The 144,179-nt window shown below is 36.4% G+C and overlaps 1 protein-coding gene across 1 annotated transcript; it reads left to right on the forward strand.

The window, feature by feature from the left end:
- Positions 1 to 4,528: 4,528 nt before the first annotated feature.
- On the forward strand, positions 4,529 to 114,805 carry WDR72 (WD repeat domain 72). The gene is made up of 20 exons (XM_005145899.3): positions 4,529 to 4,591; positions 13,145 to 13,306; positions 14,350 to 14,456; positions 17,519 to 17,597; positions 20,531 to 20,705; positions 21,213 to 21,289; positions 22,622 to 22,741; positions 24,564 to 24,709; positions 25,064 to 25,160; positions 26,426 to 26,567; positions 27,026 to 27,268; positions 27,817 to 28,037; positions 29,375 to 29,570; positions 46,232 to 46,437; positions 63,032 to 63,846; positions 66,565 to 66,653; positions 68,577 to 68,659; positions 73,835 to 73,946; positions 108,467 to 108,565; positions 114,522 to 114,805. The coding sequence occupies exons 2-20, from the start codon at positions 13,154 to 13,156 to the stop codon at positions 114,575 to 114,577; spliced, it is 3,216 nt and encodes a 1,071-aa protein (XP_005145956.1). The 5' UTR covers positions 4,529 to 4,591; positions 13,145 to 13,153; the 3' UTR covers positions 114,578 to 114,805.
- The last annotated feature ends 29,374 nt before the right edge of the window (positions 114,806 to 144,179 follow it).

The following is a 144,179-nucleotide window of genomic DNA, read 5'->3' on the forward strand; positions in this document are numbered from 1 at the left end:
AGAAACAAATACAGCTTCCATAATTGCCTAGATTATATGGTCTTACAGCACGAAGAACAGTCTTAAAGGTGTGGTCATGATACTCATTATAAGGAATCTTTTAAATTGGGACAAATTATTATCAGAAGTTCCCTTTAGTAAATTCATAATTTAGTGTTCCACACTTTTCCTCAGAAAAGAGCCCACAAATACCAAAAACTAAATTTGTTTTATACAGATAAATTTACAAGGCGAAAATATGAAGTGAGTAACTAAAGCAACAAAAAAACATTTAAAAACATTCATGAGGACAAACCCAGGAGGTTACTGCTACAAGCTTAAAAGAAGTTAAACTGAAATTCAACAATAACAAATCACATTTCCATATTTTGAGCAAAATTAAGCTGTCAATCAGATTTACCTTTCTTCTCTACTTCCGTTTTGTCCCCTCTAGGACCTGAAAGAGTATATTCATAGAATCATAGAATAGTTAGGATTGGAAAGAACCTCAAGATCATCTAGTTCCAACCCCCATGCCATGGGCAGGGACACCTCACACTAAACCATGTCACCCAGGGCTCTGTCCAACCTGGTCTTGAACACCACCACAGATGGAGCATTCACTACCTCCCTGGGCAACCCATTCCGGTGCCTCATCACCCTAACAGTAAAGAATTTCTTCCTTATATCCAGTCTAAACCTCTGCTGTTTAAGTTTCAACCCATTACCCCTTGTCCTGTCACTACAGTCCCGAATGAATAGTCCCTCCCCAGCATCCCTGTAGGCCCCCTTCAGATACTGGAAGGCTGCTATGAGGTCTCCATGCAGCCTTCTCTTCTCCAGGCTGAACAGCCCCAACTTTCTCAGCCTGTCTTCATATGAAAGGTGCTCCAGTCCCCTGATCATCCTCGTGGCCCTCCTCTGGACTTGTTCCAACAGTTCCATGTCCTTTTTATGTTGAGGACACCAGAACTGCACACAATACTCCAAGTGAGGTCTCATGACAACCAATGAAGTACAGTTTGTAAATCCAGTAAAACAGACATTAAGAGATTGAATCCTATATTAACATTGCTCTGCTTTAATTCCAGCATGTAACAAGTACAGACTTATCTCACACTTTTATCTGATAGCAATTTTTAAAATTGCATTTGTTCTCAGAAAAGCCCTAATTTAATCAACAGCATTCTTAAGTCTCCAAAGTACATCCAATGGTGAACATACCCTTTGCTTATCTTTGCAAAACAAAAGCACTGTTGACATGAAGTGTGACATTTTTTCATCAATATTTCATCACATTATATGTAAAATAATACAATAAATTCTCAGTACTTGACAACTGTCCCCTAATGCAATCTAAGCTAATGCTGTTTCATATTTCAGTACGTGACATCTGTCAACAATGTTGTTAACCACTAATTGCTCTTACTCTTCTCAAAAACATGCCTTGACTGCTGAGGCCAGATAAATATTTTAGTTTATTGAAGTTACTTTGTTGCCCATTCAGATAAAAGAGGATAAAGCTTAAAAGAAGATGAAGAAAGACTGAGAAAGTAATTACTAGATGACAATAATTACAACCAAGACTGAAATTATTACATGATCTATGATTAATAAATCAGTGAGCAGATATTTTTAGTGAGAAATAGGAATTTCTCACTAGAAATGAGAAAGTACCTACTTTCTCACCAAGTACCTACACAACCCAAGGTCATAAGAAATCAGCATAAATTTCTCCAATTATAAAAGTTCTTTCAAAAAACATACTTGAAGTGCTTTTCATTAATAGATTCCAAGGCTTTTCATAATGGAAGTAAATATCATTTTTATTACCTTACAGATGTGGAAAATGAAAGACTGACACACTGTCTCCCAGGAGACCAGTGCCCAAGTCTTCAACCCAACATGGCATGTCTGAATCTAGCACTAAGTCACCAACCCAAAATAAATCCTCCTCAACAAAAGAATCTGAGAAATACTTCATAAAAGCTCATTTTAGCCCTTTTGTTACAAACAAGTATGTCTGGGTAAAATGAGGTGAAGTGGTCTGCATGTCAGAACAAAAATTAGGTGAAGAACTAGAATTAGAATGCAAACCTTCTGTAACAGGATGTGAAGGTAATACCCCAAGAATACAACTGGCAACTGACAACTGAAGGTTTGCTACAGAAAGTTTACTTTTGAAAAGACATATTATTTCCTTCAGAAGATATTTTTTTCCTTGCCTAAATCATGGAAGGATTTTTTTTGTGTACATATGTTATTTGTGAACTGCCCTTGCCTCCCTTTCTCAACAAAAAAAGTGGTCTCTGCTGAGCTCAAGAGCATGGGCAGTTTTAATTAACTTTGTTCTCCCTTTCCTTACCAGTTGTCAGGCATGATATTTCAACTTGTGATACATTTAACTTGGGCTATGATCCATTACGGATTTCGACTCAAGAACAGTCCAAACATCATAACTTATTAATGCAAACTATTTCAAGCCAGGGTAATCTTTGTAATTTGCTTCTATATGCAAACCCACCTGATACCATGGCAGGTAGATTGGTAAGTATGTGTTTGTTCTGTTTTTCCCATAATGAAGGCGCTGTAGCAGTTCAATCACTCTTTCCAACATGAATTATTAAAATGAAAACTTTACACGAATATTATACTAAGTACGTGAGGTTTTATGTTTAGGTAGAACCATTTAAAACAAAACAAAACAAAGCTAACATATAGCTTGGGATGCTACCACATCCACCTTACATTAAAAACTTTATCATTTATAACACTTGAAAAACTGTATATCTTTAAACACAATGCTTCATATTTTAAAGATTGAGAATGAAATAAAATGTGATTTTGGGAGATAGCTCTTAATATCTGGAAATATAATTAGTATATATGGTACATACAGCTTTCATAACCACTATTTCTGTTGCGCGTCTGCAAATACATTAAATAATATTAATATGTGCACTGCTTTTACGGAATAATTTATTTTACCAAGATAAAAAAAATAGTGTTGGAAGGCAAAGTAGAAATCAGTTTCATGACCCTCTCTGAACATAAGATGTAATTAAGGTCTTTGCAGTAGCCTCCCTTTGTGTTAAATCATGCTAAAGCGTATGCAACTGGAAACCTTCATATATTGACAACTAAGGAGAAGCTGTTGAAATAACTTATTTAGGTTTACAGGCAGAATCCACAATTCATATCATGTGGCATAAAGCACAACCAATATCCAGTTTGTCCATTAGGTTACCTCTTCTCATACAATTATTTCACTTTCTTGATAAGCATTTTTAACTACAAAATCTTTAACTGAAATTCCAATTACCACTATTGATTTTCAAGTGCCAGTACCCATCTTCCCTGAGGAAAATAATATTATGGCTTTTAAACTATGTTGTGTCATCTCATTTTGTCTTCAACTAAAATATTACTAAAATGCCCAGAAGCCTAGGGGAAAGCTACATCTAAATTTTCATATAAAATAGTATATTCCAGGGCTTTTCACTTAGCCTAATACTATCTTACTAAACACCACCATCTCCATTAAGGTTCTGTTTCCAGGGTTTATAAAATTTCATTAAATCATTCATTAGGTGAAGCAGCTTAAGTAGTCTCATGTTTATTGCGAGTAATGACCTGCTGAACCAAATAAAAACCAGAACCTGGTGAGAAACATTTCAAAACATTACTAACTTTACAATTCTTTTTTATTACATACACTTACCTCTAAAATGCAGTCCATAGATGCAAACTATAATTACTTCAACACAATTTCATTAAGATGAGCCCACAGGCACAGAACTGCTCAACTTGGCTCCTCATAATGGTCTCTTTCCACAGACCATAGCTTCTCTGAAATTGACCTTTTAAGAAAAAAGAAACACACCAACAACAACTAAACATCGCATTTCTCCTCCTCACTACATTAACTCACTGGAACTTAGCATTTATGAAAAGAAACACCTGAAGCTGAAACCCTCACACCATGAAGCACGCAGCTCACCTTTTATTGTCCTCAAACCTGGAGCTGCTGAGAAACAGAGCACCTGACCGGAGACGTGCAGAACCGACACCACCTGCAGCTGCTCCTACGGCCGACAGAAATGCTCTTTTCTCTGCATCTAAAGGAGGGCGGACACCTAAGAAGTTTCTTGCACCTCATAACGGAGCAAGGAGTACTTTCTAACGAACAGGCCGGCCCACACACGGGTCTGCTGAGCCGCAAGGGACCGCGGACGAGCCGGTGGGTAAGGCGGCAGCAGCCCAGGCACCACCTCACAGGTTATTACTTTAGTCTTTCTTTCCTCTCGCTTTCCGCTCTGAGCCGCCGAAGCAGAAAGCGAGCCCCGGAGCGGCTGCTCTCGGCGGGCGCTGACGGGACTGTGGGCAGCACATGCTGTCCTTACTCCTCTCGCCGCGCAGAGACCGAGGCTCGACAGGCGCCTCGCGGCCGGGGCGGGAGCAGGGCAGGGCAGGGCTGGGCTGGGCTGGGCTGGGTGTAGCCGCTCCCGAGCGGGATAAAACCTGTCCCGCTGCAGTCCTCTTCCTCTGTTCTCAGCGCTCTCGCTGCTGCCGACCGGTCCGTTCCCACTGGCAGTGCCTGCAGCCGCTGCAGGTAAGGGGTTGTGCCGCGGCCTTGTTGCTCAGCACGGTTTCTGTCAGCTGTCTCCCCCGCCGGTCCTTCTCCCCGCCCGGTGTTGGTCTCCCCGGCCCGCCGGCAGCGGGGTTGAGCCTCAGTGCGGAGCCTCGGACCGCTTTTTGGGACTGCGCGTCCGGGCAGGGGTCTGTGGGCGCGAGTCTCCACTACCTCGACTGCCTTAGGAAAGTAACTGAGGGATGTGCTTGGGTTTTCTTGGTCGAGAGCAGCGGTAGCATCGGGTACTGCAGAGCTCCTCCGCTGGGGTGAAAGCCTTTTTGTGTGGTGCGGAGTTTGTTCTCTTTACTCGGGCCCACGGCAGCCAAGTTTCTGGGAGTTCTGTTTCGTCCCCTGTACGTTTAGTATCAGCTGTATAGTTTCATTATGTTTCAGGTTTGACATATGATGTTGGATGTCTGAACTTAGCTTTCTGACATCATCTAGTGATATATATGTATCACTATACAAATATTATACATATACATATGTTCTGACAGTTGTCTTGGAGTATACTTGTTCAATGGACTTCTTCGAGAAAGTAATATGAGGACATAGCAGAGCTCAAAATACTAGCTCACTGAAAGGGGAAAATGCTTCTGTGTTATTTTAGTGATGCCTTTTGAGGAGGTGCAAAGCCTTGAAGTAGAAATAAATTTATGTTTATTCCATAGCAGTTCTGTTTTCTCTTAAAAAGAGTTCAGTTAGAAATTTCTTTTGAGACTTGCTCAATGGAATTACCCAGCACTCACTTGGAGCCCTGTGGTGGTTCTGTCACAATCACTTCCCTAGTTACTGCTAGGAGCAGTCGCAGTATTTTCTTAAAGTATCATGAGATTTTAGGGTATCAGAAATGCCACTGGTACAGAACTGTGATGTTTTGGGAACGCATTGCAGAAATGACTTTGTGGTTAGCCAGTTCTGCTCAAAAGGTTTGTGTCAGGTGGTAGGATTGGTTACACAAGAGCAGGTTTTTCTCATTAAATTTGTTTCAGTGTTAAAATTAGAATTTTATTGTAGTTACAACTCCAATCCATGCATTGCAATACGTTGAATCAGGTATGGACTTTGATTCTGCTTCATAATAGACAGTGTCTCTTAAACAGATCTGTTTGTGTACATATAATAAATCTTTCAAAGTTGTTTACACTAAACAGGTGCATGCCCCATAGTGAAGAACTCTGTGGAGAGGCCTGTTCCGTAATCAGGAGTGTTCAAAGTACAAAGTGGAAAAATAAGGAGTTCTTGTCAGAGTTTGGAAATCCTCATTATGATGCAATTAACTACTCCAGTGGTTAGTGAATGTTACATCACTGTCCAATACCCAAAGGCTGAGGAAATGTTTCAGTTGTTTTATTTCCAGCATCTGGTTCCAATTTATTTGTTATTTAAACATTCCTGAGTACAGTGCAGCTGAACCAAAAACATCACCTCTCTGATCAGTGGGGTTTTTTATCTTAAATGAGTTCAAGGTCACCTAAGGAAGACAAAATGAGTGACTTTGAGCTTTGATGCATATTCACTGTCTCTTAGTTTGACATTTTCGTAAGTTGGGTTTTTTTTTTTAAATTTCATATGTCTTGACTTTACCAGGTTTTATATCTTCTGTTGCAGTAGTGTAAATACAAATGAATTCTATAGAATTAATTATGGCTAATTCATTACAGATTCTGTGATGTTTAGTAAAAATGAAACTTCATCAAAGTTCCTGTGGATTACATTAATGACTTTTACTCACATTTGTGGGAAGTCTTGACACAGGCTTAAAGTTTATTACTCTCTAGACTTGCCAAGTTATGTGAGCCATAAACTTGAAGTTGGCACCCCCTTAGTACCCCCTCTTAATATACCCTTTGATTCATGCGGGATGATTTTACGATCATTGAATCTTTTAAAGGGCATGATATGTGTCTGCTCAGAAGACAATTTATAATTAAGAAAAAGTAAGGAGCTGTCTCGTCACAGGCATAAGGAAGCAGCACTTTCTCAAATAGAAAAACTTACTCTCAATAAAGTTTGGTAACTTAATATATGTAAGGTGAAAACCTGTCTTTAAATCAGTAAGATTCAGTTTTGTTGAAATCAAAACTTGCTTTCTGCAGAAACTGATGGCCCTTTTCTGTCATCTGTACTTTCCTTTAAGAACTGATGGGTGAATTTCCTAAGACCTGATTAAAGCTCTGCTTCAGTAAAACATTTCATAATTTGCATATCAGTCCACTGAAGATGACTTAAGTGATGTTGTTTTGTATGCTTAAGGATTTGGAAGTGGCAAATAATTCACATATATATAGTTCTGTGTAGTGCTTAAGCAGCATCTTGTTCCTGTAGATAACTATGTTTGTACTTCATAAAACATTCAGACATAAAATTTCAGATAGTAAAAACAAGTGTGTTTTCTTTTTCTTTAATGTGTTTGTTCTTTCTTTAAAGACGTCTTTTATGGCTGCAAGCACTTGGAAGACTTTTTCCACATGAACTTTGAATATATGCAGTATCCTTGATATATGTGATCTAAAACCAAGTTAGCTAGCTCACATGTATCAATTTTTAACATGTTTAAACAGCTATTCTATCATGGTTGTTGCAGAAGCCTTTAATAACAGTGGAAAAAAAGGAGGAATTTCTAGTTTTACACACATCTTCATTTTTTTTTTCTACTTAGCAAATGAGCATCCTATTACACTTTTCTAGCTTAAAATAATGACCAGTTAATGGGGTAAAATGATAACTTCAAGGAGGTGAAAATTTTTTCTATTGTACCTTAGGACTGTCCTATGCCCAAGTATGCTGAGTTTTCACTGCTCCATTTTCCAGCTTAGGTGTAACATAAACTATTTTAATTAATATTGTGTCACCAAAAGGTTTTGAGATGGTCAATTGAATTCTGCCAAGATAGAGTCTTTTGATGAAAACATATCTTTATTGATTGTAGAAGAAGAAAATCATTCTTAAAATGAAATCCAGAGAAAAATCATATCCCTCAGAGAAAATTTCTGAGTGGCAGGCTGAGATTAACATCATAAAATTGAATTTGTGCTGCAAACCTTTGATGTAATCAGCAGCTGGGAGATGGTGTTGCCCTTACTGTGCTCTTTCTGATTGTGGTGAATTATTGTGTGGAATGAAATAAGTGTTTCTTGTGTCACTCGTTCAAGAAATACAAACAAGGTATTACTAGGTGGTTCTTGCTAGTTAAAATGGGTTGTATTGATTCCTGGTCCCAGCCTCTTGCTCCCTTGGACTGCAGTACATTTGCACCCCGAGAGGTATCTGGATGTCACTCAGCAGTGAGACCTTGGGCAGGTTATGCTGTAACCCTGACAGTCTCCAGGGATGTTCCATTAACTTAAACAGGTACCACAGTGGTAGGCAGGCAGGGAGTGTCTCAGGGTAGAGCTGTAAAAAAGAAAATAGAATGGAAAAAGGTGTGGAGTTCTGAGTGTTCTGGTAGGATGTATTAAAACACAAGGAAGTAAGCCATAGGATAAAAGTGTTGTTTGGAGTATTTTACTTCTTGCCTGCTATCTGGTTAGGTATGTTAGCAAAAAAATTTGAACTACAGAAATATTTTTGCTGCTGTACCTAGAGAGCAGACTCTGTGTCTTAAAGGAGGCAATTATTAGTTCCCTTATGTGATGTGCTAAATGCAAACTAGCATTTAATTACCTTTTAAAGATATCTTAATTATCTTTCTAGGTTTTACTTTTTCCCATTAATTATTTCAAATGTCCTTTACCGTTGTCTTGTCTTGCTGTCTTCAATACCGTTTCTTTGGTTGTCATTCTCTCTTCACTTACCTAGCCTCATATACCTTTTACCTTTTCCTGCATTGCACATCCTGCCATCTGCCCTGTAGCCCTGTATCTCCATTCTATTTCAGTTTCTCTTTGAAGAATCTTTCTCAGCATTTATCTTTTCTAATTTATTCCACTGCAGGTGTGCACCTACCTTGCTGCTTCACAAATTGCAAAGTACTGTTGACCTGTATTTTCAGATTCATGGATGCAATGGATTTCTGAATAGTAACTTATATAGACAGTAGGTCTGTGACCTGCGTCAGGACCATGGATGTGGTACATCTGCAGGCTTACAAAGACAGCACTTTGTCATCTCTCTGTCTTCAGATTTTGTACTTTAGATACTTTTACCAAGTATTTTGTTAATGCAATATATGATTTATGCCTCTTAGATGGATTTGCTATATATTGTGAACAATGGGTGAATAATTTTAGTTAGGGAAAGATCTCTCTGATAATCAGGAAAAATATTGTATATTTAAAGAGAGTGCAACATCTACATCATAAAGTAAATTGAGAAAGTTATGAAAGCAGTAAACATTAGTAGACTGCAAGTCAAAGCTATTTTAGGCAACTAATTAGCTTTTTATTAACAGTACAAAAATAGCGATAAAACCTGTATTTTCTTATATAGTTGGTAAGAGCAAGTATGTCAGATAAAGCCAAACAATAGACAGGAATAGGAGAATGAAATTGGTTACAAACAAATGAACCTTTTGAATTTGTCATGAATACCTACTAGGCTCTGCCTAAAATTTAGTTTGTAAACACTTTACTACAATGATGAATCTAAAAGAGATGTGAATGGAGGAAATTTCTGATTTTACATGGCCATCAAGAACATTGAAGCCTGGACCAATACAATTTTGCTAGACTAAGAAGACACATACTGTTCTCCTAAAACTGTCAATAATTGTTTTAATCACTTTGGCCCATCTGTCTTTTTATTGGCGTGTTTTTAATTATTTGTACTTTTAACCCAATACAAACAGTTAAATGCTGCTAATCTCTTAATATTTTTGGGACTGTAAACCAATTTCTGCACCTTTTTTTGTGCCTGCACTGATTGCCACACATTGACCTGGACAAACTGATTTTGAGAAAACTTATATTGTATTGAAGCATGAAATAAGTATGAATATAAACATAGAAAAGTTTATTGGCAGATTGACTGTTGCCTGTAGAGTGACTTTTTGTTTTATGAAGTCTCTTCTACTGTAAATGAACTATAAATTCCAATTTGGTAGCTTCTGTTATGGGCTGTAGCTTAGAGGAGGAGGTTTTTGTCACAGCCACTGCTTTATGATGTGAACTGTTTGAGATGAAGCTTCTGGGAAGTTCAGTTCCTAGTTTTAAGAACCTTTATCTATGTGAGAACTGGTGTATTCTTAATTCATTTTTAAAAATCAGGGTATTTTCTCTGTCAATAAATGTGACCAGTCCCACTGAAAACAGTTGAATGATGAGGAAAACCGCTTGCATTACTTATGTGCTTAGAAGGGCATTCAAGGTCAGACCTCCTGTGCTCTGGCCCCTTCAAAATACCTCACAGCCTCTGTAGAATAAAAGGTGGTATACTCAGCCTTCTGAATGAAAATTTAACACTGGACAAATGGTCCAGAGTTGCTGAAGTAGTACAGACAAAGTCCATGAAGCTGTGCAAACTGGAATAATTTTCCAAATTAAGGCATTTTGTGGTGTGATTTTAGAGTGAAAGGTGCTTGTAGAAGTAGAGACAGGATGGCACAAGTTAGTGGTGGGATGAATTGGCATGATTTTAACTCGGAACAGGGGTTTTGTTTTTAGTCAAGAGTTTTTAGCAGTGTGGTCGTAAGGGCAGGTCAAAAAGAAGTTTGTTAGGTTCTAAGCAGAGAGAAATGGGGAGCAGGACTGAGAAACTGGATTTGAAGTTGAATGAGGGGTTAATACTGCTAATCAGACATGCTTGAGTGTGCAGAGCTGGAAGAATTTGTGCTGATAAGCAACATGCAGCTCAGATATGCCTTGGGCAATGTTTGACTTTGTGGAAGCAATATTTTTTCTTAAAGGAACAGTGTGATAAATATCTGTTGATTTTATTTAAAAAAGTTTGCTCTAGGTTCCATCAGTATTACTAAATAGCTTTGATAAAGGTAAGTATCATCAGACAGAATGTGGATATCTGCATGTGAGTGTGTGGTGTTTCTAGGAAAGTCAGAGTGTTCTTAAAATCAAAACGTTAATGCAAAGTACTTGTGCATCAAAATACCTTAATCCAAAAGAGAAGTTAACAAGGGAGCAAGAGGAAAGAAGTTGGCTGTTATATTAACACGGAAGTTCACATACCTTCTGTTTTCTATTTGTCTTAAAAGAGAATTAGACTGAAATGTATAACCAATATTTTAGTAGCTGTTTTTTAATATGACACTCATGGATATCTAAAATGTGTGCAAATAGATCATCTATACATTAGTGAATTCTACCAATTTTAGTTTTTAACTTCTCTTGGTTGTCTGAGTTCTATTACTCATCACTTTCTCAGCGGTAGGCCTTCTGCTAAGAATATTGATCTTGAATCTATGCTGCTTTTACGAGAAAATGTAATTTATGAGTTTATATTCAGTTTAGTACAAATTTGAATTCTGCTGTTTTACAGTGTTTTACACTAATTGAACACTTCCATGGCACAAGTATAAATTACTACATGATATGCAAGGAAACGCATTTGAAAGACTCGGGATTTAGCCCATCAAACTGTTAACTGGGCAACCACCATTTTGTAAGATATTTTGTAAGAAATTGAGTTTTCTTTGCTTAGCTGATACTTGAAAGCATATCACTAGAGTTTAGCTAGAACCACTTCAATTTCAGGACATAAACTGGAAAAGGATGTCAGTGTTCACCAGTAAGCATAATACTTCATGTGACGAGAGATTTAAAAAATAACTTCTGTAATAAGTCAGATTTCAAAGCTGAGATCAATAACATGTCAGGATTTTGTGTGATACCCACAAAGACCCTTAAAATGAAACTAAATGTGATTTAGCCTAATAAACTGCTGATTTCAATTAATTTTCTCTTAGACCCTTCTTTCTCTGCCTTCGATGTTCTGGCTGAGGTTGTATGACAGGACCTTGATGGCCTGCCATACCAGTCTTCTCAGCCCTTTTTCTCAGGAGCTGAGCCCTTTGTCTTGTGTACTTGTCAGAAAGCAAGACCATTCCTCCAGTTCTGTGTTATTTAAGTCTTTTATTAGGAATAACAGATATACTTCTTGTCTGTGTTTCTGCTTTTAGCTGCTACCATACTAGATTTAGTAATGGTTTGTATTACAGTTGGGGTTTTTTTGTTGTTGGTTTTTGTGTTGTTTTTTTTTTAAAAAAAAAAAAACAAACAACAAAGCTTAAAAGCTGCTTCTGTGCTTTGTTTCTATCCTGTGGTCTTTTCTGAATTATCACAGGAACTGCTTTTCATGGCACTAGATTACTTCCTTTGGCTGGCTGTTACCTGCTGCCATGCATTTCCTGCCTCCTCTCCTAAGATTTCAGCTTTACTGTCATGTCTCTTGTCTGATGGTTCCCAGCTGCACTGTTCTGGCACCTGTTTTGTTTTAAATATATTTTTGCTAAGGATGTGCTAAGGACTCCCTTGTGCCCCCTTTCTTCAGGATAAATAGGAGCACACCTTCTCTGAAAGGTGTATTTTAGTTAGTGGGGGTTCTGAGGTATCTCTTAAATAGTATTATGCTGTTTGGATAACAAGTAGCTGACATATATACAATATTTTGAGAAGAGTAACAAGTATTTAAGTGACCCTAGGCAATGGTGCATCTGAAGGGTTTAACATTTGTTTCTTGTTAGCTCATGCTTGGGAATAACTGAGTTACACATGATTGGTAACTAATGATTGGTAGTCATTTTGGACAATTCTATTAAATCAAATTTTTGCCATAATGGCTGAAATCTATTACATGGTGTTTGGTTTTTCTTTTTGTTTGTTTGGTGGTTGGTTTGTTTGTTTGTTTTCCTCACAAGACTCATGAGTTGAGCAGCAGAAAGAGTCTGTTCTCCCTATTCCTCAGCTTGCAGCTCTGCCTCCACCTTTCTTCTGTGGCTTTTCTCTAGGAGATTCTATTGAATGATGAGGAAATAGTGCTTTGCTGCCCTGGGCCTCACTTTTTTTCTCTTAGTCCCTGACCCACCACCTGCTCCTCCATGCCTATTACCTCTTTCTTTTCCCTTATCCTTATAGAAACTGCAGACTCTTTATTGACATCCTCTTCCTGTGCCATCTGCATGCTTTGGTAATTTGTTGCTGAGAAGGAGCGGCACTGCTGGTTGCGGGGAATAGGGAAGGCATGGTACGTGTTCCACCAACCAAAATTAAGATGACTGTGACATGGGCCCATCAGAGCTAAGCCAGGTTGTGTGGGGTAGCACATGATTTCTGTTGCTGATATTTCAGTATTGTGAAAGTACTAGTTCCTGGTGTCTCTGGTCTTATTTAGTAATGCCTCAGTTTAAAATAGTGGTATGTAGCTACTTTGCATATGTAAGTTATTAGCACATAGCTGTGTTAAAGTGTTTGTGTGATGCTGGCAGCAGGTAGAAAATGCTTCAATACCTCATTAACTCTTTTGCAGCAATAAGTATTTTGTAGCTCTCCTTTTTTGGATGTTGATTTACTTGCATTAAGTTTTATTTTTTTTCCTTGATTTTCATGTTTCTTAATCATTGTGACTTGTTTTTGTTTTCAGGTGCTGACTATGAAGGTATCAGTACAGGCTGTGGCAGTGTGGGGGAAAGTAGCTCCCTCTCATAGTATCACTGCTATTATGATTACAGATGACCAGCAGACTATAATTACAGGAAGTCAAGAAGGGCAAATATGTTTCTGGGATCTTTCATCAGAATTAAAGGTTTGTGTCTCCTTTGCTACAGTCTGTCAAATGGACACAGTGGAGTTTATCTTTTATTAAGAATGGGATTATCCAGACTTGCACTTAGATTAAGTTTTAAAGATAATGTGATATCTGTTATAGGTAGTTCATGAAGCAAAAACTGTTGAAATGCCTAAATAAGCAATCAGTTATTTGCAGACTTTGGAAAAAATTTCATGTCTTATTGTGACCTGTGGATTATAATTTGAAATGGCGTATGATAAAAAGTGAGTGATGGCAACAAGTAAACATATATGAATGTCACCATTCCTATCTTTTAAACCTTTTTTTAATCAGGTGCAGAGCATGGCTTGTCATTTAAGAAAAAAAAATCTATTTATAAAACCAGAGCTTTCTGCCAGGTTTAGCACTGGAAAAAAATTGTAGAAAGATGGAACAAGATGAAATATGTATTTGCAGTGTAATTAAGATGCAAAGCCCCTAGCATATCATTGGTATTGCTTTGCTTATTTTATATTTATTTTCCTGAGGATGTAACAAAGTCAAAGCAAATCCATTTTTTTATTCTGTGTTCCTAGGACTATGGTTCTATTCTTTTTGCATTTGGCTGTCCTGTTTGTGCTCCCAAATATCCTGAAACTTTAGTTTGCACTTTTATGGGGCTACCCTTTTTTATTAAGATCTTTGCATGCAGTGAAGCTAATCAAAAGGATTACTAAACATGTTGTATGAAACCCATTCTTAAGAGCTTTGCTGTATCGGTTGTCTCCTTCACTCTGACAATTTTGCTGTGTGTTGTAGGGTGAAGGGCAGAGATATTCTGCCTATCGTTTGTTTTACAATATGTGATACTCTGAATTTTTCAGGAAGTGAAGAACTTCACACAAACTGCATAATCCATTTGTATCTTTGTGTATTCCAGAAATATGATTGAAAACCACAACAAAGCAGATTGAGAATTACTCATGAATAATGGCATCTCCAAGTAGTATTCTCTTGCGTTTATATCTTCTTTGATTAAATTGAAAGTATTCTGTTAAACCATTGTATTATTCTCCTAGATTTCATCTAAAGAAATTCTCTTCGGCCATACTGCTTCTGTAACTTGTTTGGCAAAAGCAAGAGAGTTTGAGAAACAACCATATGTAGTAAGTGCTACTGAAAATGGGTAGGTAACTAAGTCTTCAATTATTCATTTCTTAAATGATGAAATGCATGGCAGATGCTGCATTTGGCAGAAGGTTTTTAATCCACTTCTGTGATATGGAAAGGATATCAGCTACTTAGGATAATGATTGTGTTGCCTATATACAATGGTCTAAGTAAGAGCTCATCTCTTGGATGACAAAAAGGTTTGGCAGATTCAGGTATCCAGTTAGTAGTCGGGAAAATGAATTGTTCAGAGAGTTAGCTAGGCCCCATTCAAATGGAGAATAATGGGCTATTGGAGGGAAGCAGCAGATTCAGAAGCTTTTTAATACTATGGTGCTTCTTTCTGTTCCTTCCCAAGTTCACTCTTAAGAACTGAATAAGTAAAAGAGGTTAATGTACTCTGATACAGGTTGTGCTTGCTCATTGAGTACATATAGAAGCATGTAAACAACTGCCCTTGAATAAAAGGCATATATATATTGCTTGCCTTTGTTTCAATCTGACTTGCTGTTTTGGAGTATATCCTTTTATAAGGCTGATCTTGCAGCTTTTCTCCTGTGTTTGTTGTGATTGGCTCATCACGTCACTCAAAAAAATTTATGCAGTTCTGCTAAGTTAGCATGCAAGACTTTTTTTCCCTCTCTGAATATTTGGTAATCTTTTCAGCTGGGTTCTGTAACCCATCTGCTCAGGATTACAGCTGTGGAAAGTAGTTAGAGCTAGCTTCTTATTTCCTTAAAGGCTTTCCTCAAAAAAATCTATCTGCTGCTTAATGATGTTCTCTCATTTTGGGTCCCTCTTTTCCAATTAACAGCTCTGTTAAAACCTTTTCAGATGAAGAGCTCCTGTCAATTGCCCTTCTTCAAGCTACACCTTCTAGCATTTTAAGGCTACTGCTTTCTCACTGAGGGGTTTATACTTTCCAGCTGCTAAGTTCTTGGCCTGATACTCTCAATCATAAGTATACAAGAAAGGGATAATTTAAGCAGACTGGTTCAGGCTTCTTAATCTCCAAAGGTTAGACTGCCCCACTGGGCAGATAGCGGTAAACAATTCTGGTTGTGATGTGCAGAATGGAGGGTGAGAAGTCTACAAAACTGGTTTTGTACTGGCCTACTTCAACTCTACTCAAGGGCTCAGAGGCAAAACTATTTTTCATCTTAATTGTAAAGTTCTGTTACTGTAGTACTGTTTCCAGGTCATACTGTGAGAAAAGATACTGTATTTCCAAAAAGCTCTGGTGAAAAGTGTGAAGAAAAAAATGATATTTTTTTCTATAGATATACAGCACAGATGTTCACTTCCAAAAGGTTCTGCCTCTGAAGGGATCATCAGATTTGCTTATAATGTGTGCATGTGGGACTGAACAGTCTTCTGGCCCCTTTAAATGTTCACTTTTACCAAATAACTGCTGACTTTTCAGCTGTATTACAGAAGGGCAAATCATCCATCACTAATCCCTGGAAGGATGTGATGTGAAGTTGAGATAATTACAAATAGGGAGCCTTGTCTTCAGGAAAGAGCATTTTCTGGCTTGTGAATCATAGAATAGTTAGGGTTGGAAAGGACCTTAAGATCATCTAGTTCCTACCCGCCTTCCATGGGCAAGGACACCTCACACTAAACCAGGTCACCAAGGCTCTGTCCAAGCTGGCCTTGAGTCATTTACGCCTGCCATTTTTAACCTTGTGTTGAGGGTGGAAAAAACTGTATAGGAGATGATGCTCTCCTGCCATCCCACTTCAGAATCTCAAGTGTTCGTATAACTGTCTTGTCCCAGAAGGATGAGTACTGAACAGTATTTCTGTAGTTTTTGTATGGAGATCTATAAATCAATTCATTGTGATTCAGAAGGTCTCACTTTGCATTTAGGTCTCACTATGCATTTGGCATATGCTGTAGGACAGGTTTATCAACATATGGTATCACTCATTCCTTATAGTACAAAATGCAAAATTGATATTTGGGTCTCATTTGTGTATGTTTGCATGTATATATCACAGTAATATAGCTAAAGCAATAAATTTTATTGTTCTGATGAAAAATTCACTGCCTTAATCTTTAACAAAGAGCATAAGCATTCTGTTTAAATGATGAATTTTGTTCTACTGAAGCTGATGTTGCACTAAGAATTATGGTGATGCTTTGTAGATTTTTACTGCTTTTGCTCAGTTGAAAACTGGAAGTTAATGTTTTTAGATCATAAAATGTGAAAGTGTGTGGATTAAAATGTAAAACACTAAGTAGAATTTCTAATATAATAAAGTCTTTTCCCTGATGTTCTTTAGGTACTCATGCATAGGATATAATTTCAGAAATCGTAAAATTATTTTCAACTGTAGAAATAATGCTTGCTGTCCAAATAAAATCTAAAAGCATTGAAGTTTAACATTGCTGAACTATGACAACATACCTCATATAACCTTATTTGCAAAATTTAATTTCACTGTTTCTGTTGTACTGTAGTCTCACAGCATATTGAATAACGTCTAGATGAGGAAGCCTGGCTGATTTGTCTTTTTCAAACATTAATGTAACAGTATAGCTAGAATGTTGCACATGCATTTAGGTTGTCAAGACGCAAGTGCTGTTGTACCGCTAACACATTCCAGGAATAGCCTCATGATGGCACTGTTTCTTTTTAACAGAAGTTGCGGTTCCTCTCAGGAGCTGAAGTCTAATGCTGCAGAAGATGCATTATGTCTTTCAAGAAGTGTGGTTTAAGTCCAGTGAAATGAATCATTTTCAGGAGGATATAGTTCCAGCGACAGATAGTTACAGTGACATGTTGACGATCCGTAATGGCAGTATACCTACAATTTGTTGTAGACTAGAGTTGGCCTTAAAGTCAGGTTTGTTGCAAGGCAGCAGGATGTAATTACCAAAACAAAAAGACAGATACTGTATGTCACCTCCTACTAATGACTACATTTTCTTACCCACTAATCTGTAACAAAAAGCCACATAAAGGACCATACTGCACTTAAGTACAGCACAAAAGAACAACTTGGTGGCACAGAATTATTCCAGCCAATTGAGTAAAAATGGCAGAGAATAATATGAAGTTATCTTTGGCAGGGAGATGTGTGTTTGGAATGTCACTAGTGGACAGTGCATTGAGAACGCAAAGCTTCCTTATAGGCATACAGCAATCCATGTAAGTACAGCAACTTTTCATGGGCTTTCTCTGTTCAAGAGCAATTTTGCTTAATAAATGTGATATTTTTTCAGAAACATACAATTTTATAGGTATAGCTCATAATATATTTAATAGGAGGAAATTTTCTCTATGTAAGTAGGTTTGATCTGTTACATTTCCTTTTTTGACTTCCTCCTAAGTAAAGAGCTCAGACTTTTATGTTTCTCTGAACTCCTTAAATCAAACTGATTCTTTTTAAGCTTCAAATGTTTGGAATGCAGTATCAATTAACTTTGTGCAAAGTTTGGGCATTGGGTAGCAAAGTGAAACTGTCTTAATCTTTACTCTTGTCCTCTGTTTAAATTGCATTGAAACTTCAAATGTTATATTAGATTTTGATGGCATATTTTAGAAGTACAAGCAATTTAGCCAAACATTGTGAGACAGTATGTTGGAGATCTTTTTCTTAAATGTTTGAAGGGTTTTGATGGCTGACTTGCTACCTCCAAAAGACTGTGCTTCCCTACTTCCAAAAATATGCTTTCATTCATTGTACAGCTTGAGACAGAACCTTTAGTTTCAGAGCTCAAATTACTTTCAATGTTACTTCATGTAATTTCAAGTCCGTGCTTTGAACTGTATCTAGATGTTGGACTGTTGAGGCTGTGTTTGAAATACGCATGTATATGGTTAAGGAGTGCAGAATGTATGTGTTTGATTTGGAGAGGGGGCTTATTTCTGGATTTATTAGTAGAAGAGCAGCTCAGGACTTCTGGGTTACTTAAAATGCTTGTCTGTCTTCAGTGGGGAAATCTAGGGTAGAACTAAGCCTCCAAATGGTGGAAATCTGAGAACTTAAGAGATGTAGACTATGGCCAAATTCATAACTGAAATTTTTTAAAGTTTCAAGAAGAAACATTGTTTTTCATGACACTCTTTTGGTTGACATGATGAATTTGAGCATAGTTGTTAGCAATGAAGGGAAGAGAAAAAGCTTGGGTAAATTACCAAATAAAAGTTATAGAAAATAATTTATTAATGTATTTTCACATATAGATGTGTGTATAAACATAAAAATTAAGATAATTTATTCTTCAATAATTTTTGTGTATAAGCTTATATAATCTTTTTACATGTATGTATACACACACATAAAATATGTCAATCATAATAGAGGTGTAGTATGATCTGCTTTGTGGTATTGCTTAATTATATTTCAATAGTTAAAGTTATGGCAGAGTTCTGCTTCGAACTAGACAGACCTGGCCTGGGTGATTATCTGACAATCTGCATTTTTGTGGAGATTAGAGGCAGAATCTTTGTTCTTACCCTTCAAGTAGGAGTAGCAAATACTTTTAGAAAACTGTTACTTCTCTATTAGTTGTGAGCTAAACTTAATTTTGGCTAGATAAAGATCTTAGTTCTATAACTTGGGAAAGATGGCTAAAGGAAAATAGGAACACCTAACAGGAAAACTTCTTTAAGAAAAGGAATAGATGTTTCTAGGAGGAGAAACTATTTTTAAAATGCGAAGTTCAGACATTTATAATGGATTTTGGAGTTTCTTTTGGTGGGGGTGTGTTTTTTTTCTTGTGGGTTGTTTTTCTAGGTTTCTTTTTTTTCCTGCTATTCCATGGGAAATTGTTGCTTGTGGCGCAATAGTAGCTGAAAGAGTACAATTTCCTACATAATGTTGTTGTCTGGGAGGCTTAGTGCACACAGATTTTGATAGTATCACTGTTTCAAATTGTTGCTTTATTTTTTGTTGGTGTTTTAGTAGGTTTTAATTAAATGAGCCTGTCTGGTTTAGTAGGTTACTTTTGTTTGGTGTAGATGATTCAGCTATAAATGGCAGATGTCAAGCAGTGCAAACTGAATATTTGCTGTTTGAAATGAAGTTTAACACCAGGGTCAACTCTTAACCGTTTTGGGTCTTAATCAGTGTGGGATTTTCTCAGAGGACTAACTGACAATACAGATATTCCAGTACAAGCCTAATTTAAGAGGAACAGTAATTACAAGTTGTTCCTACTGCTAAGCACCTCTGCCTCTGATCATTCATAATATCTGTTGTAGTACTTATCCTATTCCCAGTTATTCATGCTGCTTTTGTTTTCAGACTTCAATTACTTAACTGATAAACCAAGAATTATTTTTAAAGCAGAACATGAATGTACAGAGAACTTGAATGTACAGTGTTGTGAGTCTGTCTGATGTTTTCCTCTGATTACATAGTTGTTCCCTTTAAGGATAGTATTGACTTGTAAATTCCATTTGAGGTGGCTGCTTAGGCATTCATAGCAATTATGAGAAGAAATATGGATGGATATTACATAAAATGCAAACATACAAAGCACCGAGCAGAAAAGGAGTCTTCATAGTTGGTCTGCACTGCTGTCATCTCTGTTCCTTGGTACTTTGTTATGTGTCTCTTCCTTTTCTTTGTGGTTGTTGAGAAGGATTGAATCTTAACACTAAGGCATTTAATGTCAAGATGAATAATATCTTGTGGAATAGAAATTCTTCCTAAGAAAATAATCGAAAATTCATTATGACAAAAATAATTATGCATCTTCTGCATTTTCACTTGACTTTTTTCATCTTTGTATTTAACTAGATTTTTATCAAATATTTGCCCAGAAACAAGTCCCAAAGTATTTAGCAGTATATAATGTAAAGTAGCAGCTTGATTGCTTAAAAAAATCCTAATATTTAAGATCTGCTTTCAGTCCAAAACACCTCTTACATTATAATGATTTAGTGTAGGCATACAGCTGAATATGTGAAATGCTTGTGTTGCTAGGAAGATTTTATATAGTCTCACATATGCAGTAGACTCTTAGTAAATGCTACGAGTGTTGATTATAATTTAAAGTATGACATGCTTAACTGGAAAAATATGTGCACATTTCTAGTTCTGTATGCTGATTCTCTTCTTTCCACTTGTACAGTATTACCATTGCTCATTCCGAATGACAGGTGAAGGCTGGCTTCTTTGTTGTGGAGAATATCAAGATGTTCTTATTATTGATGCTAAGAGTTTGGATGTTCTTCACACTTTGTCATCATCTCAGTCTTCTGATTGGGTAAATTGTATGTGTATTGTACACTCTGCAAGAATTCAAGGTATGTGTTCTAGATCTATTTGTGATAAAATATATAGATAGCACAGTCCTACCTGATTTAATATCCAATCATGTTTTACAAAGCCATTATTTCATTGACAGCACCTGAGAAGGTATTTTTAATACTCCTAATATTGGTTATATTTTATTTAAATGCTTCTCAAAGAGAAAAATGAGCAGCCTCTACACTGATTATAAGCAACTCATTTATTGGTTTTATATACAAATGTGTAATATCAGGAAAATAAAGGACACAAACCCACTATTCTTTGCCTTCTATTAAAATATATCTGATTGGACAAAATTAATATTCACTGTTTGCTTGCATGTTCTGTATTTTTATCTACTATTAGTTATTTTTGTGGAAATACTTAATCTGAAGTGTCCTGCAGAATCCATGTTTTAGAGCAGTATGAAATGTCAGTGTCTGTGCCAAGGTTTTGTTTTAGTATTAGACACTGCTTGAACTTGATTCCAAGTTGACTATCTCACTGTTACTTCTTCACAGAAGACTCATTGGTTGCAGTGTCTGTAACTGGAACTCTTAAAGTCTGGGACCTATCTTCATCTTTACATAGCATACAGGTCAGTTTGTATGAGGTGTGAAACAGCAATCTGAAAACATAAATATGTTAGTAATCTGAAGTTAAGAATGTCTTGGAGCAGAAGATAAATCAGAATTTTCTGGATATGTATTAAACAGAATTAGATGATTTTTATAACAAAATTCTGAAAACACACCCTTGCATTTTTAAAATTATTTGGGCTGTTGGACAGCATTTGCCTTGACAACTGCAGTCTTTTGCCTAAGCTTCTTGTCTTTCCATATTCCACAATGCTGAAGTTGTAATACTTCCCTGCTGTCTTGATGTCACTTCTTTTTCTGAACTGCTTCACTCCTTTAAATTCAAAGCTCTTCAAAATTGGCCCTAGTACTCCCTTTTCACCCTCCTTGCTTTTTTCAAAATGGTCTTTTAGACTTTGTTTTCCTCTGTCTGCATTTGACAATGCTGTCTTCACTTGGAAAAGACTTGCTGTGTCAAGTGTCCTATTTCTCCATCTTCAAACTCGCTTATTCTTTTCTGTGTTAATATTCTCAGCAGCTGTCACTTGACATGCACAAATGTTAGAATTGGAATACAATGTTTTGTGTTTGAATTAGACCCAGAGCTATATTCACAAGGGGACTTCAGTATTACAGTGAGGCACTATGAATCATCAACAGAAATGGTGAAATGTCAACAGTCTTCTCTGAGCATCCATAATAAATTACTGCCTTACTTGACAAACTGAAGAGCATACCATAGCGCTACTTGTTAATGGGTAGAATCAAGCTTCTCAGACTGTCAAGTTTGATACCATACTAGTGCTTTTGTGATGCATTTTTTGTTTATCTGCAAAGTTTTGGGAGGGGCCTTTGAAACATTATTAGGGTAAAAAATACTGTCACACTGTAGAAATTGAGGACCTTAACAACAGGTTACATACACACCAGAGATGCATATATGGTATGGTGTCATCCCTTTACTGCCTGGGGCCTTCTTTTGTGGAGGGAGGGGTGCAGAGTTAGTAACAATCCAGCTACTTTATATTTTAAAGTGCTGTATTTGAGTAAGTATTGCTGTATTTACTTGGAGCTGTAAGGGGTAATAAGAATAGTTTGCAGCTTGATAGCCATAATTCCATGACTAGCATACCTCTTTTTGAGAGATTTAAATACTGTTGATATCTTTCAAGGCAGAAAACTTTAATTTTCAGTGATTTCATCTATAATTAATAAAAATAATTCAAATATAATAATTTTGAGCACCATGGTCTTGATAATAAAGTTATTTTAAATGGCTTGTTTCTATTTTAAAAATAAAAGATCAAAAACCTAGAATAAATCTTATGGCTTTCTTCCTCTGTGCTGTAAAGGAGAGACAAAGTGTGTGTGAGAAGGAATCAAAATCTCTGGACTGTATAAATTGTCAAGCAGTACGGTTTTGTACATACACAGAAAGGCTTCTTCTTCTTGTGTCCTCCACATGCTGGCAGGTACATTATTGAGCATTATACTTGCTTTTAAATTTTACTAATAACTTTGAAAAGCTAATGTAATTTCTATATGCAGATACTTGTTTTTCTCAGCTTAAATTGTTCACTAATTATCATCCATTCTCTGCTATCCTAACTGCCTGACAGAGATAGTTTATTGTTTTATATATGTATGTCTGTTTTTGAAGCTCAACATTGGGTAGAAAGGGGATTATGTTATTAGTCAATTTTAGAGCACTGGGTGTTACAGTCCTGTTCGCAGTGCGTTTAAAAAGGAGACAAAGGTGCACAAAAACTGTTGTAAGTTTGACAGAAGTAATCACGGTCTGTGAGTTCTCAGTGACCAGGGGCCTTTGTTCCACCAGGACCAATAGCCTGGATTCCACTAACATATTCCAGCAAAACTAAGTGCCCCAGAATGTATCTTTTTCTTATAGCTGTAAGAAAATAAATGCATTATGTAGTTGCTGAAACTTTTACTGATTTACTTAAAATTTTAGTGAAACTGAAATTTATTTTAAAATTACTGTTTCTTTTTCCAAGATTTAAAAATAATCCTGAGCTATTAGTGTAACATCTGGCTGATCCAACCACTCCTGTTGGGGGGTGGTGGAAATTCCACATACACCTGCCTCAACTTTGAATAATACATTTGTAGGGCATCCTTGGGACTCGGGATATTTAACAAGTCTGTACAGAAGCATTTATAAAGAAATTCCATGTATACAGTGGATAGGGGTTTCATGGAAAAATCTGTGTAACATGCATTGATTTCTATTAATTTCTATAATGCTTTTTCCACAAGGGGTACATGTTTCTTGTGCTATTTCCACTACACATTTTAAGCTTAAGGTAATGTTACAGGTACATAAGTAATGCTGGATTTTCAACTTATACATTTCAATGCATTTACAGCTTTAAAAGATTAAGATGATCTTACTCTTTAATTAGAAAGGTATGTAAGCATAGGAGACATTAATATGTGTTTAGAGTGGTTCCTTAACCCACTTCTATAGTAATGAAAATATAAAGCAAATTAACTAGGAATTACATAAAGACTAGAACTAAGCTATGAATAATTTATAGGAGTCCTAGTTCCTCTCACTGCTGGAATAAATTAATGAAATATGTCTGTGACTACTTTCTCTATGAGGCCACTAGGAATGTGAACAAGCAGACAATATCTTGGATTGCCCTAGTCATTTCCTGTTTCATCTTAAAATGGGAAGGTCAGAGGAAGTAGACAAGTTGTAACATTTTACCAGCTCTAGAAATGGAAGAATTCATGTAAGCAAAGGGGATTATGTTCTTTGCTTTCAATTAATTTGTGAAAAAGAAAAATCTCTGTTGCTCCCAAAGAAGAAAAGAATCTCTTTAAGATATGTGCTGTGGTTATGCCAGCAGTTCCTCTTTTCAAGAACATAGAAGCATTTATAGCTTCTATTAGTCTTGAATGTCATGTTTGTGCTAAATTCATTACCTACTTCTCTCTAAGAAATTAATAGTCCAGTAAATATTAATAAATTCAAGGCAAAGAAGTAAACCCCATCCAAAAATCTCCTACTATAACAGAAGGCTTTAATGATGGTTTTTTGGGTTTTTTTTCTTTTTTTCTGATGTCATTTTATTTCAGAAGTGTAAGGCTTGATTCTGATTTTGCAGCAGTTTCAAGTATGAAAACTGCTTTGGTTTTGAAAAAGTCAGACTACAAAGAGTCAAGTTTAACTTCTTACCCATTGCGTCAAACCAGGTTGAATTTAAATGAATGTCTAATGTTTATTTGTTTGTTTGTTTGGTTGGTTTATTTCTTTTCTGAGCTTAGGTGTATGATTACTGTGATTTCTCCTTGCTTTGTACTGAGTTCTGTAGAAGTGGTCAGTGCTTTGCTGGTGGAGAAGTACTAGCAGCTTACAGACTTATCATCTGGACAGAAGATGGTCACAGTTACATCTACCAGCTGCTGAACAGGTGGGCTCAGATGGGAAATTCACACAAAAAGTTCAGGTACAAGATGAACTTTGGGAGGTTTATTATGGAAAATCTCTGCATGCTGCAAATGATCAAAAACCAGAACAAAACCACTTTGGCACTCAAAGATTTACCCTGAGTTTGACAGCCCTCATTCTTTGTTTGACACAGCAGGGGACATAGGAATAAGATTAGCCATGTAGAACTTGGACAGCTGGTGCTGTGATTTCAAAAAGTCGCTTGTAATTACTTATTCGGTAACTTTTAATTGAACTTGTGAATCTTGGATGTTGCTGTTCTGCTTTCTAAAATATATTACTTTCTTTTCTTTTTTTTTTTCCTCGAATAATGAAGTGGGCTTTCTAAAAGCATATATCCTGCTGATGGGAAGGTGCTGAAAGAAACTGTTTATCCTCATTTACTCTGCTTTACTGATGTGAACGAAAAAAAGGTAAATTGACAAATGTTTAGAGTAAGCTTCAAAAGTTCAGTCATTATTTGTTTGCAGTTACCTGAGTGGTCCCTAAAAAATGAGTTCATTGACAGATTTTATTGTTTTATTCAGTGTCTTCATAGGACTTATTCCTTTTTTTATCTTTTCACTTACAAACTAATAGCATTTTTTTCTTAATTCTTGGCAATGTGTGCTTTTTCCAGGGAGGAAAAAAAATCCTGCCTTTTCAGCTATAGAAAGGCTGATTGAAGTAATTTTTAGTTGTATTGCTAGTAGTGTTTAAGAAATAATAATTGTTGGAAGATGTGGCTTTAATTCCTGCTTGTAGTTGTATTAGCTTGTGTATTTACATGAGATCTCAAGCATGTCTTTAAACAGTTTCTCAAGGTATGCAAGGGTACCTGACTAGAAACACTGTCAAATACATACTTATGTGAGGTTTTCTAGCATTCTTTGTTTCTGTTGACAAATACCGGCTCTTAGAAAGCATTTTTGTTTCATACTCTTGCAAAGCCCGACAGATTTAATTTTCAGTTGAAGGACAATAGCACAGACCATTCAGCTTTTTCCCCAAATGCTGTGATCTAAAATCAGATAGGATAACTGCTGAAGGATTCCAAAAGGTCAGATATTGTGAGGGAAAAGAAATAGCCACAACACATGGTTTAGCAAATAATAGGGTTAGGGTGCTGTTAGGAAGCTCATACATGCTTCCCCCAAAGCATATGCATTTTTAAAATAATCTCACCTGCCCTTCTCTGATATTTCTGCTTTTATATTTACCTATCTGAATAATTTTTATAGCAGATTTGAGACAACAAAACTGCCTGTCATGATCAGTTTTGATCTTCATTAAGTTATAAACCTAACCACATTACAGTAGAATTGCTTAGTGTATAATTTACACACAAATTTCAATGGTGTAAGATATATCCATCATATGGGGATGTTGATAAACTTCCTTGGAGCAGAGTTATGCTGTGTCTACATGAAGGAAATGTGATGTGTGGAACAAAATAGTTTGTACTGATGACCTTTCATCTACATCATTTACCATAAAAGATCTGCTTTTTTTTTTTTTCTGTGGAGTCTCTGTCCTCCTGCGCACGTCTCCCAGTTTACTTTAGTGCAAAAAGGACCCTGATTTGGTGTTCCATGACAGCTCCACAACACAAAGCTAAGCATTCGCATCCAATGTACATGCCTGGTATCCACATTTTTTCCTTTGTATCAGTGTATTGATTTACTGTTTCTTTTGGCAGAGTTTTTCTTTTGTTATGGGCTTCATGAATGAAAGAAAGGAGCCTTTCTATAAGGTTCTTTTTTCTGGTGAAGCTTCAGGAAGGATCACTTTGTGGCATGTTCCTGATGTCCCCATGTCAACATCTGATGGTTCTCCAAAAGGTTTGACAATTCTTTGCCCTTCATACCCTATTTTAACTGTGTCTTTAAATCAGTTTTCATTAAAACTTAAATTTTCATGAAAATACTTCCACACTGAGAAGTGAGACACATTTATTCATTGCCTGGAGTTAGAAGCAGCAAAACACTAACAAAGATGGGCATCTAAGAATTCTTCACAGAACAGAAAAAGTCAGACCATAAATGATTCTGTATCAAGTGTCATGAAAATATACGTAGTTGCTCTTTCTTACTGTTCTTCATAGGGAGGTATAAAAGGAAGGGGCTTTGTGAGGTGTAATCTGGTGTTGGAATAGCACCTACTGACTTTCTATCCCTAGGCTGCAGGAAGGATAAGTTGAGGGAAGTGATAGACAAAAAAAATATTTTGCTTTGGTTGGATTTTTATTTTGGTTTGAATAAAAAAAATAAATCCCTGACTTACTTCCCACACCCTCTAGAGATCCCAATTACAGCAACATGGAGTCTTCAGGATAATTTTGGTAAACAGCATTCAAAGTCAGAGGGCATTATTGATCATCTTTGTGCATCTAAAGATGGAATCGAAAGTGCAGTTGTCAGTTCCTCTGTATACATACCCAGTCTCGATAAGCTTGTGTGTGGATGTGAAAATGGGAAAATTTTTGTAACTCTGGGTTTAAACACTGCAAGAGCAAGACTTTTAGAGAACACATCTTTGAAAGGTAAGTTTTAAGAATTTTGTTTGAATTAATCTTAATCAAGCACAGGTGACTGCCTAATTCTGACATCCCCTCCAGTGAACCCTGTAAAAATCCTCTGAAAAATAGGGGTGATGGTCAGGGGTTGAATGAGAAAAATGAAAGATGAAAATGTTCCTTTCCCCTTTAACTGATCTATTAGATCACAGCTTAGTAGTACTAAGGTGCTTTGCTCTGTTAGGAGTCCTAGAATGGCTCTAGAGATTGAGTGGGGGTGGAGTCACCTGGAAGTGAGATATGGAGCAACTACTGCCTATATCATGATATCTTTGTCCTTTACCCCTCTAAAAGATCCTTCTACTGAAGGAATAAAAAGGGTACAACTGAGTAATAAAGCTCCAAGTGCAGGCTGTTTTCCTTATTTTAAGAACATGTTTGAAATTCTTTGATCCCATGTAAAGAATTGTTGTATTTAGTCTTTTGAGTCTCCTGACGTTTTATGAAATGTACTATAAAATATAGAACTCCTATTCTTAAAGAGCAGAAATAATTTATGTACCACCTTGTTTCAGATAATGTACCTTACAAGGTTCTGAATGGTCACAGTAGCAGAGTCACTTGTTTACTTTATCCATATGATAAATCAGTAAGATTTGATCCAAGCTGGCTGTTATCAGGGGGCCAGGATTCTGTTGTGATCTGCTGGGATATATTTACTGGAGGCATCTTACACCAATTTAGTCTGCAAGCTGGTCCAGTGACAGAGCTTTTGCGATCTCCAGAAAACTATAAAGTAAGTAAAAGCATAATAAATTATGTCTAAAAAAATCAAACAAAAAAAAGTATCTCTAGATATGTGTGTGTATGTAAGGTTAAAAACCATCTGGCAATACTTTTATCCTTGGGCAGTCTATCCCTAATTTATATTTCATTAATTATCTTGTTTGAAAGTTGCTTTTAATTTCAGGGGGTTGATTTCTTATGAGTTTAACTTCAGTGATTAAGAAAAATGATCCCAAATGTGTGACATGTTAAATTGAGGCTCTTTACATTCTAGTCGCTGTTCTTAATATCATGATTATCAGTCTACATGTTAATCTGATTATGTCCTAACTTCTGAAGTTTAAAAGTGTAATCAGTAAGGCTAGGGGTTAGAACATAATAAGGAAAGATTTGGACCAATAGTATTTTAATCTAAATGTGTATGGTTAATTTTGGTTCTGGACACATCCTTGTGGTCCTTTGCATATATATTGTTTGTGGTTTATGAGATTCAGAATAATCTTTTATATTTTAAGTGAAATTTGTAATAAAATGTTAGATTTATTGTAGTGAATGTAGTATGAAAATTTGCGGAACAAATCCTGTCCCTGTTGTATTCCATGGGATAGAGATTTCATCTTTTTCCTCTTGGAGAGCCTGTGAAATCATATTTGATACTTAAGGTTGACTCAGAGTTCACTTACATGACAATATTAAATAGTGTATGAGATGTTTTGCAATGATGTAATTTCTTAATATTTGTAAGGCTTTTTTTAACCTTTTTTTTTTCTTTTTTTTTCCCGAAATCTAAGTAGGATTTAATGCCTGCTTGGGTGGTGTTTCAATTTACCCTACAGAAAGATTCATCCCCATAAAGAAAATTCCTTTGCATGTCACCAAAAATTACACATATGGAAAGGAAGGCTTTGCAGAATCAGATCCATGTGGTGTGACATACCCAATTTTTCATTAGAAATACATTATTCTTGGCTTTTGTGTGAAAAGACATGACATAGTTTTGTTACATGAACAGTAGCTTGGTTAAAGGTCACTTTTTAATACCTTTTCTTCTAGAACTGCTACTGTACATTTGGTTATATACTCGCTGCTTTGATAGGCAAAGTATTATGAATCAAGTGTTTCAGTTCTTTTTAATTGAAAAAAGGGGAGATTGTATGTTTTCCTGTCAGGAGATCAGTTGTACATTTAGCCTGTTAAAAACAAGTTAGAGATACTCATTTTAGAATATGTTTTATTTCAGCCTGTATGTTCTGGGAAGCAAATCACTGGGTGACTTGCATGAAGCTTGTTAAAATGATGTGGTTGTGACTGATTAGTGTTGAAACTGAAGCTCTTTCTATTTTGCAGTTAAAAGATCATGGTATAGTGTGTTGTGTGTGCAGTGATCACTCTGTGGCAATTCTACACCTTCAGAAGAGAGTATGTCTCTTACATGCCAGAAAGCATCAGTTTCCTGTGAAGAAGATAAAATTTGACCCTGTTGAAAATCTTCTAATTGTTGGATGTGAGGACGATTCGGTTTATATTTGGGAAATTGAAACAGGTAAAACCATGGATTTTTTTGTTTACTTTCCTGAAGTTTTGTTTGTCATGTGGTGTTATACAAACCTAATTTATGAAAGTCCAAAGCAGAAATCCACCCCATTGAATATATTAGTTTATTTATATAAACAAGCAAAAAATAAAATCCTTGTATGGTTTGAGATATGTCATTAATAAAATGCAATACAAGCTAAAGTCAGATCCTGACAATCAGGTGATTAACTGCCATAACAATGAATTGAGAAGATTTCTAACAGCTGTAAATGAAATGTTGCATTCTTTAGTTATTAGAATTTAAGTTTTAGTCCTAACAATCCCAAGTGAGAAGGCAAAGTTCTGCTTTCGTTTGCAAAATCATAATCTGAGAAACCTTGGAAGTTAGTTGATAATCAGTTAATCGGGGAAGATAATTGCAAAGCTCACAACTATGTAGTCAGGAAAACTAAAGCTGTGTGTTGCAGGTTAAACTGTAGATTCCCAGGTGATTTGAGAGTGTAATGCTGATTCATATGGGTAATAAATGTAGTTAAACTTTGACAGATAGAATTGCTAGGAGCTGTGAAGGTACTAGACATTACAATGCAGTGTCTCCATGTGATTCAGCTGTGTCCTGGGAGGGAGGAGAGTATAGAACTGCTGAAATGTGCACCATATTAATACTGTATGAAGACACAGTTTAACTAATGAGATCACAATTTACTTTGCAGGTTATTATAATGCACTGCCTACGCTATATGCTTGGGATGAAAATGTCCCTTGGCTTAAAGTACAATAGATCTACATTTAACAAAGGACTTTGCAAAATGAGTTCAACATAAATTACAAGCCTATTGTGTTAGTAAGCTATTTAATATTGTAAACTGGCATAAGAAATGCCTTCTGGTGATCATTTTTTCCTCAGATGTACTGAATTGCTGCTTTAAATAAAAAGAGGTAGAATAAAATAAAATTGAACAATTATAGTCAGTTTAAAAAAAGTAGATTTACACTGTATGATATTTTTAGAGCTAGTAAAAAATATGTAGTTCTCATTTTTGCATTGCATTTTGAGATTTAAAAGTTGTTTCTCTCTCTGAAAAGCACACAGAAGGAAAGGTGAAACTGTTGTAAGCAGTGTTGCACTTATTTTTCTTCTGTGTCTTACTGTTGCTGAGTGACTATATGATGGCTTTGCTTAGAATTTTAGCTTAAGTTGCAGTGCTGGGAAAAACAATACAAGGTAAAATTTTCAAAAGTAAATATTAGACTTTGAGTTAGGTACACTAAACTTATCTTGCCTTTTACTTGTTGTTGCTTTCTGCATAACTTTGAATTCTGTTTTCCAATAAGTATTTATCATCCTTATGTGTGTTCTAGTATTTGTCTAGGTGCATGATGTTTTCAGTGCATTCTCTCCTGTCAGGAAGGGGCAATGGGTTCTACCCTTCTGCTCAATCCTCTTTTTGGAGGGTTTGTAGAACAATATTGTCTTGGGATCTTTCTCCCTGTCCTGTTGTTCCTTTAATCCCTCCATTTTGCTAGTCTCCATGAGCACATCTGCAACATTGCAGACTGCTACTTTCCTCTTTTCTCGTCCCTTCAAAGGAAGAATGCTTCCTCTCCAATGTGTTCTTTTCCATACCTGAAGATATTATGATATCCGTGATTATTTACCCCTCTGTAACAGCAGCACACACTTTTTTATGCAAATAATATTTCAGTTAACAGTATAAGCTGTTATACCATTATGTCTGCCCCTATATATACTATATATTATCTCCCCTGTGTATACTATTTATCTGCTCATTTACCAAAAAGCAAAAACGTGAAATTAATTTGATTGCCTGCCTGCTTTTTCTGTAGCAATTGCCAGAAAGTCACCTTTGCTAGTGGTAAATTATTTAAGGTAGAATGGAAAAAATATTATACTAGATTCCTGTTGTAACCAAGGGAAACAAGAGCAGGCATCTGAGTGTTCAGCAATCATTAACAAATACACACATTTTTATGGAGAAGCTTGTAAAGATGCCACCAGTTTTCTGCTGTTCAGTCTGCATCTTCATTGCTCTATTAAAACTGATGTTGAAAACAGTTGAGAAATTTAGTTGTGGGAAACCTTAATATCAGATGATTTCTTTTATTTCACAGCTAAAAGGGATACTTCTCAAAAACTTGTAACTGTAGGTAGGCTGTTTCCTAAGTATAGACCAATTTGAGAGTGAGGCAGCCTTAAACTTACACGTTAGTTAGCATTTCTAGTGGAGTAATTTTTGACCAAAGGATTAGCATGCATTTGAAACTCTGCAATAATATTGAGTACTGAATTGTAGTAAGGAACAAACAGATTTTTTTGTTTCCTTATAAATCTGTTGTCATAGCTGTAATTTGAAACTGATTTTCATCTGATCATTTTCAATTGATTTACTTTCTATCAGAACTTAATCACTTTCTTTAAGAAAGGAAATACATGTGATACTAAAGCTTTAAAACAGACTTGAGCATGTAATGATAATTTTTCATGCATACTTTTACAATATATTTGTCATGGATTCCTCATAGTCTGTGTTGTTGTTATATTTGTAGGGTACAGTGCAACAGCTCCTCGGGTGCTCCTGCTCAATTAAGGTTAAAGTTCACAAGGTGGCAAATCTTCATGTGCCTTTTGAAAAGGGGACTCAGACCATATAAAATGTCAATGCAACACTTCATATCCTTAAAAAAAAACAACCAAAACAAAACAAAAACAAACTGAAAACCCCCACTCAACCTTCCAGCCAGAAGACCTATGCTAATGATATGAGAGAGTATAATTTAATTCATCACACCACAAAAGAAATAATTTAAACATTGAATTAGTAACAAAGCTTATTTCTAGAGCTGTAGGGGCAGCATGAAGAAACACTACTTCATATCAAGGCATACCTTTAGTAAGACTTGTGCATAGTGTTTGCAGGAGGATGCACAACAGGATTGTACTTATATTGTGCACAAAGGGGGCTTGTGTCTTGTACTTCCACGCTTTTAAGATGAACATAATGTCTTTGTTTTCTTTGGTCTAGATATTTTGTGTAAAGTGTGTATTTTGATAAAAATTTTGAAGGTTAACATATATCCCACATCTAAAAAAAGACCAATTGTGCAAGTTCTCAGCTTTTTACTTGTTCAGGTTTTTATTATTACTTCAGGAATGTGTAATATTAATTAGAAATGGTGCTGACATGTTACAAGTATTCCAGACTTCTGGAGCTAAGTAAATAATTGCTGAATAATTTACTCTGTCATCTTCAAACTACTTTTGGTTGTTGATATAAAGAACTATCTGTGTAGAAAAGGCAGTTCTCTATGTGGTGGCTTTGAATTAACTCCTGACAATGGGGATACATTGCACAGTATGGTGCAGTGGGGTTCTTTAGTTAAATAAACAATTTCTTTCCTAGATTTCCAGACAGTAAGTACTGTGGAGTAGATTCAGCGCTGCTGCATGTGCTTAACAATATTGAACATGATTTTGACTCATTAATTCTATAGAGATGCAAATTCTTGCACTCAACAGCATAAGAACTAATAGATTCTATCACCATACAATGCCCAAGGCAGCCCAAAGAAGAGCTTGGAGCAGAATTACATCTTTAATGCAATTTTATTTAGTATAGCTGGATAACTTTGTGCTAAAGTATAGTGAATTCTTTATACATCAATGAAATTTAATAGTGTAGGATTGCAATGGTACCACAGAGACAAAAATTAGGGTATATTGTAACTGTCAGATGTAAAAATGCTGTCTACTTCAAAGTTAGAGGAATTAAAATTGATGCTACTGTTCATATCTGTTGCATTCTCAGAAAGGATGCAGATAGTCAAGAGTGGGTTGTAGTTGCTGTTCATATGTCTTTTACTGGTATCAAGCAGGAATAAGAGTTACAATCACCACCTCTGGAGGAAAACAGCTGTAACACAAGAGAGGATGCAGTTATTTGCTACATTAGCAATTAACAGATTTTTATTTTTCATTCCAGTCAGGTATTGCTGACTTAAAAGATGCCATCTAGGGTGAATACCTGGGAAAGCCTACTAGGATGTAGTGTAGTTGGTTTAATGTTGAATTATATCTGTATTGCAGGAGAACACAGGAGGTCATGGCGTTGATCCTTGAAATTGGCCTGACCCAGATCAAGAGCTATGTAGATACTTTATCTGCCCAAATGGCACTGAAGTATTGCTCAGATATATGGGAAAGCTGTACACAGCATTGCAGAAAAACCTCTCCAGAAACAAGGCAGCATTTCATTATGATTTTCATCTGTTGGCAAGTGAACAGGCAGCTGTGCATAGTACCACTTGCTTATACTTGCAAGCGTATTCCCTAACCATTAACTAGGATGAAGAGCAGTGGTAGCCTTGTGCTTGGCTTCCATTATGGAAATGGGCATAATATAAACTTTTGTCGTTTCTGTAGTCAAAAAGTGTTTGTTTTTCTTCTGGCTATGCAGTTACCTTCATGACTGAAGCTTTGCCTCTTTAAGTGAAAGGGGAGGACCTGATTTTGTCAGACTTATATCACTGTTTGCAGTTAAAAAAAAAATCTGAACGGTTACTGTACTGGAGTTAATGGATAACTGGGAGAAGAGCCAGTCTGTGTGTAACGTCATGCTGTGAGTTCAAGAATTGCCATGAATATTTCAATATTTCCACTGGTGTAGAGTCAGCAATGATTCTGTTGAATTTGACAGATGACTTGAGAAAAGTTTAGGGGCATCTAGTACCTATGACTGACTCTGTTATACCAGTTCAGCTTCAAAACTGTTCTTCCATCATGTAATTAAGAGGCAGGCCCCTTAAGTGGATGAAAGACTCCATTATACAGAACAGTTCATGGTCCAGTTTCCTGTGACAGAGGCTGGTGTACTTTTTCAGAAAACATTCTGATGCTTTATCTTTTAGAAGGATTTCATAATAACTTTGTTGTGGGAGGAATGTTGTCACACAGATTAAAATCCAAACTAGTACTACTTCATGTAGAATTTGTTGTACCCCTTATTCATGAGATGGCCAAAGATACCTTATTTTATGTAGTGAATGGGAGGTTACCAGAGATTTATGGGCTGCCTTTAGTCCAAATAAATGGGCATTTCAGCATAGTTTATGTTGAAATGTTTTGAATACTATGAGTGTAGTTGACTTCAAGTGAAATTTACCTTACCTAACTTGAGACTTCTGTCTATGCTTAAGAACTCTAAGTTCTCTATCTATTAGCTAGTTGTTCATGTTGGTTTTATGATGAGCAGAAGGAAGTAGGAATAGGTAAAAGTCTTTTTCCCCACAAACTACGAGGGGTGTCTAAAGGAGGAAGAGGGAGGGGGGCGTGACTTGCTCCCTGCTGCTATTATAGGTCTAGAAGAAGATAAATTCAGTTTCAACCTTTTAGTTCTTTGGAACAAAGAAAATATTCTAAGTTTAAATGTCATTATTACACATGCATGGGAGGTAGTGCTGTAAAAAAAAACCAAACAAAAAACAAAAACCGAAAAAAGCAACAACCAACCAAACAAAAAAAAAAAACAAACGGAAGCCATGAACTAATTGTGTAGTTTAGTGTATTTACCTAAATTTTAATATGCAGATAGGGCAACTTTCCATTATAGTAGAATATCTTTCCATGACAAATATTTATCTAATAATACATTTGGAATACTAACATAGCATGTGTACAGGATATGCTCCAAACTTATGTGTGCTAGAAGACAAATATGAAAATCAATAACAAATTTTATTCTAATTAAAGTGCAAAATATTTTTTCTGATAGCCACCACTTGAAATCCACTTCAATAAGGAAATTAACTGTTAACTGTATTGCTTTTACATTTTCCTAAGCAGCTGGTCTCTTTGCTTCTTTGTAAAAAGGTAAATATCAGTATGATAATATGTTGTAATAAAAGGGTCAGTGCGATTTTACTTGCTGTATACAGCATGTGGTAGCATGGCTACAGAGCCACGTTGTTAATATGTATTCAGAGCAAGGAAAGAATGGGTAGAATTTAAAGAGCAATCTTCCTCACTCAGAGATAGCAATCTCCATTTATCAGAGGTAGACTTAGTCTTTCAATTAGTACTAGCTTAATATGACTTTATTCTGTGAAGTTCATCTTGCAGAATGAATTGTCTACTAATTTCCTGTTGTTTCTATTGCCTTGCAAGTCTCATTCTGTTTTACTGTTTTACAACATGCTTAGTGTGAGTTTAAAAATATAATAGCATCATTTAATAAAATTTCCCATTATCATAAGAAATGTTTAACTTTACATTGGCTATGTTATATTTTTTTGTACTCGATGAGGGAGTGCAAATTTGATAACTTGCTTGCATGATGCTAGCTGCAACACTAAAACCCCCTTGAAACATATGCCTGAAGAGTATTTCTGCTGAGGTCAGATCTCCTGTATAGTCAAAAATAAGTGTAAGCTTACAGTCCTTTTGAGAAGATGTGGTGGCTTAATCATTTTACAGGCTGTTTATCTGAATACACTGGGGATAGTCTTACTGCATTGTTGTCTATGATGCTGTCACTACTGTTATTGTTAATATGCTATATTGGAATAAAGTCAAGTGCAGATACCACTCACTTGCATTCATAGTGTCAGCCTAAACAGTACCCTGTGTTACAAAGGACCAGTGTCCAAAATGCAGGAAACTTCTTCTGATCCTTTTAAGCAGACCAGAAAAGGCACTTTCACATGTTATCGTACTAGTGCCATTATAATTTTTCAATAACTGTGTAGAAGCTTTTTTTAAAAAAATGGTCTGTGAGCTCTAAAACCGAAGTTCAAAAAAACTGTGCCATATATGAAGCCCCAAGCCTGGGGTGGGGGGTCTTGCTTTTCACATACAAAGGGGCAATTTTTATTTTAAATACACAAAACCTGATTTATTAATTTTGCAAATTACTGAATACTCTTGAAGGCTCCAGTCCTCCAGAAATGAGGAACTCCATTAATTTTTCTGATTGAAAATATCTAACAGATTTTTACAAGATGCTTAAGTTTTTTATATGTAATTTTCAAATTCAGTACTGGTTTTTCCACATTGTGCTTCCTACCTATTCAAGAGCTGTGGTGATCATAGTGATTTTTAACACTTAATCCGTATTTCAGTTAATGGTGTGGTGATTTTACTGTACCTGCTTGAAATGTGCAGTGGTGGGGAATAAAATTCATAAGATATTTGATTATAAAGCTTAAGTATAGTACCTGCTTGTCTGCTCTTTTATTCAATGACTGTCCTCACCTCCAAATTGTTTATGGATCCGCAGTTACTTGGTAATATTCTATACCAATTAGTTACATACAGGCCACTGAATAAAAATTAAAGGACAACTAAAATATTCTACATAAAATTGAATTGCTGTAGATGACAGATTAAAACTAATTGTCAAATGAAAGTGTGTAACTCTACATGTAGGAAATGTGTTTGAAGGAAAAGAAGTTTAACCTTTAAATAGCTCAAGAAACATAAAGATCATTTGTGCAAATCTAATTGTACAAAATAAATTTGTGTATGTCTGCATTTAGTTTTCTTCCCATGTACCTCTGAACTCCTGAGGACAATTACTAAAGAAATACTTGTAATATTGCTTTATCCTTACTGTTTAATGTGTTTTGCTTCTCTATTTCTGCCCTAATTGTATCCTTTTCTGAATACATTTTTTTCTTGTATTTTATCATGTTGAATATCGCATTATCCGGGTGCATAGTAACAATATTTCTGCCATTTTCCTTCTAAGTGCTGAAGCATCACAGTTGTCTTGGTTTCTGACTTCTGTATCCAGACAAAGCAGGAATTCTACAAATGGCAGTGCTTTCTATAGAATAATTCTTAGAATGCTCTAGGTGTTACATAATATTAAAAACTGTTTTAATGTATACAGTGTACCAGACACATGCATAGAAGTGCCTGCTACCTCAGTTCAAAGTTTTTCTTTGCTATTACTACCTGTCTTTACAAACCTAACATGATGTTGGTTCTTATACATAATTTTCTACATGTTTTAAACATGTATTAAGAAAAAAACTTGTTTTTTTAATAGAGGTAAATGAAAGACTGTCACTTCCATTGACTGAAATAAGGTTGATTCTGTGTATGTCAGCATATGGGGATGTATTCTGTATAGGTTTTGTTTGAACAAACAAAAGTAATGGTGCTTCAATTAAAATTGTCACTATAGTAAAAACTAGGCATCAGCATTGATAGTGTGTTTCACAGAAGTGTGATGTTCAGCTTTGATTCCATACTTCAAGGTATGAAGATTTTATGAAACACCTGTGTGCTTTTCATGACTTAAACATGAATGATAAATGATTTGAAACACTTGCTGAGAAAAAATCCCACCACCTTAAGGTAGAAGTCAAGCATAGAGAACTTTAGCTCAAGCAATTAAAAACTACACAGGTATCAGTAAATTTGAGCAGGCTTTTAATAAGATTGGCACCCCTTATGAAATATGCAGTGCCTAGCACTAGTCAAACTAATCTGTATGATCACTTCTACTACAAAAAAAACTATATGAAAAAAATAAGTTCAGAAATACAGTGAAAATATTTCTCATGGTGTAAATGCCACCTTGAATACTTTGACCTGTTATGTTAAAAGCTCTTCTATTTTCAGAATCATTCTTGCTGTGGAGAAAATGAAATGATTGATTGTAATGTAATAGATCAAACCTTTGATCATTTTGATGCTGGAACACTTTTGGACACTGTTTAAAGATAATTTCTATGTAGTTATGTATGCTCTAATATTTTTATAATTGATGCCAACAATAGTAAATCTTCTAAATATCTGGTAAAATCTATGCAAGTATCCCGCAAGGTTTGGGGCTGTGTGTGGCTGGGGTTTTGTTTGCTTTTCCAAGTAGACCCTCATTCAGTCTAAACTTGGGTTTTGTTTTTGTTTTTTTTTGTTTTTTTTTTTTTTTTAAATCTCAAAGAAATTAGTGATTGAATTATGTAAATAACTAAGGCTTAGGTTTCATCAGGTGGCTGTGAGGAAATAAATTGTACAGTCTAAATGTAACTCTTAGAACTTGATTCTATTAGTTTCAGAGTATCAATTTCAGAATTTGAGTATCAGCTCTCTAAAAACTGAGAACTTGTAAACCTGGGCATTATTTTGCTGTGGACTTCTGCCTAGATTATTGTAAAAGTAGCAATAATTGCACTCTAATGAAAGTTTTGCCCTTGCAAAATTTGGTCATTTACAGTCTCTTTTGATATCTTCCCTCATTTTCCCTCTCCCTCTCCGCCTCCCTCTCCGCCTCCCTCTCCGCCTCCCTCTCCGCCTCCCTCTCCGCCTCCCTCTCCGCCTCCCTCTCCGCCTCCCTCTCCGCCTCCCTCTCCGCCTCCCTCTCCGCCTCCCTCTCCGCCTCCCTCTCCGCCTCCCTCTCCGCCTCCCTCTCCGCCTCCCTCTCCGCCTCCCTCTCCGCCTCCCTCTCCGCCTCCCTCTCCGCCTCCCTCTCCGCCTCCCTCTCCGCCTCCCTCTCCGCCTCCCTCTCCGCCTCCCTCTCCGCCTCCCTCTCCGCCTCCCTCTCCGCCTCCCTCTCCGCCTCCCTCTCCGCCTCCCTCTCCGCCTCCCTCTCCGCCTCCCTCTCCCTCTCCCTCTCCCTCTCCCTCTCCCTCTCCCTCTCCCTCTCCCTCTCCCTCTCCCTCTCCCTCTCCCTCTCCCTCTCCCTCTCCCTCTCCCTCTCCCTCTCCCTCTCCCTCTCCCTCTCCCTCTCCCTCTCCCTCTCCCTCTCCCTCTCCCTCTCCCTCTCCCTCTCCCGGTCATTGGTCAGAATTAGACTTCAGTGTGGCCTAGTTGATGAATTCTGTGGTTGCAGTTCATATGCTGAAGGCTGTGGTGTAGCTAGGGTCAAAGTCATAGAAGTCACTTCCTTTCTGGTTTTGATGAATTCTGTGTAGCCTAAAGATCTGAACTGATCTATAACTCTGTTTTAAGGTCTTTGGGAGCTACATCTGGGAAGTCTTCTGTGAAACTCACTACTTGCCTTTTTTTTGTTTGTTTGTTTTTATGTTTTTTTTTGTTTTGTGGAGTTTTTGTTTGTTTGGTTTGGGTTTTTTTTTTTTTTTTTTTTTTTTTTTTTTTTCTCATCTTGTTTATTCACAGGCTCTTTGTTCACTTTCTCTTAACTAATGAAGTTTGACTTTAGGGTCTGATGCCTTGCTCCACAAATTGTCACAAGTTCTACACATACTTGGTTCACACCCTCATGATAACTGTCCTTCATTTTAGAATCTATAAAATATAGTATTGGAAAGCAAGGCTTTTGTGCCTATTTCTGTCTCACATTAGGACAAACAGGTCTTGTTTGATATTCCTAATAATAACCTCTTAAACATTTACATTGCAGCTGATTTCATCATCCCATGTGAAACTATGAAGAATAGCCCTTTACAAAACCATGGCTCAAATACTGAGTACCTTATTGCATTACTAGGAGGAGTTAATTGAAGACTATGAAAGGCTTGTAACTCCCCTGAAGGGAGCTTTTTGTATTTGGAAAAAGGCTCTAGTGATTTAGCTCTTCTGTTCTTAGGTCATGGTCTGACTGTCACCATTAATAGTCAGGGCAGACACCACATGGGTTAAGATCTTGATTTCTCTTCTTCTCTCCACCTTCATTCTTAAGAAGTATCCTTAGAAAAAGGGAAAACCTGCAGGGAGTGAGTTAAGCCAACTGTGCAGTATTGAACTGAGACAAGATAACTTCCTGGACCAAGAGTAACTGTAACTTTAAACAGTGAATACAATGCAACATTAAACTGTTTCTGGTTTAGATGACCTTTCTCTAAGAAAGCAGCTCTGTAAAGAAATTCAAGGTATGTTGAAAGTAACATATGAAATGATAACCTGATAGATGGGAAGTTACCAATTTACTGTAGTTTCTCTGTGCATCTTCTGCTGTCTCCTAAATCACTTTCTAAAAGATGTAAAAGATGAAGAAACATTGTTTAGCATATTTTGAGAATGTGAATGAGAAGTTGCAAGCATGAATATATACTCTTTAGAAGCTGTTTGAGCTTTTTGTTTTAACTAGTTAAGTTTTACCTGAAGGCTGACAAATGTTTTGCCTTTTTTATAGCATCTTATATTTTATATATGTAAACCTCATGTCAGTCTGTAGCTCGCACTTGAATATTTTATAGTTCTCTAAATTTGAGTCATTGTTCAGTAACTACTTATTGATGTAGAATAATAAAGGGTAGTGGAGCTTGGAAAAGTCTGTCTCAGAAAGAAAAAGCGATGTCATCTCTTGCCTAGTCTGTAGAAGCTAAGGACATACCCTTATACTGAGAGTAGTCAGGTATCTTTCGATTCATATACGCACACATACTTTTATGTACTTTATACTAGCTGCAACATGTATGGAATGTAGCTGTATATCTGTTAGAAAGGATGTCTCTTACATCTGATAGTTGATCTCCATTATTTTGTTATTAATAATGAAGATTATATATATTTAATACAACAACAAAACAACAACAAAACAAAAAATAAAAATGAAAAAAAAACAACACCCCCCCAAATAAATCAAAACAAAAAAGTGGAAATGGGGAAGACTGGCATGGTAAGAAGAGCTGGTATGAGGAAGGGTTTTCATTCCATACATTAAGGGCAAGATTCTCATCCTCAGTACATGCTTTAGGTGATAATAAAGAAATAGGCAGAAACTGCTCACATCTCTTCTAAGCTCTTCCATTCAGCCCAGTTTAGCAGATTTAATGTATTTCAACAATTCCTATTACAGGAGTATTGTCCTTTGCTGTTTAGAGTAGCTTAAATGGAGTCAGGGAGACAACAGGGGAGTTCTAATGTAATTTTTCCTGGCATGTTGTGTCTGCAGCAGAAATACGGAGATGAGGACTTTGCTGCATTGGAGAACTGCTCTTTTTACCTGCATATGTAAGACTGCATTATATGTAAGATCCTGGTAGTTTGTGGTGCTCTTCACAGCTATCTTTAGCTAAAGGATATCTTGGCAATAGTTATTTTGAAAATGTATATTCTGAAGAATGTCTGTAATCCACAGCAATTGGACCACAAGACTGAAATCTTCCAAATGCAAAAAAACATGAAGGATGGTCTGCCAAGACATTCTCTATGCCCCTCTATACAGTGCTATAGTCGCAGGGCATCTCCTTTGTTAATCTAGTCCTGTATGTGAAATATTACTTTAAAGATTATTAGATTTTAATAGTCTGGTGTTTGATCCCTCCTATTTCTGTTTGATAGAATGTAATTATTTTTGTCTGGATATTGGAAATATATATGCTTACTTAATGCAATGTTTGTTCCACTTGCTGTGGGCCCTTTGATACTAGAGTGGTAGGTGCTAGCAGTTTGGAGAACACTTTCAAGTGGAATGCTTGACAGCTGTCTTGGAGCAAGATGGTAGACTTGGAAATTCAAGTATCTTCCAGTAAGGAACGTAAACTCAGTTTGCCTGATTACAGCAGCAGAGAAGAAAGTGGGTGAGAATTTCTTTTCAGATGAAATGTGTATTTATGAAAAGGGAGATCTTGACACAAAATAAAAAAAATATTGCAGAAGATACTTGTTCTAAAAGGTGATTATTTTTTTCTCTTTTGCCAATATCAAACAAAAGGATTTGTTCTTGACCACATACTCTTTTCAAATAAAATCAATTCTGAAACCATTTTTCATTCACAGATCACCGTTACACTGTAAGATTCAGCTGAGTTACTAGGTCACAACAGTACTGCAATATTGAGGATTTTCAATACAGCAAACAGAAAGCACTGGAGCCTGATGATATGACAGGTCATGTGATACCAGTGAATACCTCGTCTTGAGGCAGGATAATATGTGTGACCTCCTCAGTAAAAATGCATCATTCAGTAAGAGCAGAACCCAGAGAACTGTGATAACACCAAGAGACACAATTTGTAGTATTTGGTCTAGAAGAAGAATAAGATGTTTTAACAGTCTCTAGCCAGTCACATCTGGTGGTCCAAAGCTGCCCAGGAGAGTAAAATACTCTGGTCTTGTCTGTTCCTGAGACTTGGTTGCCATGGTCACAGCTTTAGAGAGATAAAGACTTTCTTTTCCTGTATTTTGTATGTATAGTAGGGGGTCATAGCAGTGGTGTTGCTGCTATGTAGAAAACCCTATATTTTCCCTTTCATTCATTGTTACATATGCTCTCCAATCAAAAGCTTTTGGGTGCATTTGTGTTTAAAATACTTCAGGTTTCTGAGTTGTCTTTATTTCTGTCCTCTGTCCTGTATCCCCATGTACAGGCTTTGCCTTTTCTTACTCTTTTATTTTTGTTTCCTTTGAAATCACATACAATGTTCCTGACAGATAACTTCCTGGAACAATAACTGCTCTACTCCAGTATTGCTTTAACTGTGAAGTGATCAGAATGTTACTGTCACATATACATGTTTCCCTCTCCCTCCCTGTTTGTTTCTTTCAAATATGTATTTAGCAATCACAGAATACAGATATCTATTTTTGTCTCTGCCATCTACTCACTTTGCGAATGAGTATTTTGGGCTCTTCAGAAGTGCAAAGTACATTGGATAACAAATACTTTGTAATATCCGCCCCTTTCCATCGCACCTATTTCCTTATGCCCTTTGTGCCCTTTTATTGGAGCTCTGTGTACACAGAAATCTGTACACATGTCTACATGCATATACAGAGTTCCACGATTATGATGTATATGCAAGCAACCATGCTTCATAAAGGAACCATTTTTCTAGAAGGTTCTACTTGTGAGAGAGTTTAGATAGCTGTTGTGGGTGATGTATAAATAAGATGGAACTCATAAGTTTCTGAAATTGATTTTAGGATATCACAGACTTCTGTTAGTAAGAAACTAAGCTGGGTGTCCAGGGCATTGTTTTCTGCCTACAAATGTACTTAAAAATGTAAAAAACAGAAATTGTAAATATTGTGACTCCATGTGAGAGGCTGAGTCCCATCTCTTGCCCAGTGTGAATGCAGAAGGGATTTTTTTTTTGTATTATTAAGTCGTTAATTTTCTCTTCTCCAAAATACACATGAAAAATGTTACACTTGCAACAATCATGATTCCAATGCTGACACTTTCAAAAGAGTTCAGTAGGTAGCAGAAATGTTTAGTAACACAGGTACAGTTGTTTCTGTTTGCATTCATAAGACTACAATATGTAGAAGCACATCTATCAGCATTTTGAAATGATACATGTGTGCGTGTGTAAAGTATGAAATATCAGTTTGCTTCCACATACATCAAGACTGCCTCTTTATGTCATTCAGGCTGTTGTCATCAAAGGTGAAATGTCTGTCCTTCTTTTCTGTGATTTTTACCACTTCTTCTTGTTTATTTTTTTTTCCTTTAGACTAGAAATCTTTTGTTCAACCAGAAGCTGTAAACTTGGCTCTGAAGATATTTCCAAGGAATAAGCTCTGTTATATAGAAAATAATGCAAGCCTTAAATGTATATATATTATTTTATTTTTTTTTTTCTCCTGGGTATATATTCATTTATAGGAGGATGAGAAGTCAGGCAACTCATATCTTGATTTGTGGCAGAAACATCATTTTATCCTCTTTTGCTACTGTAGTATGATAGCCTTAATTATTGTATTCTATTCTGTATATACAAGAATATTTCACATAATCTTCCACATAACAGTCTGGCTCTAAGGGTATGACTGGTGGTGTGCACATATAGACATGTCTAAAGCTAGCAAAATCTGTTTTGAAGTTCTGTCTAATGCTAAAAAGTATGTAATCAGCTCTTTGGAATTTAATACCATGCCTTTGAAATTCTTGGATTGATTAAAATTTTAGTATGATATTTGCCTTTAATACTTGTCCATAAAAATGGTACATAGTAATTTCACAAGTGTATTATGATAATAGTCTTTCTGAAGCACTCTGGTATTCCTGGTAGTGAGTTACACAGACCAAGTGATACAGAAAACACAAGGATGGATATGTATGTGTATATACATATACAAAGAACACTTATATGTGTATATATATAATGGAATTACTGCAGAAGATAGTAGGGAAAGCTTAGTCCTTCACACTTAATAAGGGAGAACAGCTACTTTTTTTAGTGATTTTTGTTCATCTTTTGCTCTGTATGATGGAGAGCGCTCTGTGATGAAACAGGATATACTTACAGCTTGAAAGACTACATTGCATATGTAAAGATGCCAAAGTAATATTAGCTGAGTGACTGTTATTTCTAAGTGTAATGCTGCAAACACTTTTCATTCTTTTGACAGTTGGAATACCTACAAATACTTCAAAACAAGGCTTGTTTTGAAGTATTTGTAGGTATTCCAACTGTCAAAATCTTTGGACAGCTAGCTTTCCTTGCAGTAAATATTCAGTTCTGTAATGATCCCTGACAGTAGCTCCAAATCCTGGGGAAGGATGAAGAAAGTTACATATTAAGACCAACTGATCCTTAATTTTTCAGTGCAATATTATAGTAATGTATGGTATCCAATTGATATTATAGGGGACAAAGGATCAGTTGCATTGCTTTGAATTCAAGGACTTTTTGGCCCTGTAAATAACAGAGGTGATACTGCAGTGAACAGAAATGGATGAGTTTCAAAGAAATAATTTCAGATGAAGCGTTTTTATACACATATACACACAAACGCTTACCGTATGAGATCCCTCAATCCCAGTCCAATATTTTTAGCAGGTGTTACTGATAGAACTTCAATGTTACACATTTTTTTCTGGTAGCAGTGAAAGGGAAAATTCATGTTGTGTTACTTAAGGCTACAAAGAATTCAAACTTAAGGGAAAAAACATTTCACGTTACAGCAGATATTTAATACTTTAAAAATCCTTCGCATGTCTTTTATCTCTGATATTTATAGGAAACATGCTGTTTCAGCAGTTTCTTATGAGTTTAATTCCTATAGGAAATGTGTAGTGTATAGTAGGAGCTCATTTCAAATACATTTAAGCTCAGTTTACATATCTTTAATGTCAGTTATAAAGTGCTGTTACTAAAATTATTTCTAAATAAAATTATAACTAAACTGTGTAATAGTTAAAAGAACCAGATTGCCTGGAGTTAAAGGAACCAGACTGCCAAGATACTTGTGCTATATTCAGGTGTTTAAAAGGTGTGAGAGATAATGTTTTTAGGAATGGAAGGAAAAAACTTAGCTTTCCCTTGCTATTTGTAACCCAGAACACTAGAGGACAGCACTAAAATATTACATAAGTGTGTTATTGTTTACACTGTTAATGATACAGATGCTCTGTGAGGGCTTTGTGGAAACAAAACAAATGGTTCTTGAACAGAGTTAGGGCAAGTGGTAGTCTTGAATTTCTTTTTCTCCTTTTGAAAATTGCATCTGACTTGACATACTATACACAATGCCTGTTTGTTGTTGGTATTTGCTATAGTGAGTTCTGTAGAAATTAGGTTTTGGTTTTTAATGTAATAGTGCTGTAGAATAGACCCTTGTGTAAAATTATTTTCTTAAGGTCCATAAAATGAAGAATTAGTTGCCTCATCTGTAAATTCTTCATGATTTATCTGCTCCCATGAAATGCACTGAGTTAATATTGTGACACGCTGAAATTTGAATTTGTATAGTTTCTTAGAAAAAAAATGCATTTTCTATTTTTGTTTCTCTAGGCACACTGGAAAGACATGAAACAGGCGAAACAGCAAAAGCAATTCTTAGTGCCATTGAAGATTCGGAATACCTGGTGGCAGATGCTCTGCTTCCTCTATCTCAGGAGTCAAAAAGAAATAAAAACACTGGATACAAACATTCTAGCTTTTATAAATATGGCATGGTCTCTTATGATCTCACTCACACAGAAAAATCTTCAGATAAGGTAAGAAGGAAAAGTAAAGCATTTCTCCAGAGCAATCTGAGTTGTGATTCAAATTCTTTACTTTTTCACCTTCACTGAAAGTAGTCCTGTATAGGTGGTATGGGGGCTTGCTTTAAAGTTTGTAAATGCTTGTTCTGAGTGGCTCAGTTTTACATCTTCAACCCTATTTCATACAACAGATGAGCAAGAATAGGGGAGTGCCTTATGCAAGGTCACCAGTAGATTGTCTCAGAATTATTTTCTCAGAGACTTTGCACCCATAGTTAGACCCTATTTCCTCATGCCTCTGTCTTATGACTGCGCCTATTAGCAGTAACCTCGGAACCTCCTGGTAAAAGTCCTTAAACCAAATAATTGTGAGTGATGGGGAAGTTGTGCTCTTTCTCCTTGCTTTGAAAAAGAACAGAAGGAAATACGATGCTGAAACAAGTGTTAATTTGCTGCTAAAGCTGAGAAAACAAGTACAGAGGCACCTTATGAGCAGGTTGAAAATGCAATAGTAATTCCATTTGTAGCCTAGATACACCTATATTTTTCCAGTTATGTGTAGATATTTAAAAGCCTGTATTTGCTAAATTCAAACTAAGTATTAAAACTGTATTAAATGTAATATAATTTTCAATTTAGTTAGGTGGATATTACTTTATTCAGGTTGGAAGATAATGGTACATACTTTTACAAAACCCTGTTTGTGCCTTGGGAATAGATAAATTCAGTGAGCTCTTGTTACAAGTGCATTTTGAAGAATAGAGCCTCAGTCTTGTTTGTTCGTGTTTGTTACCTTTTAATTAATGGGTTCTGGGATTTCTGTTCTCTGCAATAAAAAGTTATGTTTGCTGTTCCTCAGTCCCGAATTTATATTAAAAACATCTTTCCAGAAGTATGGGAATGTCACCGAAGCCTGAAAAATAAGTTGAAAGATGAAAAAAAGATGAAAAAATGCTTTCCCTCAGCTTATGTGATGGAAACAGCCTCCAGAATGGTCTCAGGCCTTTTTCTGGCTTTATTAATTATGGTCAATTAAATACTGGCTATTCCAAAATTCTGTCTCTTAAAGTATAGTTTAATCCAAGTCCTCATTCTTCAGTTTTCTAGTCTTCTTATTGTTATCTACAAATTTACATGTAACTTCGAATTTATAATAATTTTTGTTCAACCCTTAATATTTAACTTTGACCTTTTAGTAACCTTAGTCTGATTTCTAAAGTTCTGTTTGATCCCATTTTCTGAAAAGTCTTATTAGAGTGTAATCCTGCTGAGCATGTTGTGGGGCAGATGGTGCACTAGTTGGCCATTGACACAGAATCTGATCTCACTGTTCATTAAAAAGAATAGTTTCTTCTTGCCTTTTTAAAGAGGAACAACGGAAAAAGTTATAATTGTGATTGGAGTGTAGTTTTGGTCATACTTGTTAAATTAAAAATTGCTTTGCTTTTACAAAGTGGCTGGGAAGAAAATGTACTGCTACATATGGAAATGGGTTTTGGTAAATTTTGAAGTATGAAGTTTCACATGCTTCTGGATTTATATCACAATAGGCAACAGTGGAGTTGTAATAATATTTTATAGCACTTCATCAGACAAACATCTTGGCTGCTCTGATTTCACAATAAAATATTCCATTTTCTTGTTTAAAATTTCATATTTGGGACTTGATTAAAAAGTCATCAGATGAAAACGTCTTATTGAGAGAATATTATTGATGTCTCTTAGACTTCCCTATGTCTGTCAAAATATCTTTTATTTCATTTTTTGTCATTATAGTCCTGTTATTTTAGTCTAATTTCCTGAGAAATGAAGTTCTATTCTTAGGAAACCACTTTGCATTCATCAAAAATCTGTCATCCGTTACATCTAGCTTTTCTTCCCAACTCCATCCCTATTACAGCAGGTTCTGTAGATTAGTGTGGGAGATGCTGGAGGCTAAATGTATAGGGTGTAGCTAAATCTGAGAAGACAATAACAATGGATGTCCCTTTAATGCTATTCCAGAAGTCCAAATGCAGGCTACACAAAAGGAGCATGGAGCTCTGACACTTCCTTTAACACTGTTTTGTTATTGCTGAAATGAAGGCTGGTTATGAAATCTGCTGGGTTTCTTAGTTCCTGTTCAGGAAAGTTTTTTTCATAAAGTGCTATATTGACTCTTCTGGGTCGTTGTATTTTACCGTTTTGAAATCTAGTCTCATGAAATTAGTGAAAGTTCTGTGCATATCAGAGTTCAACATCCCATACCATATCAAAAAGCATATAATGATCACACAGGTGAAACTATCATAAAATTTTCAGATTCCCAAAAGGCTTTAGTATGAATGTATACAATGAGTATTTTATTCTCATTTTGCTGCTTTTGCAAATTGCGTATTAGAAATCTAAAATAATACTAAATTGTTAATTATTAAGCTGTCAATTTTAGTCTCTTTTTAAAGAATTCAATTTTACAAGATTTGTCACAATAAAAATAAGGGGTAGCTGTTCTCTCCTGTTGGTATTATGTTTTTGAGTGATCCTTATTTTGTACAGTGGGATGACCCACATGAAGATAGCAAGTAAGATTCAGCGTTTTTTTCTTAATGTTTAATATTACATGGTTTTATCGTTAATATAATATTAAAGGCAAAATAACATTTATAAAGTAGCAGTCTCTTTCCTTCATCCTAAGAAGAAAGCAGAAAAATATCCTTGCATAGCAGTCCAGCTTCAAAGGCTTTCTTTCAAAACGTTTGTCATCATGTAAATCACAGATACAAAAGCCGAATGCTTTGATTTCATGGTGTTTTGACCATTTTAATTCTTTTATTGTACTGCACGTGCCAGTGGGAGTACCAATAACAGATGAGTGTGACAAATGCAGTTAACACAAGATCCATATTAATGTTGTCAAATCCTCTTGATATATTTAAACAGATTTTAATTATTTTCAATGTCAAAAGACCAAAAATATATAGCTTAATAGTTTTTCAAGGAAGCTTTACATAATATGTGAATGTAAAACCTCTCATAAAAATGAAACTTTTATATAGGCCTTAGTCATTGACATAGGGTATTCATCAAGTCAGCAATTTGTGTGGCAAAGTGCCATTTGAATAGTGTATTGTTAGAATACTTATGGTCCACTTGACAAGGGCTCTTGCTGTAAATAGTGCAATTTGACTCCAGCTGTTAAAGAGTGGCTTTGACAGCAGCCAAATAGAATGGAGATGCTTTACTGCACCGCAGAAAAATCAATATTGGGTTCTTGTTCATAGTAACCTGTTTTTTCTTTTTTTGCAGATTTATACAAGACTATCTAGAGTTCGTTTGTGGAAGTTTAAATATTATTTTAAAAGTGGATTTGTTTTATTTTCAGATTAATGTTTGTGATGAATGATGTTTGTGTTCAGTAAGAAAGAAAATGACTGCTTTGTGGAAATACATACACAGTGTGGTAATGCAGCATTATTTCAACTCAGCTTATATGGATGGACATTAGGATGTGGGTGCATAAGTTATGTAATGAATGACAAAAAATGGTCTTTCCTTCCTCTTTATTTTTTTCTTTTTCCTAGTGCTACTGTAGTATCCCTGTCAATTTTCGAAGCATAGGGGTTTTTAAAGCGGATTCCTTTGTTGTTCTCCCTGTAACAGCCCCCACAGATGTTGACAGTCTGTAGTGCCATTGTAGATTTTCCTGAAGCATAGTCTTGCTGGTGCTAAACAGTTTTACAGCAATAGTCAGTGACACAAGGTTGCTATGATACCTGGCCAGTAGCAATAGGTATTGAATCACTGGTCTTAATTACAATAGACTACGCACTAGATTGTGTGCTCATGGTGTTGATATGGAACTGGCTCCCATTATACCTTTAAGTCATAGTTATATTTGAAAATTGGAGCTGTGTGAAAAACTTGTTTAAAAAAGATTGAAATGCTTCAGTACATCATATGAAGATTTCATTGATGCACATAAAAAGCTGCATATGTCTGGGAATTGTTTTCCTGATGTTCCAGAAACCTTTCATGTTACAGAGTTTCCTAGCTTTTCAGATAAATAAATCTGTATTTATCATGCACTGATATTTCCAATTATTTCAGTAATGTAATTACAGCTTGTTCTGGGTAAAAATCTTGGAGGAGGAACAGATTCTAAAATCTATGTAAACCTTGGACTGCTGAATTGTACTACTGAAGAGCTAGACCAGAAAAGGGAATTTTTTACTCTGTTTCAGAGACAAGCAAGTCAAAGATGAGGTGGGGGGAAGTATTTATTTATATAAGAAGTTTTATAGGAATGATAGGTATATTTATTCTTTCTTATATCCACTCAACTATTTATTGAAATACTGTTATTTCAGTATTAATGGACGACATGCAGAAAATAGAGTCAAAATATCTAATTAAGGGTTTATACAGTACCTGTAAAAGTTCATTTTGATTTACAAGTAGTTCATGATTTCACAATTAAATATTTTATTAAGGGATCAAGTTAGCAACAAAACTACAGTGAAGTAATAACTACAGTTATGAGGTTAAAATGGTACCAGTTAAAAGGCTTCATGATCCTGAGAGATACTAAGTGACTGGACCACTGGTCAGATTTGTTGGAAGCTACTGTAGGTTTTTTTAATTGGTCCAGAAAGTCAAGAGTTTGTTGATTTCAGTGTTTTCTCCACTGCTTCAAAGCAAAATGAAAGCAAAAATCATTGTGATAGTAGAGCACTCTTGCAGATTATTTTACTCTTGCAGATGTGGATAAAAAGTAACAGAGTCTAAAAGAAATCTAATAAACCTTAACTCTGTGTTTTAGTGCTCCATACAGGTTCTGTGTAAACTTTGTTATACAGAAGGTGACTGACATAAAATTTTTGTTTTCCCTGCCTCGACAACTAATTGGACCCTGTGCTAAAGCTAAAAAAAGTGCTGCAGTGTCCTACTTATATAATTCTAAGGTCAATATCAATAGTCCTTGTGAAGTATTTCACATTGGAGAACCATTTATTGAAGCTAACCTAGCATTTGCTCTTTGTCTTCTCCTACATGTCAACTGTCATGCTGTAGTACCCTTCTTTGTCCCTTGGAAACTGTAGCAAAGTTTGTATTTAGTTCTTAGGGACATATCTTTATAGATAGGAACATAGGGATTTTTCTCTTGCTGAAGTGCTGTTTGTGTTACCTTAGTTTTCACTTCTTATTGTTTCTTTTAGTTCTGGGTGTGGAGTCATATACAGTTTAAATTTTCCTGTCTTACATTTTACCTTTACTACTTCCTAGTTTCTAAGATGTGATTTCTTCTTCAGAGATCAGCCAAATTGATTTTCTTTGGAAGTGCTCTACCTAATGATAATAATTCTAAAATAAATTACATCACCTTTGTTACAACCTTTATATTTGCAAGTTGTTCAGTGATGTTCTTGAGAATTCCCCACCGTTTGTGATTGGAGGGTGGTGGAATCTTTACACTTATGATAAAATTTTCTATTCTAAATACTAAGTTCCTGGCTTCCCATAGTTCAATTAGTATTATTTTAGTGAAGAAAACTATTAACAGGAGCTCAGATGTTTGAGACTTTTGTTGATTTCTGCCTCACACACCTATTAAAAAACCAAAAATGAGCAGTGATTTTTTTCAGAAATACATAGGCACTTTGAATGCAATTATAGAACTAGGATTTACAACACCAAACCATACTCTGCAACAGACTTGCTATCTGCTACCTTCCTGAAGATAACTAATTGACTCTCTTATCTCAGTTTAATACCAGAAATAAAACATTAAGCTAAACTATGGTTCAATTAAGAACAAAGCAACACCAGTGCTTACATTTCTGTTCTCTTGATATACTTTTCTACATATTAATACTAAAATCTTAATTTATTCTGGTGGTCAAAATTGGTTTGTGCAGCACTTATGGGAAAGGATGACTCAGCCAACTGGATGGCTGAGAATATTTGTTTGCAAATTTTGTCCTCTTGGAAGCCTATGCAGGTCTAGTGCCTTCAGTAAGGTTGAACAACTGTTAAGGAAGGAACAGTTTGAAATATGAGTATGAGGACTCAGCAGCTGTCCTGATACATCTTAGTATGATACAAGATCTGAGTGAAGTCCAGCTTGCCTATACTTGTGTTTTCAAGAATGGCATTTTCTAGGATAGACAGGGTTTTAATTAATGTTTAGGAATTTAATCCCATGTTTTGTGGTGTGGTGTTTCTGTTGGTTTTTTGTTTTGTTTTGTTTTGTTTTTTCTCTAGTATTTTTCCTTTGTTTTTTTTTTTCCTAGTACTTATGCAGATAAATTTATGGGTGGGATTCTTATAATCCAATATGGAAAATGCACTATCAGAGCAGCCCAGGGCAAATATGTTATTTCAGTTGGAGTCAGCAGCCAGCCATGGATTGGTAACTTAATTTTTATATACATCAATCCTTCTTTGGACCAAGCAGTAATCTCATGCTTTTACCCTCCTTCGAAGGTCGTGTTAGCAGTATCTCTGTGTTCAGCATTATTCTCAGATATTTGGATGTTCATTCATCCAGTAAATTGCTCAGTATAATAATTCCTAGATCTATGAGTCAGTAGTTTGTGTTTTCTGGAGTACCGTAGCACTGTTTGTCTGGTTGAGGATCTAGGAAACATGGGAGAAATGTTCCATCTTACAGGTTTTCTGAAGTGCTGAGTAAAGCTGAAAATGTCTTGGCTACCACTGATTGCTGAGCCCTATATATTTCTAAAGACATGCTTAGGTAATTTACTTCTACATTCAATATATGTTAATATGTTAAGATATAACTGGAGTATTTGGATATTGAGTATATAAATTAATGAGACGTAATTTAAAAATGCCTTATTCTTTCACCTAGACTTTTCATGGTGCAGAGACTGTCCATGTCAAAGACTTATTTTGAGAGCAGCGGATCTCCAGTTTGGTTTTATATTGTTTCTATATTCATAATATTAGAGACATTGTCAAAGGTATTTGTCTCCAAAATCACTTTCATACATTTACTTGAATTAAACCCAATGAAAAAATTAAGTTCAGTATTTGTGATGGAGGGACAGTGTGGACATGAAAACAAAATGTGAGAAAAATTCAATTTTCATTCCAGTTCTCTACATGGAGTGATAGATGTGTTAGCAATTCTCCCATAATGACTTAAAATTTGTTGTGCCTAGTATATCCATCTGCCCAACAATCTGCCTGACAGTGGCCCTCCATCTATGATAAAAAGGGGTATTTATGCAGTGGTTTACTCTGTTCATCACACATTATGCCACAGACTCACCGGGAGTGATGACACAATTACTGGTCAAAGTGCTGCAAAAATGGTAACATTTGACACTGGGATTAAATAAAAAAGGGATGAAAGACTGTAGTATTGAAAGACAGAGCTTGATTCTGCTCATGTTGCAGTTAAATGGATAAGCACTGGTGATGTAAAAGTATTATAGCCTTTTTTGTGTGAGAGCTGGATTTTTGGGAGGATCTGGGCATCCTCAGTAATATGGTCAAAGTTGTTATAGTGAATAATATAATGACGTAATGTAAGACAAGTTCTAAGGGGTTTCTTTAAACTAGTTCATATGGTAAAATTCATCATGAATTGGCATGTTTATTTGGGATTGCATTGTCCAAATGATGAAGCCTCAGGTCAAGCACAAATTGCACGTGAAAGCGAAATATTGCACCACTGTTGACTTCAGGCTTTTATGCTTAGTTCTTTATGTGTGAGTACTGAGATTTAAAAAGGGTAAATGAACAAAAAAAGTTCTGAATGACCTCCTCAAGAGTATCCTCTGTCCTATAACTAAGTTAAGTGTCTGAAGGTAAAAAACATGACCTTGGTGTAGTAGTAATACCTTTACTCTGCGTGATCCTCACCCTATGTATAAGTCCAGCATTGCTGTGGAGGGGGTAGGCCTGTCTTTTCTGCTCACTTTCAGAGGCTATGGATACTTTTGGTGGCAAAAACTGTTCATGTGCTCCCTCAATCTGAACCTCCAGGAGGCAGGCAAGGTGAGACATGGGAATATGTACATGTGGATTGTTGATGAGAGCTATATTGGATTAGAAGGTGCATATGGTTTTTACATGGAGATAAAAGTATAGCTGGTAATCTGCATCCCTTCTTTCTCTACGGGTTCTTTTAGAGATGGTGTATGGAATATGTTTAGGAGCTATTTCAATTAAATACCTGCTGTGTAACTATTTTTAACCAACTGCATCTTTGCACATGTCCTTCGTTGTTCATCCTTTCAGCTGAGCAACTAAACAGCTGTGTATATGCAAAAAGGTTGTGAATTTAAGGCAAGTTTGCCAATGTGATTTAGCTCAAACAAAAGGCCATTCAGTGTTATTGTTGAACAGTAGATTATTTTTTAGTTACAAATAAATGTTATTGAAAGACTATATTTTTATCTAATTATTACTAGTTCTTCAGGCATCACCTAGGGAATTTGAAGCTTTCTCTAATGTTGTATAACTAAAATTTTGGTGCAGCAATTTTGAGTAAGGGCTCTTACACTTAAGGTAGGGAAATTTGAAATGGAGGTCCTGGCTTTCTCTGAATGCCCTGTAGTATCCAACTGTTTTAGTAATCATCCACTGAATGATCTTTTTGATCATATGCTGTGTGCTGCTCTAACTCACTCCTGTGGTAAAAGGCTATATTAAATTTTCTTCTTGCTTTTAATGATTAAAGTAATTAAATTAGACTTTCTAAATAAAGAAGTGACTTTGTACTAACTAAATATGTAAGTCATATCAAATTTTAGTAGTTTTTAGAAGCTACTACAAAAAAATGCAGTTTCCTGGTAGATAGAGGTGTTGTGTTCATGGTGTAGGTTTAAGACATGCTATTTCAAATCTGAGATTTTTGTGGAACTTGCTAACAATATTTTATGCTCATAAGCCAGTTTGAAGCCACAAACACAATTTCATTTATCTTTATATTCTAAGCTTAACAGAGTCTGCAAAAGTGTCCATCTGTCCGGCTGAGTTTGCTTCAAATAGTGAGTGGTCAGAGAGACTTAGCTGGTAAAGGTCAAAGGAGCCTCTTGACCCTGTGATACTTGCCAAAGCAATTGGAGCATAGGGACTGATATACAGTTAGATATAGCTTGCTAACGCGATCTCCCCTTTAATTGGTAATGATAGCAGGAATACACAGTAAAGTCATTGCTGAAAGAAAACAAAAAGTATCCAATATAGTAATTTATTACCAGTCAGTGGGTTTCACGCACTAGGTTGTTTTACCCCTGCAGTGGTCAGAGAAAGCAAAAAGGTACTCTAACACTTAACTGAAAATGGATGCCCTGCTGCTATCAGAGATGCATGGTGGTCAAATGATTGCCTGTGCCATTAGCTTGGTAATGTTTTCTCTATTGTAAACTCAGCTCCCCATGTTCTTCCTGTGCATCAGCTGCAGATTGAAGGCTTTCTCGTTTGTCTTCTATTTGTGCTGCCAATCATCAAGCTGCTGTCCACCAAGCACATTTGAAGGAGGCAATTTTTTTCACTACTATCAACTACCATCTCTAGCAGCTGAGGGCTCAGAGGATTTAGAAACGAATTTAATGCTTTAATTTACACTGTGCCAGCCATTTTGTGCATTGTTTATGTATTTCTTTTCTGAGAGAGTTCGACGAGACAATTACAGGTTTCCCATTTTGCAAAACTGTGAGATAGCACCTGCAAACATGTCCCCAAAACATAATTCTTTCTTATGTTATAGATAATGCTATCATTTTCTTTGGAAAGCTTAAAACGGAAAAAATGCCTCTGCATAGGCAGACATTTGCTAAACTATTCCAGATTAAAAAAAATATAAATAAGTGCAAACCCAAACATGGTTATTGCTTCCTGCCATCAAGGATAAAGCATCATGGAGAATAAAATAGAGCTGTCATTGGCAATATAAGTTACTGTTTGACCCCTAGGTTTGGTAGCCATGCTTCAGTTAAAACAGTTCTTCCAGATCCATGAAGTACAGCTGTTAGAGGGTAGGAGTAGGTAAATGACTTTTACAAGCAGCTGTGTGACATGCTCAGTTTTTGTGAGCCTAGAGCCAAACATGGTTCTGAGAAAAGTTATGAGCAATGAACTTTGTTGACATCCCAGTAACTGGCATGATCCAGACACAGATGTAGCCCTCAATGTATTTTGATTTTTACTGCCCCTCCCTTCTTTTTAGTTTCTGTAACTGAGGTTCTTCACATCTTAGTTTTTAAGCACAAATAATCCTATTTATTGTCAATGTTATTGCCTCAGAGGTAATGAGCAGTGACTCAAATGTGTAGATGCTCTTTACAGTTTCTATTGTCTTTGTAGTGTATTTAAAGGTCAGACAGGAGAGATATGAGAAAAGTGTTAAATTCACTGAAATAAGCATATTGATATTCTCAAATTTCATTTTGATAGTTCAGAAACTATCATCATATCAAAAGTTCTTAAAAGACTATAAGATGCAGTGGTTTTAATGATTCCATATTGGGTTTTGCTTAAAAATTCTTGTTTGGAAGGCTGATGTACATGTGCCTTGTTCATAGGATGTCTTCATTGAATACACATGAGCAGACAGTAAGATGGTATTTTACTGATTAAATTGGCAGATTTCTTCCTAGTAAGTATGTTTAATAATAAACTAATTAGTCTTTAAAAGGGGCAGTCTTGCTTATCTTACTTTTATCATGTGCTTAAGTGTAATGTTCTATTGGGCCTGTATTAAGAGCCAATAGTCTAATGACTGTCAAAATAGGAAAGTGTAGATCTGCTAAAGAAACTCCTACAAATAAAAGGTAGAAAATCCTCTATCCCAAATAAAACAGAAGCAGTGCAGCTTCTGTTAATAAAAGAATTTTCCACTCTCCTTTGACAATATTTCTGTTACACTCACTCCTGCCCCACCTCGATCTATCTAAAATTTCACCTAAAAATAAGTTGTTCATTTTCTATGTTACATTTTCTTAAGCTTTTGTGGGTGGATAAAGGAGAGGACTGATCTTTGACTTGTTTAATGTTAATGGTTAAAAATATACCCTCTCACAAGAGAAAACTCAAAGGAACATAATTAAACCTCTTGAATATTGCTTAGTTTAAAAACCAATTAGAATGAGCAGGATAGCTCACATTTATGCTTTCTACTGTAAGATTTATTCTGCAGGCACTGGGAACTTTGAGACTGATTTTATGTCACTTTTATCCTGTTATGTTTGGGATAAAGTGAAAGCACAATGGATAAAAGAGGCCAAAAGTCTGTTGAACAGTCAAATTTAATACTTAAGGACTTGTTTTACCTAGAAGTTGATTCTACCTATCCTGTGAGAACTGAGCAATTTCTTTTCAGTGGTATCAAAGTGACCTTTAAGTATATTTTTGAGTCCAGTTTCTCTAAAAATCTACCATGTGATTTTGCCACTTTATTTCCTTTATGTAAAATGAATGTCAAAATAATTCTTGTCAAATCTGTTTTTATCACAAAACCCACAATAGAATGTATCTAGTAAAGAAAGCTTGTGTGTGGAGAAAGTACATATATATTAGGAGCTGAAACAGTATGGGAATCTCTGCTAGCTAATGGAAGTGTGTATTTTAAGTGGAATGGCATTCCTAAAACAGCTTGGATCCCAGTGGAAATAGGTCTTCAGAGATGAGAAGGCAGCTAGGTAAAACAACATTGAATTGTACTTCCCATGAAATTTTTATGTGCTATGTCTGTCTTAAACCGTTAAAGATAATGGCATGGCTTGATGTATTTGGGGGCCACAGTAAGGATAGGCCCCTGCCTCCCTCCTCCCATAAACATGGGAAAATTTTTCCTCAGGTGCTAAGGTGGTTTGGTAAATATGTATGAAGTGAGAAGAGTTAGAAGAACAGGCTTGTAGGTTGTGGAGCAGAGTTCTTCCATGCCAGAATAAATCAATTCAAGGGAGTCTTCAGTGTTTGTTGCACTAGCTTTAAGTTTGTTGCCCCATCCTTTAAGAAGGATGTGAAGGTCCTTGTATGTGTCAAGAGGAGGGCAGCAAACTGGTGAAAGAGCTGGAAGGAATGTCCTGAGGGGAGCTGCTGAGGACTTCAGGCTTGTCAGTTTGGGGGCTGAGGGGCAACCTCATTGCTCTTTACAACTTTCTGAGGTGGCAAAGTGGAGGTGCTGAGCTCTTCTCCCTGGTATCCAGTGACAGAACACATGGGAAGGGTTCAAAGCTGCACTGGGCAGGGGTTAGACTGGACATTAGGAAGCATTTGTAGACTGAGAGTGTGACCAAACATTGAAACAGACTTCCTAGAGAGGTGATTGATGCCCCAGGTCTGTTATTGAGGCAGTTGGACAACATGCATTAGCTTTTGTTCAACTAGATGATCACTGTAGGTGCCTTCAGACTGAAATAACCTGTTGTATCTCTTGTACTGAGTCAGACATCTTCAGTGGCAAAATAGGGAGCTATTACATAGGTGATAATTTCCACGTATGGAAATACAGCTTGCTATTTCTAAGCTGCCCTAAATCCTGCTCTTTCCTCCATATAGAAAGCTTGTTCTGCTATGAGTCAGCCAGAGATGATGCAAAAGAGGTTCATGAATTCCAAGATGTAATTTGAATTCGTAATCAGACTTTTTGCTGCTTTAAAGCTTATAGGCCAAGGCCTCATAGGGAGCCTTATCAAGTGATTAAGATCTCTCCAAGCAGTAAAAATGTTCCAAGTTCCAGTTGTTAATCAGGAATGTTACTGGCACACAAATGGCTTTATTTTGAGCAAAGCCTCATTACTGAAGTATTCAGCTTCAAACAGCAAGTAGTTAATTCTAAACAAAATAATTTTTTTTAAAAATAGGTTATTTTAGTCTGGGATTTAGAAATGTTTATATTAAGATCTAATAGTTAATTATAGAAGCTTCATGAGATATTTATCAATTCTTGTTGGGGACTAGCCAATATATTAACTGAAATGGCTGATGGCTCTGTTAGATTAATTTTGAGATAATGCATGCTTACACAAAAAATTTAAAAAGTGCTTCTTGTTCTTCAGTTTCCAACAAAAATAAGTGGTAACCTGTACCTTCACAGTAGATACCTGGTTTTATCCCTAAAAATTGTCATGTAAAAATGGCAATTTTTACACTTTATGGAAACATGACTTATTACCAGTTACTAGTCTTGAGTAACATACACACCTCCTTTGGGGTAATTCTGTGTTAGACTTACTGCTACTGATACACAAAGAAGAGGTAGCACATTCTGCTTTTTCAGAACTGAGATACAGTGGAGGGAACCTTAACATTTATATTTATTTTAGATTCATACACTTAGACAACAGCAAAGAATACAAAGATCAGCTTTCAAAATCTGGACAAAACTACTGAAGCTGTGGGAAGACGTACAGTTTACATTCTCTGTAGTAGCTTTCTGAAGATTATGTTTAAATAAATAAATTAAAATCTTCCCAATTTTTCAGGTAAACAATAAAAGTAGATGGAATGTTGGTAGTCAGGGGAGACTTGTAAATAGTAAATCAGAGAGTTGGCTATGTAAGAAATAAAAGTTAAAACTAGCAATGATAAATTGTGATGTTAAATTATCAATGGTAATTACTAATGTTAATTAGCAAGGATAAATAGCAATGATAGTAGATGCCTCTACTGTTTTTTTCTTAATGATTATAAAAATCTGTAGGTTGTGTTCAGTATATCTTAGCCTAGCGGTCATTTAATTTGTAGAATTAAAGGAATACTAAATTAATTCTTTTTTTGATATGGTTATTTGAAATTCACTGGGCGAACAGTAAGGCTTGAATGGATTTATACTTGGGCATACCCACTGGAGCAGTTTGAGTTTGAAAGACAATCCTGTGGTAACTTGGTCTGAGCTGAGCAAAAATTGTTTTAAAAGAAGGAAATAGGATCTTTCCATTACTGAATCTTGTGTGCTGGTAACAGGGTGGCTTCTAAATTGGACTGTGTGGTTCAATGGCAAGTCATGCTTTTTTACTGCTATTAACCTTTTTTTTTTTTTTTTTTACACAGTTATTAAATTCTTAATGTGTACATATGAAAAAGCAAAGGGCAATATTTATCTGAATATAGTAATATTTATTTTTGTGAAATACTTCCAAATCTTTAGGAAAGGCACATTACCAAATGTAAATATCTAAATCTGCTTTTTAATACCTGTCATCCAATGTTATTCCCAGCTCTGTAGTTCATAGTTGGTTTTACGGGTTTCCTTCCATTTTCTGCCACCTTATGTTACAGGCAATTGCTTGTCCATATTTCCTAGTATTTAGCGTCTGAAGCTTTAGATCTTCACCTTCTTTCAATGCAGTGAAATGTCTATGGCAGAGAGCTAAGATAACTTGGTAGATGCCTTTAGGATCAATGTCAATAAGCTTTCACATTGCCAATAAACATTTATTGTGACTTCGTACACAGTAGCATCACCAGATGTCTCAACAGATAGACATTGTCACAGTATATTCTTTTTAGATGGTGATTTTCTTAAAGGTTTCTAAATGTTAATCAACCAAATATAAATGTTTACCACAGAGAAAATTAAAATGATAGGCTAAATAGTAATAGCTTCTATTAATGTCAAAGCTAGCTTGTGAATTCCAGTGTTTGCATTCCATGGGGATCTCCCTATGTATTGGGAAATAGCATCATTAAAGATTAAAATAATCTTTGTGCATTGTTACCTGTGATGTATTTTTTTTGGAAGAGGCATAAAAAGAAAACCTGAACAAGCAGTTATAATCTCTTACTTATGACTCCCTATGGAGACCTTCAAATAAGATTATGTATTTAGTGTGCATCCTCATCTGGTGGGAGCATCATTCTCAAAGTATCATAAAGCCAAATTATTTTTATACCAAAAACTAAATAGTGAAATAACTTACAGGCTATAGGATTATTTTTTCCTTGTGTTATTTATAACTGCAGTATTAACAGTTAAAAAATAGCTAATCCTATAAAATTGTAATATAAAAGGAGATAGGTAAAGAGTGGTCTTGAGAAAGATGAGTTATTCAACACTGTAATCAAGATAAAGTCAGCTGTTGCCTGTTTCCGAACACTTGTTTCTTTTAAGATTGAGCTATTTTCAACACAGAACAGTTCTTTGCATTAGTGAAATATTTCTAATTATCACAGGAAAATTAAAACTAATATGGTGGTCTAGAAGAGTCTCTCATTTGTTATGGAAGCTGGCATGATGGTTTGCGAAAGTATCGCTGGGCTGAAAAGTTGCTTCTTGGTGATATCTTTCCTGTCACACATGTGTGCTTTTAAAGGTGCAGTAGCTAGATTGAGCACAATGCTGAGAGCATAGGCTTGAGCAGGACAATAAAAACATGCAAGTCATGAGCATTTACAGAAAAGGGCGAAAGCATCGACAAGGAATTTATACTCCCTCTCATCTGCTGTTCCCCTGGAGGTGAAAGATACCTCTTTAATAGATACAGCAGGATTCTAATATAAGATGTTGTCACAGTCTCATAACTTTACCATTGGAAGATCCTCCCAGTACCTTCATGGAATGCTGCTTCACAGTGCAACACAATGATTCCTGTGAAAGAAAGTATTCTTCTACAAACTCATCTGGAGTCTTTCTCAGAGAAGTTAGAAATTTGTCTTTGTGACAGGTGGCATGTAGATTCAGTCCTTTTTTAGAAAAAAGGAGTAAGTAAGCAGACAAAGAGGCTAATATTCTACTGTGCCCTCACTAATAATTTTTTTCTGCTTTCTGAAACCTGTGGAAGCTCTCATGAAAAGCATGTCATGCTGAGAATATACAGCCACCTAATGTTGTATGGGGGAAAGGGCAGAAAGAATTTGAAATGCTTTACTGCCAAATTTTAGGAGGATTCAAAAACTATTTTATTTGGGTATTTACTAACAGTAATAATCAGTCATATGTATTGATACCAGCACAATTAGTGAAGAAGTATGGGTAATTTCAGAAAGATCCAGATTGGAAATAGGGTGGCACAAGGTGAAGTCAGATGTTCACAAACACTCTAGTACCTCTATAGCCTTTTTCTCTGTTATTTTTATCTAATTGCATAACTTTTAACTAGATATCTAATTACCTATGTTTTCTATTGCTGGTGAAGTATTTGTGGCTTAACTCAGAATTAAGTAAGTTTAAGGTAATTTTGCATGTTTTGAGATGGCAAAAGGCATAGTCTTTCTCAGACATATTTCAAGTTGGTACAAAATATGCAGATTCCCAAGATTTGCAAGAATTCTGTAACACTGTAGGATTTGTTTCCCTAGCTTTATTTCTTAAAAACGGATAAATAAATGTGTATTCTTCAAAATTTTCCTAAAAGTCTTTTAGCTTGAAGTAAGACTTATCAGAAGAAATATCAGCCCTAGAATGTGGCTGTGTAATTGTATAATTGAAGATGCTAGGGATCCTGTATTGTAGTATTTCCACGCATATGTCTTTGTGTATCTTAAGCTCTTTAGCAGAAAATCCTTCTTAGTAAGAAGTAAATAAATGTAATTAAGTTGAACTTAATGAAGTTAATAGATTTGGTCTATTCCCTATGCTGGTATCTTGAAAATTACAAAGTACTATGGATTTGTGTTTGGACACTTAGTTTTTTGTTTTGTTTTTTTTCAGTTAACTGATACCAGCTGCACCCAACAGCCCTTTACTATTTTACCAGTTACAACAAAATGGAACAGTGCAAACTTCCATGTTTTTTTATTTGATCTGGAAAGACTCAAGGAACTTCTGCTGTCATCTCAACTCAATGGATTAAAGTCATCAAATTCATTCCACAATTATGACACTCTAGAAAGAGCCAAAAGTGCTACTGAGAAAAGGGCACTGACATTAAAAAGAAATAAAACTGCTGGCTCCATATGTCCAGTGGATGGTCAAGTAGATCCTGCTTGTTCAGTCCAGGTCTGTAGGGACAGCAATACAGCTAGGCCTTTGGAAGAAAGTGGCATGAAAAGACAGAAGAAAATGAAGAGTTCAAGAAAAATCAGAACGCAGTCATCAGGTGACATTGATGTGAACATTGTTACTGATACAGCTAAACTGCTTTTGTCGTGCCTTTTACCATGGGGTGTAGATAGAGAAATAGACAATCTTTGTGTTAGACATTTAGATGTCTTGAGGCTTCAGCATCCTGTTTCTTTTGGACTTGTGTCAAATGGAAACCACCTATCACTAATGTTACCAGGATGGAAACATACTGATGGTGGCATGCTAGAACATGCAATGATCAACTTGTTTTCAAAAAGAGTGCTTGATTTATCAAACAAGTACCTTGCTGCAACTGAAGGACAAACTGGAAAGAAGGATGGACCTGAGAATAATGTTTATGGAACAAAGGGATTGGAAACAGTATTTTTCTTATTTAGCAGAATAGCTTTGATCAACAGAATTATTAACATACCTTCAACAGTTACAGATGACACTGAAAGGTAAGAGCCTTTTCATTGCGAGTCTTTTCTTTTATATAGTGGTTAAAAATTGAAAAATATGAAACAAACTTTTCTTAAATACAGACTTTTGCAATGGAGTTTTCAGTCTTTCTCTAGAGTTTTTTAATATGATGTTCTTTGAGCAAAAGCAGATAGGGATAAACTTAATTATTTTTCGACTTAGAAGGTGAGAACTGATGCTAGATTTTTTTCAAGAGAACAAGAATTTGAATTAATCACACCCTCTTTTTCCTGAGATCACTCTTTTCCTCACAGTTTAAACTGAATAGAATACTGAGGTGTGTTCAGGCTTATTGAGATGTGTGTTTAAGTACCTTTGCTGTTTTAACTTCAATTCTCTGTAAGCAGTATAATTCCTTTACTATGAAACCCTTGGCTTCACAGATAAATAAAACATGAGACACAAGAACAGTCTGTCCTAGTTAAACAGTGTAAAGTCCAATGCCCCCAGTAATAATGGCAGCTACTGAGAATGAGTGTCTCATCAGCCCTTATGTTCTGACAACCATCCCAAATAACAGTTGTGTTACTCAAAACAAATTTATTGCCTAAATGATTTTTCAGCATTGAAGGAAAAATAGCATGCTCAACATGATTTCAGCAAGCCAAATAGAGCATACTAAATCAGGCAATGGATATGTCCACAGGCTTTTGTTGTTCTGCAGACCTGGGTTGGTCTGTATTTAGCATTTTAGGGACAATTAACTTCAATGTTGGTGAAGCAATGTCCCTGAGGCAAGAAGGGGGACAAAAAATATTGATCCTGATGCTGTAGATATCTGTGCATCTTCCACAAAGGTCTAGGCATTCAGCATATCTCAAGATACGCACCATACCGCAAGATAAATGCATAATTCTAAGTTGCATTTATTGCTAATTACATTGCCTACTGATCCATATTCAACATAAGCTCTTATATGGAAAGTTATTGTAGTATTCTAGCTTGAACATGCATTCCTTTCCATCCAAGAAAGGACTTTATGCTTGCTTTGTGTCTTACAGTACTCTGTTGGAAAGACATGGTGCAATTGACGTTAGTAATCATACCAGAATCAAATATTTTTCCCAGGCTTAAATATCCTGGATTTGGAACATATCACACATAAAATTATAACTATTGACATTGTTACAAGAATAAATGTCTTTTTTTTTTTCTTCTGTGAAATTTATACAATGTAATTTCAAGTTTTATCCAGGAAACGTAAAGCCATAAAAGCTTTAGCATCTCTTGTAGAAAACGGTGAATGCTTTTACAAATTAGAGGAAAAGAATTTGCTATAAATTTGGTTTGAAAAACAAAAGGTTATTAATTTTATTCAAAGGCTCTGGAGTGCTTTATTTAAGATTTTGACATGGTTTGGTTCCGGTGAAGTCCCCTTTCCCTCTTCCCTCCCCAGTCATAAGAATAGCATGAGTAGGACTTGGGCTATTTGCCAAGATCTTAGGATTCAGCCTTCATTTGACCTCTTCCTCTTGCAAATAATTGGGGTCTGAATGAACTATGGTAATCTGTGTTTGTTCATTCATTAAATATTTTTATCTGATTTATCCTTATTCGTAATTTATTGAGGGTTGGAATGAGTTTTCTTTGTGAGAAAGAGCTGTTAACATAATGCACTTGTGCCAAATTAAAAGCTTGAAAGAAACCAAGGAAATGCTATTTTCTCCCGTTTGCCTTCTAAAAGTACGGTGTGTAGCCAAACCTCTTTGTGCAGCTGGTTTAGCTACAGCATACTCAAGGAGACAACTAAGTATTGAATTCTAATTCACCACAGCATTTGCAGAAAGAATTAGGAAAACTTTAACAGCTTGTGTTCTGATGTTTCTATATGTTTTCTTGCATCTTGACTCAGCATGTGACAATAAAGGAACCTGCAGTAAAATATGTCAGGTTATAAAAGTGGGGCAGAGACAAGAAGCTAGTAAGAAAAGATCTTTCTCCTGCCTTTTGAGATTTGTATCTGTAACTTAAAGCTCTCAAGCTGAAAGCTTTCAGAGTTGTTTTGTATTGCAAGGCTTTAGAAATATTATGACTTGCTGTTGACTCTAGTGAAGTGGAAAGGTGAAATATTATTTTTAAATGACACCTAAATATAGTTTGTGCAGGGTCACTATAGCAATATATTTAAAAGAAATAGTTTAAAATAGGGCAGGGGTTTGGACAGGCTTTTCTGTTCCTTTCCCCTCCATTTATATCCTTTGTCTTCAAGGGCTGGGTTGCTGAATTAGTGATGAAGTCCTGAAGAACAGTAGATATACGAACTAGTCTCCTAAATGGTAGCCATCTGTTGAAATCCCAAACATTGCAATAATATTCTAAATTACTTAATACTGTGAAAAAATGGAAACCTATAAAGCTGCTAGTTTTCCTTTAACTTTTTTCCTTATGTAATAGAAAAAAAAACCACAAGTCTTTTGCAAATATGACATTATTTCTTTAATACAACAAAATTTAAATATAATAACTTTTAAGCTGAATGAAAAGTCCCTTGATATGGATGGTGTTTTTCAGTAGTTGTGTCTATGTGAATGCTTCAGTAGCAAGTTGTGGGTGAAATAATGCAAGTGACTTTTAAGGAGAAACTGAATTGTGATTGTTAATATCAGAGTACCTACCTTAAAAAAATACCCTACCTTAGGACATAAGATTTCTGTAAGTATGTTCAGGTTTCATTTAATACTTTCATATTCTTTTAGTTCACAGAAATCAGAATCTATATATGACAAATGGCGAACTGTGGAAGCAATAACACCTTCATTCCCCAGTTTTTACGGAGAGTTAACAAGTAAGTATATAGAGGAGTGACAATACTAGTTTTTAAATATTAATATTTTACATGCTTTTTATTGCTAAAATACATCATTCTTCTTCAGTAACAAAAAAGAAAAATATTAAATTCCTTTGCTTTGAGCAGGTCCAGTTTGCAAATATAGAAACTGAATTATCCAGTTCTGTGAATACCACAATAGCATGTAAAAAAAGTTGACTGTTAAGTAATGAGGAATCAAGGATATTTTTTCTGTGATGGCAAAACATTCAGCTGAGTTTCTAAAGATATTTTCTAGCAATCTGAAAAGCAGAAATGCAATAAGACAAACACTGTTTACTTCCCCTTCCCCCATCTCCCTCATCACCATTATGTGCCTGCCCAGTAATATATACAGCCCTTCAAGCAAACTGTTGCCTTAGTAATACAAGAGCTATCTTGACTGTTCAATAATGCCCTTAGACTTTTGGTTTAGGGCAGAATAAAGTAATCTCTTAGCGTTAATATCCCACAGGCAATTGTTCATCAATCTTGGCTTTGAAAGCAAGTAGAAATTTGTTTACAATATGCAACTAGGCAAGAAATGTTGAAATAAAAACCCAAATAGAATGTGGGTATTTGTCAGTGCATATTACCTAATAATCAGTGTTCCTGTTATAGACTAAGTACTGCCTATAGACTGATAACACAAATTATTTGAAGTCAAATCTTGACCCTCTCCTATGTAAATAAACCTTAATATTCTTCTCTAAAGTCGGGTTTTAGTGTACCTTTCCTTCTCTAACTCTTCTATGCACCATAACTGTAGAACTTGTTATGACAGCAGAAGTGCCTGTTGGAAGAAAGAGATGGAACATTAAATCTTGTGACAATAGAAAATAAGTAGATGGAAGGCATGAAAATGGTGTAGAGATGACTAAAATGTTTGCAGACATAAAACCACTTTTACTTAGTGACCTAAAACTTGTGAAGTAATCTAACTCATGCCATATCTCCTAGTTCACACAGTTGCTTGGATTTGCAAATTAAAGTCTTACCTAAGACTTGCAGATCTCTCAGACATTTTAGGAATGACCCATTCTTTCACATTAGGACACACTGGACAGCAGAATGGGCAATCTCAATTCTGCTGATGTTTCTGGACTTTCTGTATCTATTTACATGTGTGCAGTGATGGGAACAAAACAAAATAAAAATAGGAGCGAGCCTAATGCTTTTGGGCATACATGGATGTGAAACTGAAGTACTATAGCAGAGGACAAAACTGTCATTTAGTTGATAGTTTTGTCGTCTGCTATAGTACTTCAGTTTCACGTGCCTGTTTTTATGTATAAAAATAGGAGCCTAATGCTTTTGGGCATACATAGACTGTTTTATTGAGACATATAGACCACACACTAGTATTGGTGCCCACTAGCAGGAAAGAAAACCTGAATCTGTAACTAAACAAAATGTTATTTAATGTATTTTTGCATGGCTGTATTACTGGTTTAAAGGTAAAGAAATGTATTCAAGTAGTTTTAGAATTTACATGGTAAAATCTATAGTTAAGAAGTTCAAATCTGAAAGCATTCTCTGTATCTTAAAAAAAAAATATATATAAAAACACTCTGTGAGATACCAGACCTCTGTTACGGGGGGGGGGGGAAAAACCAAACCAAAACCCCAAATCAGCAACAAAAAAACCAACCCAAACAAAATAAATAAATAAATAAATAACCCACCAACAAAATCCAACCTAATCTGATTTAGGATAGGAAATGTTTAAACACTGTGTTATCTGGAAACTTAGTGCTTATTGCATCCAATGAAAGCATATTCTAAGAAATGATGCTTTTTCAGATCTTTTCAGGTATGTTGCTGAGGTGAGAAAATTCAAATGTGAAATATCTATTTGTGTACTTCTCTGTGTATTGTCAGCTCACAAATTCTATGTTTCAGGTAAAAGTAGATATCATTCCCCAGACTTTGGGAGTGTGTCGTTGCTGAAACTCGTTGGTTGTTGGAGTGACCAATCTGTAAAGGTAAGAAATAGTCTGTGTCTGTTGTTGCAACATAATCCTTAAGTAACATTGGCTGTAATTTAGTATTTGGAATCCGTAAATTACCTGTTCTTTATCTCAATGAGTTGTAACTTACATTACAAGTGCCATTTTATGCTCCAGAAAAATAAAGGCCAAAATAAGGGCAGAGACATATACCAATATATTACTACAGAAGAAACAGAAAATGTCATCTAAAGGGATAATTAATCCCAAGTCCTTACTTATTAGATCAGTCTTCAAGGCTGAGTTAGAGAAGTAAGTTATGGGTTCTCAGGTCACGTGAAGCTCATGCCTATTGTTAGTGAAGAATCTGATGTCTTGAGAGATAAATTACTGTTTCTTGAGAGTTGACAGGTAACTGTGAACTGCTCTGAACAGAGAAACCTGGAGACCATTTTTCATTTTGAAAATATGCATTTAAATAAAGTTTTGTGGTTGCTTGAGTGAGTTAATGTTCAGGAATATGAAACTCAAGACAGCATACTATGACCAGAAGGGATTTTACTCCAGAAAAGGGAAATAACGTCTTACAAGGTTTTTCTTTTTTATGGTGTTACTTTTAAAATTGAATACAGCTCTGCCCTGCACTTCAAGTGCAAAGAATATTTTCTAGAGCTGTGATGTGCAGGGTTACTGCAGCAATAGTCCCCTGCTCTACTAGAAAGACAGTAATTGTTTCTGCAAATATTCACATTCAGTTGAATTCAGCATTTTATCTTGAATTTATCAGTTTTTATTATATTCCCACTGTCTGCACATCTTCCGTATTACTTTAGCATTATTCAGCATTATTCTGCCCTCAAACTATCTCCTTTCCTCTTACAATAAGGTGTGGGGTTTTTAGCTTCTTTGAATCCTTTTAATAAAATTGAATACATGGCCTCTGTTTCAATAGCTGCAGTTGTTCTGTGAAATCCGTATAATCTCTCATTGACCTGGTCAGTCACTGAAACTCTTTATAGGGTAGAGGGGTATAGCCATGAAGCTTCTTTCTGTATCATTGCTCATTATGTGAGATCTATGTATTTAGATTTTCTGATGAATTTAGTGACTGATCAGTTTATACAATGATAATGTATAAACTGATCTATCGTCTCTATCACAGAAGTGTGCAAGAGGATAAAGTGTGAAATAAGCTGCCTTACACTTTGGTCATCTGAAAAGACTTTAAACTGAAATTGTCAAGTACTGCAAATCCTATTCTATCAATGCTTCTCAAATTTCAACCTTATTCAAACCCAACTTTGTAGTTGCAATAAACTTTGTTAACCTGCTTTGTAGTGCAGATTTTGGGTCGTTTACAGCTAAACTGCCACAAGGAGTTTTAACATCCAAAATAATTTTAATGTTGGCAGTAAGTGTGGGCATTCAGCAAACAATGCTTTATATGCAATTTTAGTTTTTGCTGATAGTGTGGTGGCTTTGTAAAAGCTTTCTTTATACAAACACAGATTTATGGTCGATTTACTAATGCTGAGCAGCCTGATTAAGCACTCATGTACATTTACCCAAAACATCACTAGTTACCCTGCTTTTAAAAACTTCTTATATCGTGATCTTTGGTGGATGATACTGACTCTCAGACATGACCCAAAGGACTTGCCATTTATTGATTCCTCATCTCCGTACAGTCCTGTAACAGATTCTGTGCAAAGAAGAAATCTGCAAAACAAAAACTCTGCTGCCAATGATCAATCCAGGGTCTCTTGATCTGAAGCTGAAGGGCTGAGGGACGTCCTTTTCTCTCTTAAATTGTAACGATGCGTATATTTAAAAAATATTATTCTAGAGCTTTTTGCCCAAATGATTTGAAGAGAAAGGTTGTCTTCATGTGAGTGGCTGGTTTTGTTTTTTTTTTCAGATAAAATACAGCTGCTTGTTGCCACACTCCCATCCTGCCCAGAAGTTACTTAAGTGTGTTCATCCTTTCAGAAAGATACAAAAAATTCCTTGCCCTGGAACATTTAATATGAGAAAAGAGTGGTTGCATTTCTGCCCTCAATTGTCCTTACTCTGCATTTAAAATAGCCAGTTACTTACCTGTATCTGTAATAGGTATTTCATTTTATGTATATATTAATATATTATTATTAATAATACCATTATTGCAGCTTTATGGAACCTTTTTTGGCTGAAAGTGTGAACATTGATAACTTTGCACAGTATTGCCTCAGGAAAACTTTTGGTGCCATATTTAGATCTCTGACATCATCATCTGCATGAGGAATGTAGGTGCTTTAGCCTTCCTCTTTCACCAGTGGAAAAATAGAGATTGTGGAGGGCCTGCTGAGGTATTAGGAGTGGATCATCTCAGGACTTTCTAATTTCTTTCTGTTGATTCCTGCAGTGCACCTGTGTGTTTTTCAGTTACTTAATTTCCATTAGCATCTAAAATAAGGTGGGATGAATCTCACGTATATTACAGTGGCCTTCATGAGAAGTGGTTTATTCTTTGAGTGTAAAGGCCATTGCTGAGAGGAGTTCTGGTAAGCTTGTACCTTCTTCGCTGATGCCTGTTTACGATAATATGTTAACAATCTCTGAATGCATTTGTTTTTACAGCATTTGTGTCTACCTGAAGCCAACTGACTATCGTATAAGTGTCTAGACAACTCTCCTGACAGTTACTATCCAGAAATAGAGGAAAGCAGACTGGATAATACAAGTCTGATATTTTGATCTATATTTTTTTTGCTCCCCAGTGTGACTTTCTTATGGAGGCATGTGGGAGGCAGTTTCTGCAGGCTCAGACCTGTATAGGTTATGGCCTGAGTAATAGCCAGGAGTGATGTCTATTGACTTTTCTCCTTAGTCCCACTCATTACAAAGAGTAGTAGTAATTGATAAAGTGCAGAAAGGAAAGCCACTATAACTTACTATAGATGTAAGGGTACAGTTTGCCTCAACTTTTGTTCACTTGTCCTCTTGAATTGTTTTCTAGCATTGCTGCTGAGGAATCAATTACCTTTCACTTCTTGTAGCTGTTTTTACAGATGGATACATGCTATTTATACTTTCTCAATCATAGAAGAAACATAGGTTATCATATTTAACAATCCCCACTAAAAAGCAGCTAGTATCTATAACAGTAGTTATAATAATGGGGAAAAATTTACCCATCTTTTTGGTTACTAATATGTGTTATGTATATGTAATCCAGAAGGATGATAAAGATATAGTGGAAACTATCCAAGAAGGTCATGTTTCTTACGTAGATTTGTTGTGTTAGAAACAGGAATGGCTTCTGGAGATTTTTAAACTTGGTGATAACAGTAGATAAGGTATGCAAATTCGTGGGAAAGATGCAGTGAGAGGACAAAACTAAACTTGTGAAACCACACTGAGCACTGTGTAAATGCAGATTCAATGTGGTAACAGACAAGTAGCATGCAGAAACCTTCAGGTGCCTCTACAATATCATGTTGTGCCATTTGCAACGGCTTTTTATTTTGTCTTAAGATGACAAATGCTGCCTGGCTGGCTTACACAGCCCTGGCTTAGGTAATGATTATCTGATCCAGATGAATGGCAGGTTCTTAACAGATCAAAACACCATGCAAAACACATAATGTGTGCAATTCTTTCATGTACCTCTGTAAGAAATTTCTTTGTCAAAACTTTTCCCAGGACAGTGAAAACATGTCAGTGTTTCCTTCTCTTTCGTAATTATTGTAGAGGTATTGTGAAAGTCTGCTGTAAAGTCAGGATCTGTAATCTCCAAAGCTCAGGGATGTATGGATTTGTGGAATTGGAAACTGCTTTTGGTTTCCCCTGTAAAATAAAATGCTATTATAAGAAGATGAAGGTTTGTGCTACATTAAAACACATAGGACTGGGTTACTTGCTATGAGCTTTTACGCTGTGGACCTGACTATGGTATATTTGTCTACAATAAAGGATTTTGTCACAAAGGACACCTACAGCCTGTATTCTGCTTAATAATTTGAATTTACAAGGGCAGCTAGAAACATGATTGAGGACAGCCAACGAATTCACTGTTCTTGATTAGTGAGATGAAACAGTCTTTCTGCCAGGAAGTTTGTGGGAGCCTACGTGTCAATTTCCCTTCATATTAAACTTTAAATAACTTTAATAGATTGTTTATAAGTATCATTCAAACACAAAATGTTTATAAAGTTATTTAACTTAAAATTTTCATATCCAGTTTAAACTAATGTTTAAGTTGAGGTGGAGTACACTGTCCTGGAAACTTCTGTCTTTCTGTCTGTCAGGAAGTTTGTTGTTCTTGCAAATGAATACCTTTGGGGGGGTTGGGGATGTGGAACTGTATTTCCTTTCTGAAGGAAATGCCAAATGAAGGGAACTGCATGTTGCCATTCTGTGCCATGCTGAAATTTAGACTGAGTCAGGATTGTGGAAGTTTGGATCCATTATATAAGGTCTTCATATGCTTTGTAAGTGTCCTAGGGTTTCTCAGTTCTCTTGGGGCTCCTGTGCTGAAGTAAAGTAATAATTCTTTCATACAGTCTCCACACTTTCATACAGCCTTTCCACCCACATGTGACACATTAGCTATTGCAAGTGTTGTTTATAGGCTGTTTATAGTTCCAGCAGATACTGCTTTTGGATAAGAGTTTGATGAGTGGTGTTTCCTTTTGCATCAGGCAAAAAATACAGTATTACCACATCCAAGTTAGAGGAATAGAAGATTACCACTTTATTTATAATCACAAAACATTATTGAAACTTTTTAGAGAGAGACTAGCCACCAAACTCTTTAAAAAGGCAAAAATGCAAAGTCCTTATTCAGTCTATGAAACATTTTTGTACACTCAGGAGAAAAAAAAGATATTTTAGTTCTCACCATGTGCATATTGTCGTGACCCCTGGAAATGAAGGAGACCATAGACAACTGATTCTAGTTTTGAGATTAAAGAAAATGAATTTTTGGTTAGTGGGAAGCAGTCATGATTGACAGCTTCCACCATTTATTGCTATCCAGTTAATGTTTATTTCTCAATATGAATGTAGGGACACATAATTATCAGTGTCTGAAAGATATTAAATGTTGACTTTCTAATGACATTCAATGGAAGAGTCTTAAAATTTTGTAGTGGTTATTTAAAATTGCCAAATTATCAGATAAATAACTGAAATACTGATGTCATCCAATATAATTTGCATTTATGACAGATTATTGAGGCAATGCAAGCAGTGCTCCTGGCAGAAGTTCAAAGGACTATGAATACCTTAAGAAAAACAGCAATCTGCAGAGAGTCATTTGCCATAGTAGAGAATGGAAATGGTAAGTGGCAGACATTGCCAGAGACTGAGTAGAGTGATTTACAATATATTAAAAATGTTTCTTAGCCGTGTAGGTGGAAGATTTAGTGGTGTATTCTTTTAGAAGAACTTTCTGTACTACACAGAACAAGTTAAGAGTGAGTTCATAATATGTTACTTCTGTGTAAAACAAGCCAAATAGCCTATTTCTGACCTTATCAGGCTATGAGTTTTCTCATTTGATTGTCAACAAGTTAAAAGATTTCATGCTCTCTCATCACCTCTGAACATTAAACAAGAGAGGGTGAAGTTTTTTTGATTGTATGATAGTTTTGGTCCTGTAAATACATTTGCAAATAAAGGAAGCAACCTGTTTGAAATAGAATCAGTAAATCGTATTGAAAATAAGTTTTACAAATTTCTAAACCAACTGGAAAAACATTAAAAACTAATTGCTTAATTTTTATAACTTCATAGTGTAATACAGAATATTTTATTTTTCTTTAAGAAATAACCTCCCTGCAAGGAGATATCAAATGCATTTTACAATTAAATAATTTCATTTTACAAGAAGCTTACTCTTTGCGACTTTGTAGTGATGCTAGTATTTGCTGTGAAAAAAAGATCGAACTTGAATTTGTCATGAAGTTATAGTCTTTATTTTTAGCCCATTACCTGAGTCTTAAAATTGTGACCAAAATTTTAGATCCAATCTTATTTGTGAGCCTTCTCTTGGGGAACTGATTTATAATCTCACTGAGTGTGTCTGTCATAAAAATTTGTTACCGACCTGCTTGTTCCGGAATACTAAAAAAGATCAGTGATACTTGCTTCAGGCCATGAAACAAGAGAGTATCTCTATAATTTGGACTGTTGGAATATAGCAAAACTGAATAATTGTCATGTCTGAGTTTGTACTTTTCTTACACTGAATTTGCTTTGAATCCTGTTCTTTTTATGTGGTTTTGGGCAAGAAGCATTAGAAGTAAAACATTCCCAGCTGGCTTTGTTTTCAGATTTTCTGAATTTTCAGGGTGTATTTCAGTGTGGTGTTTTGATATGGCTTACAACAGAAATAAGACTGACTGGAAGTTGCAAATGCAGATATCTGCAAACTCCGGATACATTTAGGTATTTGGGTTTGTTTCAAAACCTTCTATATTAGGTTAAAAAAAAAATAGAAAGAAAAAAACACCCTAAAAAAAATCTCAAACAAACAAACAAACAAACCCAAAACCATTTTTGTGGTGTAAAGGGTGCTGGAATGATTACAAGAATCTAGTAGTCATTTGTTTAATTTTACATATTAAGGATCACAGAAGTTAGGAATTCAGAGGAATTACTTCATCTTTCCACTGAAAGGGGGGCTTGGTTGGTTATATAAGTAGTAAAAGATTTTTTATTGTCATTTTGTTCTTAACCCTGTTATTTGAAGGTTATTCAACAAACAACTAGAAAATTGCTTTGCTAGAATAAGCACAGTGTTCATATATATTTATACTGGCTATGACTTTTTTCATACCCATGATCTGAACTACATAAATATAACCTCTAAAACAGTGGATTTTTGACATTATATTGTTCAGCAACTTAATGTATTCTGGAATAGATGTAAAACATACGGGAGGACTGGGAAAGAGATGTTACACTGAATATTTAATACCATATTAACTTTCTTTTTCCATTTGTGTTTTACATGGTTGCATCATTTATTACTGCAAATAGCACAAATATTTTTGGTGTAGTTTGCATGGTTTTCTAAAATGCACTACAAAACTTTATTCAGAATTGAACAACTTTTTGCTGGTTTTTAATATGTTAGAGTAAAGCCACAAGTAGCATACAGTGATATTCAGAAATTATTAAAAACCTGTCCAAAAGTTCATGACCAGTGTAATTACTAAGACAAGTAATTATGTCTAGTCTTAGTCGTTCACCTGATAGGTATATTATCTTATTAAATACTCTGTATGTACGGGTTGTACAGTACATATCCTCTTGTGCAATGTCAAGGTAAAGGTCAAATATTGTTTCAGGTTTTTAAGTCGTAATTCAAGACTGGGATCATGCACCGTGACCCAAAGTAAAGGTATCTGAATCTTGGCTGCCATCATCAGTGTATTGCATTTTTATTTAATTGCAATTAATAGATTTAATATGGAGATGTTTAAACCTGGTTTAACTCAACAGATTTCCACTGAAGTCTGGAGAAGTTTTCTACAAAAAAGACAAACAGAACTTTCAGGATTTGACCTTCAGTTTTTATTATTTTTAAAGTTTATAAGATATTATATAGTTATTTTTTTCTGAAAGCTCCTAACTCTTTAGGGAGCTCCTGCATCCTTACTTCATGGTTGATAGTATTTAGACATCATCTAAAATGTAATGTAAAACATGCAAGAGAAAGGGTTAACTGTGTTCTCTCCTAGTACATTCTTTCAATGTTGCTAAAAGGAAATATAAATGCAAACAGTTGCAATTTCTTTATGTTAATGTCAGAGATAATAATTTTGGACCTTTTCCAAACATATTGATAGCAATCTTACCATTGATTTCTGCAAGCTTTGCTTCAGTTCCTCAAAGAAGCTGAGGTTTTCCTGTATTTTTTTTGACATTCATCATCATTCTGAAAAAGTACATTGCACTTTATCACTTCTTGCCTCCTTCCTGAACACTGATAATCTCTGGTTAATGGTACCATTTAACAGGTTGTCAGCATGGTATTGTTTTCCACTGCCATGTGAGTCAGAGGTAGTGATTTTACAGTCTTAATCTATCCGCTTTTACGTGCATAAACTAAATTTACTGGCATTCTTCATTCATTTTTCATTTGTAGTATTTAGTCTTGTGTTATACATATGTAGTCTGTACCTAGCCATGTGCAGAACTTCTATGATTGGATGAAAAATGGTGGCAATACCACTGTTATTCAATAGCCCAGTGATTGGATACAAACAAATTGGATAGTCCCTCCTGTAGTTGATTTGAGCTTGTATCTTCAACAATAACTCATTGCTTATGTTTAAGGCATTCTGCATTGCCGTCTACAGAAATTGTTTCACTTTTAATGTGAATCTCAAAAAAATTGCAAGGGTGAGAGTTAGAAATTAAATTCCTTTATACCCATGTGTGTTGTCTATAAGACTGTGATTTCATTTTAGCTACCACACTGAAGCATCCTTGAATGCCTATTTCTTCTAATGCATAGGGAGCAAAACATTCTTATCTGAAGTACCTTTGTAGTACACATGTTCTGGAATTGAGTGCCTTGATTTTGGTTTTTTTGTGTGGTGCTAAGAACTGGATTTATTTGCCTTTCAAGACAGCTGAGGATAAATGTTTAAGATGTTAATGCTTAGATATTAAATTGGGAGACTGATATATGTGATGCTGCAGCAATGCCAAACTGAAAAAATGAAAGGAAAACAGAAAGTACAGGCTTTATTCCTAAATACAGAATGTTAACTGTCTCTTGTATTTGTGAAAAATGTAAATATAAAAAATCACACCACCAAGACTAGCTTGCATTAAATTCTGGTTTGTGCTTAAAAATTCCCAGTTTAAGCAACTGCTAATGATTCAAGCTTTGAAGTATATTTGAAAGCTATTAGCTATAACCTCATCTTTTGTATGTGGTTTTGGAGCTCTTTAAACTATTCAATTAAATAAATTAGTTCTTGCTTGAAAGAAGCTTCTCCTGATAAATACCAGAGTGAAATTAATGGTGGCAATTGAATTCCATAGGTTAGTGTAAAAAATTGTCAAAGACTTATCTAGAATATAATAATATGTTTTGTTAAAATGAGGAATCCATTCAGTAATGGTAAATCAATGAAAGGCAGGATATAACAGCTTCTGTTCACTGGAGTAGTGTAGTGACCTGCAGCAGAGGGTTTCAAATACTTCTATTGTCTGGGTTTCAGAAATCTGTCCAATTGCAGACAACTTTATGTCAGCTCTTAGGAAGTCATTCTTTGACTGTGTCTTTCTGTATAGCAAATGAATCTTCTTGCCTGTCTGCAAAGTATTAAGGTTTTGTTAAGGAACTGCAGATAAGGAGAAGGGTTGTTCTGTCTCTGGTATTCTCCTTCATATTGCCATTTTGTTACAAGCTACTGCCTTTTCATATTAGTTCAAATATACATTCTGTCTCTATATTTAAACAAAGACCCAAAAGACAGCCCTGACTGAGCTCTAGTCTGTTTGGACCATTGATAGCACAAAGATTACACAAGATTGCAGTGCCAGCTTGTACTTGGTTGCCTGATTGTCGGAGAAGTAACTTTTAGGGACATAAAATGCATTGATATTCCTTGTTACTGTAGCCACATTAATGTAACTTGTACTGTTTCAATTCTGGTGAAATACTACAAGCCCAGAAAACTTGAACAACATCTGATGAATCAATTTCAGGCTTAACATTGTATGTACAGAGAAGCGCACATCTGTTCTCATATTCTTGCATTTCCCATTACTGTGTTAGTTTCAAGGCTTTTTTGGTACTTGTTATTTGATAATGTATTCAGTCTTTGAAACTGCTTGCCTTGCTGTGCTGGGTTCCGTATCCAACATGAAACAAGTAATCAAGCAAAATACAGAAAAAGGTGTCCAGATGACTAAAAAGAAGAAACAACAAGAAAAGGCCAAAGAGGAGAAGGAGAATGGGATAGAAAGAAAAAGCTAGGAAAAGGGTGAAGAAAAAATTATAGTAAAAGCTTGGCAATGTGAACGTGTACATAAGGTTAGCTGTTCTCTAAAGGAAATCACAAGCAGGGAGCTATTTGCTGACTAAAAAACTCAGGAACAGCATTTGATCCCATTTCTGGTTGATAAGGGTTCTTGAGATTAGTAGGAACTAGGAAATGAGTGAAGTTGGACAGTGTGCATGACTTTTTTTGTTTGAAATTGAGAAAAAAGATCATTATGCTCCTTTTTTAGCACATTAAAATCCTGTGAAAGAATAGGACAATCCAGTTGTCTGAAAGAAAACCAGAGACAATAAGAAACATCTTTCATTAAGACAGATATCCTAAAGGAAAGCAAGTGAAGGATTTTTCTTACTTTTTATAACCTATTTGTGAAACTCACAAATTTTACTGATTTTTTTTTTTTTTTTATATGCAGAACTCTGGAGTAGCCTAAGATAATTTACTGTATGCAGGCTGTTCTAAAGATTTTATTGCTTTAGAGGAACCAATAATACTTCCTGCTGCTTTATCAGACTAGCACAATTTTTCAAGGGTATTGAGATTAAGTATCTTCAGTTTGGCGTATGAAGACCTAGAGTATGTCTCCAGGGCTTATGTTTGCACTGGCCAAAAAGTGCGTGCAACAGGACTAGTAGACTGTACTTAGTAGTGATGAAATTACACTTGCATGAGCCCACCCTAAATTCTTTTCAAGAACATTTCTGCATTATATCAAAACTGTTTACAGAATGTAATGAGAGCTGATCTGGTTAGGTCAAAGTAGAGTCCTGTTCATGTAAACTGAAATCTGAATCAGGCCGCCATGGTCGTGAGGTAAGCAAAACTTTTGGGAAGTAGTGTTTAGAATGAAACTGTTCTAAACTGTCCCTTTTCTTACATAGTCTCTGTGCTTTGAAGTATGTCCAGACTTTGGTTTTAGAGCAACATATGAACAAACCACTACAATCTTACTTTTTTGCAGTTGTTACTTTTCATCTGGCTTCAGATCTCTTCCTGTCTGGCATCTCTTGCATTTTTCCAGTTTAAACCTCTTCCACTGCATGTTACATCTTCCAAATGATTTACTTCAGGTTGATCTAAAAGAATTGTCTGGCAGGCCAATTTTGTGTGTGTGTGCATATTAGCAATAAGCAGTGTAAGAAATAATTGTGTAATCAACATTGCATCACTATTAATGAGAATTAGATTCATCTGTAACCTCATTTTAGTCTGTGAAACAGCAAACCAATTAATCTAGCATCTGTTTGATGAATGGACTTTGAGTGTAAACTGGTGACAGCAGTAACTTTCCTCTGCACTGAATATGCATTAAAAATGAGTGTATTGTATCCTAGTTTCACATTACAAATATTTCCAGTAAAAGAATACAAATCAATGTTGTATTTTACCATCTAACCTGCAGCTTAACTATACCACTGTATCATGTCCTACATATCCAATTAAAACTGTATTCTGATCCAGTAGTCTTTAATATTAGTGGTCAAGTACTAAAGGAAGTAAGCTTAAAGACTCATTCTAGAACTACAGTTTATTTCATTCCATACGCCATATATTTTACCAGTGAACTCCTTAATGTAGCAGAAATCAGATTTGGTGTGTATTTTTACACAAAATCAAATTGTATAGGCGCCATCTCAGACTCCTCTAAAACATTAGGAAGGATAGGTCAAGGAGGTAGTAAGGATGACATGTATTCTAAATTCAAATGCATAAGATACTTTGGACAATTTGGTTTTCCGTGTGCTTTCTTCAGTGTTTACTGAATGGGAAGAATCTCTAATCTATCTCCCATTTAGACCTTTTAAAGTAAACACTCTATTTTGGGGTTGCTAATACAGAAATAAAATTGTCATTGGTTCATTTTAGTCTCTATTATTTAGAAGTTCATTTGGTACAAGCATATCATAACAGAACTCTGTCAAATATTTGAAAGCTGGTTCTGACTTGCAGCTTCAAAATAAGAAGTGATTGAACTGCAAGTACTCCAAAAGTGATATCCCCATCTTTTTCTGGGGGGCAGGTCTAGTTTCCTCTGTCTTTTACTGTTTGTTGGGTTTTTTTTAAGAGCCACTCTGTCACATTTTGCTTCCTTATTCTGAATGTCTCCTTGCCTATATTGCTGTTTTCAGTCAAACACAGTGTTCAGACTTGCTAATAGCATATAATTTGTAATCCTTATGGGTTAGTTGAAACCAACCCTCCTTGGTTCCTCTTATCACTTGGAGAAGGAAGTTATCATCAATGCATTCGTGGAACCTTCTGGATTGCTTGTGCCCTGGTGTGTTGTCCCATGATTAGGTATTGGGGCTGGTGAAGTCCCCCATGAGGACCAGGGCTTGTGAAGGTGAGGCTACACTTGTCTCTATAGAGGGCCTCATTTACTTGGTTTCCTGATCAGGTGGCCTGCGGGAGACCCGCATTATAATGTTCCCTATCCCCAATTATCTGGCAGTAACACAAGTTCAATGCTTCAATATTATTTGTTAAAAAAAATCCCAGCAGAGAGAAATTACTTCAAACTGTACTGCGAGCAGAGTTTTCTGTAAGTTGGGATTTTTCCATAATGTTTTGTGAAAATCACACTGAAAGGTAGAATTACTTTATACAAGTATTTATTATTAGTATAGAATCTCAGTCTAGTTAACACTCAGCAGAGCAACTCAACCAAACAGTGCAGAAGAGCATTTAATAAGAGAGCAAGACATCTGTCTCATCAAAAAAAAAAAAAAAAAAAAAGAAATGGAAATAACTCAGGAAGCCTTTCTGGCCTATGAATCTTATTAAAAAAATGTTGAACCAGTTGGAGGTACAGAAATAGCCATCACTATGTAGAAAGTTGTCGTGGTTTAAACCAAATCCCCCAACTCCCGGAGAGTTAGGAAGGAAAATCCAAAGAATGTAGCCCCCACAGATTGAGATAAGAATGGTTTAATTGCTAAGGCATAACACAGAATCACTACTGCCATTACCACTACAAATAATAATGATAAAGCCAATAACAAGCAAAAAGAATACAACTCCCCACCAGCCACCGACCCATAACTCACTCCACCCTGCCTGGCCGAGCACCACATGCTCCCTCCTCCATTTTCCTCCAGAGCTCCACCCTTCCAGCTCTCTCTCCCAGTTGCATCCTGGGCATCACGTGCTATGGTATGGAATACCTCATTGGCTAGCCTGGGTCAGGTGTCCTGTCTCTCCTTCCTCCCGGCCTCCCCTCCTCCCTGGCAGAGCACGTGCTCAGAAAAGGCCTTGAACAAAAACACCCTCAAAACATGCTCGCTATCAAGCAACTGTTCCCAGCCCAGATGTCAAAACACAGCACTGCACCAGCTACAAGAAGGAGAAAAATGACTGCCGCGGCTGAACCCATGACAGAAGTGTATCAACAGAACTGTTACATTTCAGGATGGAGAATGTGTTCATCTCTGTATGCACTTCTGTATCTTCACACATTTTTAGAAGTCTTAGTACATCCATTTGTATTTCACATCTCTTCTGTAATCCAGAATCTATTTTGCTTTTTATAGAAAGATGAGATCAGTGTTGTTTCAAAGCAGATAAACATAGTTAATAGAAATAGCATTTCATATTTGGATGGTACATAGAACAGATTAACATAAGATTACTTCCAAATTCAGAAATTTAATACACATGTTGTTTAGTATTTTCTCCTCTTGTCCTTGGTTCATATTTATTGTTTCAGCATATGCTTTAAGGCATAATGTTAATTCTTCAATTGTACTTATGAAAAAATAGCAAAGTTAATGACTACAGAATATTAATGACTACAGAAACCTTTCCAATGTGCATTTTGAATTTGAGAATAAATTTCCTCAGATGTGTCAGCAGAAGATTTTTCTTTTTCTTTCCCTACTCTTGGAAAAATTCAATTTGTATCATGCTTAAGATACCTATCGCAAATTCCCTAAAGACCAGGTGCCTGTGTTGTTCTCATATGATGGATGGTAGTCACATCACCTGCTGCACTACCAGAAGATGCTCAGATAGCCTAGTGAAGAGGGTGAAATAGGGTCCTGAATCCAGGAGGTACTTTCTGTAGAATAATTAATAGCTGCTCTGTGTATTCTTTTCTTCTTTGCCACCCTTTTATAAGGATAGGTTTTGGATGGCTTTTTTCTTTTCTCTTTTTCCTTAAGCTTCATAAGTGAATTTAAAATGAAAAAAAAAACCAAAAAATATATGTGACAGAAGTAAAGCACACCTGATCAGTTTTATGTTCTGGTAATGTTCTGTTGCTAAATTATCTGTTTCTTTTGGGAAGTGGAGTGCTGTCAAGGTTTTGCATCTCCTGAGACTGGAGAGTTTAATGCTGAGAGTGAACATATGTCTTTTTCTTGAGTGAAGGGACAATTAATTTTTTTTTAGTGTTATGTAAGTTAAGCAGGCACTGGTTTTAATTTGTGTTTTTAGGCAAGAGTAGTTTTTTGACATAAATTAGGAAGATCTTTCAAATAGGTATGTCCCAGATAATTTTAGCAGATTAAGGCCATCCTCAATCTACAGGGAAGAATTCATTATTTAATTAGTATATGCTTTTTGGAAAAGGAGCCCCTTTCACTAGTGACCATTATCAATGTCAAGGTTTGATATATGGCATATTATATGAATTACACTGCTGGCAATGGACTATATTAAGGTATAGTAAGAAATGACTATGAGTGTAAACCCATGCTTTTCTGTAATAAAATTTAATGTTTTCGTGCATGATTAGGGATGTTGTAAAATAGGACCTGGTTAAGAACTTACATCAGTTACAAGCATGGTAGAAGTAAAGCAAAAGCATCAGTAGAAAGTCTAATATAACAGACATAGCAAGCAGATCTATCTCACACGTATGGGGACAGCAAAGTATCTCACAAAAAGGAGCAGACTGGACAGGACAGAGAGAACCATTGTTTCCAGTCTTGTGATAATTGTACATAGCAGACATAATTACAAAACCATTTCTCTAAAGTTTCATGGCTTATATGAGAATAATTTCCTTCAGCCTGGAGTAAGCTGGTTTTTGTGAATAGTCTTGAATGCTCAGCAGAAACGTATCCTGGTTTTTTTTAGTTATGTGATAATACAGGTCACAGATACAAGGCAGTGTTCTATTGCACTTTATGACCATGCCTTTTAAAATGTGCCTTTCACCATTTGTGTTCTATTACCTAAAGAAGATTTAAGGGGTAGGGCTACACAGGAGTAACAACCACCCGCTTCCCTCACTGCCCCCTGTCCCCAAGTCCCAGGTAAGTTAATATTGCAGTTTGAACCTTAACTGTGTGGTTTGGATGTATTTTTTCCTAAATTGGTAAATCAATAACATGGGAAGCATAATCTACTTTATGGAGAAGAAAGACTGATAATTTGGTGATCAGTGGTCAGATATATTGCAATATATTTTCTATCTATCTTAAAAATAAATAATTAATGTTGTATTATATTTATAGAACAACTAGGTAGGAATATAATAATGCAGCTTTAAGAAATTTCAGTATTTTTCCAGCTGTCTTAGTGTGATATTTGTAATTGTACATGAGATTTTAGAGTAGAATCTGAGGAGGAGCTGTCCCTTTTATAAAAGATATTGTTGTCATGCTCAGTGCATTTAGCAGTTAAGCAGTAAAAGCCTTGCAACAAAACAACACAAAAAAACCCCCCAAAACCTTTAAGGACCTTGTTTATTGAATTCTGTTGGCTAAAACTGCCAAAAATAAATTAATAGCTGTTACCACTGCAGAGCTTTTTTTGTTCACAGGAAAAATATCTTGACATATTTTTTCATTTTGTGATTGGTGCACATTTCTAGGGTATAAATTAATCTTCAAAGGATCCTAGGGAATATCTTTCCTGGACACTTCACTTATACATCAAGTTGGCCATGTTAGCAATCTAATCACAAACCTGTAATTCAGTGGACAACAATTTCTTATTGTGAACAGCATAGCAGCTTTTACTATCATTTAGGTCAGCCTAAGATTGCTGATGCACCATATGTTTCAGGCCATGGATGATGGATGGTATCCTCTGGTGCCCATCCCTAAGTGATTGGAAAGATTGAAGACACACAGTTCACTTAAGCTTGCTTACTATTACATCAAGTAATCAGCGTGATAGGCAAACCTGTGCTCTTTATGTCACACTGCCCAACTTTCTGCAGGGACATTGTGTCAAAAAAACAATCTAAGAACATTTCCAGATGACAGGCCAGTTACTAGAACAGCCATTTAACAACTGGATTCATCTAAAAAGCTTAATAACATGGAAAAGTCAATACAGGTTTTTAAAACACCTTTATTTATATGAACCAGACATGGTGCTTTGTTTTTAAAGGGTTTTTATTCCAAGATTGAATTTATGCAACAGAAAAAGTATAGTAATGCAATCCTTCTCATAGTTAAGCCTTCAATATGTGAAAACAGTGTTTGCAATAATAACCAGAGAGAAATGCCACTTTGGAATAATTTTAAATGCTTTAAAATTTGTTTTAAAATTCTGTGGTTAGAAACACAGAGCATCAATTTAAAGATTAATACGGAAATCTCTTTTGTTTCCCAATGCATTTCTCTACTGATAATGTTATTTTCAGTTTCTCCCAACTCCATTGGACCAATACCTAACCTAGGCAATAGAGAGCATCTTCCTTTTTATCAGGTTGTACTGTGGTGAGGAGTCTTTTATAAGCTACAGGAAGAAAAACGTAGTTGATATTCTAAATCTCATGTTGCATAAAAATCCTGCAAGACCTGCAGCATGTATGCCATCAGTCAGAATAAATCCAAATAAGTAATATCATGAGGTGCTTAAAATGTTATAATTTAAAACTACTACTGGTGTTTGTTATTTTATAAAAGGGTAATTTTTTGTTCTTGAAAGCTGAGTACATAGGCCAAAGTATATACCATATCAGCCATGGAAAAGGAGCTAGGTAGTTCTGTGAATGCAAACTCTGTACAGTGCTCATACAGCCTGTCATTAATGAACCTGGTTTTGTATGCTCCTTTTCTAAGTAAAAGTGATAGCTACTTGCATTAATGAATTAATGAATGTACTTTCATTAAATAACTCATAGAATTATAGAATGTTTTCCTAAAGTACCAGACTCTATTTTGAACACTAAATACTGGTAGTTATTCTGCTCGGTTATTTTTTTATTTCAATTTCATTGATTCATTGAGATTGGGTTTTTTTTTTTAGTTGCTATTTCATTGCTTTACTTGATCAGTTACTGGTTTCACAGTTTCATTATTACTGTCAGGTGACTGTGGCCTAACACCAAAATAAATACATTTTTCACATTTTACGTGTGCATTTGGTGAGAAGTGCTAATAAAAATAGTTTAAAAAGCATTTGTAAACTCGCCACTCCAAAGTCAGAATTTCAAGGCAGGTTTCTCTTGTCAGTCCTTTTATAGTTGTGACACTGAATTCCATAAACAGAGACAATTAAGGCAGCAGCCTCTAAAGCAAATATTAAACCAAGGTAATGAAAAGAAAAAGCTATTCTGAGGAAGAGAGTTTGGGGAGCAGTGATGAACACTGACTTTACAAACAAGGCTGTCAAAGAGGTGGTAAGGAAATGTGTTGGTATTAGTAAGGCTCATCACTTAACTGCAGAACAGAAATGGTTAGAAAGATGAATAACTCTTTTAAGCACTGCCTGAATACATGAACTTGTCCATGTTAGAACTGTACTTTTTTTGTAGTCATGTGCCACTTCAGTTGCTTATGGAGACACCTTTTGGGGAGAGATGTTTACTGGGCTTTACTGTAACTCATTCTGGTAAGAGGATGCTCCCACTTAAACCCTTGTGCTCACACTGGAGCACTAGACCTGAAAGAGTAGCACAAGCTGAAGTATACAAATGAATGCAAGGAGAAATGAAAGCACTTCAAATATAAAATGCACTAAACTAGAATAATTCAGATCAGAAGTGTCAGTCAGTGTGGAAATGTCTACAGAATAAACAGTTGTAGTCCTCACATCTTTTCTCCTCTTTTTTCCACCTCTTGTGGGCATCTTAATTTGAAAGTACCCTGTCAAATTTAAAACCAGCACCTAAAGCAGCATTGAGGTATCCAGAGGGAAGTTTGTGGAGAGACAGAGGGCCAGAATCCCTGTAAACAGAGTTTAGGTACTTAAACAGCAAAGAAAATCTCATTACCTTCCTATACTTGTGTTGATATCAAAGAATAACATGAGGCTCAAGCCCATTCATTGATCTTAATAGTCTTAATGTGAAGCAAACATAGACCACAGCATTTATGTGAGAATAGTGACATAGGTGGGCTGGAGTGGGAGAATCCGTGCCCTACATGCAAGAACTCTGGAAGTGACTGGGGTCATAGTATTTGGCTCTAAATTGGGACTTTCAAATTAAAAAGGCAGAACAGCCTCAGCCAGTGTGAATCACGGGCAGCTAAATATCTTAAAAAATCTGAATAAAGTATCCTAAATTCCTCACCGAAACAGAAGTCGGTGCTTCCACCTGAATTTAATAGTTGCTCCACAAGGCAGGATTATTTAGACAACTGTAAACACATGGTATTGGTCAGGCTGTGTTGGCTCTTTTGCTTAAAAGGAATGTTTCCTAGATATCGCAAGCATGGAGGTAAGCACTCAATTCTCTAAAAGCAATGCAGTACAATAATTCTCAGGTTTTTGCAAAGTATGTGTTCTGTGAAATCAGTCGTATCATGTCAGTGAGAATGCCACCACACCTAAGTCCATTAGAAAGAGATTACATTTTGGGGAAAAGTAAATAATTCCATTTCTGCGGAAGAGGAGCAGCAGGTAGATTGTGGCTGTTATGCACAACAGATTTTCTGTCTTTTAATATGAGCACTTCTCCCTGAATAATCAGCCCCTGTCATTGCAATAAGAAGCCTGTGTTAAACTGATTATACTTTTTTCCAGTTACCACCATTAAACAGAAAAGAGGTAAAGCTTTTAACTGCTGCAGTCTGATGTCCCTTTTTAAATCCTGTAAAGATGGCAGACAGTTATGTTATACACAGTGTTGTTGGTAAAGTTAACCGTTTGCATCCAAATGGTCAGAATATGGACTAAGGTGCAAACCTCATTCTGTGCTGTAATAAAGTAGCTGTTCATCTGTGGTCAGAGATCGTCATGAAAGACCTGAGTTCCTTCACTTTATTTTGCAAGAAAGGCCATCAGAACAGCTTTGCATCATCTAACTCTATCAATCAAGGACCTCAACCACTGCTTTCTGCTGAAAGCTTTCCTGTTTGGCTCTGTTTTTTCACAGACAGCTCAAGAATTGTCTGTGGAGCTTTGATAAAATGTACCATTGCTTCTAAACTGTCTAACACTGAACTGAATTTCAACTTGTAATGCTTGTGACTAATTGTTTTCATCAGAAACATTTATTTCCAATTATTATTCTGTAGTCCCTGATTCTCCCTTTTTTCATTTATTCTCTGGCAATGGTAACTTTTGAAGGCTGCCCTGCATACAATGGACTTCTAGAAAACTAGATTTTTCTCAGTTAAAAAGCTGCATAGTATGAAGAATGAAGTAAACCTCTATGAACAAGAAGTATACATTTCTAATACTTTTTTATAGCAAAGTATATATTAAGGCTATTTTTAAAGCTAAATTTTTTTGCCTCTCATTTGTGAGTCAGTCTTAAGTGAAACATTTTTGTGCGTTTTTTTCACTATATATAAAACAGAGCTGGTATCACAGAACCTCATGCTATTTGGGCGCAATTGTCTGTTTTTGCTGAGGAGGCCCAAAATAGAGCTATTACAGCAAATGCATAACTTCTCACTCTGAATGAAGGTGGTTCTTTTAGATCAGGTTGTAGGTCAATGGCAGGGCAGGGTGAGGAAGCTCATATTGCAGCTGTCTGCAAATAAACTTCACTCCTGATACAACAGAAAAAGGACTTTATCATGGTTTAAACTAAATCTGCACAGTTCCCCCTTTGTTTCCCCTTCCCCCCCGCCCCCACCTTCCCACTCCCGGAGGGATGGGAAGGAGAGCCGGAGGAATACAACTCCCATGGATTGAGGTAAAATCAGTCCATCAATTAAGGTATAACACAAATCACTACCGCTACCAATAACAAATCAATGTTAGAAGAGACAAACAGGGAGAGAGAATATGATACCACCTGCCGACACGAGCACAGCCCGGAGGAGAGAGCTAACCCCTCCCCTCCTGGCCAGCTTCCAGTCCCCTCCCTGAGCAGGACGTGCTGTGGTATGGAATACCTCCCCGACTAGCCCAGACCAGGCGCCCTATCTCTCCCTCCTCCCTGGCAGAGCATGAGTTACTGCTGAACCCATGACAGACTTCAAAGTTGGTAAAAGTTAAAAATTGGATATGGTGACTAATATGTAAAATCTGGGGAAGCAGAAGAGTTTTCATAGTTGGACACAAACTCCACAGGCAGTTGTATAGCTCATGCGTTTTTAGCACTTAGTCTTACAAAATTCAAAAGAGAAGACTGAAATTCAATGCAGTTTAATGATTGAGAAAGGATGATGATTTTTGGCAAAAAGGTATTTAAATGTATTGTAGTGAATTGAAGTCCTAATAAGGAATGTAAGTTAAAGCCCTGTGTTTTGGGTTGTTTGACATCTTGGAGCTTATGTGCAGAGAACCTGTTCCTTTATAATAAAAAAAAGAAATAAATGGCTGCAGTGTGTTTATCACTGTGATAACGTGCAAGTTCTACTGAGAAAATTCTCAGCTCATTAGTTTATGCAGCTTGCAAAACTGTAGCTTGCATTTAGCATCACAGTAAAACAATCTCTTCAGGAACATAATGGCATAAGAAATGATTTAACAGAAAATTAAAGCCACAGATAGAAACTGTTCTGGGATGTATCAGGGTGGCTCCTATGAAGCACAATTCACTAAAAACTGGTAATTAGTGCTTCAGTTTGGTCCAAAGCTAGATAAAACATACCAAAATGGAAAACTAGTTTCCTACTTTTCTCTGTAGTGATTTTAGTAGGATAAGAAGAGAGAGCAGAGGGTATGTTAATTGCTTTTGGGAATGCTCTATTCCAGGTCAAGAAGAATAAATATTGTACACTCTGGAAAGCATGTTGATTTTTGTGGATGGTGCTAATTTACACATTCCTCATTTAGGGCACAGAGGTACTACTAAAATTGGATCCTCTGGTGGGTGTAGTAAGAAATACATATTGTCCATGTCACTGCATAAACATGCAGAACAAAAATTAAAATGGAATGGAGTGGTTGTACTGCATGAAAACCAGGACAAGTGGTGGAAAACAGCAGCCCACCATGCATTAGTTGTCACCACACTGGCACGGGGCAGAGGGTACATCAGAGCACACCTAGGAGATGTCTTTAATAAATTTTGTGTGTTGGACTTATCTGGGATGATTTTCTGTAACAGAATTATTTCTTCCTGACTTCTCCTTGCTGTTCTTCTACCCTTGTAAGCCCACAGAGAGCTCCACCCTGCAGCATGCATTTTTGGCTCTTGTTAAGCAAAGAAAAATAGAATTTCTGCTTATAGGCAATCCCATTAGGCAAATCTCCCAAGTTCCTCTCTCTCACTCTCCAATTAAAGCATTTTCAGATCTTGCTTAAGAGATGTATCTCAGACCTGTAAGTCTAATTCTAGACTGTACTGTTCTGCTTCACATTGTTTAACCAGTAAACAATTAACAGAAACCCAGCTGATTTATGTAATAGATGATTTAGTCTGCTAGGCAGCAGCTTCTGATGGTGCCCAGCCTTGCAGGGTCTTGTCAGGGTAAAATGGGCGTAAGCTATTGTGAACAACTCGACTTCTAAAATGGCTTTTACTCTCATAGCTATAAGATACGGCAGCCATAAAAAAAAAAGCCACTTTTTTCCACCCCCTTTTTTGTGATATTTTCCAAAGACCCCAGATACATTCTTTTTTGAAGAGAGATGTGCCTATGGAGTACCAAGGCACTGTTTGGGAGAGGGGAGCAGCATAGGGGTTGAATTAGGAGCACAACTGTATATTAGATACTGGTTACCTACTATAGAGCTCATTCTGATCATAAAGCAAAGTAAGTGTAATGGTTTTCTTAAAGAAATCTAGCAGACTCACAAAACTACATGTATTACCTAGCAGCAAGACAAATCAAAGCAGCAAGACTAAATACATGTTACTGATGCGGTGGCTGCATTGAGAAATTCTTTCCCCTTTAGAGGATGCTGCTGCCTTAAATACATGAAGCGAAGCTGCAAGCAGATTTTTGAGCAACTTTTGTAATCTAATCTATTTATAATCAATTTTTATTTCAATTGCATGCAGGCTGAGAGTGCAGAAGCTGGTTGCTATTACTGGTTCCCTAAATGAATACTCTAAGATTTAGAAGCTGGGTTCACTAACAATGAGTTTAATTGGTATCTACACACAGTACTGAAGTCCCAAAATTGTATTCTGGGCACACACTTGAGTCAGTGAAAAATTGGGATAGATTATGTAGAGACAGTGTGTAATTCCCCTTGCAAAGTCCTCACAAGTGCAGAGGGAGGAGGGTGTGTGATCAAGACAATCCCTTGCACTAGCTGCCCTACGTATTGGCTGCTACAAGGTGTTTAGAGGCAGTGATAAATTTGAGGGTAGTCATCTGACTTGCCTTAACCAGCACTGATTAAAAAGATCTAAATGGCTCCAGGCAGCTCCTGGATCAGAAGGATACAGATGTTCTCTCCCTAGTGGTATGCCAGTCACCACAATGGAGGTAAATTCTATCTATAAATGTCAGGGGTAACATTTCAGTCAAAAGTTGTACAGTGGCTTTCAGAAGAGCTGATACACTGTGAAGGTATAAAAAAAAGGTGAATTATATTCTAGATATTACGAAGTTGTGTACATTGGCATCAAGGCCTTTTGAGGAGGTTATGTTATTTTCTGTCGATTCTGAGAAGATGCGGCATAAATAGAGGAGGTCTTAAAAATAGACAAGAAAAATAATGGGCTCTATATAAACATAATTTTAAAAGCTGGTTAATTTAAAAGGGAGATAAATAGAAAATAATCTTGTAGGGAGTATACAGAATTATAAATTGTTTGGCAAAAGCAAATCAGCTACTTTTCTTTGTCCTTTCTCATAATTCAAGAACATGCAGGTATGCAGTATGCAGTTAAACTGAAAGGCAGAAGCTTTAAATAGCTTAAAGGAAATGTTTCTTCATTACATTTAATTCTTCAGATTCCCCTTCAGTGAAATGGGGCAGCATTTTTTCTCCAGCTCCACCAAATATTGAAAATTTCAGATTTCTTAAATACCAGTTGCTGTGTAAGTTAAAATTAGCTTATGCAAAGTAATACAGAATTGAATAGAGCACAACTTTTCTATAGTGTTTTAATGTAGCTTCAAGTTTTCAGTGACTAAAGGACATCCTTTCTAAAAGTAATTATGGTGACTTTAAAAAAACATAGAAAAGCTACTATTGCTTTTGTAGTTCCTGTAACTAATTGTATTCATGGTGAAGTATTTAGGCCCCTGAAGAATCCAAGCAATTCTTTTTCTTTACAAATTGCATCACAAAAAATCTCCAACAAGGGTATTTAAAAATTTGGCCTTACATTGCTAATTCATTCAGAACATAAGCAAGCATGTGGATACACTACTGCAAATTTGTATTTGAGGAATGAGACAGCAGGTTGTGGAGATCAGACCCAGCACCCAGGACGAAGTCAAATCTTAGCATTTCCAAGGTCTGGAATGCAGTAGTGACCCTAGGCCACTTTCACAGTGAAATCTAACAGTGAGTGAGAGAATGAATTCTAGTTTACTGCCCTCTGTTCTTCATGAACCATCTAGTTTGTAACTCTGAATGGAGCTGTTGATGAAGTGATCAGAAGAATATTCTTCTTGGCCTTGCATGTTCTAGGCTTGTCTTTTACTCACTGGGGAAGCTATACATTAGGTTGACTTTAAATGAAATAAATTTAAACTTATCTTAAATTTTTGTTGATTGTAGTAAATGAGGTGCCAAAGAAATGCACTATCAAAGTAGATCTCTTCAAAGTGCATCCGCTGACTGGGAGCCCTTTACATGTGAAAAGACCTTAAAGAAATGTTAGACAGGTATTATATTTGGTAGCTGAAGACCACCTAGGAGAAGTAGTAAAGTAATTGCTGTAGTACAGATCACAGAGCATGTCATATTACACCTCACTGTAAACATCACTTTAGCTTTTTACAGTATAGATATTTTCAAGTTTATTTTATATGCTGTGTAGCACTCAAATGTCACTGGATCTAAACCCCTTATCCAGGAAGCTCATTAGTTGAGCTGTCTGTGTCTGTATATCTGCCATCAGCATCTGGTGAGAGGGCTGCTGCTGACCCTGCCAGACTTGGGTCATGAGGTCGGCAGGTCTCATTTATTATTCAAAATTGCTTTCTGACCTTTTATCAGCTAGGTCAAAGAATGCTGCATTCTCCTTGGTTGAATTTTATAGTGAAATCAGTATCATGCACAGATAATATAATTCCCAATTCATGTGAATCTCATCCTTCTCTAAAAATGTACTCACTTTGGGGTTGATGAAGTTCGAAGAGTTGCCTGTACAAATGCATTTATGCTTCAAGACCAGGTGTACTTAATCATCCTTCTGAAACAACACATGCAGCTTCATATCTAATTCGTGCTTCAAATTGTGCATCTACCACTGTTGTGGTACTGAGGCAGCTAAAGGCAGAGCTCCATAGTTAACAGATGACCTGCCGTTTTTACCATTTTACCTTTTCACCATTTGTGCAATATACGTATTCAACATATTTTCACCAGTAATTGAAATACATTTGCCCCTTCAGCTGCACACATGTACCAGCTGAATATTGGAGAACTTAGAAGAACTGTAAAGCAAGAAAAACCAGTAAACATGAAGACGGTTTTCTTGCAGATTGTAACAGATTCTGAAATGAAAAAAAATCACTAAGTCCAGAATATTTTTTAAATATTTTCTGATTACAAATGCAGTCTTGATCTAAGGACTCACTTGGCAGCATAATTTCAGTCCCAGAGAGAATCAAGAAGACCCTGGCAAAATTAACAAAGAACTGATGATTTGACATTTTCATTCTATGGGCAATAAATAGAAAACGTAAATGATATGACAGTAAAAAAAATATTTTTGGAGTTTTTGAACACTAAACTTCAAAAATTAGCCATCAAGATTTTAACAAGTCATACTACAGTATGTGCTGTATGGAAATAGGAAACCATAAATGCCAGACTGATTCTTAAAGGGAGCTGTGCAGTGCAGCATTATTCCTCTGGAATGATTTCATCCTTTTTAAAAGAAGGAGCCAAAGGTCACATTGGTCTTGCCCTTGAAGCAGACAATATGAGATGTCAGCTTGTGCTTTCTGACACTGCGTATGATGAATAACCTTGACGTAGTAATAAACAAATAACCTATATTAACATTTATAAGCACAGTAAAGTATTAATGCAATATATACTTCAACAATACACTGTGACTATATAGCTTTCATAGAAATGTATTTCTTCTAGTAATACTATACTGAATTTATGACATGTTTAATATTGCTGTAAAATACATATTCTTTAAGTACCAGAATGTATACATATCTGAAATATAACCAACCATCTATGTATAAATAAGAGCAGTGCTTTAAACAAGCAGCCATGAAATTATAGTTATGCAAAAAATAAAGTTTCACAGATACTCAAATTGTTGTGAATACTTTATATTTACTGTTTCAAATTCCAGTAGTCAGTTGTCTTTGTACATGCCACTCTGTCATAATTCAGTATTCAGCTATTCTCTTTTGGTATTTCCACTAGCAGAGAGAAATAATTGTGTGCTGGTAAGATGTCAAGGTGTACATTTATTTGGTAGGAACAAGGTGTTTTCTTCAGAATGTGGTAAGCTTGCAGTCCAGTTGTTGTGAGGAGAGTTATAACAGTGTAATAGTCCTTTTAAAAAAATTCTTAGCTTTAAGTCTTGTACTCTTTATAGCTGTCTTTATCAACATATTTTGGGGGAATTTGGTTTGGTTTGTTTTAAACTGAAAATTAAAGCTGTTGGATGTTAGTGAGATGTTAACATTACAGTGTAGTACTTAGCCCTGTGTAGAGTTTGATGTACAGAGTTTCTCTTATTCATAAGTAATATCTGTATCTTGCAGGCATTATGTAATTTTGTTTGCTTTTAAGCACACACTATGCTCCCAAAGAAGTAACCTATTTCTAGTATAGATGAGCTGTGTTGAGATTTCTCTGTATTCTTTTGAATGTTTTAGGGGCATCTCTGTTTATTGTTACATGTGGGGTCACCCCAGGTCCTATTCCAGCCTTTGTTATTACACAAATTCTGTTACAGTCACAGTAAATAAATAGTCACCATATGTGACAGTTTGAGAAACACCTTCTACATTAACACTTGCAAAATACTGCAGCACATATCCCAGTGTCCTTTATGAAGTGAAAAAAGACATTTATCATTCCACATATCATGAATATTGCATGTCTATGAAAGATACTTAGCAGAAGGTGGGTATACAGATGAGATCAGGGATACATTTCAGAGTACATAAAAGGATTTCAAAGATTCTAAAATCTAGGTTGGAAATGTGGAAAATGGCATGCCATTGCTGTAGATGAAAGAAACCAAGACTGTTAGTTAGAAGCCAAAAACAATTTGTGGAATTAAATGAGAAGAAATATTTATAGAAAACAATACAAAGTAGATTACTGAAAAAAGTTTTATCTTTCTCTTTTAACAAACGTTTAACTGCTTAAAGTTTAACATGTCCTTACAGGTATCCATCCATATTGCTATCATTAAGTAGGGTTAACTGCTAGAATTAAATGAACAAAGAAGAAGGACGATCTATTGTCTTTACATTGAGTGTTAAGTGAAACTTAAGTGAGAAGAAAATGAATATGCATCAAAAGGAATGTGCAGTTTGAGGACACTGATTTAAAAAAAAAATCTGCTCTTCAGTGGATGGCATTGTCAGAGTATAAAAATACAACAACAAGGAAAGTGAGCCCTGTCTATTCATTTGCACTCAATAGCTGTCTTCATGAACTAAAACAAAACACGTGGTTCGTTCTTCTAAACCACATTTTCACTTTCCTTTAGCTCTGAATGACTGAGTGATTCCCTTGGAATGAAGCCTGAAGTGGCAGCTGCGAATGCAACTATAAAAGTGTCAGATATAGTAAATGTGTTTTATAATAATACAATATGGTAACAGACTGCTGGGATCCCAATTTTCTAAACTTGAGTTAAACTCTTCACATTGGTATAGTAATTTTAATCTGTTCTTTAGCCTTTCAGGTTTTCCTAGGAACAAAGAATGTCTCTAAATTAGTTAACAAACTCTAGGTACTAAATGCCTTACACAATCAGCAGATTTATTTGTATACACTTGATGTCCAATAGGCCACATGCATTGTAGATATTCTTTCATATACTGCCCCAAGAATTCTTGCAATTCTGTGAAGATGTAAAGTGGCAGAGGTAGGTTATTCCCCTCTGGAAAAAGCATCAGGCCATGGAGCAGTTTATAGCTAGAAGCTCACCTGCATTTGTCATTTGACTGTGATAAGGGATGTGCAAAAACCGGGGTGCCTATGAGCTTTGGTGGCTTTGTGCATTTAATTATTGAAATTGTGTATACTGCTGTGCTACAGCTGTGTTGTGTCAAGTCATTGGACTAGTAAGGTTGAGGTGTTATTTTGGAGCTGAGAGTTTATTGGGTTATTTTGGAAAAGCTTAGGCAGATTCCAGAGTGCATTATATTCTGGTAGAAGTGGACTTGTCTCCTGCTCTTTTGAGCCTAGTTACGGAAAATCATTTTAGTGTACATTATCTGTTCTAGTCGTTTTTACACATCCATTAGCATTTCTATACTGCTTGTTTCATCTCAAACACCTTGGCCAAACTCAGGTTGCGGTAAATCAAGAGCAGCTCTATTGCTTTGTTTAAAAGTGCACCTAGTTAACAGAGATGAACTCAGTGCCCTGAGCAGGGAGTGAGCATTCTGTGATTTATTTTACAAGAATGCTGTGTTCTCTGTTAATTATGCTGCAGCCATTGCATTGTGCTTTTGAAACTGCAGTCAAGGTCCTGCTGCATGTTTGTACCTTTTATGTGCAGGAGTCTTTTTGGCATTTCCACTTCAATCATCTTACAAGCTGGAGTGCAACCTTTAGTGATCTCCTGAAGTGGCAGTTTTGTTCCCTGAAACACTAAATTTGTTTTTATCCTCCCATATATAAAGGGATATATACGACTGTCCCTAGATTCACCTCTGATTGTGCAGACAAGCTGATAGTTGAAAGCATGTAGGAACATAAACAAATCAACCAGTAAAAAGGAAGAATACTAGCAATACAATTTGAAGTACCTGCAGGAGACAGGTGGGACACTTCCATATGGAATTTCTTGTTGAGGACTGGATCATTTCCAGATAGACAGTGTGTGCCTGACTTTTCTATGTGTGAATTGAAATCTAAATGTGCACAAATAAACAACACCCTGACAGAGGTAGTTTTTGGAATACCTAAATAAAGATATTCCTAATGTTTTTGACTAGGTATATAGCAAAGAGCAATAGAGATCTTTGCTTTCAGAATTAACAAGAAACTGATGCTCTTACATCAACAAAATATCAAATTCTAACCAGTGACTTGGCTACCACAATAATACAGCCAGTGAACGTAATGTTATTTCACCAATCTTCATAATTTTATGGCAAATCTTATGGTACCTTTTATGTTTTTTTTCTGAATGTCCCAGTTCTTACAGCAAAGTGATAATATGAAAGTATTAACTTTTAGTTTAAGTGAAAGAAACCTCATACCACTAAAGACTCAAGTATTGTGGTCAAAGTGGGACAGTACCAAAACTGATTGCAGTCTTTTAAGTTGGGCAGCACTGAGCAGCGTGTTCCTGTTACCAACTATATTTAAGCAAAGTGCAAATAATTTAACATTTTAAAAAATCCTGCTTCTTCTCCACCTAGATTGTTTCTGCCTCACACCCTCATGTAGCACTTGAATGCAGCAAAGAAAGCATGTAAGAACTCACACTTGTGTTTCTCCTTCACTCTTCATCTCCCCCATGATGCTTAACTCCAGTAAGAACGTGGTCTTGTACCATGTTTTACCTATCAACAGCAGATCATCTGCATTTTTTGAACCATTCTTTTTAGTTCCTCACACATGTGGTTTCAAATGGTCTCTGAACCACTGGGACACTTGTCAGTCACCTCCTTAGATGCCTATCTTCTTGGAAATCCCTGTAGCGTCTGTCTTACTTGTTTATTACCTGTCTCAAAGTGGAGGGTCCAGGCTCTTTTGTTCACTTACAGATACATCTTGCTGATGGCCTGAAGAATAAGGTTCAGCGTAGGGAAGTGGAGGTGCGGTATTAGATAGGGGTCATCTTTTATCTGTTAAGTACTACACAGCTCTCTGTTTATCTTCTTATTTGAGGGAATGCAACCTTCATTTTCCTGGAGACATATCCTTTGGAGCTTAAAGGGGAGAGTCTGTTTCTTAAATCTGTGTCTGTTTTGTGGTAATTGAAACAAATGGTCAACATTCACTAGCAATATAATTATGTATCATCCATCAATTCAACAATGCACCTTCCTGATACTTACACTTATCAACAAATACTGCTTATTAATTCACGGAATAGCAAAGTCCAGATTTTGTTTTCAATTGCATGAGGAGAGTGGCTGCCTTAATGTTAATCTAGATTCATGCTCCTGTAGCATAGTCCAGAATCATTGTCAGTATATACAAAATAGATTTCCACCTACACAAAAAAAGGACAGCAACTCCTAGGAGATGGTGTTTGGGAAAAATCACAAAATTATATAAATTTGTCAGATGCTGATTTGCTTCCCCAAACATGAGTTCACTGCAGATCTTAACCATGTAACTAGAAATCATTAATTACATCCTCTGCACCCAAGAATCATGCATAATGTAACACAGCTACTGCAAACAGTTTGCTCGTGATCATTTAAATTTCCTTCTTGCTCTTACAGACATGAGGAGCCTGTATTTGAAGTAGTCCCTGATGAGATTTTGCTTTTACATCCTTAGAGAATGTCCTTGTGCATATTTATAGGACAAAGTAGAAGGATTACATATGTGGATTTTTGCTTTCATGGTATTAGCTGTAAGCATTTAAGTATACATACCTTGACACAATCTGATCACATATACACACCTCAAAAATCTCTTCACTGCATAGAAAATATGTGGCCTAATTCTCTAAGCCTTTAAGTAATAATACTTTGATTGGGTCATGCATGTGAGATAGGCAGTTTTATATTGAACATGCAGATCCCTCTGAAAAAAAAATAAAAGGATTTCCTTATTTTCTATTAACTTTTGTGAAGAGGATTTCAGTTAGTAGCCTATTCTGTAGGGCAGTGATATTTCTATAGTACTGCCATGTTAGTGGTGAGAATAGATAGCTTACTACCTCAGCACTGCTAATGTTCGAAAAGGCAATTTGTTTGAAGGACAGGGACAGAAGAAGAAGGAAGTGGACTTCACAAATTAAGAACTGCACAGCAGTTTCACTGCAAACTATCTACTAGTCATACAGTACTATCCAATTAATCCATTACTCTTACAAGCAGAATCCCTCTATATCCAGGTACAATCCTTGCCAAATATCTGGACACAATCATAGGCTTTTAGGATTACAAGTAAGATAATAAAGGATAATGATCAGAAATTAAGCACACCAACACAGAATGCTTGGTTTAACTGGGCTTGCCATGTGCACTGTAAGGCAGCAGTCTGTTAGGTTTAAAGTGAGATTAAGGAGTTGTGTAACCTGCAATTATGCTGGCTTTCATTAAAAAAATGATTGGGCTCAGTAGGGCCCTTCCTTATATTTACCTCTCTTTAATTGGATTTGGAACTGCTTAAACATCTTTGAGTTGGAGCTTATACGAAGATGATCCCAGCTGTTTTTCGAAGCTTAAGACAGCAGGCAGACAACATGATCATGTCAAGACTCATACTAAAGCCTTAATCCTACTTTTTCATCAACTAGCACTACAGCTGAGTCTTTAACCTCCTAAGTACTAAATGTGCTTTGGATCTCTCACAATGCTTTTGCTGTCAAATGTTATTGTCTAATAATATAAATTTTTGATTCCTTTCTGAAAAGGACTTTAAAGAATAGTCTCTGTCTATCTGAGGTTGAGGAGCTATAGTGTAAGCCTGTATTTTCAGTCCTTTTAAAAATACAGTTTATAAGCTTGCTCCTGCTGAAGTCTGTTATTCACTATGGAAGCAAGGGATTGCATTGACCTCTACCTCACCTTTTTATAACATAAAATCCAGTACCTTTGTAACTATTTTTCATTGTACATGTATTACTAGGTTGCCTATAGGTTTATATTCAAAAGGAAAGAAATGCCTTTAGTTTTATTCAGGTCTTTTTCCAAGGAACTGTTAGCGTGACCAAAAGATATTTTCTAGACTCTTAGCCTCAAAACTTGCTACCCAGAGAATTATTTAGTTTGATAATCCTACAGTTGAATAAAGATTAAATGTTCTAATGAGGTTTTCTTGCATCTATTAATAGTATCCATGCAATGCAATAATCTCCACTCCTCACCCTCTTTTCTTTCATTTACCCTTTTCCTTTTTCCTTTCCTTTTCTCTTTTTCTATTCTCTTTTTCTTTCCTCTTTTTCTTTTCTCTTTCCTTTCCTTTTTTCTTTCCTTTCCTTTACTTTTCTTCCATTTTCTTTTTTCTTTCCCTTCTTTTTTCTTCTTTCTGTTGGGTAGTGCTCCGATTTGTCCTAGTGACACAGGGCTGCCAGCAGGAAAGCAAGCGTAGTTAATGCTCAGCTGCTCAAACCAGTCAAGCAAGCTAGCAAGTCCCAGCTGTGCTACTTGATGTTTTTTGATTGCACCTAGTCCTCAATCTGTGAACTGTTTTCTGGATTTAGATTCATCAAGCTCTGCCGCTTTAAAAACTCATGCAGGCAGGCATCCTAGGATATGCCATTATAAGCTGCTGCCAGGGGATCTTCTAGGAGATAAATGGAATCTGTGTGAAGTAAATTAGTGTGAACCAGTCAATCTGTGTGTCAGCCTTGAGCCACATCCATGGGTAACTAGCTTGCTGACTGAAAAGTCCAGTCTCTTGCCAATCAGAGGTCTCAGCCACCAGGAAGCAGTCCTATACAACATTAGTTTCTTGGAATAATGCCTGTTTGACCAGCTAGTGAAACTCTTCAGTATACAGTACTGTTATGCCTGAGTTTACTTATTGCTTACAATTGAACTGAAAATCTTTTTAAGTCAGATAACATTTTAACAGTAGGGAGCATCACAGAAATGTCTTGGAAATAAGTACTTCCACTTTCATACAGCAGCCATTCAGTAGACTCATGCTGTGCTGCAGTTGGCTTTACCTCCCTATCAGTAATACATCTTCAAGGCCATAATGCAAAAGAATAACAATAATCTGGCCAGAAGAGATTAATGAAGAGGCTCTGTGTATATTTTTTTTTCCCATGGATTAAGCTATTTGGACAGCTTTGATCGAGAGAAAGGAAAAGTACGCAAGCTGTAACATTCACATTATGCACAGGGATATGTCAGTGCCATAACTGTGCTGCGCAGTTGCGTTTCATTTTGGTTTTAAAAGCAAATTAAAGTAATATACAGCTAGAATTCCTCTGTAGAAATGGACTGAACCAGAACCCTCTGGAAATCCCCTGATTAATGCTTTTCTGCTTGAATACCAAATCAATCCACTGTCATGAAGATAATAATGTCAATACTGTGATTTTAAAAGCATGAAGTATTTCTTTATTCGTTGGTTTTATAGAAGCTACTGATACACTGATAAGCAGCCGTATCTGTCCTATGTACTCTCCCACACCATTGATCTAATGAGCAGAAACCAGGGCAGATTTTGCTGTATATTTTTAGAGAAGGGGACAGGTGACAGGATGCTCTGTGCTTCAGTTCAGAAACAAACCCAAAGCTGATTATCTGCTGATTATCAGAACTGAAAATTTGGCCTTCCTTACCAGTTCCTGTAAAAATTGTTTCTCTGTTGCCTCACAGTTACTGGAGGGGTTGGGAGGAGGGTTGTTAAGGTTAGGGGGAAAGAGAAAGGGAGGGAAATTAGTCATGTTGATCACATATGATCACGTTGGTTAAACCTGCATTACCACACATTTAGTGATGCTGGAAAAAAGAAATTTGGGCCTGCTAGCTGAGGAGGACATTGAGAAGAAAAAGCAGTGAGTGTATAATGACAGAAGATTTAATTATTTAAATCCTTTAAGAATAATAATAATAATTCTTTAAAAATCCATTTTTTAAATGCCCCTGAGTTTTACTGCAGTGTGTGCTACAGAGCTGTGCTGTGAACATTGTGTGGAATATTATGGGAAAGTATTTTATTTCTTGCAACAGAACCCACTGAGACGAGTTTAACTAGTTAGGTGTTTTATTATATATACTGCACAGAATACATGGATACATTCTGGTATAAATCACAACTAAGATCAAGGCAACTGCTTTAAAATTGAGTGAATGTTTCATTGCACTAATGAAACAAAAATGGGATGTCCTTTGAGAACATAATTTGTTACATGCCATTATATTTTAGTTGAGTGAAATAGGGAAGTCCCTCTGGGTGAATAAAACTTCAAGGTATATTGGGAAAAGATTCACTGAAAATTTCAGTTTTCCTGTGTGGAGCAATGCTGTCCTCAGCCATACAGGGAGGGAGGAAAATGAAGTTTCAGGAGCTTTAGTAATTTAAAATATACAGAAACCTTAAAAGAAGCCTCACACTACAGAAGAAAAAATGTTCTTTAGTTGCAGTTCAGTTAGTGAGTGGAATGAGCTTTGTTTGCATGTGACTTCACACAGTGCAAGAGCAAGCTCAGGTGCATGGGTTAGTATTTCTGCACACTGAGGTCCTAATTCTGCATTCAGTGTAATGGATTAAATCACTGTAGCTTCCAGTTTGACTTATTCCATACTGGCTTTTCTCAAGGACAGTTCCAACTTCCATATGCTGCAGCACTCACTTTAGGCTAATAATGTGTTTCTCCAGGTTAATTTTTTAATTTCTCTTTTTAAAATTAAAATGCAATGAAAATCGGGCCACTGTGATATTTAATCATAGAAGGTAACAACCGGCCATTCTCAGTTAAATGACAACTGCAGACACCAGTGCAGGGGTTTTTTTAATGACACTAAAAATTATGAAAGGACCAGCAACTGATGTCTTCTGTTAGTGAGACGAATTAGTGGTTTATATGGCCTGAGAAATGGTCTGGAGAAAAAATAAGGTTCAATTCAATAAGGACAAGAGCAAGGATCTAGACTGAGGTGGGATTAATCTTCTGCAAAGAGACAGGATGGGGAAGAAATAGCAAGGTAAGTTTCTCAGAAAAGAATCTGGATCACAAGCTGAGCATGAGTCAACAGCGTTTGTGCAGTGGCAACAAAAGCAGGCACAGTAGCAGGCCCTGTAAACAGGAATATCACCTGTAAAACCTGTGAAGCAATCCGTGTGCTGTACTCAGCACTGGTGCTATCAAGGGCACATCCCCAGCCTACCCGACTCCCTGCTCTGCTCAGCAGAGAGTGCTGCCACCCTAGCAGAAGGATGGGTGCTCCATACTGGACAGTGTAACTTCACTATCTGCTTTTTCTGTTTCCAGGTGACTGGGGTGAGTGATGCTAATATTTCATGACTGTTTTGCACATTTTTGTGTTAGTGAAACCTTTTTGGTTGGCCTCAAAATACTCACAAAAAGCTAAGTAGGAGAGTAATCTTCAACCTGGAAAAGAAATGTTTAAAAGAGAGTAAAACCAAAGGACTGTTCAGTCACAAGCATCATGGAGAGAGTGCGGAGGGCTCATGCACATTCCTTTTCTCTCACAAGAGTAAGTTTCACATTAATCTAATAGGGACATGTGCAAACAAACAAAATGCCTACCTATGTGGTAAAGCAATGGAGCTCACCATGTTAAGACAAGTTAGGGAGTAAGATGTTAAGGATGTGGAAATTCTATGTGTTTAGGGGAAATTCTCTGTGTCTAAGAGAAACTTGAGGAGTTTGTGGAATAACTGTGGGTTAGTCAATATTTAAAGAAAAAAAACTTTTGGAATTCCATGGATTTCAAATTGGCATTTAGGAGTATTACTGTGTGATTGTTGGGAGTCCGACCTTGATGATACTTGGTCTCAGCAAGTACCGCTGTTCTTACACTTTTTATAGTATCTGTGAAATCTGCTTTTTAAAATACTACTCAAAGCATTTATTGCCCCGCTCGCCATTAAGCTTCTTAGATATAATATGGTAGGCGCCCATAGATCCCATGCATCTTACAAGTGGCATTGCAGCACAACTGTTTTATCCACTTATGAAATAAAAAATACCAGCATTTTGTTCCCTTTGCAGCTTTTTTTTTCATGCAGTTTCATTTAGATTCAGGTTGCTTTGTGTTCTGCCCTGGACCTTAAATATATTTATCATCTATAGCCTATATTGCCTAATATTTTTTTATTAAAAAATAATCTTGCCTTATCTGATTCTTTTGAATAACAAATAAGTTCTTGTTTTCTCTGCAGACAGACTGTTTAAGTTACTAATCCACCTTATCAATACAAAGGCATCTTATCAGAAAATTCTAACTGGTTTATTCACCTGTGTTATGCTGACTTCTCTCTCCAGTGTCTGCCCTCTGAAAATTGGTGTGCAGAGCAGGTTATTTAGGCTTTAGTGTGTGATATTTTCAGAGTTTGAACAGAACATGAAGAAAGAAATGATAGTGATGAGTTGTTGCTGTAATTACTGATTAGGGTATGTTTACAAAGAACAGCTTATAATTCAACAGTTCATTCACACAAAGACTGTTCTTTCATTGACTGATCAGCAAGCAGGCTGTGATCTCTTTTAAGGAATAGTTTGGTTTCATTTTGTGGAATTTTATATAGATTAAACTATTTAAATACATGCTTCATTGAATACTACAATCTTATGACATTCTTTTACTATTGTAAGTGCCATACCTATTTTTTAATGTCTTTTTCTGTTTCAGTAATATAAGAGAGCTATCAAGTTCAGTAAACAACTCTTAAAAGCTTATTAAGATGAATCAGAAAAAATTGCCACTATTCTCAAGATTGATCCTGTACAATGAAGATTTATGTCATTTTTACATGCTAAGTTCAAGGTCATTTGCCCCAGTTAAATCTGTCGCTTTTCCTTATTTCCGTACTAACAAAGGTAATTCCTACTTTCCATATAATAATTGAAATGACACCATACTGAATAGAAAAAAAATGTCATTGGAGTTGTTATAGGAGAGATTGTTGTTTCTTTACTTTTTTTCTGACTTGTAGATTTGGGGCTCATTTATGCTTTAGACATTTACATCACTTTGGCTACAAAAATTAGCTTTCACATGGAAGCAAAAGTAATTTTAAGGTCCATTTAAAACCAAAGTAGGACAGAGTATCCTCAGAATGAATAAAGATCACACTGTTATGTTTAAATAACTTAAATTCCGTCAGCATCCTCTATTTCCCCTATTGACATTTGCACATAAAATCTTGTTTCCCTAAAGGAAAATACAGTAAAGTAGGTCTCAGGGTTAAGATGCTTTCATTTTTTTTATTATTATATAATGCCATTTTTTCCTTTCACTCTGGATGTGGGCCAGTCTGTTCCATCCTTATTTTTGACTTTTCAGTTCCCTTTGTTCTTTTATGATATTTTTAAGCAACCTTCCTCTCCAAATTGAGTGTGTCATCTGATATTTTAAGAGAGAAAGTGCTAAAGGTCTCTCCTAATTCCCTTTCTTGCTCATCGCATACGCTCATTGTGTAACTTCACAAACTAGGCTGTGGTGAAGTTTATTTGCGTGTGTTTTATCTAGGGAGACGTGTACTTCTGAGGAAGTGACAGGGCTAAGATACACATTCCTCACTCACAGCAGTGACCTGATCTGAGCCTGTCTGGGCCTGTCTCCTGCTGTTCTGAACTACACACTTTCCTTCCTTCACTCTCTCCTGCTGACCCATGTTCTCTGGGAGCTGTTTTTACACAGGCTGTGCAGAAGCAGAGGTCTGCTTCTCTGTCCTTCTAAAAACCCTTTCCATCCACGCTTTCCACTCCTTTAAACTGTTCCTAATGACTCCTTGCCACCAGCTACTCATGTGAGTGTTTCAGCATGAGTTTTTGTCATTTGTCAGCATTATCCGCTCTGCCTGTGATCCCTTTTTTTATCATTTTTGTCTTTCTTGGCTTTCAGTGACTTCATCCTCTCCTGAATCTTCTCAAATCTCTTCAATCTCTACTCAAGCATATCAACGGGAGATCCCCCAGCTTTGTCAGAGGATCTTGCCAGCCTGTCTTTGTTTCTTTCTTGTTCACTTCACACCTTCCTTCTGATGTGTCTCATCTGTGTGGACCTGCTTCTAGATTACTTTTATTCATTTATGTTCTGAGTTATTTCTCAGGTGGTACCTTCACTAAAAAACACCTGCTCAGCTCTGCTTTGTTGTAAAATCAAGCAGGTCAGTTTAAATTATATAACTTATGCTGACAGGGTCTGGGACAATGGGAGGGCGCTTGACAAGGTTTGTCCTAGTCCTGTTCAAGAGCAATTAAAGCACAGACTTCCAGCAAGGGAAGTACCTGCCATCTTCTGACACTGGTGCTTGGTGCTGTGAAAGCATCTCCCCTCTTGGTTCACTATAAGAGTTCTTCACTGGGTGAAAACACACAACTCACTTTGAAAGGCTTGTTCTGAATCTTGGGTCACTGCTTTGTGTGTTGGAGGAGACACCTCCTATGATTTTCTCTTTGTCTGCAGAGGCATAGCCACCTTTTATACTCTGTTGGAAATTTTCCAATTGTTCTACTTCAGAGCAGTTCTGACTTTTAAATTCATGCAGCTGTTACGACTCAATCTATGACAGCACAGTGGAGCTGACTGCTGAATGGGAAGAACTGTGCCAGAAAGAATGTTTTCATAGATTTGGCACAAAACAATGTTTCGAAAACATAGTATGTGCACTTGCATTTTCCAAGTTTTCTTTCTTAAAGTGGGAATTCTGGCCTTTGGTTAGTGTAATGGAAAACCATTTACATGGAGGAAGAAACAGAGAAAAGTACAGATGTCTTTGAAGACATTTCTTCCTGCACATATCATACTATTTTCACATGTAAATGAGAACATTTGGTATTTATTGTAAGCTTTTCTTTGGCATCAACTCACCTCATGCAGATTATCATGTCAGCACTTCCATGGCAGAGACAAGAACTGAAAATCCACTTCATGTGAACATGCTGACCATTGATACCAGCCTACTGGCTTTTTGTAAGCCTAGAGATTTAACCAGTGTTCCTCCTTTACCCAAGCAGAGTTTTAATCTTGGATGGTTAGTTGCTGTCCAAGGCAGGTTTTTAAGCAAAGCCTACTGGCTTCTGTTGGTTTGTTTGTTTGTTTGAAGGTGAAATGCATGGTGTCACTATAGTAGATTTTATTATTTATCATTTTTTAATATTGTATTTTCAAGGATCTAATTCCACACTTGTATGGAAGCTCTGATTGCTTCAAACAGACTCTGTATAGATGCAGGAGTCAAAAATTATGGAACCTTTTGGTGACCTGGGATCAATAGCTCCAAACTGAGTGAAAGTGCAAAGCACTGGAGTGGAATATGTGTCCTTTGAGCTCTTCCTGTCTGAATAATGCCCTGAGGCCTTGTTGATTCACTCATAATTTTGGGAAATTTAAATGGCTGTTTAAATGAAGTGATCCTGCAGCAAATATGCATTTGGTAAAATAAAATAGTATATAAAGAAAAGCCACCCAAAGTTATGAGAGAACCAATTTCTTGCTTTAAGAACAGAACAAAACTACACCGAGACTGTGTATAGCTGTTGGTATCCCCATCCACATGGAAGTCTGGAACCTTGCTTAGTATTAGGAAAAAATAAATATTTCCTTGTAATCATTATCTTCCTAAGAAAGGGGATGAGCTAAGAGTTTTAATTGGACTGAAAAACTGAGATTGAGTCTTTACTGTGCTTTTCTATACAGTAGTGTTTAATAACTGTATTTGATCTTCAGACTGTGTTTGTGGCTCCAGATGATGACAAGGAGCAGAAGAGAGGACACTGACAAGGGATATACCTCTCTTCTGTTCAGGAAGACTTATGTGGGATTTGTCCTACGCAGACAAATAATTGTTTTCATGAAAATATTTACCTGCTTTGAAATGGAAATGATTTTAGCAATTAAGTAAAAGAAGAAATCAAATTGGGCAATCTCTAAAGCATAACTCAGTCTGGTTTTTACCACACTTTGGCATTATCACTGATTTTATGACACATTTTAGCTTGTTATATACAACATATTTTCATCTTAAAACTAACACCATTTCTCTCCCTAGTGAATGACTGCAGTGGTTACAATTGTTTACTGGCTTCCTTGGTGAAACAGATGAACACTTTTTATGGCTTCTAATTTATTTAATGATTTTAGGATTCTGTAAGAAAAAACTGATTTTCTCCTTCAAAGGGATCACATTTAAGCCACTACCTCAGACTTCTCCCTGAATGAATTCTTGTCTATAGATTTTTCAACTGTGCTGTGGTTGCATATAAGTACATTGAGTTTCTGTTTTATTTCCATCTCTTATTTGTGTTTACAAATTATGTCTTCAGCATTGAAAGCTCTGCAGAAAGCCAGGAAGTGTTTGTTTGTGAATACATTACATTTCTCCCTCCCCCTGTTTTTGTTCTGTATTGCTCCAGTCAGTGCGCTGAAGCATGACAAGAGCTCCAACTCGGCAAACTTCCAAGATGTGGAGGATACGCCTGACAGATGCGTCTTGGAAGAGTCTGAGAGTCCAGGTGAGAGGCATTTAAAGACAGACACCAAGTATCAAGTGATAAATCTGACACAGCTTTTGGGTGTGTAAAAAAATCACATTGTAATGCTGTTTCCTTTTTAGCAGCTGCAATGTCAAATTAATGGTCACCTCCAGGGGTCACAGTGTGGAGCTGTTATCCTTTCCTCTTTCATCAAGAATTCAGGTCTTAGAAAGGATAAAGGCTTTATGACCAAAAAGAAAGCTGACACTACTAGTTCATTATAATTAGTTTTGGACTACACTGCTTACTTAATATATGTACAGTGTCTGACCCTTTGAAGGTAGCATGAGATTATGAAAAATTAGAAGGACTGTATATACTGCAGTTGAGTGTAGCAGCAGACATTCAAATGCTGTATTTCTGGGGGAAAGAAAATTGGTGGCATTAAATAGCTTGGTCGTTTCTTTAAATCAGCTCACAATCCTTATTTCATTTTAATGGCTTTTAACATTGATTCAGCTAAATACAAGAACATCCATAGAGTGCATCCTTTTTGGTGACTAAAAGATTTATCTTCATGTAGTTTCATTATCTTTCTCATTATGGAACAACTACAAAATTTATTAAATGAATCCCAAAGGGAAACAATTAAATATAAAGTGTATCAAGTCACAGCTGATTAAAAACATTCTTTGTGACTAAATACTAAGATCTTTTAAGCAAACTGTGAGTTTGACCCACATACCCCACATACGTAACCTGCACGTAGTACTCATTAGTGAAAGAGTTAAACATCTTTCTTCACTTGCTGTTTCCCTTCCCTGCTTTATCTGGTCTCTGTGTACCCTCTTGCATCTTTGTGTGCTGATCCGTGTATCATATTTTTGATTCATCGTCTCTGTGGCCTGTCAGCTTAGTTAAGAGATTTCCAAATCTTGCAGCCTGTGCTGACAGGGGGCAGCTGCCAACAGTCCCCTGATCCTTCCCCAAGGAACACTGCTGAGATTTAATTTTCAGTCAAAGGGTGCAGTCTGAAATCCATGTCAGGTCCCCTAAGTCATCTCAGAACCCAGATAGGACCCATGTCTGGGGGATTATATTTCAGCACACTCCACTTCTCCAAGATTCCTTGGGAGTTCAACTGCTGTCATATACCCAATTTGAACTACATTCCCTTTTCATCTTTTCCACAGAAATCAACACCAGTATATGTTAGAATAATTGAAACCAATGAATTGTAAATGCATATTCGTTTTAAAGCCACATAGGCTTGGACTCAGCACTGTACAGCAGAAACCAGCATGAGATTTAGAAAGAAATACATAATCTGCTCAGGAAGGAGCCAAGTTTGGTTCCTTACCATACCTGCGGTGGTGCATGACAGCTCCTTCAGAAACTCTCTATAGTCCCTTCAATGATGACTATGGGCAAAAATGTGGATTGTCCAAGTTGTGATTATTCTGAAGTGAGAAAGAATTTAAAGACTTTAAAAATTAAAAAAGAGGTGACACTAAAGTGTCCAGATAAAGAACTCACGTACCTTAAAGATAACATTAATTTTAACCTTAAATTACTTTTGTGTGGCAAAGTGTACACATTTGGATGGGAACTTGAATATCCAATTCTGTACTCTGCATATCTGTATGAAGTACTGGAAAGGATAAAAGCCTGTCAGGAGGAGATATTGACTGGCAAAAATACATGTTGATAAAGCATCTAAACTTAAAAACTGAGTTCCATTCGGTCCATCTGACATCATTAAACTAGTAATAAACAATGAATTACTCTGGCTTTTGTTTCTGTCCATTCCTGCATTTTAAGACATCTTGTCTTATAGGTCTGAAAACCTCAGGAGATTTCACTACTGGTCTCACTGCTTTCCACTGAGAATTTGTGGCTTGGTTGTCATGGAGACATCGTATTTCTCCAAGAATTGCTCATATTGATCCGTGGACAGGCGTAAATGGCCAGGCGAATGTGAGGAGTAAAGGGGGTTGGGCAGTACTATAAAATGACCAGAGGTTATGGGTCGGAAATAAGCTCATAGCAAACACTTAGGTAAAGAGAAAGAAACAGTTTCATTTTGTTTCAGGATTTCGGTTTTGCACTTTATGCCATTGTCTCCTTTCACTATAGACTGAAAGAAACTTGTTAGTCACTTGTCATGTCAGATCTTTGGTGCTTGTCCTGACACAGCTGTCAGCCTTCCAGCTCTGTGCAGTTCAGGGACACACAACAAAGAGCTAGGAACATGAATTATTTATTGCTCCTTGTGCGGATGAAATTCTGTGATAAGAAATTAAGACACTTCTGACAGAAGTGCTTGTTTGAAAGGAAAGACTTGGTAACACAATACATTTGCTAAAACTTACCATTTACTTTTAGTAGCAAACATTGAAACAATAATATGACAATTCGTTGGCTATGATTTTCTCTAGTATTTCTCAGGTGCATTAACTTTGAATTGTATCTTGGAATCTGAGAGTGCCTGGGAGGTCAGCATTTGGTTTGGTGCAGCCTCTGACTTTAAAATCTTTGAAAGTCTGGGGAAACTTACAAACTCCATTTTGCAGTTTTTTTATTTTCAAGTCACTGTGTGTGCTTTGCGGAGCCTCTTCCACTTCACTTACGCTATGTTGTCATATGTTCAAAAAAAGGTGTTAGGAAATACATTAATTTTCTTATCTCTTCTGATGGGGAAAAGGTGAAAATATGACAAGGAATTCCAGCTATTCCTAGAAAGGGTCCTTTATTACAACTTCCACAAGAATCAGGAAGGCTCTAGAGCAGCCATTAACAGACATCTCTGTGCATTGTGTTTTCTAGTGGTGAAAGGAGCAGTCTCTAACCTTGAAATGAGACTGAGACTTATTTTAAAAGTGATCTTAATTTCCTGAAATCACATAAAGCTTACTGTGCTTATTTCACTTCCACATTTTCTATGTCCTGAACATGTTCTCACTGCTCTGGATGTGGGCCTCCAGCAATTGTAGAAAAAGGCATATACTCAGATGAATAGCAGGAATCCATTTGACTACCCAAAACACCAATCTGAGATTTACCTGTGATTTTTTGTATTCAATGTGTGATCAGACCTACTCTCAGATAGGTAATAAAACCCCTCAACCTGCACTTTTCTCTTGGATAATTCACACTAAACACTTTTCACATGTGATGGACACAGGTAAATATCAGACTGCAGTTTCTTGTCTAAGTGAAATGGATTTTAGTTGCTCCCTTCATGTGCCTACAAGCTGCCATTATCTGTGATAGTAGCTCATGTCTATTTTAGCCCACACACAGAGGAGATGCTGGGTTTCTCTCCCAGATGCCTAATAGTAGGTTTATCACTGCCATTTTCCCCCCATGCTGAGGACTACTTCTGTTTGACATGCAAAGCCGTAGCTTTTGAAACTTGTCTCTGCTTTGGCCTTGAACATAATAATCAGATAAGAATTACATCAGCTTTTACAGAACTTTACTTTTGATCATATCAACCCCCTATAAAGAATTCACTATACCTTAGAGTGCTTCTTTAGTAAAAATAAATATTCTCAGCAATGTTTTTCATTTTATCAGACAAATATTCCACATTTAGGGAAACAGAGAAAGAGGCCACAACTGAGTGAACACAGATGTGTAACTTAGACTTCTAGGCCTGAGCTCTTCATTCAGGTTTTCTTGTACAAACAGTGGTGGAAAATTCACACCTCCAGAAAGCAGATCATCTTTGTCCAAAGGGACTTGCTTGAGAAGGATTTTAGGGGGATTGAAAATGCTCTGAATTTTGTCAGTCAAAATGTAAGAGGATTGACACAATTTGAGGTGTCTTAGCTTTCATATGTGGTGCAAGCCCACTAAGTAGGGTTCCGCAAGTACAGCTTTGGTGAGAAAAAGCAGTAGATTTTAGCTGAAGTGACAGGAAACAATGTAGGCACAGATGTCCTTTGCCTCTTATTTCCCCACTCCCCGTCCCATTTCCCCTCATAGACCCAAACCTAGGCCTCTTCTTCCTCCTAGCTATATCCCCTCTAGCAGTCTACTCAGTCCTATGGTCAGGCTGAGCATCAAACTCCAGATACACCCTAATCAGTACACTACAAGCAGTAGCACAAGCCACCTCCTATGAAGAGCTGCAGAGATACTGCAGTAGTCTAGGCAATAGACTGTTACTTCACTTGGTTATAGGGGGAAATTTGAGTCTCCCTAAAGGAAGATTGAGTTGGAAGCTGTAGACAGAAATTACAGTGTTTTTTATCTTCTGGATGAAAACCATGTAAATTGTAAGAGTCCTGTATGCTTATGGCCTTCAATAGCCAGTCTCTACCTGAGTCAGCTGATCCCTTCTGCAGCTCATGGTATCTTCCATCCATTCATTCCAGAAACATTGCCCATATTAAATTTTTCCCTCTTATTTTTTTTTACTTTTCAAGGCAGAATGTGGTTCTGGGTGAATAGCAAATAATTAAAAAATAGCAAATAATAGTGACTATACAGTTTCCACAGCCTTGCTTATCGTAGATAGACCTTGGCATAGAGAGGGGAAAGAACTCTGACTGTCCATGAAATAAAGTCTATGAGAGACAGAACTGCAGCAAATAGAAATGAGTATGTATCAAGAACAGATTTTTATTAGCCACAATGTGCTTAAAAATACAGCAATAAACTTGTGACTATCTTGTTATCAGGCAGGTTATGGTTACTCTATTGAATATTCACTTGCCAGCTCCATGTTTCATCCACTGGAGAGAATGTTATTGAAATCATCCCTGTGTCACCAATATGGCTGTTTATCAGTGCACAGGCAGAATGTAAAAATAAATATACAGTAAATTTCCAAGTATGAAACCCCCTAGAAAAGCATGATTTTCTCTATCTGCATCATCATGACAAGTAGGACGGATTGTGGACTCGAGTCCTTGAGGTTGTTGATGATGATAATAAAAAGGGTTAGGATGCAATGTAGGGGCAGCCTGCTGATCTCAGGCACTGATCACCCATACTGCTCAGTGGTTGTGCCTAGGAATTATTCCAAAGAGAATTTCTGGAATGCAGGCAGAGATGAACCTGTAAGAGCTCCACTGCAGTAGATGCAGTGTCACAAACTACCAGCATTTTAGGTTATTAGTATCTTGAGTCACAGGTTTGGTTTTGTTTTAAATAGTAAATCAAATGGTAAAACCGGAAGACTACACAGTGGACATTAGGAAAACATGTACCTCTGTCTCTAGGACACAGAGAGACAGAGATGATAGATGATATGATAAATGTACAAGATATCCATTAGACTGGGAAAATGCAGTGTGTAAAGCTTTCTTCATAATCATGGACTCATAGAAGGTGTTGCATCTGTTTAGGCAGTGTTCCTGATACAAGTAATATTTAAAACTCAGGTTATAAGTATTAAAATATGTGAAATAAGAAGAAATCATAGAGCAGAAAACTGATGATTGCGAGTGTTCTTCTGTGGAATTCTAATAAGGCATGACAGAATTAAAATATAGTGTCTCATTGGTGTAACTTCCTATTACTTCTGTGTACAGCTATTGTATGATTGTTTCTGCTGAAAGAAAATACACATAATTTGAAACTTACATTTGCAGAGGAAACATCAATGATCTATTACTTTAAAACAGAAATGATCTCTCTGCTGATCTGCTGGAATATTTTCCTTTAAAAAAAAAAGGAAGAAAAAGGAGAAGGTTGTTCAGGTGAAAATTTTTGAGGAATGCCATTTCTTCTCTTGAGCTCTTCTGGGTTCCATTTTGCCCCCTGTGCTGTAGCAATTATAGTGTAAAGAGTCTTCTGGAGGTAGACTTTTGATATTTGTTAACACTAGCATGATAGTGCTGAAAGTTTTCATTCTGTTACAAAAATTATAGATCTTATTACTCTATAAAAAGTTTGTAAAGTGATTTATTTTTTAAAAAACAAATCTTGCCTCTTACCTCAAATTGTAAAATCTTTAAGGCACATGAATACATTTCTTTTCCAGATGACATGAAGTCACATCCCTGGATATCTAAGGTGTGCTCCTGTAAGGTGTGTTAGAAAAACCTGCACAGCCAGAAGAATTAGAAGATGCACAAGAACAACCAAGAAAGAATATATGTGGTCTGGACATGAAATGGCTTATTGTAGTTGTTATTGTGTGCATTTAACAATTCATTTTCAGGAGAAATACATTCCATAAGATCAGCTTTATTTTACTGATTTATTGTCTTCAATTCACACTTCCATCACTAATAGTTTTATATTTATTCAACTAAATTTAGATAGTTCTAGCACAGAAAATATCAACTCTTTATTTTTAGATGTTTTTCTCTAGTTTATCTAATGATCACAAATCTTAGAACTGTTATCATAAAAATTTGCATCAGTTTTAATAATCTTTTATATACATAAAATTTAAATTTTTCTCTCTCCTTGTTTCTGGCTTTTATTTCCAGTAACATTTTAACACTGATCAAAAGCAAACGCATTTGAAATAATTAGAAAAATTGTTTGCATTTGAAGGAATGAACATGGAGTAGTTAGAAACAACTAAAATACAACAAATGTTATTTGCAGAGAAGAGTATGGGAAATTGATTATAAATCTGGTGGTATCTAGGATGCGAATTTTCCTTTTCTATAAATAATGCCATCACCGTCACCTCTGGAAATGTAGTACCAATATGAAGTTGGAAGCTGATTGGAGACCTCTTCTGAAATGATATTGAATTTCTATTTGTGCTCATCAGGAAAAGCAGCTATATATTTTTGTCTTCTAAAAATATATATTATTATGCTTGGAGAATATTTGGAGCTTATTAGACTCATTGGCCACCTAAAGTTCTTGGGGATTGATGCTGGTTTGATAAATAATGGCTACTCAGAGCAGTAAGCTCACTTTCTGTATTACAAATTGTCAGAGTGCTAATGAAGCCAAAGGGATGTGAAGATGTGCTTTTCTGGATCTGTACCTTTTGGTGGAGATAATGATCTGATGGGATCCTTCCTAACTGTCAAGCTGCCTTACCTAGCAGAGAGAAGATTTCTTCAGTGTGGAGAGATTCCCTGGCAATGAATCTCTTTCTTAATTGTGGGGAAATGTCATGGCTGCAGGAGTTACAAAACCAGGTTTCTGTTGCCATACTGTGGACTGATTTTGGTTAAACATTAAACCTTTTTCCTTTTGTTTATTTCTATCTCATAAGTCTGTATCTAAATGCAGTGTATGGAAGTGATGTCTACAGGAACATTGATGGATGGGCCTTTTGAGAAGTATAATTTCCTTTTTTATTCACCTAAAGAATATGCCTTTAAAATAGGTTGCAATACAGACAAGATAAAGATATTTTATGTATCTTTTGCTTATATGAGCTTGTATTTGAATTATGGTGACTAAACCATCTGGATGTTGAGTGTTACAGCTTCGTTCTTTCATTTATTGTGCTGGATGTCTGGGATAATTTCATTGACTTATTTATACCTGTACAATACAACTGAGAGCAGAACATGTCTTCAGCTGACATATATACTCTTTTATGGTTACATCAGAGATGCAGACATCAAGAATGTAAAAATAAAATTGCAAATATAACTAGAGGAACTTAGCAACTCTACAAGAACCTTGCAGTCTGTAAAATAAGTGGCAAATAAAGGATGGACCTTGCTATCTCCTTTGCCACACATCCTTGTCACCAGTCACCTCTGGTTTGCTGCAGTAGGTTTCCACTGGCATTGAAATGTCCATTTCCCTTCACAGCAATCATTCCTTCTTTGCATCAGCATCTGCTCACTTGGGCCAGATCTGTTCTTAGTGCCAGGGTAACAAACCTCCTTAAGACTATTTCTATTAGCTATTTTAAAACCTCATAGGTTCAAAGAGGTCTCATAGCTCAAGGAATTGGCATTGTCCATAACACCCAGTAATGCTGTAGTAGCAATTACATTTGTGCAACACAATATTTGATTGCTTGTCTTTAATTCTGCAAAGCAGTGCACATCAGCAGCCTGCCAATATGAACAGCCTTTTGGAACGGTTTGTGCAGTCATGATTGGTGTTTGGCACATGCTTATGTGGGCTTTGTGCTAATTATAATTACAGTGTCAGTAAGGTAAAGCAGGAACTTTTTTTGTAGGTACATTTATTTCCCAGTAAAGCAAACATATTTCCCATGTGGTCTGGATGTCTTTCAAACACCAGTCTTAGAGTATATACTCAAGATGAACTTTTGCTTAGAACATTCTTTTTGCATCAAAGTGACAACTTTAGAGCTATATACAAACATACATATTAACCTCCTGCAGTTGTTTCTTGTAAGCCATAACTGAAGAAACATCTCTATACTAATGCAGTCTGATGTACTGCTGTATTAATGCTTATGGAGATTGATTTTATAACGAAGTTGCAAGGTAATTAAGAATATATTTTTCCATTGGGTTACACTGAAGGAATCCTGCCAAAGGGAGTAATATGCTAATATTTTAGATTAGTTGTCTAAATTTTAGATAGGGGTTAAAAAATTCATGAATGCCTAAACTGCTTAAGGAGCAAGGTCTTTTTTTTTTCTCCCCCCAGAAGTCACAGGGCTCAATAAACTGTTGCGGTTTCATAGTCAGAATGACTTCTCCCCTCTCCAGCCATATGCTTCTATGTCTCCTCACTTAACTTTGCGCTAGTGCTTATATGGCCAGGCTGTGTCAAGACAAGCACTGGCCTCAGTGCAAAGAGCAGAGGAGGAACAAGCAAGCCAGAAGAAGGTGTGAGAAGACCCACGCATACATCAGCAATTTTTCAGCATGAAATTGCAATTTTAAGATGATATATGCAGAGGTCTGTCTTGAACATAGATTTTCAGCTTTCAAAGCCTATAGGCATTTTTTATGTTATGTGCACAATTCATGATATTATTAACAGAAAATTAAAAAGCTACTGATCCTTTAGTATATGCCCAAATAAAAACTCACTGATGTCTCTTTTATTTCAGGGGGTTTGAGTTTTCCAAATGATTCATACTTGTTAAGTAGTCACTGATCTAGATTCCCCTCTTGAAATATTCCTGAACTTTGAATATTTATGGTTCCAAAATCAAAGTATTATATTTTGAAATTTCTTGTGCTATTTATGTGTTTTAAATTTGATCATGGAAATCAATGGCTTCTGTATTTTGTTGTATTTTGGGTTGTATTTTGTTGAGCAGTGCTCTTCCCCAGTCCAATGAAGGATGTTCTGAAAGCAAATTGACATGGAACTTGAAATATGTATGAGAGAATCAGTATTTCTTTAAAAAAAGAGACACTTTAACAAAACCATGGAGTTGCATCCACATTCCTGACAGGGCATCTGTGACAGCAAAGTCCTGCTTCTTGCACTGGATATCTCTGCTGAATTTTGCAGGCCATTTTTCTTGCATGAGAAGAGGGTGCAGAGTAATTTCAAGGGCTGGTCTTCCTGCTTTTCCTTATTCATAGGATATGCAGTCTGAACTGTTACACAAAGCTTTTAGAATTATTACAAAGTTTTGAGATGGGCTGTAATTTGAATTCATAGATCCTCAAAGTGAAAATTCATGTATCTTAGTTTTGAAGAAGTAATTTTATGTTGGATGCAACATAAAATTCACACAATAAGCTGGAATTGTCTTATGAGGAACTGTGGGAAGTTTGTTTCTTGAATGACACCTGCTGGAAAGTCTAAAGCGTGTCCAAGAACTGTGCTGCGGGACAGAGGCACATCACAACTACCTTCCCTGTCACCCAGTGAATCTGAGTGTCCTGGATATGGTGTGATAGGTAAGTACAAATATAGCTGTCAAAGTGAAGCAGTGCAAGTTGCTAAAGGATTTTAAATGTGAAACTTAAAGTTTTCTTAGAGTGGACTGCATTTGATGAAACTCTTACACAGTACAAATTTAACTGCATTTATCTTTTTCTGTCATGTATTTCTAGAAACTTTATCTTGAGAAGAGCGAGTTGTGCAGCCTAAATTTACATTGTGTCTTATAAACAGGGTAAACAGGGATAAAAACTGGTTTTCTTCTGGCAATACTCTCAGTAAGATAGCTGTGAAAAATAGCATCGCTGAAATAAGTAGTATATGTCATTTCCTTAAGTTCATTACTCCCTGTTTTTACAGCAACTGGGAGATTTTAGAGAGAGATATATATGTATATATATATATATTAGCATTTGAAAGCTTAATACTCAGCAGAGAAATATTAAAAATATTCAACATTAGTAAAATAATATTTTTCTTATATTCGTTATCTAAATAATGTCTGAACTTCTTGATAATCAGGACCTGGGGAAATCAGACTCTCAATCATGAATTTTCTGCACAGAAGCTCAGGGTAATAAAAGATTCTGTTCAGTTTCAGAACTATTTTCCATAATCACACTGGCAAACAGACTTGCAGCCCTGCCCAGTAGATGCAACATACATATTTTTGTTGTTTGTTTTGGTTTATAGTCTTCCTGCCATGTAGATGGCAGCAGCACTCAAGCCTTGAAATTCAGTCCGGCTTTTTCTTGAGTTTATTCTGAAAGACCATGTTTAAGATTATTGTTGATGGTGAACTGAAAGCATGATTGCCTTAAAAGTGCATATCAGCTTGGTTATATATACACCTTTAATGAAGCCTGTAACTTCGTTATATCAGTGTTCTAAAAACACTGCACTGCATTAATATAGATGCCACTCTTTGGGGGGTTTGTACATTATGATGTATTTTCTTTCTCTGAATTAAATTTCTAGCATGTTTTTCTCCTGTGCTAGGTGTGAGGACACACAGGGTGTTTCTGAAAGTTGAAAAATGTTAAGTTTTACTAGGATAACCCCCACACCCATTTCTGCAGAATGAGCTGCACTTGGCAGATGCTTGGGCACGAAAGCTGTTGGCTGTGGGTATCCTTATCAATGATACAAAGAGGAAGGACAGAGAAAGGCAGTGGGATACACAGTGTAGGATTTTGTGCTATGGGCTCTACTAATCATAGTGCTTTATAAAAAAAAATCATAAATTATCCTGGGAAAAAAAACATTTTGAAGGTCCAAATACCTTTTAGCTTGGCATAGTGTGGAATCGTCTACACCTGACATTTACTTTGGCTAAGAAGTAGAGAGGGGTTTTGTAAGAGAGGCAGCAAAACTGAGACCCAGAATCAAAGCTGTCTGGCAGCCTGTCTCTGCAGCATCAGCTGAAACCTCAGGGAGGCTTTGTGGGATCATCTCCAGGCCCTGGGAGATAAAAGCAGGTGTTACAAACGTGACTGTGCACAGAGGAAAAAAACTAGCACAAAAAGGCATAATGATTGTAGTTCCTTGAACTAGGAAATACTGTTTAAATGCTGGAGGCAAACTGTTGTGGTTTAGTAAGTTGTCATACAAAGTAGATCGGCACTAACTCCCTCCATGTTTCTTAACCAGTAGCAGCTGAAGTAACAGAGAGATTAAATATCCAATAGAAAGCATTTCTCAGTACACAGAATCCTGTCTGGGCATGCATTTGGTGGACGTTTAATCCACATTGAGCATGGAATCAGCTAAGGTACCTGGGAAAGTAGGCAGACTTAAGTAGGCACTTAACTATCCCCATCCAAGTGCCAGAGCTGCAAATTTGGACAGATCTGTTCTAGGCTTCTGCAGAAGCTGGGAGGGAAACAGGCACCAATATCCATCTGATGCCCTTGTTATATGGTATGAAGTAGAAATCCTTGGCCCAGTATATCATCCAGCCATCTGTAGTCAGGCAGATGATCTTCAAAGGACAGAATTCCACACTGGAGGGTCCATTACAGCTTCAAGCTTTGGTCAATGTAACTACACAGGCTCCCAATACCTAATGGGGCAAGGACCAAAAAGCCATTACACTTGTCATGATACATGTCCTTCAGGAAAAGGACTAACACAGGGAAAGTATGAATTTGTGTCTGATAAAATTTGTGACAACAGTAAAAGTAGAATTAATGATGGTTAGGAAAAAAACAGCAACAGGATACACGGACCATCAAAACCCTGGGATAGCCAGCTCTTGTCTCTCCTGCATAACATTGAGTCAAATGCTACAGTTGCTGTATTGGACAGTGCAAATGGGAAAAGCATTTTTTTTACATCTCTTCCACGTAAATTCATGCCAAGAGCAAATATATTTTAGCTGCTTATAGGGCATGTTTTAGAGATTTGGTGGGTTTTACTCCCCACTTCATAGCAACCGTTAAATCAATCTTAGATTCCATTCCAGTGAGCAGATATTTGTCAGAAAGCTGCTTCAAGGTCTCCCAAATCCACATGGGGGAATTTGATATTTTCAGAATGATGCCACTGCTTAAGTAATATAAATATCTCTTCACCTTTCCTCTATCACAATGGTAGTACACTTATGGAAGAGTCCTGTGCCTTGCAACCAAAATTGCATTAAGATTCAAACAGCTCATATTAGTGCTGATTATATAGTGCAGACCTATAAAGAATACGTATTTTAAAAGCTCTTGGAAACTTAAAATCACTTTATGTGTGTTAGTATTTTGTCTGTGGCACGGAAATACCTGCAAGGCCCTATCTCAGAGAAGTTTTGTTAGGATATAATAAGGGCTGCGTGGGTGGTAATGGCATTTTGTAAGTAAAATACACAACCAAAGTTACATAATAAAAAGCTTGATAGATTTTTGTTACCCTTGCCCAAAATTCTTAGGCTGAATTGACAAAACCATCTGAGCAATATCATATAGAAACTCTGAGAACCACCAAACATGGCTTTCTAAGAGGTATTTTTGCAGAATCACCTTGGCGTATCACTGCTCCTTAGAAACTTGAGATTTGCTGCAGTAAGATTTCAAGCTTTTAAAGAAGTTGATGAATACTTTTAATGGATTGTAAACTGAAGAAAGCATCAGGGAAGACATCATAAGTGAAGACTCATTCCAGGCACTGTTTCTGATATTTGTTGCTTCAGTTATATGGAGTGACAGCCCAATGAATCATTGAGTGGTCTTTTGGTCTGACAATTTGGGTATTGTCTGAGCAATTAACAAGCAGTCAGGCAGTTGCAGTGGCTAGTGATTAAATTACAGAGGTTCTTTGGTGGTTTCCATAAAGAAATCTCTGGGAAGAGTTAGGTGGATCCACCATCTATCATATGATGAACATGTGTCTTTTTAGGTTTACATGTTTATTCAGCTATGTCCTGTAAGCAGACATTATTGGCATTAGCTTTTTGCTTAGCTCCCAAAACATGTAGCACTGTGTGTTACCCCACTGTTTTAGAATGCCTAATGCTCATCGGTGTTTCTGCTATTTGGTTGTTTCTCTTCTTCCTCGTGTGTGGGATAAATCTATCACACTCTTCACAGAATTTTGATTTTTTTTTTTCTCCCTGATAGGCCATGGTTAAACTTTCCACAGGGACAGAACAAGGTAAAAGCAGCAGTAAGGAAAAATAAAAAGAAGTAAACTCTATTAGCAAGAGTAAATATACCAGCATGGCCAAATTATGATCATGCTGACCTCCAAGCTGCACTCTGGTCTTTTATGGTAATTCTGAACAGAGCTGCTGGAGGTGGCTGTAAATGTCAATACTCTAGGAAGACTGTGAATTTCTGGGACTTTGCGTAGGATACATGTAGCTATAACCCCCATCCTACAAGTGTATGGTACAGTGCCCACTGCATTTAGCTCACATGTAGCATTCTTCATAGGGGATGGAAGTATAAAATTAATCTCAGAAACATTTACATTTTCTTCAGCATTTACTCCTTTTTTCTGGGGGTAGTTTCTCTGGATTATCCAGGAAAGGGCCCTTTTCTGGCTAGCAGGGAGGGAAGGAGGTAGTTCTGTACATTTTAATGCTTTTACAGCTTCTATATTAAAAGACACTGGGAATAAGAGGGAAGTTTGAATGGCTTCCATAGAGATAGATTCTGCTCCTTTGCACAGAAGGGTTTTGCCAAGGTTTTGACAAAATTAATCCCCACTGTACATTACTCCTGTTTTCTCATCCAGTATTCAGTCCCAGACTGTATCCTGCAGCAGCTTTTATTCAGCCAAAGCTGCTTCCAAAAAGGCTCAGGGGCATCACTTGGTCAGCAGCAATCAGTGGGTTAATACAGCCTGGCTTCTGCCTCTCTCAGATGTTCAGGAGAAGATAATGAGACAGGGACAGAGCCTGCAGATTAATGAGATACCCCAACTGGAAGGCAGAAATCTGAGAGGAGAGACTTGGGAAGCAGAAGAGGAAGGGGGAATGTGAGGGTCTTTATATTCAGATGTTACTCGGCAGAGAGAATTGCTGGGGCAGGACTGTTTTACAGCATTACAAAGGCCATTTGATTTGTTAGAGCATAGCCAAAATTACTCATCTATCTGGCAAAAATAGTTGGCCTTTTACACTCCTATCAAAATCAATACTGAACTACATTCAGAGCTCGGTTATGCCAAAAAGGTGCCCCCCTTCCTTGAACCCCAAACAAACCACCAAAATCCAAAGTTAGTCATGTTACAGTAAACAATGTAATATCTCAAACAAATTCTAACTAGTGCATGGGTAAGCATTGTTAGAAACTTCCGTCATGCATTTAAATAAAATCTATTAATAAAATGAATGAGTAGAACTTCAACAAATATAGAGAGGTAATACAATAAATCAAATGTCCCTAGTACAGTAAGCTGTTGTAGTATGTTGTTTTGGATATCAGTGTGAAAGCAGCTTACCTTGCTTTGCTTCAGAATACCTTCAGCATATCTTGCTAAATCTTTTCAATAATCCAGGGCTGTGAATGATGCAGCCATGTAAATAACACTGACAGTTGCACTTTGACCATATAATATGAAAAATAGCTTGTTCTTCATAATTGCATTGTCAAAAAATTCCTCCTTCTTATCAGTATGCGACCTCCTGTTACAGACAAGCAGAATGCAGAACAATCTACAGTCTGCAGTGTTCAAGATGCTATTCTTACTGTTATTATCAGCAATGACTATTATCTCTAAATGTTCAACAGTAAATCCAGAGGAATAAATGGAAACATTTCTCCTAAGTGGTGTATTACAACACCTGACATTTATGTAGCACCTCTCATCTGTAAAGATCCCAAAGTTCTGTACAAAGTCTTCTGGGATCACTTCACCCACCACTGAAATGTAGCTGTCTCTGTGGAGAAATTCTACTTCTCTTCCACACCAATGCCACTGCACAACAGTGCTTTTGGAAAAAGTGACAACTGAGTGAAATGCATTAGATAGTTCTTGTGAAAGCTATCATAGGATCCTCAATGACAGCCACAAGTTAAAGCTTTGGTTTGGCATCTAAAGCAAAAACTAGCAGATACTTCATCCTCCTCTGCCCATATACACTTCCCAGCAACCACACCCCTGTTCTCATTCTGTTCTCAGAACACTGTGCCCATATACTGACAGAACCCAGGTTTGACTTTGCTTATCTTACCTTTTAGCAGCAATGACTGTCAGCTGAGTTGCTACTTATGAAGTTCTACTAATGAAATCACACTAATAAGCCTGGGTGCTTGGAGTTACCCTTAGAAAGTAAGTAATAATGAAAATAGAATGCTTAAAAGCTTATAGGAAAAAAATGGGCCTGCAACTGTGCTTCTCTGATATCCTTGGTCTGTCTGAGCCCAGCTCTATGAGATTAAGTACTGATCTGTTTCCCCTTATGACGTATTTCTATTACTTTTCCATGGTCTTAGTACTGTATCTATGTATTTTTATAAGCAGGCATGCCTGGGCTCTCACTGTAAGGTGCCTGTAGAAATAAATGCTGTACTGGTAAACTAGAATAAGGGAACATTCTCCAGTATGGGAACTGATATATTGATAAAATGATGGAACAGTCTCCATGTTCTTGATCTACAACAACTAATATTCCTGATGACTACACCTGCTGGGATGTGTTTGTCCATGCTCTTCTGGAAGGTAAAAGAGTTTTTTCACTCAACCTTTCTTTCAGGTCTCCCTCTAGCAGCTGCCTTTATTGCCAGAAAACAGTCCTAGGCACATTTAATTTGCTATTACAGAAATAAATACAAAGGGCATGTACAGAATTAGAGAGTGCATATTGTGTGTAGTATTTGTATATTGGATGTGATAAGAGTATAGAAGTGGATTGAATCCTATTCAACAGAAATTCATGGTATACACTATGAGTCATCCTGAAAGTGCTCTACCAATATTAATCAAATCATGGAGCTGAAAATACATGTTCTTGCAGAGTTTCTTATTACATTTTCATCTCACTGAAGTATAGGAGTAAGACCAGGCAGGAGATCTGAGCTCTGCTGAGTTTTGGAGAGCTTAGCTCTTGCTGCTGATACAAATTTGATCCTTCCAACTCAGGTTTATGTCTGTACTGTGCCACTTTAAAAAAATCAAGGTCCCATATGGGTTCATTCTCCTTCAGTGTTACTACTTTATCTTATATTTCATCTCCTCTATGGTCTTGGCTGTTCTTTAGCAGAATGTGAGTTCTTTTAAGTCTGGGGAAATATTAGACATATGTCACCACTGAGCTACAGAATGTGTGGGGAAATTAGCTAAGTAGACAGACCATTTTACTGCTGAGAATATAGTGGTCTGTGATATTCCATAGCCACAAATGAGGGAGGGAATCAGAAATGTTGTTTCAGAAGAAGTTAGTGAGCCAAGCTGTTATATTTCTTTAATAGCACAAATGCAGGTAAACTGACTCATATAAGTTCTTATGCTGTACATAAATGTAGATGTAAAATATAAGTACTGTAGTTGATAGGTTATACGCTGCATAAGCTTTTATTCTTGATATTGTTATGTAAATAATAGGTGAGATAGTTGTACATGTTTCGTTACAGCTTTTGCTTGGTAACTAGATAGCAATAAACGGGACAAAACTGAAGTGAATGTAATATACTGCAGTAAGTCAGTTAAGATGTAACCTGAGCATAAGAACTGTTTATAAATACATGCTGAACTGAAATCAAATTTGAGTTTGATTCAAGTTCAAACATCTCCTCTTGGGCAAGCAATGTGAATCTCTTTAAGTCTCTGTTCCCCTATAAACTGAGGGAATATTTCCAGCTTCATGGGAGTTTTGTGAGTGTAAGTTCATTCAGTTTTGTGAATCAGTTAGATACTATAGTGGAAGTGAGCTAGGTAAGCATGTGGGTAAATAAAATAATAGCTAGATGCTATCAACCACTTACTGCTGTAAAAGTAAGAGAAACATTATACTAGGTGCTTAAATGTATATTTTTTTCCCTCAATAAGCTTCATTGTACTTTTAAAAAAGGGACAATCTTTCCCAGTGTAGCCTAAAGTAACAACAATAACTCTGAATTGACTATGAGATATTCTGAGTGGTGTCTTAAGAAAGCACAGTGTGAATACACTATTAGGGTTCATCGTGCACATGAATCCAAAAAATTCTACTGCCAGAGAGACAAAATTATGTGTGCTTATGATGAATGTTTGGTTTCTGAAGCATATGTGTTAGAATGTAAAGCATCTTCTATTGCAGATGCTAATTTAAAACTATTAATACATTTTAAAATGCATTGCAATATAAGACTGTAAATTTCTATTAAAGCATCACATTTATTTGCTGTCATCCCACTGAAACAGGCTCAATGATTCTAAAGTATTTGGAGTCAAGCCTTGTATGTATGTGTATATATGGGGGGGGTTATATGTATTTATTTATATCTTCTATTGTAGAATACATATCAAGTCCTGTTTTAAAAGTGAATGTGAAGGTTGCAGTAGAAGAAATGTCAGTGACAGGACTGCAGAAAGAGTAGACATGGCAATGCTTTTCTTACTGCACATATGTGTTACACACCAATCTATGCATTAATCCATATGCTTTTATAATCAATAATACTGCTGCACCAAACTCTTCTATACTTTCATACACACATATGTTTAACACTCTTAAAGATTCTTTAAAGTCAAATGGGTCTAATTTTGGTCCTGACAACTGGACCAGAACAATACAATTGATACATTTGAATCCACATTTGAAATGTTGACTTGTTACGAGGCAGGTCTTAGCAAACACTCCAACAAACAAAAAATAAGAAAATCTTACCATGTATTTTCCTGTCTTCAAAGACGTCATCTGTGAGGCATAAATTTATAATTTTGCTTCTTATATTTAATTATTGTTTGAGTACTACATCTTCATTGAAAGCCATATCCTCCTTAAATTTTTCCAAAGGTTTTTTTTTCCCCCCTTTTAGTTGACAGACAGTTGCTAATCTCATGTATAATACCCTGAGCAAATTTCAGGCCATATGGGGATAGAATGGCTTCCTGCATATTTTACCCCCTTCTATCCTTACTTTTTCCACTTGATATAAGAGACTGGTTTGCATTTGGGAATGGATGCTATGCTGTGTATTGTCTGTGATAAGAAGGGTTGTGTGAATGGTAAGCCTTTAAACATAGATGGTAAAGTTTAACAGAGGCTTTCTTATTCACACATACAAAGACAACATTTACTTCTCTCTGCCTGCTTTGAAGCACTCTGCAAAGGATTTACTAAGTGCACACATAATGAAACATACTTTATATCACTCCTGTACAGGTATTTTGCAGTTTGCCAGGCAGACAGGACAGGGCAGCACACTGTCCTCTGAATGCTGCACAAGGCTTTGTTAGAGAAGTCTCTGCTGTTGTGAGCACAGAGGTATCAGAGTCTTTAGCCAGTATGTAGCAATGATGTGAGAGCTCCAGAGAGATTCTTTTGAGAAGAATCATTCACTCCTGAGGTTTGATTCAGAGTTTTAAAGATTTGGCATATGTATTTTGATCTCTGAATCGCCTTAACAAAAAGTGAATTCCAAAACTTCCTGCAAGGTCTGTTTGACTTTGCTGGAGGAGGAACACTTGTTCAAAGCTAGCCCAGCAATCATTATTCATCACACCATCAGTCACATTCAGATACCAAGGTACCTTCAACAAACATTTTGTATTGTAACCTCTTGGTTGGTTATTAAATTAGTGTTTCTCACAAAGTTCCAGTAGTCATAGGACATTTTGTGAACTTTATGGGATTTATATTAACTCATAGCAATCTTTACAAGGTTGCCAGAAGGTGTAAAGAAACTAATCATTAGCTAGACTCTTCTTAGTAATTTAGAAATATTGATGAGTGCTAGTCCAAGTTTGTGTTACCAGCACAGTATTATCTGCAGTGCTTGACTCCTGCTAAGAAGGAAGTCTTCTATACTCAACACAATTTTAGCTTTACTTATTTCCGATTTATGTGCAAAATACTGCCATTATCTGTGTCAAAATTAATTTCAGCAGTTGCTAAAATCTCACAAATCCTGCCAGTCATCAGATAGAAAGTGAATTGTGAGTCTAAAGCAGATGTGGTATTCTCCTCAAAAAATATTGTAAGTAAAACCAGTACAATAATTATCACTAATATTGAAAAAGTCTTTCTTTTAATCTGGTATCCCATGAACTTGTTTCAGAAGCAGTTAATATGACCTTATAACATGTATGTAGGTTATCTTAAACTATCGATTTAGTCTTATTTTAACATATGAAGAAAAGTTTAAAGACGTTTTGACTTTGTTCAAACACTGTCTTGTGTACAGTTCAGGAAAATGAACTTATCTGATAACTAATGACAGTACCACATGCACCTGTTCCCATGCACTGAGAAGGCTGTTTACTTAAAGCTTGAAGCAAGGTTCAATTTTGAAGAAAACTTGACAAGGACAATTTCTTACTTGCCTTTACTAGGTGACAAAGCACAATAATAATAATGATCAGTGGTTACATTCCAAGCTTTCACTCACTTCAAACACCACAGAGAAATTTATATGTATTTGTTCTTTGCTTTCACTATAGTAATACCCAGCTAGGTGGGATTTCCAAAGAGGCTCAAGAAATAAAGCATTCAGCTCTCAGAAAGTGTTACTGAACTGCAGGAAGCTATGCTCATTCATCCACAGCAGTGATAAGCTTTTCTGAGACCTTGTGTTAGGAGTGGGAAGACCACACTCCTGGCACTTCATTGTATCTCTCCTCTCTCTGCAATAATCACATACATTGGGCATTTTTTTTTGGAGCTATATATGGCTTTCCTTTATCTCCTGACCTAGAAGGCCTCAGCCAATCCTCTAGAACAGTTTTCCTCTTTAATCCATCCCACTCCTCCTTTTTTCCCCCAAGATCTAAACCCTCATTTCTTTCTGCCTTTTGCTAGATTCACTCAGCTGTGCATGTCTGAGTGGTAGGAGAGGTGCTTTCCCCTCTGCTCTCTGAGAGGTACCAACACAGAACTGCTCCCTTGAAGCCTCATCACTGGCAAGGTAGTGATTTTCATCTCATATTTGGCTCTTGTCACATTCAAGAAGTAAGATGCAGGAATTTTTATGTGCTTTGCCACACTTTTCAGTATGTGCTTTTGTGGTTTCCCACATCAGATGCAAAATCTGTCCATGGATTGAACATTTTTCTATGGCAAACTTGTGTACTTGTCTAACTCACCCCTAGGTTTTGAGCTGTGGATCAGTTTTTTCCATGATGCCTTTCGAAAGACAGAAGTATCAGCTGAGCAAATCAGAGCAGGCAGTTCCCTGTAATCATCTATGCCATCATCTGTGCTGGATCATGGCAGTAGCTGATCAATAGAGAAGTATTTAAATATGTTAGAGCCTGAATCTGATATTCTACATGTTTAACTGCATAAACAGATCAATGGGACAGAATTGATCTCCATTGATATTTGGCAGTTTTCAAATACAATTAAACCACATTTGGAGTACTGAAAGCACTTGAAATAAACAACTGGGCACTATTTATAATTTAAAGAGCTACTAAAAAAAATTCATAGATCAACAATTCCAGTGTCAAGGGAAAAGTTGAAATCCATATGCTGTATATAAATAGCAAACTGAAATTAATGGTGAACTGAAATTCAATGTGTTCTTTAGCACATATTATCATATACAAATATTTCAGTATTTATGATGATAAGGACATGCAATTAAACTGTCATTAGCTGATATATATGAATGATTATGCCTGAGAGAATCTGGGATTGGAATTTTCTGAACAGTAGCATCACAGATTCTCCGGAAGTATAAAAGGTGCTGTTACTAATCGACTTAAAGTAAATAAGATGGCAATTTATAAATGAGATGCTGTTGGTAAATTGGCAACCTTAGCTTTTTCACATCCATAAAACAGTGAAATGTTATAGTTACCCAGCTGGTTTTTGGGTTGCTGATCTCTGTTGGCTGTATTTCCACTGTATGTGACAGGGTTCCAGCAATTCCTGAGAGCCTGGCACCAGCATGTGTTCCAGCTATCATCAAAACCTATTTGTTCAACTAGTGACAATCTAGGAATGTCCCTGGGATGCCTTTGATGATAACGTCATTGTCACCACAAAGGCACATCAGATAGACAAAGGCTGCCTAGAGTATTTGACTCCTTGTCATGCCAAGTAGATAGATACTGGAGGTCATAAAAAGAGCCAATGCCCACAAGTTTTACCCCTGGGCAGTTTAACTGAGTCAGACCAAAGTTGATCAGAAGAATATCCATTTGGGGAAATAACATTCATTGGCCATTGTAGTCTCCCTCTGGGCAGTTTTACACAGCAACACAGCTGTAGTCATAATGAAACCTAGTGTGAGAGTTGAGGAGCTGACCCAGAGCATATGATGCAATTATGAGGTTTACTGTTTAAAGAATTCTTTGCAAAAAAAAGCTTATAGTTTAAAGTAATTTGAAATACATAAAGGAAACATGGATCTGTAAAACTACTTTCTGCTATAAACCCTGGGTTCTTTAAAGACATAGACTTGATTCATTACAAGGACACTGAATGTCAGCTCAGTAGTACATCTACCAGCCAACTTCAGTGTGAGCATGGGTAGATGTGTTTTTGCGCTTTATATTGACAGCATTCTGAAACATACCTAAACAGTATCAATGTGTTTTCCTTTCCCAGACACTTTCCAAATAATCCTGTGATTATGCATATTCTGAAAAGCTGGGAAAGTGATTTGTGTGTATACCTTTAGCTTATTCCAATGCCAATATAAGAAAATAAGGCTTTTCATGTGTTACGGATTGAGAAGAGGAAAACATAGCAGGTTCCTTTTGCCTAGGAAGAAGGACTGATTAAGTAGGGATTCCCAGTATATGTTCATCAGAGTTGGGACACTGCAATCCTTGACTTTTCAAACCTTTCCAAATGCCTTCTAGCTTCTGGAGGGTTTAGAGCATGCATATGAGTGTATAGTCTTCTACTGAAAGGAAGTATATATCATTCCCAGGCAAACTGATTTTTCTGTTAATGATATCCTAAATACCCATACCTGAGAGACTATTACAGGTTAAGATTAAGAGGATATATTCAAAATTAAACTCTGCACTATTCCAGTGGTCATGAGTACATCCCACTACCAATCTGTGTTACACAGAGCAGCACAGTGAAAACTGTACAACAGAAATACTTCGGCACTTTACCTGAAGAGACATGGTGATGACTTATAGTACACCCTGAATAATATTTCTTCTCTGTGCTTTATCTGGACCAATAAATGCTTATGCTTCTGGATGCAGGAAGAGCTGTTTGTTCTCCTCAGCTGACAACCCATTAAAAGGAAAATAAACATATCAGAATTAGTCCCCTAAAGCTTCAATCAAGCCTTCTGCCATGAGCACTTTGTTGTTGTTTTTGTTTTTTTCCTTTGCCAGCTTTTGGCACTCAGGGATAATCTATCTTTGGGAGAGAGAACAGCATCACTCTTCTTCCCAGGATGTACAATCCAAGAACTAAAAATAGAAGCAATACAGAACAATATCAGAGGGCTGCATAAAAAATAAGGAGCCAAAATTGTCAAAGAAATATTCTTCAGGTGGTGAGCAGTAAAATATACTTAAGAAAATTACAAATTACAACAAGCGATTACAAGATAACAAGTAGAAAACGTTCCTTACCCCAGTCAGCAGTGGTCAGTTTAAATCCTGAACCTGGGGCAGTTTTCACAAGATAACTGAGGAATTATCTGATTTTATTTCCTAAAAATAACACTCCAGTTTTATTGTTTATCATGAGAAGGTAAAGAAAAAAAGAAGCATCAGCAGCAGAAAAAAACCCACAAGGTGCTGTTTCACCTGAATTTTTCTGTAATGACTGTCAAGCAATGGGCTCTAGGACCTACTGGAAATGTAAACCCTCTAACAGCTTTCACGCAAGCCCTTGTTTTCAGCTGATCATTACTAGTTCTGACCTTTTTAAATCCTCTGCTGCTAAGGGAGAATCTGGTCTTTACAGAAAAGCTGTTCTGTATTCAATTAATAGACAATGGAGAACTTAACTATATTTACTGGTATTTAACATATGGAGCATATTTGCCTAGAAGGTAGGTGAAATCTCCTGCATTTAAGATCAAATCAATTTGAATTTAAGGTCACATTTGCAAAAGTCAATGTTCTGTAAAATCAAAGAAGAGCTTAATTCTACTATTTTTTTCTCCTTCAATCAACTGTGTAGGTGCACAGAGCGCAGTTCTGTGAGCCTTCCTCCGTGAAGGAATCCTCACACGCGCAAGCATTCAGGTGGGAGGCAGAGGCATGACTTGGATCTTACTCACCTGATGGAAGCTTTAAGTGTTTAGGTCCAAGACAGACAGGAATTGCATTCTGCAAACTTCATTTTCTTAATTCTCACTTGCACAAACACTCTCAATCATATTGCTGAGACTACACATGCAAGTATCTTGCCTGCTTAAAGTGAGACTCTCGAGATCAAACCTCTTTTCTTAAGATGAGATGTATCCAATTTGGAACACCTAATTCTTGCGCTTCCAGGACTAAATAGAGAAAATAAGTTCATGTGATTTCAAGGTGAAAGTGTGTGTGCCTTCATTCATAAGCAAGTGCTGCTACTTCAAAGGAGAGGAGACTTGCAGGAATCAATGATCTGCAATATCTTTTTGCTTAAGGTGTAATTGCCATCTCACAGCATTTAGGGACTTGGCTATTGCAGAGGTCTGGGAAACACAAGCCCAAAATACACTTTATGATTGGGAGATTTTTAATATTGGAACATTGTCTTTGCATGCTACTAAACCAGAGCTTTTTCCCCTGGAAGTCTAAACAGGAGAGGAGAGAATAGAACCTGCTGTTGATTTCCCCTTCCACTTTCCCTGTGAAAGTGTGATGTGGCAGGCCTGCAAATGACATTTATGTTGTTAATAATAATATTTTCATCCTTATTTCTAAATGAAAATATTGATTACTTAGCCTTGATGAAATCATGAAAATATGTAGTCAAAGTACAGCAGAAAAAAGAAAATACAGTACAAATTGCTCCCCCATGGTTTAAAAGAAGATTTTTTTTTGCTTGGTTAGGTTTTAATACAATGAAAATAAAAATGGAGAAATAGTGCAGAAAAGTGGGGAAAATGTGCAAATTCTTATTTAATGAACTTTTTAAGTGATGATATTCATACTGCATATGGGGTAGGCAATTGAAATACGTCTAGCAGCATTTTCTGTTCAGGTGAAAATTTGTCAGCCACTTGAGCAAATTATTTTGAAAGATAGAACAGGACAAAACACTATTATCACCAGTATATTACCAGCAGACTCTAGGAAAAATTAACATGAACATTTTGCTGCCTGCTGCTATCTATGGCAAACATTAAAATTCTCTGTATTTCATATGGTTTAGTTGTTGGGGGTTTTTACTAAGTGAAATAACTTTTTATTTAAAGAAAAATGTTTGAGCATGTTTTGGTAAGATGTGTTGATGAGCATTTTTGAAAGCCAGTAATGTCTTCAATTAGTATTTGGAGGAAATGAGCAAAAAAGAGTGGAATTTCCCAAAGCAAAAAGGGGAGGTTTAGTGGGGTTTTTTGTTTTGTTTTTTTTTTTTTCCCTGTATGAAATGCAATATATTTGCAAACACATTTCTGAACCAAGCCTTCTTCATTTGTAGGTGTGCCATATCTTTCAGGAAAATAAGGATTCTGTTTTTATTCACAATAGCCCTTCCTAACCTAGCATTCATAAGAAACATTCTCTCCTATTGCTGTGTTAACAAACCACTCAACTTATCATTGGCTGCTGAGATTTGAATCTGTGCTTCCATGCAGTCTCGCAGGACAAATTCACCTCTGATGTAAATGAGCACAGTTCCATTGAAGTCAGCAGAGTTGCTTTCACTTGCACCAAAGCTTAATTTGATCCTAGGTGTTCAGATCACTAAGCTATCCCCTCTGACTTAGCAATTCACCAGTTGAAAGACTGCTTTCTGACTGTGAATGCCAGTAGTCTTTTTACTCTCTCTGGTAGCTGAAGAAGAAATAAGTGCATATAAAGGTTTCATGAAGTGCTTCACAGGTGAAGGGAGACAGTCCATTGTGCTCTCAAAGTATATCTTACTCTTCAAATGAAGAAGAAGAAGTCTGAGTAAATGAAAGATTAGTGTATTTTTGTGACTTCTACATCAAACCGAAAGAGTTTGGACCATCAGAGATGAGGGGGACTATTGTAACTTGTTTCCCTACAGCATTCATTCAGCTCTGAATCAACAGAGCTTGTAAGACTCTGACATACAGATCAACCTCAGGTGGAAGAGGGAAAGAAGGATGTAATTGGTGCCAATTAGTCTGGAAAGGCATCTGAGAAAACAATGCCTTTAAAGAAAGCCTGATAATGATCTTGGTTAGACTAGAGTAAACCTAGAGCAGTGTCACTGAAATCAAAAGATCATCTTGTACTTGTTGTTTATAACCTTGATCAGAATTTGGCCTGGAATTCATTATTCATCCTCTACTAGCCTTGGTAATTCTAATCACAGCTCTCTAAGGAGAACATCAATGATTGGAATGAATATAAAATATTACATAAAATTGCAAATATTTTTAGTGCATAATTAAAACAACCCAGTCAATTAACAATGCTCTTTCCCTACTTTTGCATTGTGCTACAAAACCCACAATATATTTTGAGAAGGGATTTGTTTCATGCTTATCAGGAAGGGAAGCAGAATCAGTAATGTGTACAGATCTGTTCAGCAGGTTTATTCTAAGAACTGTTATATTCTACAGAGAAATCAGGACATCAGACAGCAAAGTAACATGATCTTCAAAGCAGAAAGAAGACAAGGAGCCATCTATCATCTTGATCTATTTTACATTAAAAGATTAGCAACTCTGAGAAAGAATAAAATGTAGAACAGAAGTTCATTCTCCCTCCTGAGAAATGGGGGCATTTGTGACTCCTAGGGATACCTACAGCTAGAAGTAAGAGGATCTCTTGCCTGCTGCTCCCTTTGTCCATGCCTCTTGTCCCATTGACACAGAAGCAAAGCCAACCTGTCTGCTCACTCCTCCTATAAGAGAGGATGCAAGCCAAGGAGGGAGGGGCAGAGTCTAGTCTGTGGCCTCTGTATGTACCTACAACACAGAGGAATGCAAGTCCCACTTCCTGATGCAGCATTTACTGGACTTAATGGAAGACACACTGACAGCAAAGCCATAGCTAACACATAATTTAAATAATCCCTGATTAACTAGTGAAATGATAATTTTAGGAAGTATTGAGTGAATTGGAAATTGTGGAGTCCCACTGAAACATAATATTGATTTGAGGCCTTTTAATTTGTTAGAGGTTGGAACTAGCAATTCTGTTCACCTATTTACTCTTCCCAAGTTTATTATTGACTAGAAATAGGTCTGGATGAGAAATGTTAATACAGAAGTGCCAGATACTGCCTAGATTTGAATAGGGGAATGAATGGTTGGAGGTGAACCTGAGACTGATCTGGGTTGTAATCAAGGCTGTTCAGTTCCATGGTTTCCAAGCTTCTCCATTTTCTAACTTGCACATTGCAGTTTCTTGGAATAGTCTCCACATACATATACTTGTAAATCAGAACACAAATGTAAATGAGAATACAATGTCATAACCCTAATCCACTTCTAACACACTGGCAGTAACAATAGCCATTGCTAGAAATGGTAGAAAGAAAAGGTAGTGCGGCTAGCTTGCACACTGAAATGATAGTAAGCTTCTCATGCTGTTTGGTGCAGAGGAAAGGTTTGGGAATCCTAGCTTCTTGGCTGCCTTTAGCATGGTCATTTGTTAGGTTCACTTGCTCTGGGGGCAAGGGAACTAACACAAAGCAATATAACCCAAAATTTCCACTTGTTACATTGAGGATTAGTCCTAACTGATCAAATTGAAGCCTACTGGAATGGTATGAGTCTTTTAAACTGAGTGGCTGCTACCATTGTTTCTTTAACATTGCCAGACACAGTAAGACATTAGGTCTGGGTTTTCATTCAACTCTTTTCTTAGGAAAAATTGCAGTTGGGAGATTTAAGATCTGTTCCTGTAAATTCTGTTTCACATGAGCAATCTCACTGCAGATTAAAGACTAATCATAGAAGGATTTGGAGGATTGGGCCCTTTGATTTCTCTTCATGCTAAGGATCTCTTTTATCTGGATCATCCCATTGATTATGCTTCTCCATCTTTTGCATAGAGGCTTTAGGAATAATTAGATGGAAATAAGATTTTCTGACTTTAACTTAATCAGTAACATGTGTACTTTGAAAAGTTACATTTTCACATGACAAAGAATGCATCATCCAAAAGCAAATATCTGCAAGGTATTTGGACTTGCTTCTAACTGACAGCTTGTACGTTATCACAACTGTGTGGCTGCTCTTTGTTCTCACTCACAGACACTGTGAATGTTTGATAAATGTTACCTTTTTAATTCTTGATAACATTATGAAAATGTTAAGAAATGTAACAGCAGATAACCTTTCTAGACCAAACAGCCACATTAACCATGTGAAGTTAATAACTGACTACAAGACATTTACTTAATTTAGCTTTAAAAAAAGCTTTGCTCACACCACTCAAGCTTTCCCTTCATTTTTATCTCCTTTTCTCCAAGGCCAGAGATAAGATTTTCCTTTTCCTTACTTGCAGGTCAGCTTTCCATGACACTCAGGTCTGCCTACAACCAAAGCCAAATATTTATGGGTATGTGGGTATGAAACACCATAATGAGAAATGTACGATAATAAACCAGAATGAAAGATTTCAAGACAACAGTGTTTGCTGTCTGAGCTGGACATTTACTTAGTCTCTGTAGTCCAGAGCAGGTACTTTGATATAAATCAGATGAAGTGTTTTTGAATGGATAAGTCTATACTCTGAAGTATGACTTCAGGGATAAGGACATATGGGTGCACAGGTGTCATTTTGCAATGAAAGCTGCTAATGCTTTCTGTGCATGTCTAAAAACACTTTGTTTCAAGGTTGTGCTTCTGAGGATATAGCTCTGCAGGTTTCTTTTAAAGAATGAAGTGTTAAATAACGGATTAAAGGCTAAAAAAGGATTTGAAAGGTCTTCACTGTATTTTTAGCACATTTCAGTTATACTTCTTGCCCCTTAGAAGCACACTTTCAGACACTATTTAAATTTAAAGCATGTCATGGCATTGCATATTCTTAGAATGATCAGGTAGGCTAGGAAAATTTAATGTTTAACTTTCAATTATTGAACAGAGATGTTCATTTAACAAAGCAGGTGCTTCGTTTTAAGTATGTTACTAGCCACACTAGTTTTATTCTTAAACACTTAAACACTGAACTGAGGACAGAGTGGACTTTCATGAAATTCACAAGGAGTCCTGCAAAAAAATATAAATATATTGTTTGCTTATGCAGTTAGTAATGAATGTGACTACCAGAGTGTTTAAGTTAGATGCTTTTGCTGTCTAACAACCTAAGTAGAAAGTCTCTTGCCCACTTTTGCCATTAGTAAGAAAGCAAACCAGGTCCTTTCTAGCAGTACCTTCAAAGGAATTCTCATGGGAATCTGACAGCCAACACACAAGTTCCACTTGTGTATGAGTGTTTGGAATGGAACCTTCCTATGAAGTGTTCTGCACATGGAGCATGAGCATATTTTATACAGAGGAAGGCTAGTTTTGAGGATTAATAAAAATCAGCACTATTCAGCTAAAAAAAAAAACAGAGTAATATTTTTTTTGCTGTATTTATCTGTTTCCACTTATATTAGGGGACACCTCAGCAGTACAGTGAGTGAGAAATTATAGTTGTTAATTGAATTTCTTAATACTGCCTGTCTTCTGTCATCCTCATCAGCAATGCCCTGACTTCTTGCTCAGAGTCCTCATACTGCAGTAGCAAGGATTAAAAATGTCAGTAATTGGTAATCGTCCTACCAAATTGTTACCTTTTTATCTTTCTGTGTGAAAATAGCTTAACTTATCTAGGAAGCATTTTATTTCCATGCATGATTAATTGATTTCCATAATTAAATATATGATGAGAAATATGCTTGACCATTGCTGCTCAAGCTGTGTTTTGGAGAATTGATAAACTTCCATCCTATTTTTTGAGCAAATATTAGAGTCAGAGTATCTATAATTGGCTGTCTGAGCTCAGCTCTTTTATTTTTCTAAACTACTAATATTCAAATAAATGTTCTTTCCTTTAGATTTGACCAAGATATATTTGATATGATTTATTATAATGCAAGTCAATCCAATAATACCAGGGCTTTGGTTCCAGATTTTTGCTGATTTAGAAACCTTATTTTTGGATAAGATTTTTTGCTTTAACTGCATAATGTAAAATTACAATTTTCTTGCCAAAAATCAACATGTCTATTTTAATTTTATTTATGGTAATTGTACTATAGGCTCTCAGGGAACCCCCAGTATATTTTCATATTACAGAAGCTCAAAGACATAAAATGCCTGCCATAGATCTAGTTTTCTGGAAGCTTTCTAGTTTGTTGGGAATTTTTTAATCATAAATCATATAAAAGAATGGCTGTTTGGTAATATCGTACTTGGAGTTAGACTGATGGCATTATTCCCCAGGACTGTAGATCACTGGTTATTTTTGGCCAGTAATATTCCATTTGCAGAAACAATGGAAACTTCCCTAAAAGAAATTATAGACACCTACATGTTAGGGAAAGCTATACTTCTAAGTGACCATAGTCTGATGCTGTCATTTCTTTTCCATATCTTGCTGTGCAATCATGCCAGTGTGCATCACCTTACATAATCATGCCACTTGGGGCATATTTGGAGGGGGCAGTTCAAAGGTATGGGTCGAGCACAGCCAAGGGAGATCTCTTATTTTTATTTATCTGTGTACTACTAAGGAAATATTTTTTAACTGGTTCCAAAAACTAGCCCTGAATATTTGCGGCCAGTTTTATGACATCTTTCTTCAAAGACTGAACTCATTTGATGATCTGATATCAACAATTTTGCTCTTAGATCCCACATAAGCTCATAGGAATGCACAACCTACTAGATTTGCAAGGGTAAAAAGATTTATTTCCAGGTGTGGATGTTACAGCAACTGGTTAATAAGAATGCTCTTTCAAGATTTAACCATTAGGAATAGTAGCACAGTCCAAAAGTGTCAGCAGAAACCCTAGGAGATTGAGCAGCCCCAATTTTCTTTTTCATCCCCTCTGTCTTAAGACAAACCTGATTATACTAATTTCTCATCTTGTTCTGTAAACCCACTGCCATTCAGCATGATATGAATGACAGCATTTCCTCTTTAAATTTTTATAAAGTTCCAAGTACAAGAGAGGCAGAAGAGCTGGAGAGGATAGTAGTTTTATTTCCTAGAAACTATTCACTATCAGTTACCACCAGGGCATGAAGGATTCTATCCTGTTTAGATTTCTTTAATGAATAAAATGCCATTGGTATCTGTCCTCACTTCCAGCGTTGCAGCCCTTAGACTTTTTAACTGTAGTTTCTTGATTTTTACTTGACACCATTCAAATTTTAACCTGAAAATCTAAACTGTCTTCTTTTGTTTAACACAGTTCTGATTTACCTTGTATATACTACTATGGCATCACTGGAGAAGTGCTTAACTGTGATGACGTATTATGTCTGTTGAAGTGAACATCAAAAGACCATTTAATCACTTGAAATGTTTTCTCCTTGTCTGGGCCAGGGTTTTTTAAGAGTACAGTTCTACTAATGCACACTTCTGCCGGGAAGCTTCCCAAGGTAGGGCACAAGAGATGCTAAGTGGCAGAAGGAGGATGAGTAGAAGCCATTAACATTTCCCCAGCAAGGTCAGATTTGATGTTTCCTTTGTTTGTAGTATCCAAATTAAGAAGATGCTTCTGTGCTCTGAGTGTTGCCTGTACATAAACATACTCCTGGGTAATCTCAGGCTGGTCACATCTCCTTACTATTAGCCACCCATTAACAAGCTGATTGAAAAGGACCCAGCACAGCTTACACAAAGTGCTGACTGTTTTCCAGGAAGACCAAATTTCTCATCAGCTTCATCAACACTTCAGACTATCAATATACAAAATAAACCACTCTTGTTCTGAAAGGCTATGATCACAGGAGAAACCTTTGCATTCTCTCTTCTTCTTTTATTGCAAACATGTTGGGGGAAAAAAAGGTGTTATCTTGCTCGTTTTTGTTTCCTTTTCTTTTTTTTTTTTCCTGAAGCCAGTATTACCAGCCATTTTACTTGTACTTTACTATTATTATCTAGGTGATGGCTGTGACATGTTGATCATATATGGCAGTGAGAAAATTGATTTCCTTCAACAGAAATGCTTCCAATTTTCCCTGGGCCATAATTTTATGTCCACAACAAAATAAAAGGGTCATTTTGCTTAAGATGAGGGAATTGAAATCTTTGATAAAAGCCATAGTAAATGTTGTACTTTTGATTGCGGAAACTGCAGTTTTCACAAACATCTTTCCTGTCTGTGTTGTGTGTATGTGTATTTCTGGGGAGTATGTGGGAGTCAGAAAAGGAGAGACGAAAGAGGCAAAACCAGCTTTTGGAAAGACTGAAGTTTCTTTAAGAAGTTCTGCAAATCTACAAATTCTTCCTGGACAAAACCATTTCTTTTCTCAGGGAAAATTTAAGCTCAATTGGTAGCTTTCAGTCAAGCTTCTCCTTTTCAAAAATTACTCTAGTTATAGCTATACTTCTCAAACATCTTTTTCAGGTACAGTTGTGTAACTTTCTGGTATAATTCTACATAAATAAAATTTAAAAAAATATTAAATTTCTTAAGAGACTGTAATCACAGCACACAAAAAAAAAGTTGTGGTTTTTTTTTTTACTTTTTTTTCTGGAGGAGGATCTCTCCTTTAAAAAATCCTGTCGCTATATTTATTAAATTACCATTTGTGGGAAAATACAGGAGCCATTGTTTGATGAGACTAAAAGCTACTTAAAGCTGATTCTTCTGTTAAAAAAAACCCTTAAATATCTAACAGACATATTTTTAAATGTTTGTTTCATCTTTGACTTTCTACACTGGCAAGAAAGGTCTGGGAAGTTAACCAGCAGTCCACATGCAGGGTTTTTTCATTTAAATTGCATTTGTCCAGCTGTCTGAAAGAAATATATGCTGAACCCTTGAATATTCAGGAAATCCTGAAAATTAACCTTTTAGTACTCTCCTACATTCATCTTTTATGTATGTAGTCCCATGTATGAGTGTAACACAAATGATAATGTCTCACTAGAAGTTTTTGCGTCTATGGAGCTACACCCTCTGATACCTCACTTCTGCAAGATGAAAAATTCCCATAATTGTCCTCATCTCAGTTTGGTTTGTGGAGTGGCAAGGGAATTATGCCCAAAATAGTGTTTCCAGAGTTTACAGTGAAAGAGTGTTTGACCAAGAGACAAAGTATGAGCAATCCTTTCTCTGTGAGTCAGGTCCAAGTCTAATATCACAGAATCATAGAATCAGAATAGTTTGGTTTGGAAGGGACCTTAAAGCTCTTCTAGTTCCAACTCCCTGCCATAGGCAGGAACACCTTCTACTAGAGCAGGTTGCTCAAGGCTCCACCCAATCTGGTCTTGAACACTTCCAGGGATGGAGCATCCACAACTTCCCCTGGCAACCTGTTCCAGTGTGTCACCACCATCATAGTAAAGAAGTTCTTCCTAATGTCTAATATAATCTACCTTCTTTCAGTTTTCTATGTCCTATCACTACATGCCCTTGTAAACAAGTACCTAGAGCCAAATATAAATAGAATTATTTGGACTGAAACATGGTATCGGGTAAATATGAAGTTTTCTCTTGGTTTCATTCAAAGATAGAGTTTACTCAGTTTGATGGCTTTTACTTGGCTGCATTTCTTCATACATTTATGATACTCCACAAAGAATCGTAGAATCAGCTAGGTTGGAAAAGACTTTTAAGTTCATCAAGTCCAACCGTTGCCCTGGCACTGTCAAGTCCACCCCTAAACCATGTAATTTTCAAAAGCTGCTGGAAATTCTAGTGCTTATTATCCTTTAAATCAGATTTTTTTTTCAGACTTTGCTTATAGGTAGGGTTAATATATGCAAGAATCTAACATGTAAAGAACACAGGAGTGCAAAGGTTAATTAAGATGCTGAGATGCTGCTAACATCTAAAGCGAGAAACAGTTTAAAAGTCCAGCCCACGATTATATTTTATATATGTATTGTTCACAACATCCAGAATATTTGACAGAAGAGTTAATCTTGTGATCTCTTTGCTTATTTTATCTGCACTCAGAGGGGAGAGCGATGGGGGTCAGTTCAGACAGGTAGGTTGTGATTGTTTCACCAGGGACATAAACAGAAGACAATAAGACATGAAAGAAGGATAATGTTGAAAAAAGATTCACAAGAGCTTTTTTTTTGAGAAAATAATTTTTACAGAGACAAGAAAACTAATTATTCTTTCTTTTTGATTAGTATCATATTAATAAAATCACAGTCTCATAATTTCCTTTAACATCAGTGTATTAGATTGCAGCAAGAACTGAAAAAGAAGAAAGGCCATATATTTTACATAGCTAGTGTTAGGTGTGTTTATTCATAAGGGGAATTTTGTATTTTGTTTTCTTATGCATGGAAAATGTGATGACAGATGGGACCACCTCCCTGAGTTGCTGCTGATTTTTGCTTTTTTATTGAGGCACAGCATCCTTGCATGATTTTCACATGCTGAACTAGTGGAGAATATACAGAGTCAAAGTACATTTTAAGGACAATAGGGATTTTGCACTGCATTTAGAAGTGTTGGGAGTCACCAATAAAAATGAAAAGAGCATGTACAATCAAAAGGGAGAACCACTTTCTGATGGAGTGATCAAAAGAGGGGTAGACAGGTTCAGTATGACATTATGTCTCACCAGATAGAGCAAGCTCAATAGCATAAAAAGCAGGTACTTGAGAGGCAGAAACAGATGTTACAATGAGGCTTTTCCTTTTCTTCCTAGAATAGGCACACTCTTGAACTGTCCTCTTAACTATTACTTCAGAAAATAGTACACAAAAGAAAAAGTTTGGCTCTGAGGTCACATTGATACCAGCAACGACAATATTTGTGACTCTAGCTGTCCTCCCTCAGAGAAGGAGGACCTCAGTCACATGAAATGTTCCTGGATAGCCAATAGCAGCCTAATTTGAACTTGGAGACTGACAAACGTGTTTTATGCTATTGTGTTTTACTGTTCTTTGTTGACTATTTGGAAATGTGAGTTGAAGTTTATGGTACACTGGGAGCAGTCATGCATTACATCTGAGTAGATGATGGGAAATGAGATGGCAAAAGGAAGCAGACAGTGTCTGCTGGGATGCTGAAATCAGCCAGAAAAAAAGAGCACACAGGAGCCAGGGATATGTGGAAATCTGAAGGCTACATGGTTATGCATAGTCCACATTCCTTATCCTCCTCTTCTCCAAATTCCTTAAGGCAGACTCCTGAAGCATCTTTCCTTGTTGTGTAAATGTGTAAAGTCTAAGATAGTGTACAGCACTGTGAAATGGTTTTCAGTACTGAGTAGGCCAGGCTCTACCATGACTTGCGTCTGAGCAATTCTGTTCGGCAAGCTCACACACATGTAAGTGAGAATGGAACCTGGAGTACCTTGTGTGTTGAAATCAATAAACATATTTGTGATCCAGTTGGACTCTGGCTCTTAAACAGATCATTTCTACATGAGGCAATTTCTCAGGGATTTTTCCAAAAGACAGGGAATGTAGTTGTCAAAGTGCAACTCTTCAGGGTACCTTGAAGCACTGGAGACTACTCAGTTTCTCCCAGCAGGCAGATGTCTGGGTTTTTTAAAGCTACTGAATATGTAGCTTATTATATAATAATAACATTATTGGTTATTCCTAATTAAGGTCCAATTTACCACCTTAATTCACCTAGATCCCAGATTTGCCTGGCCAAATTCAAACAGCCCTTATTGGAGCAAAATTTCAACTAGCAAATGTTATACAAAAGGCGTTGTTTCTTTGAATATAACCATGATATAAATAGCTGTCACTCATAGTCAAAATAGGACAAATGGAATGAAAAAAGAAAGTCTGAATTGAAAGGGTAAGAAACTGAAGTTCTGGAAAAGTAAAAAACGAAGCAAACCAAAATATTTTGCTACCTATTCATGCAAAAAATATTTGTAAAAGTGCGGCTTTCCCTTGCTTCCATTTGCATTCTATGCTATCTCCATAAAGGAAAGTAAAATTATTGGCCATTGTCATCCTTAACACTTGCCTGTTCCTGTCCTCTGAGAATTTGCATTTTTAAATCCTGTATCATTTTTTTCTAGCCTATGGTTATTTGTCCTTCCTTTTCCTTTTC

This window comes from Melopsittacus undulatus, chromosome 9 (assembly GCF_012275295.1).
Source record: "Melopsittacus undulatus isolate bMelUnd1 chromosome 9, bMelUnd1.mat.Z, whole genome shotgun sequence".
NCBI classification, from domain to species: domain Eukaryota; kingdom Metazoa; phylum Chordata; class Aves; order Psittaciformes; family Psittaculidae; genus Melopsittacus; species Melopsittacus undulatus.

What these genes read in the sequence shown, in the direction of transcription:
- WDR72 (XM_005145899.3), top strand. Translation starts at nt 13,154, where the DNA reads ATGAAGGTATCAGTACAGGCTGTGGCAGTGTGGGGGAAAGTAGCTCCC. An exon ending in GTTACAGATGACACTGAAAG is followed by an intron (nt 63,847 to 66,564) that starts GTAAGAGCCTTT and finishes ATATTCTTTTAG; the next exon opens with TTCACAGAAATCAGAATCTA. An exon ending in GGAGTGACCAATCTGTAAAG is followed by an intron (nt 68,660 to 73,834) that starts GTAAGAAATAGT and finishes CATTTATGACAG; the next exon opens with ATTATTGAGGCAATGCAAGC.